This window comes from Vombatus ursinus, unplaced genomic scaffold (genome assembly GCF_900497805.2).
Source record: "Vombatus ursinus unplaced genomic scaffold, bare-nosed wombat genome assembly UNPS02015175.1, whole genome shotgun sequence".
Lineage (NCBI taxonomy): Eukaryota > Metazoa > Chordata > Mammalia > Diprotodontia > Vombatidae > Vombatus > Vombatus ursinus.
Window position 1 is genome coordinate 7,416,368 of NW_020954953.1, and position 144,179 is coordinate 7,560,546.

The 144,179-nt window shown below is 37.9% G+C and overlaps 2 protein-coding genes across 3 annotated transcripts; both read right to left on the reverse strand.

The window, feature by feature from the left end:
• Nucleotides 1-9,730: 9,730 nt before the first annotated feature.
• On the reverse strand, nt 9,731-90,500 carry LOC114031490 (radial spoke head protein 3 homolog B-like). Of its 2 annotated transcripts, XM_027846583.1 has the most exons (9): nt 90,306-90,500; nt 81,032-81,119; nt 64,178-64,319; nt 56,342-56,487; nt 54,361-54,564; nt 52,851-53,013; nt 48,309-48,395; nt 44,657-45,024; nt 9,731-9,829 (listed from the first exon to the last, which is right to left on the reverse strand). In XM_027846583.1, the coding sequence occupies exons 1-8, from the start codon at nt 90,419-90,421 to the stop codon at nt 44,690-44,692; spliced, it is 1,281 nt and encodes a 426-aa protein (XP_027702384.1). In that variant the 5' UTR covers nt 90,422-90,500; the 3' UTR covers nt 9,731-9,829; nt 44,657-44,689. The 2 variants fall into 2 exon arrangements, with proteins under 2 accessions (XP_027702384.1, XP_027702385.1); XM_027846584.1 differs by lacking the exons at nt 81,032-81,119; nt 90,306-90,500 and adding an exon at nt 71,659-71,868.
• A 31,021-nt stretch (nt 90,501-121,521) lies between these two features.
• LOC114031402 (T-cell activation Rho GTPase-activating protein-like) lies at nt 121,522-132,331 on the reverse strand. Its single transcript, XM_027846462.1, has 9 exons — nt 132,191-132,331; nt 131,616-131,673; nt 130,691-130,757; nt 128,965-129,128; nt 127,940-128,101; nt 127,230-127,336; nt 125,389-125,584; nt 124,637-124,754; nt 121,522-123,561 (listed from the first exon to the last, which is right to left on the reverse strand). The coding sequence occupies exons 2-9, from the start codon at nt 131,640-131,642 to the stop codon at nt 122,324-122,326; spliced, it is 2,079 nt and encodes a 692-aa protein (XP_027702263.1). The 5' UTR covers nt 131,643-131,673; nt 132,191-132,331; the 3' UTR covers nt 121,522-122,323.
• Between the last annotated feature and the right edge of the window lie 11,848 nt (nt 132,332-144,179).

Consider the following 144,179-nt stretch of genomic DNA (forward strand, 5'->3'; position numbering starts at 1 on the left):
AATTAATTTACTTGTACTTCAAGGTCCACCTCAAATACCACCTTTTTTAATGAAGCACAGCTTCTCTTAATATGTTTAATTGATTCAAAGTCTTAATCTGATTAATCAGATCATAATCAAATCAAATCTCTTTATTTCCTATTGGACTTTGATTATACCTCTCTTACAACATTTATCACATGTTGTTTTGCATTGCAGTAATTTTGTCATCTTCCTTCACTAAATTATACATACCTTGAAGGCAGAGAACACATCTTGATCATATTCATGATTCTCGAATTCTTGGAATCTATGTATTCCACAAAAGACTTTGTCTTATACATTGAGAGTATTCAAAAGTGGCTGAGTAAATGTATTATAAATAACAGTAAGCTTAATTCTTTGAGCAGAAGTCAGAGGTCATATTTGATTGAATTTATGTAGGGAAACTGTCTATGTCACGGTGGTGGTGGTCAGAGTGTTCCCTCCTGTGGTGGTAGAATGGAGTAGCACACAAGGGGAAATGGGTAGAATTTCATTCTCTAGTGTACCTTTCTCCAAGAACAATCTTTTGAGCTATTTTTTAAAAAATCAAATTAATCATTTATTTTTTTAAATAAAACTAGCTCTTAGTTTTATTTATTAATTCAATTTTTTCTTTCAATTTTATTAATCTCTCTTTTGATTTTCAGTATTTCTATTTTAGTATTTAAGTGGGAAATTAAAATTTGTTCTAATTTTTTTAGTTGCACACTCAATTCATTGATCTGCTCTTTTACTGATATGTATTTAGAGACACAAATTTTCCTCTAAGTACTGCTTTGGTTGCATCCCAAAAATTTTTGTATGTTGTCTGACTGTTGACATTTTTAATGAAATTATTGTTTCTATGACTTGTTCTTTGACCCACTCATTATTTAGGATTAGGTTATTTAATTTCCAATTATTTTTAATCTATGCTTCCAAAGCTTTTTATTTTATTCTCTAAAAAGAGTGTATTTGATATTTCTGCTTTTCTGTATTTGTGAGGTTTTTGTGTCCTAATACATGGTCAATTCTTAATAGGAACGAGTGTTGTATTTTGTCAAAAGCTTTTTCTACATTTCTCCCTATAATAATATAATTTTTGTTACTTTTGTTATTGATATAATCAACTATGTTAATAGTTTTCCTTATGTTAAACCATCCTTACATTTCTAGTATAAATTCCATTTGGTCACCATGTATAATCTATCTGATATATTATTGTAGTTTCCTGGCTAGTATTTTATTTAGAATTCTTACATCCATATTCATTAATGAAATTGGTCTATAATTTTCTTTTTGTTTTTGCTCTTCCTGGTTTAAGTATCAGCACTATATTTGTTATATAAAAGGAGTTTGGCAGGACTCCTTTTTTGCCTATTATTCTAAATAACTTATTTAATATTAGAATTAGCTGGTCTTTAAATGTTTGGAAGAATCCACTTGTAAATTCATCTGGTTCTGATGCTTTTTTTCTTAGGAAGCTCATTTATGGCTTGTTCATTTCCCCCCCTAAAATAGGTTTATTTAGATATTTTATTTCATCTCCTGTTAATCTAGGCAATTCGTATTTTTGTAAATATTCTTCAATTTCACTTAAATTGCTAAGTTTATTAGCATATAATTGGGCAAAATAACTCCTAATAATTGCTTTGATTTCATCTTCACTAGTGATATATTCATAATTTTAATTTTTAATACTAGTAATTTGGTTTTCTTTTTTTATCATATTAACCAATAGTTTATTGGTTTTTTAATAAAATGAACTTCTAGTTTCATTTATTAATTCAATGATTTTCTTACATTCAGTTTTATTAATCTCATATTTAAGTTTTAGGATTTCTAATTTGGTGTTTAATTGGGGATTTTTAATTTGTATTTTTTCTAGTTTTTTAAATTGCATACATAATTCATTGGTCTGCTCTTTACTTTATTGATGCAAGCATTTAGAGATATAAATTTTCCTCTGATTACTGCTTTTGTTGCATCCCATAGGTTTTGATAGGTTGTTTCATTATTATCATTCTCTTTAATTATTTATTATTTCTATGGCCTGTTCTTTAACCCATTTATTCTTTAAGATTAGGTTATTTAGTCTTCAATTAATTTTTAATCTGAGTTTTAATGATCCCTTATGACATATAATTGTTATTGCATTATGATTTGAGGATATACTTAATATTTCTGCTTTTCTGCATTTAACTATAGTTTTTATACCCTAATAAATGGTCACTTTATGTAAAGGTATTATATGTTGCTGGGGAAAAAGGTCTATTCCTTTCTATTTCCATTCAATTATCTCCAGATATTTACCATATCTAGCTTATCTAAGATTCTATTCTTCTCTTTGACTTCTTATTTATTTTTTGGTTAGATTTATTTTCTTCTGAGAGGGGAAGATTGAAGTGTCCCATTATTACAGTTTTGCTATCTATCTCCATCTATACTTCATTTAGCTTTTCCTTTAAAATTCTGGATTTTATAGTATTGGTACATAAAGATTTAGTATTGATATTACTTCATTATCTATGGTACCTTTTCTCATAATGTAGTTTCCCTGTTTATCTCTTTTAATTAAATGCACTTTAGCTTTAACTTTGTCTGAGATCATGATTGCTACCCCTTCTTTTTTTTTATTTTTGCATCAGCTGAAGCATAATAAATTCTACTCCAACCCTTTATTTTTACTCCATGTGTATCTCTCATTTTTAAACATGTTCCTTGTAAACAATGTATTGTTAGATTCTGATTTTTAATCCATTTTGCTGTTTCCATTCTATGGGTGAGTTCATCCCATTCACATTCAGTTATAGTTACTATTTGTGCATTTCCCTCCAAACTATTTTTCGTTACTGTTTATCCTTCTTTCCCTCTTTTTAGCCTATCCCCCTTCAAACATCCAATTGCCTTCTAACCTCTCTAACCTGCACCCTTTCTAAGAGTCCCTCCCTTATTCTTTTCCCCTTTTAAGGATCCTTCCCTTATCCTCTCCCCTTACCCTCTTATCCCTTAGTTTACCTGCCCTTGTTCTTTCCCTTTACCCTCCTTTTTCTTGATCTGCACACCCTGAGTTCCTCCTTTATCCTATTCCCTCACCCTATTTCTTTGTAATTTAAACCTTTTATACCCTTCTAGATGTATATTATTCCCTCTTTAACCTAGTTCTGATGAGAATAAAGTTCTAGCGCTATCACCCTTCACCCCACCACCTCCACAATTCTTCTATTCATACCTAATTTGTATGAGACAATTGCTCCCTTTTACCTCTCTCTACCCATCATATTCAACTCAATCCCAAGCCTTCTATGTGTGCTCTTTCAATGATAACATTTTTAAGAGTTACAGATAACATTTTCCCATATAAGAAGTAAAGATTTTGACCTTATTAAGTCCTTTATATTGGTCTTTAATGTTTATTTTCTTGTTTCTATTGAAACAAGTATGTCAAATTTCCATTTAGTTTTGGTCTTTTCTTCACCAATACTGGAAAATCCTTTAGTTCATTAAATATCCATCCCCCGCTCCCCCACCTCCCTATTCAGGATAACATACAGCTTCACTTGGTAAGTTATTCTTGGTTGAAAGCCCAGTTCCTATGCACTTTGAATATATTGTTCCATGACTTTTGGTCTTTGTGTGTGTGTGTGTGTGTGTGTGTGTGTGTGTGTGTGTGTGTGTGTGTAAGGTAATTGGGGTTAAATGACTTGCCCAGAGTCACACAGCTAGTGAGTGTTTTGTGCCACCTAGCTGTCCCAATCTTTGGTCTTTTAATGTAGAAGCTGCTAAGTCTTGTGTTATCCTGACTGTAGCTCCACAGTACCTTTTTTTCCCTAGTTGCTTGTAAGTATTCTCTTCTTGACTTGGGAGCTTTGAAACTTAGCTATGATATTCCTGTGAGTTTTCATTATGGGATCCCTTTCAGGGGGTGATTGGCGTATTTTTTTTTAATTTCTATTTTACTCTCTTGTTCTAAAACTTTAGGACAATTTTCCTTAATAATCTCTTGAAGTACAATATCTAGATTTTTAAAAATCATAACTTTCAGGTAGTCTAAAAATTCTTATACTGTCTCTCCTTCACCTGTTTTCCAAGTCAGTTGTTTTTCTAATGAGATGTTTCACGTTGTCTTCTATTTTTTCATTCTTTTGATTTTGCTATTATTTCTTAATATCTTATGAAGTCATTAGCTTCCCCTTGCCCAATTTTAATTTTTAAGGAGTTATTTTCTTCTGTAAGTTTTTGGATCTCTTTCCAATTGGTTGACTTTCTTTTAACAATTCTCTTGATTTTCTTGCATTACTCTTACTTTTTTCCCCTGATTTTTCCTTAACCTCTCTTATTTGATTTTTAAAGTTCTTTTTGAGCTCTTCCAAAAACTCTTTTGGGACTTGTGACATTTTGCTTTTTCCTTTGAGAAAGAAGTAGCTGTTTAACTTCACTATCTTCTTCTGAGTTTGAACCAAGATCTTCTCTATCACCATAGTAGCGATCTATGATTGGGTTCCTTCTCTTTTGCTTATTATTATTATTATTAATAGCAGCTTATTTCTTCTCTGTTAACTTTGTGTTAAAGACAGGCTCTAGTCTTGAGGTATGGGGGATATCTCAGGCGTCAGGTTTTTTTCTGAGCTCTATACAGGGACCTGACTTCAGGTATTCCTCTCCACCCCTGAGCCATGACCAGGACCTCTGCAATGCTATCACTGCAAATTCTCTTGTTTCTGGAAGGCTCTTCCACAGTTGCAAGCTCCAGCTCACCCCTCTGCCCTGGAACCAAAACCAGGGACTCTGTGAGTGCCCGTAGCCAGCAGGATCCCTGACTTCTGTGACTGCACTCAGTGGCATGTGCTCACTTCTCCTTATTCACAGCCACAGCCCAGGACCACATCAGGTGGTCCAGCACTGGCGGAAGGCCCTGAAATCTTCCCCTGACCAGCTGTTTAACCCCCACATCGTCTGTGGGGAGAAAGTTCCCGAAGCTGAGGCTGCAGCCCAACACAGCTACTTGTCGTTTGTTGATTTGGCAGTATCTGTCTAGTATTTGTACTTTAATTAGGTCAAACCACCCACTCTGGGGGGTTAAGTCTTTCCTAACATCCTCCCAAGTTCTTAGTCTGGACAACTGCTTTACCCTGACTTTTATTTCTGCTGCTCAAAGTTTGCTTTGAGGCATTATTTTATATTGTTTGTGGGAGAATTTAGGAGAGCCAAGCAATTTCCTGCCTTATTCCACCATTTTTCTAGAATCCTTTTTCAGGAATTCTTGTTGGGTTTGTTTAGATCTGCACTGTTCTTTGAGATTTTGCTTGTAGCTATTTTCCACATCATTTTCTTCTTAGTTTGTGTCTTGATCATCCCTGTCGACATGGTGACAGGTAGTATGGCAAGGTTCTTTTTTTGTTAATGGTTCATTTTCCCAACCTATTTTTTAACTTCTAACTTTACGTTAAAGTTGGGCTCGGCTCACCTAGTAGGGAGGGGACACTGCTATTGCAAGTTTCAGGCTTTTTCACACTGTTGTTTTCACAGCTAGTTTTGGGGGTTTGTAGGCTTTTGGTGCGAGCTGAGGAGAGGTGTGGTCACTGATCTCATGGTCTACACTCTCCTCCACAGCCAAGAAAGGCCCCTTCTCTCTTGCAGTCACAGTGCTAGCACTCCATTCTACCCTGAGACGGCCCTTGCTCCCTTGTGACGACAAGTTCTCCTCTCCACTCTAAACACAACTGGGTATTTTGCCTGGAGTTGACAAACAGTGCCTGGTCCTACGCCCAGTGCTAGCTCAGGGCTCCCCCGTAATCTCCTCCTGACCAGTCGTCTGGTCCCTTTAATGTCTCTTTGGTAAGCGCTCCTGGAGCCATTGATACTGTTGCTGCTGCTAGGACAGCACTTCCAAGACCCACAGCTGTTGTTGCTGCTGCATGTATGGTGGCTGGCCCCCACCCCAGCATCACAGATCTGTCCTCCCGATCTCCTAGGTTGTTCTGGGCTGGAAAAATGTCTTACCCTCACCTATGGTTGGCTATGTCACGTCAAAGTTGTTTGGAAGGGAATTTTGGGAGAGTTTGGCCGGAATGCTCCCTCTACTTCACCATCTTGGCTCTGCCTCCCCAGAGGCAGGTCTTGAGCCCATGAATGTCCTACTCTGAGGCCAGCTCTTTACCTACAGTTACGATACTGGTTCCATCATATGAAGTAATTAATTTAAATAAGTTACTAGGCAAATACAGTTAGTATTGTTATTTAGTTGCTAATAAAATGTTAAAGAAAAAATTCTTGCACTATAAATGATCGGTTTACATGACTTCAAGGGAAGCACTAAACAGAAAGGAAAGAAGTATGGGTTTTTAAGGATATGGAATTTCATCATTTCAAAAATCTGCTGAAATTTGTCAAATAGTGATCTGTGAGCATTTTATGCATTTCCTGGATGCTTGGTCCCAGATGTTTATGCTAACTTAGTTATTTGCGTTGCCTAGATTTCACTGCTTTGATATCTTTAGGATAACCTTCTAAAACAGTAAGGGCCTACATGGTCTGTGTGGTAAGGAAAATAAATTTACTTAGGCATTACCTTGTCACTCTCTGGATGCACTGGATCCCCCAAATCGCAAGAGACTTTGCTCCTCATTTTAACGTCACTGGTCTGTGCTTTCAAATGGGCACTGCTTCTCTGACCTAAATGGCGTTTGATAGTCTTAATGAATTAATGTACATCCTCAAGAGCTTAACTTCTAAGCGACAAAGCAACTTAGAAGTCGGTACAGTGTCCTTTAACATTGAGCCTTCAAACAATGAACTATCCTGGAACCCACAAAAAGCCATAGGGGAAGAATAACTACTTCAGCTAGGCATTGGGGAAAATCAGGTTTGTGGGTAAGACACATCCAACCTTCTCAGTCTGCTAGGGACCATGACAAAACATATATGGCTCACCTAAACGGTCTTGATACACTGTTCAAAGCTCTAACGGCTTAAGAGTACGCTAAGACTTTTGGGGCACCCTGTATAGAAAGATGCCCCAGTGAACTAAAATAGTTAAAATTCTTTCCCTAGGAGCATGCGAGTTCTTTACAATACCAGTTGAAAGGACTCTAGGCAGACAATCTAGTCCAACTCCTGAATTTTACAGATGAGGCAAACAGGTCCAGGAAGGTAAAATTACTTACCGAAACGCATACAGATAGAGAGTCAAAATATAGAGTTTCATTGTTTGGTATTTGTATAATAAATGATATTTTCCCCCTCCTCTAAATAGACATTTTAAGACAGCTACAAATCAAAACTCTTTTGTTACTGTTAATCTAGTTTTTCAAGCAACATAAATTGCCCAAATCTGCCTTGACGTGATTAACCATGTACCTGTTACCACCAGAGGCAGTGTTGATGAAAAGAAAGTTAAACTTCACACAAGAGAAAGAGAAGAACCTTGATATGTAGGGAGCCAAAGCCTTTTCTTATGCCATCATCTTTTCATCTTCTCTTTCCTTACCTTGGCTGACTTTGGGTGGGCCCGTCTTTTACTTTGTCATTGCAAGCACCTTGAGGATAGGGGCCAATATGTTCATTAATGTTACATCATTCATCCAGTGTATCTTATGCTTTAAGGACCTATGGTTTCATAGGTATGTGTAATCCCTCCAACAACTGTGGTTGCATCTGCTAGAACTTAGCAGGTCTGTCTTCTATAAGTTGTGTCCAAAATATTTATCACCTTGAGGCCAATCTGGTCATAAGCCTCTCTAATTTTAGCTAGACTGTTCCTTGAATTATGCAATCTGGTACTGGGCCTTTAAATGTACACTATTAAAAAATAATAAACTTTTAACTGAGAACTTTAACTTTAGGAATAGTCAAAACAGCTACTGAGAAGTACTTTTCCAGCAGATTGATTCCTTTTGATTTTTGATGCAATAAGGGTATTATTTAGGTCTTATTAATAAATGTTAAATTGAATTGAAAGCAACTTAGAAGTTGGTAAACTGTCTTTTATTAACATTGTTCTTCAGTCATTCAATATTAATCAGAGCTGACAAAAGAGTGTTGATACAATATAATACTTTTGTTAGAACACTGACCCCTTAGGATACTTTCATTTTACTCTATAATTCTGAATGTTCCAGTGATTTTTACAAAATAATATTGTTTTAGCATATAAGTATTTGCTTTTACTGAGTTTACCTGGAAATACAGATATTACTATAACTTTTCACTGTAGAAATGTTCTAACCACACCATGCATGACCTTTCGAAGATAAATTGCTACAGACCATTGCTTCCTTGTGATTTCCACTTTCATCCATCATCTGAGCAAACATCAGAAATTTTGGCTTAAATCATGATGGTTGCAAATAACTCAATTGGGGAAGGTGGGGTAGATTTGGCCTCAGGTTAATGTGCATTAGAGGCATCTTATCTATCCTTCTATCTTATAGAATATCTTATTAGTTAGGCACATGAAAAACAGGTGGAGGGCTGGGGCACAGATGTAAGGATCCCAATGAATTGAGCATCATGGAATTCGTTTAATCCTGGTCTATACTGTTCCTTGCTTCTAAAGCTTCCAAGATCTAGAAAACAGGCAATGATTAGCAGCGGTTGAGTGATGACATTTACTGCGAGGCCATGCTTTCAACTTTCTTGAGACCTATAGGAAAGCTATAGTGCCATTGCTTCTGCTTTTACTTCTCAGGCCTATTTCCCCCTTTGGGATAGGCTAGGGTTTGGGCCTCCTTCCTCTCTTCCTCCTTTTGTCCCATGTTGGATAAGGAGAACTTTGTCAGTCCTCAGAAAAGGATATTGGAAAGCAACAGCCACAAAACTAAATCCTTAAGGGAGATAAATATGCCTGGCTTAGAATTAATGTCCTAGGAAACACGGAGTATAGTTGGATGGGTAGGGTCCCAGGTGACCCTGTGTCCTTTCTTCCACAGATTACCTTCTTTTGGTTTTCTTATGACTGCTACCTACAAGACCATTTTATCTTGCTTTTTCACTATAATGTTAAAAAGGAATTAAAAAATAAGGCCCATTTAGGTAGTTACTGGTAATCAATTAAAAATCTTTTCTATTCAGAAGCACCTTCTACTGAATCTAAAAGTTGCCAGGATCTGCTGAATAGTTTTATTTATTGTGCATTCTAAGTAGGTTAAAAATGCTTTGAATAAGGGAGGAAAAGTGCTAAAATTTCCACATTGTGCACATATATCTAAGGTCCTTTTTTGAAGCATTCTGGGTCTTCTCAGGACCTACTTCATTAGTAAATTTTTTTTTAGTAGCTAAAGAGAACAAAACACATTTTTCAAAATACCAGCATGACATGGTATATGATGGGCCTTGGAGTGAGGAAAACTTGCATTCAAGGTCTGAATCTTAATTTCTTAGCACCTGAGGAAGCTACCTGAGATTATATATAAAGTTGAAGACCGTACAAGTCTGTGTTGGTGGTGAAATTTTCCCTTCACTCACAGAAATAGAGAAGTGGACCAAACAAGCAACAAAAAAAAGAAAGAATAAAAAGAAATGTCAATGCCATGGCCAGGAGTATAATTTTTTAGGTTGAGCTTTCTTTAATTTTGGAATGAGTAAAAGGTGTATTGTGGTTTTTCTCATTTAGATATGAAAATCATAATGTTAAAATGGACATTAAATGAAGAGAGTATGGTAACTGATTGATTCACCAACCACAAAATATAAATCTTTACTTTTTTCTTACCCTTCCCCCCCCACCCAAGACAATTTTCACAGTGAGTAGCTGAGTCCAGAAAACTGCTGTTAAACCTTTTCTTTTCCCGAAGCACGATAAATGATCTTCCTGAATGAAGGTCTCCTGTGTAATGATAGAGACATAAAATCCATAAAAATTTCACTTAAGGGAGGGCACAGTGATATTACTGAAATAAACTACTACATCACCCAAACTGAGGTTCATTCGCACTGGAGTGTCATGATGTTTTTCTGTCATCTTCCATATAAACCACTTTTCTGAAACAGACTGAGTGATAAAAGCTAAAGGAGGGAGTTCAATGGGAATATATCAATAAGTAAGTAAAATGGGAGAGAAAAACGTGAGTGAAGTTATCTTTACATAAGCGCATGAAAAATAGCATCCAATATAACTTATATTTCTCTAATCACAAATAAAAATGTTTACACTGTTATGTCGATCTGCTATACTGGAGAAAAAACACATACAAACAATACATATATTTGTATAGCATACAGATATTATGCAAATAAGTATGAATCTTAGCTAATACTACCAAAGAAAAATAACAATGAGCATTTAATAAGCTCTTACTATATGCCAGACACCATACTGGGGATGCAAAGAAAAGCAAAAAAATAGTCCTCAAGGAGCTTATAATCTAATGGAAGTTAAAAAAAAAAACCAACCCAACACCACAACTTTATGTTATTAGTCTTAAAGATAATTTGGTATGCTAGCATGTCTCCTGTAGAAACGGATAATTGTGTTTCTTCTTTACCCAAGTTTGTTCCCTCAGTTTCTTTTTCTTGTCTTATCGCTATGGCAAACAGTTGTGAAGCTCATTCTCCCAAACACACGAAGCACTAGTTGGGGGAACGGCAACAACGATAAATCTGAAAATCATTTACTGGCATATCTTCCTTTACTCAGTGTGTGACCTGGAAAATTCAATTCAATAAATATTAAATTGGCACCTATTATGGGCCAGGCACTGTGTTAAGTGCTGAGGACAGCATCTAAAGACAAAAATGAAAGTTTTCTGTCCTCAGGGAGTTTATGTTTTGCTAGATCAGGTGTTCTTAACCTGGGGTCTGTGAACTTTTTTTTTCATTTTGATAACTATATTTCAATATTCTTGGCTTCCTTTGTAATCCTACATATTTTATGTATTTAAAAAAGTTATTCTGATTTTGGATCCACAGGCTTCATCAGGCTGTCAAGAGTTCTATGACACAACAAAGGTTAACAACCCCTCTGCCAGGAGGATACAATACATACATAAGCAAATACAAAACATGCAAAGCAAACAACAATGGGGAGAATATGAAATTGTAGAAATCGGATTGTTTTCCTCTTGTTTTGCATTATAATTTTATCAGGACTTTATCTTCATTTCTGATTGACCAGTATTTTTTTTTTAGCAGCATACAAGACTCGGGCCTTATAACCTTCTGTATTTCAAATTGTTATTTACCTTGAGTCTTAATAAGTACAAATTATTTATAAATAAATGTTTAAATATACATCCCAATGAAGTCTGCTTCTTTTCCTCCTTGCCACGGATTATGGCCTGGCAGGGGAAGTCAGCTTGTTCCTTGTTCCCCATTGTCACATATGGATGTCCCTTCTACCAAATATCAACAACCTCTCTTTGAAATCTATGCCATGCTACTCTTTCCAACCTTATTACAATCTGTAGTGATATGATTCTGTCCAATTATTAGGGAAGAATGAGAATATATTGATATCATATATAACCATGCATTCTTCTTTATAATAATGTTAAGTACATATGCTTGACTGCTGGATTTTTTGTCCTGAGGGGGAAGGGTCTACCATGGGGCAATAAATAACATCACTCTGAGATATGGAAGTAGTTGGAGCTTGTAGTTAAGAACACAGAAAAGTATCTGGTGTCCATTCATCCTAGGGGTAGAATCAGTCAGCTCTACTTGGTTAATAAATGGGAAGCAAGGACAGGAGCATAAAGAGGCACAACTTCAGAATAAGAGAGACATTAAAGAAAAAGAAACTGAGAAAATATAGTACAGAAGAGAGTCAACTAAAACATTAACTTAAACAACTAATAACTTCAGAGTTGTAGGATATAAAATAAACCCACACAAATCACCAGCATTTCTGTGTAACACCAATAAAACTCAACAGGAAGAAATAGAAAGAGAAATTTCATTTAAAATAACTACAGAATGTATAAAGTACGTGGGAGTCTACCTACCAAGATATACACAAGAACAAAGCATTGTCTATAGAAATAAAGGCAGAGCAAAATAGCTGCAGAAATATTAAATCATTCTTGGGTAGGCTGAACCAAAATACTAAAAATTCTAAGAGTACTTAAATTAATTAATTTATTTAGTGCCATACCAATCAAACTACCAAGGGATTACTTCATAGAACTAGAAAAAAAAATAAGGAAATTCATATAGAAGCACAAAAGGTCAATAATTGTGGGAAAAATCATGAAAAAAAAGTCAGCAGGAAGGGGTTTAACAGTACCAGATCTCAAATGTGCTACAAAGCAGGAATTCTCAAAATAACTAGGTACTCTTTAAAAAACAGAGAGGCCAATCAGTAGAACAGATTAGGTAAACAACAGTCAGAGCAAACAAATGTAGGAGTCTAGCGTTTCATAAACCTGGAGAATCTGGTACTGGGGCAAGAACTCACTATGTGACAAAAACTTCAGGGAAAACTGGGCAGCAGTCTGGCAGAAATTAGCTTTAGACCAATACTCCACACCTTATGCTAAGACAAGCTTTGCTGTTTAGTCAATCAGTTGTTTCTGGCTTTTTGTGATCCCATCTGGGATTTTCTTGGCAGAGATACTGGAGTAATTTGCCATTTCCTTCTCCAGCTCATTTTACAGATGAGGAAACTGAGGCAAAGAAAGTTAAGTGACTTGCCCAGAGTCACAAAACTAGTAAATGTCTGAGGTCATATTTGAATTCAGGTCCTCCCGATTCCAGGGCTGGTGCTCTATCCACTGTGCCACCTAGCTATCCTGGGACAAGATATAAATGGATATGTGACCTATATACAAAAGGTCACATCATAAGCCAATTAGAGGAACGTGGAAGAAATTACCTTCCAGATCTATGGATAGGGTAGAGTTCATGACCAAACAAGAGATACAGAGTATCACATCAGATAAAAATGGATAATTAGGATTATTTAAAAATTTAAAAGATTTTGCAAAAACAAATCCAATATACCTAAGATTAAAAGGGAAACAGTTAACATAGGGGGAAAAATCTTGCATTAAGTCTCTTTGATAAAGGTCTGAAATTCACACTTATTAAGACCCCATTCCATAACTGATAAATAGTCTAAGGGTATGAACAAGAAGTCCTCAAGGGTTTCTCAGGCCACCTAAAGCATATGAAAAAATGCTCCAAATAGCAAATAATTAAGAGAAATGCAAATTAAAGCAATTCTGAGGTTCTACTTCATAGCCTGTCAGACTGGCGAAGATGACAAAGAAATATAAATGACAAATGTTAGAGGGGCTTTGGGAAAACAGGCACACATGTACTGTTTGTAAAGGTATGAATTCGGCAAAAATTCTGAAAACAATTTGGAATTGTGCCCCAAAAGTTACTAAACAGTGCATACCACTGCTAGGTCAATACCCCAAAGAGATCAAAGAAAGAGGAAAAAGTCCTCTATGTACAAAAATATTTATAGCAGTTCTTTTTGTGGTGGTAAAGAACTGAAAATTAAGGGGATGCCTATCAATTGGGGAATAGTTGAACAAATTGTAGTATATAAATGTAATACAATACTATTTGCTCTAAGAAATGAAAAAAAAAGACAGTTTTATAGAGATCTGGAAGACTTGTACGAATTGATTCAGGGTGAAATGAGCTGAATCAGAAGAGCAATTTTAATATAATATCAAATTGTTAAAAAAAAACAATTCTGAAAAACTTAACAACTCTGCTCAATTAAATGATCAATCACGATTACAGAGGACTGATAAAGAAGGATGCTGCCTATCTCTTGACAGAGGTATGACGGACTAGTATGCAAAATAAGAAACACATTTTTGGATATGGGGTTCTGATAATTTTTTTTAAATTTTCAGTGGGTGAGGGGCTGGGATGGATGGGAGGAAGACAAAAAATACTTGATAATAGAAAAAAAATTTTAATAAAAAAATTTTCTGCTTCCAAAAAAACAAAACAAGCCCAATATCGCTGACGGTATCTCAACAGTCACATCTGTCAGTTCTTTTAACACTTCAAGGCATAGTTTATCAAGGGCAGCTTAGGTACTCTTATCATCTTCTTTATACTGAGTATCAACTCTCTTAGAAGACATTTTTTGGTGATGTCCTTTTTAGTCTAAAGTTCAGAGCCGTCTGGCTTCAGTTATCATCACTCCAACTCTCCCAAGTAGCAACACTATCTCTTCCTTTGATCCTCCTTTTACATGGAACAAAGAAAACATTCCATGTTATCCTTAGCTTTCCCCTCCAGCTGAAGGTCACCGGCTCAACCCAAGCTTGAGAATTTAGCATACAATTCTTGGAAGGGTTCCCTGCTCTTGCTCCCATCTTACATACACATCTTTGTAAAATCTAAGTTTGTGGGGGATTTCTCTTTACATTTATAGGTCTCTCCAGATGTTTCTACTCCTCCCTCCTTCCCCGGCTACCCCCACCATATGCTTTCTCACTCCCTATGAGATGATGCTAACTGGGTCCACTAGATATTTATGCTCATACTCTCACTGCTGCATTGCTGTTGCACATTGCCGCACCTCCTTTTCTTCATCTTATAATGACTTCTTTATAAGATTTTATTGATGACTTTTGTTTTTATATCATAGTCAATTCTGAATATGCTGCCTCCCCTACCCAGTGAGCTTTCCTTTTCAACAAAGGGGGAAAAAAACTAAACAGTTAAGCAAAACCAACTTTGATTGATAACATATGCAATATTCTAGAACCATAGTCCCCTACCTCTATAACAACAACAAAAAAAAGTACATTCTGTCAGGTAAAGGTTGGTCATTACAATTACAGAGTTTTGTTTGTTTTCATTTACACTGCTGTAGTCTTTGTTTTATATTATTTTCCTGGATCTATTTACTCTTACATCAGTTCATGCAGGTCTTTCCTATGGATATACCACATTCCCCCGAGATGGTTTTTTTAAACCTTTTCCTTCCTTTTGGAAGTCTCCCTCTTCAACCTTCATCGTCCTCATTAAATGACCTCATCTCCTACTTTACTGAAAAGACTGAGGTTATCCAAAGTGAGCTCCTAATTATCTTATCTACAACTCAAAATACAGTGTCTTTTCCCACCCTCTCCTTCTCTTTGTTCTCAAAATAATCTTCCCACAGTACCCTGGACCTTACTGTTTTCCACTTCTTCTAGGACCTTGGACTACTGATGATCTCCCATCTTTTTCATTTTCAATCTCTGCCTCTCTACTAGATTTTCCCTCCTTATACCTATCAACATTGCCTTATTTTCTCTATCCTAAATACACCTTCCCTTGACTATGAATCTCTGTCCAGCTACCAACCCAACTCTCCTTTTATTTCATCACCAAAATTCTTCAAAGAGCATTCTGTATTTTCTGCTTCCATTTTTTCACCTTCTGTTCACTCCATAATCTACTCTCTTTTCTGGATGCATCTTCAACAACGCTACTGAAATCTTTTCTTGAAAGTCATCTGCTAATGACTACACCCAATGAGTAGTCATCCCCCCTTGATCTCCCTTGCCATTTTTCACACTATTTAGCACTTCTTAAAAAAAAAAAATCCCAATTCCCCCCTTTTCCAAAGCCAAACAAACTTCTTTAGCTTTCCTGACACTGTGTTCTGTTTATTGAAGTTCTATCCTTCAAGACCAAGCTTAAATATATCTGCTCTGTAAACTGGTGAAAATAATCTAATCTCTCTTAAGCAGCATGACAAAGTAAAACAAAAAAATGACTATTAGGAACAGGGTTTAATTCCAGTTCCAGGCTTCAACATTTCCTAGCTCTATGACTGTGATCAAGTTATAATACCTCTGAGTTAGTTTGTTCATTTATAAAATGGGGATAATACTTGTAGTATCTCATAGAGTTGTGAGGAGAGTGCTTTGTAAACCTTAAGGCATTACGTAGATGTGAAGTTATTATTGTTGTTATACTTCTTACATCTCTAGCACTTATTACATTTTGCCTTGTTTCGTACCCCATTAGGAGTTTTTGAACACAGGCACCAAGTCTAATAATAATTTGTATTTCACAGAATCATACATTTAGCGTTGGAAGAGACCTTAGCGGTCATCTAGTCTAAGCCTTTTATTCTACAGTCGTAGAAACCCAGGTCCAAAGAGGTCAAATCACTTGCCCAAAGTCCCAGTGGTAGAAAGAGTCAGGATGTGAATCCAGTGGACCTAATTCTAAATCTAGAGCTCTCTGCAGTACATCTTTCTGCCTTTTAATCACTTTTGTGTTCCTCATAGAGCCTGGCATAGTGCTGTACACACAGTAGGTGGTCAATGAATACTGAATTCTACTGAAGTCAGAAGCCTCGACCACGACTACACTTGGAGGTGTAGTGGGAGTGGCAACCAACACCTGAGGGTGTCCCACTGGGGCTACAGATACACATTGCGTAGGACTGGTTTTTAAACACTCTTCAGCCCTGCCTGTTAAAGTTCTCCTATGCATTTTTTTGAGGGGTAAAATATGCCCACTTTTTCTGATGTGGGTTTCTGAATGACAAAGTATAGCAGTTATTAAAAAAACAAGCAAACACTTTCAACAACGTACCAATTTACAGGATATGTTATCATACCCTATAACCCTCAGAGGGCAGAATAAAAATAATCAGAATAATCCTAGAGCTGAAGGGACCTCAGAGATTATTAAGCCAACTTCATTTTAAATATGAAGAAAACTTCCTGAAGCTTCTCAGACAAAAGTCAATCAACAGGCATTTATTAAATACTTCCTATGTGCCAGCCACTGGGCTAAGCACTGGGGATACGAAGAAAGGCAAAAAAAGTCCCTGCCCTCAAGGAGCTCATTTTCTAATGGGGAAGACAATATGCAACAACTACATACAAACAAGATATGTACATGGTAAATTAGATGTATCTCAAAGGGAAGGCACTGGCATTAAGGGGGTCCAGGAAAATACCTTGTAAAAGCTGGTATTTTAGCTGAGCTTGAAGGAATCCAGGGAACCAGGGGGTGGAGATGAGGAGGGAGAGTATGGAATGGCTACTCAGGAAGGCCAGGAAGCAATTTTAATGATGAAAAAACCCAAAACATATCATTAAAATTTTAAAAAAATCAGATTAAAAACCAGTTTAGAGCCTTGTGTTCTTTTTGTATGCCTGTGCATTCAGGATTGTTTCTTCCATTTAAGATGGATGAGTAGGTATGATTTTGCTCCATGTGGTAACAAATCTTGAGTTCAATTTTCAAAATCTGTTTTAAGATTTCCTTCCATATTATGTGGCAATATCACAGTATTTACAAATATTGGAAATGGAATGATATTCTCTGAGAACCTGGACTCTTTAAGTGTTTTGAGGACTGACTGGGTCAAGGGGACACAGAATTTTGTTTGTCTGCATTTGTTTCACTACTTAATATACAAGAGATCCACATTAACATGTAATCTTCAAAAAGCTTCTGCTTCTTAACATTAAAATGAATTTGGATGAGGTGACAGCTTTTCTTAGCTGAATTTATTGGGAAAATATTGCAGTTCACCTGGATTACCTAAAACTGGAATTTGAAACTCTAAAACAATGGTTGGCAAACTTTTTCTGTAAAGAGCCAGATAGTAAATATTTAAGACTTTGTGGGCCTAGAGGTAAAACAGAGATAGTATTTAGGTACTTATGTAACAAAAGAGAAAACAAATTCTCACAAATGGAATAGGAAATCAAATTACATTGTGTTGACGAAAAGTAAACTGAAAACAAATAGCTCTTTGTTTCTATTCGGGTTTCCCTACAGAAAACATCATATAACCCTGTTTCAAAAACATAGAAATCTCTTTACCCACACTAATTAGACATTAGTTGAATTTTACTGGTTTAAAGACCACATTCTTTCTTTGTGTGTTACTGGTTATGATAAAACTGTCTAATCAGTTATTGGTTATTCTGACTGATTCACTGCAATAATTCCAAAGGAGAATCTTCACTTAGAATATGAAAGCATACTTTGCCCACTCTGACTCATTTCAAACACAGACTTTATACTTTGTTGAAAATGTTGCAGAGCAGTGATCGCTTCTATTATAACTGTTAAGATTAAATTTGAAACTCTGGAGGATGTCAGTATTAGAAAGATCCAATTGATGTTAAAGCTTGGAATAACAGATATTGACAACACTGTTATCACTAGCAATACCTTTAAAACTTAGGAATTGTTAGCACTTCCAAGTATATGGTGCCATGTATGAATCTACAATTTACTTTTTGTGAAATTTAACATAAATGAATGTTTATTACTCAGCTGTTTGTTTTTCTAAAGCAGCTTAATAAAATAAATAGTTCCAAATATACTATTATGAATCAAGACTGCCTCAATCTCTTTTAGAAGTAAATCATTTAACAACACTCATTTCACCAAGTATGTATAATTGTTATAAAATATGTTAAATAAGGGGAACTTAGAAATTCCTATCCTGTGTCATTTCTGTTGTTATTTCCCCTTTACATAATGCCTCTTCAATAATTTCTCAATTTATGAATGTAATACAATTATAGCACAAATGTCAATCTTTTTAAATCATTAAGTTTCTAAACTATTCTCAGTCATCATCTTTTTGCACTATTTTTCTTTACCATTAAAGCTATATTGTATATACTAACTATGTGACCCTGGGTAAGTCACTTAACCCTGATTGCCTCCAAAACCAAACCAAACCAAGCCAAACCAAAACACACATACACACACACACACACACACACACACACACACACACACACAGAGCTATATTGATCCTATGCAACATAATAAGCCCAGGAAGTTCTGCCGATAGCTCTACTTCATCAAAGAAAATCTAATAAACTTCTTTTCTTTTCTCACCGATTCACGGGGTTGTTAGAGCTGATGGTGCCTTTGGAGATGGTACCTCATTTTACAGAGGAGGAAATGGAAGCTCAAGAAGGTTGTGACTCATCCTATTTCACTTAGCTCATTTATGGTTAAGTTTGAATCCCAACCTAGCTCTTCTCAGCAATACAATGATGTAAGACAATTCCAAAAGACTCATTGTGGAAAATGCTAACCACATCCAGAGAAAGAATTGTGGAGTCTGAAGGCAGATCAAAGCATACTATTTTCACTTTTTTTGTTTTTTTCTTTCTTACGGTTTTTCTCTTTTGTTCTAATTCTTCCTTATGATTCTTCCTTGTGATTGACACAAATTTAGCAAAGGAAAAATATTCTTTTGACAGTTCAATGAATCCATGATCTCATCAATGTGCCTTTCAACCAAACCAATCATAATACTTGTTCATGTACTTAACTTTTCTAAATGTCATTTTTTTCCATATAAAATCAAGTTACAACACAGTAATGTGATACACAATATGATATGTATATTCTTTGTGGGAGCTTGTCTTTTCAATCGCCAGGAAGGCAATGATTATTGGATGAAATTGAAACATAATCTAGTCCAAGGTTATGTCTCAGAGACTTTTAGAGAGGAAATTCTAGCTTTATGGAAGGCTTATCTATGTGATCCATTTGGGATTTTCCAGTTATTTGAGTTTTTTATTAACTGCCTCAGTACAAAGAGCCATTTCTTAAGAATATATACCTATTTAACATGGAAACTGCAGTTACCTATACTGTGTTATTCAAAAACTCATTTCAGGTAACTAAGGGGAATACCTAGATAGTAACTCTTAGCTTGTAATCTTATTGGCCATGGATTTTATATGCAACTAGAACCCTGGTAAATGATTAGACTGTATGAAATTTTCTCACAGAGCTGGCAGTTAGGAAGGAGAATTTGTATTATTAGGTAGAAATTTTCTTCTGTCTCTAATTGCACAGTAAATGGGGCAGCTAGGTGGTGTAGTGGACACAACACCAGGCCTGGAGTAAGGAAGACCTGAGTTCAAATCTGGCCTCACACTCTTATCAGCAACGTGACCCTGGGCAAGTCCCTTAACCCTGTTTGCGTCAGTTTCCTCATCTGTAAAATGAGCTGGAGAAGCAAAGGGCAAACCACTTCAGTATCTTTGCCAAAAAACAAAAACAAAAACAAAAAACAAACCCAAGTGGGATCAGGAAGAGTTGGGCATGGCTGAAACGAATGAACAAACAACAAATCAAGGTACATCCCAAACATTTTAAGCTTTATAAAGATGTCCCAAAAGTCTCAGTGAAATTTTAAGCTTTATAAGCTTAAACTTATAACTTACGGGCACTTAAGTTTAAGCTCAAAACTGTACTAAGACTTTTGGGACACCCTCTATTTAGTAAGTAGAGTGCCAAATGAGTCACATCATGATCCCAAATCACAGCTATGGCCTACCACCTCAAAGTGGATCATATGCATCAGCATGATGTTATGATGTAACTCTCACTGCCATTAGCTCACTCTGTGCCTTGAGCAAGCGTCACTTTAATGTTTCTAGGCTTCAGTTTCTTCATCTATAAAATGACATTCTATGTACAGTTTTGTTTTTTGTTTTTTTTTTCTTTTAGTGAGGCAATCGTGGTTAAGTGACTTGCCCAGGGTCACACAGCTAGTAAGTGTCGAGTGTCTGAGGTCAGATTTGAACTCAGGTCCTCCTGACTCCAAGGCTGGAGCTCTATCCACTGCATCACCTAGCTACCCTAATGATATTCTATGAAAGGCATCTCTGGTGAAGAGTATCAAGGTTCCATACTTAATTTTTTCCTTTCAACATTTCTTTTTTAATTACTTGGGTGAAGATGGAGATGGCATACTTATTAAATTTACACATGATATGAAGCTGAGAGAGATAACTATTATGTTAGACGAGAGAATTGAAATCCATAAATATCTTGACAGGTTAGAACAATGGGCAGATGAAATAAGACGAAATTCACTGAGTCCTACAGTTGAGTTAAAAAAAAAAACAGTACATGGAATGGGGGATGCAACAATTCCTGTGAAAAAGGTGGATTTCAGTGTACTTGATAGGAGTTAACAGTGTGAAATAGTCATTAAAAAAATCTAATACTGTTAGGGCAGCTAGGTGGTGCAGTGGAAAGAGTACCAGGCCTCGAGTCAGGAAGACCTGAATTCAAATGTGACCTCAGACACTTCCTAGCTGTGTGACCCTGGGCAAGTCACTTAACCCTGTTTACCTCAGCTTCCTCATTTGTAAAATGAGCTGGAGAGGCGAATGGCTAATCACTCTAGTATATTTCCCAAGAAAATTCCAAATGTCGTCACAAAGAGTTGGTCACGATTAACCAACTAAACAACAACAAATCTTAGATTAATTTGATCTTGAGCTGCCTAGGTAAGAAGACAGAACTGAAAATATAACTCTAGAAGTTTCTACATATAGTTTGGTTAAAACTATGAAAATGTATAACAACAACAACGAGAACATTTATTTAGTGCTTACAATATGCCAGGAACTGTGCTAAGTGCTTTGTAATTATTATCCTATTTGATCCTCACAACAGCCCTGAGAGGTAGGGGCTATTATTATCCCTACTTTACAGTTGAGGAAACTGAGGCAAACAGAGGTTAAGTTATTTGCCCAAGGTCACACATCTAGGAAGTGCCTGAGGCTTTGTTTCAATTCAGGTGTTCCCGACTGCAGGCCAGATACTGTATTCACTGTGCCACCAGGAGGGCTCTGTGAGGCTAAGAATGCAGACAGAGAAGAGTAAGGAGCCATGTTGAGGAGCAGGAAGAAGAGAGAGAGAGAGAGAGAGAGAGAGAGAGATAGCACACAGAGACAGAGACAGAGAGGGAGGGGGAGAGAGAGAGAGAGACAGACAAAGACAGAGAGACAGAGACGGGGGGGAGGGTCAGAGACAGAGAGAGAGAGACAGAGAGAAAGAGAAACAGAGACAGAGAGACAGAGACAGAGACAGAGGGGGAGAGAGAGAGAATTTCTTAAGCACTTACTATGTTCCTGGCACTTCGTTAAGTGCTGCAGATACAGCGAAAGGCAAAGATATTCCCTGCTCTCCAGGTCTAACAGGGAGACAAAATGCAAACAACTATGTACAGAGAAAAACAGAAACAATCTTTGGCTTCAAAGAGCTCATCTTTCTCACGGGGGAGACAAGGTGCAATCGACTATATACAAATGACATACAGTCACAGTGAGGAGGCACCAGAATTGAGGGGGACTGGGTGTAGAAGGCAGGATGTTTAGCTGATAGGAAAGATGCAAATACAAGCGAGGGAGGAAGCCGACATCCGACTGGGGGAAGGCAGCACCTAACAGGGAGTCGGTGGGGTGTGAGAGAGCTCAGCAGCGGCAGGAAGGCCTGGTTCTAGTTTTAGGAAGATAAAGCAAAGTCTTACCTATCAGACCCTGGTGTCCCCAAGGTGTTCCAGGTTCCAGGCAAAGGAAATTGGGAGCTGGCTAGAAGAAAAGAGGCAGCAAAGGAAATAAAGGAGGTATTTGAGGCTTGAGAACCAGAAAAGTGTAGCATCATGGAAATCAAGAGAAGAGCTGGTTTCCAAAGGGGGAGAAGTAAACAGTATTACAAATGACAGACTACTTATTCACTTAACCACTTGACTACACAAACCCTTTAAAGAACAACTTGCCATGGTGCAAGTGTCGATTATTTGGGTTCTTTAAACTCAATCTACACGCAAAATATTAAATACAAGACATATATTACATAAAGTCTATCTGGAGGTTTTTGTTTTTTAAATTTTTTACCTTTGTAGAACAGGTAACAGTGGTAATACATACAGTAACAACAGCTGATGTTTCTATTGCACTTTAACATTTACAAAGGGCTTTCCATATACTATCTAATTTGATTCTCACAATAAGCCCATGAGGTAGCAACTATAGATATTACAACAGCAGCTTTTATCATTCCCATTCTGGGAGAAGGCAGGGTCTAGACCTGTGATTTCATCAGTGTGGGAAACTGCTGGTGAAGTTTCCTCTAGCAAAGTAAATCAGTAACTGTTCTGCAACTACTTTTGAGTTGCCCAGGGCACTAAACGTGCCAGTAGGTGTCAAAGCTCGCCTGATTCTGAGGCTAACCATTTGTCCACACTGCTTCTTATCCCCATTTTACAGATGAGGAAACCTAGGCTAAGAGTGGTAGTGACTTATGCACTGTCACTAATTGAGCTAATATCAAGTCCGGGGCTCTTTCTGCTTTGCCATGAAGCTTCCTTAGTGCAGGCCTCTACCTTTACTCATAACACAAATCCAAAATGAGTATTGGAAAACCTGACTTCCAAATTGTCTAGAAGTTTAAGTAGTTCTCTTTACATGTTACCTACAGTAATACCCTTCTGCTTACAGCTTGATCCATTATTTGGGGCCAGTTTGTCTAATTTGGGAATTATCCAATTTTCTTCCTCCCTTTATATGTTTTCTTTTGTCTAATTCACAACTTATTTGCACCTCTGCCATAGAATAGGCAAAGGAAAACTTATTGTTTATAAATTTTAATTATAATTCTATCTTTCTTTCTCATTAACATGAGCAATAAAAAAATTAGCATCATATGCCTGCAGTTAACGTTCAGTTGGGTAGTTGTCTCAAGAACTTTTTAAGTGTTCTAGAAATGGGGAGATTAGGAGAAAGACCCACGGAAACAATTATATTATAATAGTATTTCTCATTTGGTAAAACAAACATTTTATTGATTGATAATTGTTTAAGTGGTTCTACTCAGATTAAGGATATAACACAAATAAAGGGCTTTCACTATGATGACTGCAGTCCTACTACATTTCAAACTGCACAGATTAGTTATTTCTAGCCCAAATGTCTCCAGTTCATCTTTCATGGCATAACACTTAAAACAAAATTAATTTTAATTCACCTTAATTTAAAAATAAGGTTGGAAATTACTAATATTGACAGCCTCTACTTAGTCATCAACTTAATCTTCCTAAAACATAAGTCTTACCATGTCACCCTCCTGTTCAATCAACTCCAGTGACTTCCTATCACCTACAGGATTCAAATATAAAATTCTCTGTCATGTTAGTTTTTAAAGTACTGATGCTATAATAAAATTTTTTCTTCTGATTCTGCTTATTTAACTGCATCAGTTCATACAAGTATTTCTATGTCTCCTTGAAATAATCTTTTTCCTTATTTTTTTAATAGCACAGCTGTATTCCATCATATTTCAGCCATTCCCCAAATGATGGGCTAGAAACTAGGGGGATGCCTTAGCTATCACTGTGCAATATGTTTCTGTTTCCCCTCTGCTCATGCCCTTATTCAACCAAGCCCCTTCTGCCACTCTCCCCCAACATCATGCTCCAGATCCACCTACTCTTTCCCCTGTGTTCTCTGGAACGTCACAATTAAGAAATGTGCTTTCATCTAAATCCTTTCCTTTCACACTCTTTCTATTTTCTTGCATTCAAGGAGAACTGGCTCCCTCCTGATAATACTGCATCCCTGGTCATCCTTTTCAGCACTAGTTACAGTTTCACTCATAGCTCTCTTCCTCTCTGGTACTGGTGGGGAAGGTAGAATACTCCTTGCTACTCACTGCCACTCCAGACTATCCATCTGTCAACATCTACCTTTCCTCCTTTGAGGTTCACTCAATCTACATTTAAGAGCCAGTCAAGATTCTGCTGGTTGTTGTCTATGGACCTCTAGGACACTCTCCTTTCCTCCCTCAATGAGTTTAGTGCCTGGTCATATTTTCTCCTTCCCAATACCTTCTTTCATACTAGGGGACTTCAACATACACACTGAAACTCCCTCAAAAATCTTAACTTCCCAGTTCCTCAATTTACTCATTTTTGTGACCTTCACTCTACCTCAGCTACACACAGAGATGGTTATACCCTTAATCTTACAATTACCCACAAATGTTCTACTTCTATGCTTACGAACTCTGAAATAGTGATATTTCATCACTATCTTTCTTTCTACCCTACAACTCCTAACCCTGTTCTTCATCCTTCCTGTGACCTCCAATCCTTCCACCCCTTGGTTCTTTCCCAGGCCATCAACCCTGCACTGGCTACATTCTCTTCCTTTCCACATCTTGATCCCTTGGTGAACCCATTCAACTCTACACTATACTTTATCTGGAGTCCTTTGACCCTTTATGCTATTGCCAATCATGCCCTGCTAAGATCCAAATTTAGATTACTGCCACCATCTGGCTGTATTCATTCCTATTCATGTGTGGATGAACAACATTGGACAAAATTAAAAAAAAAAACAAAACTCTACTAGCTGAGTCCATTACAAATTTATGTTACATAATCTAAACTGGGCCCTCACTGTAGTAAGGTGATCTTTTTACACCTCCCTAATTGATTCACTATTCCACTCACCACACTGGTTTTTCCAAATCTTTTCATCCCTCCTCAAACTTCCTAAAGCTCTCCTCATCCTACTCTCTCAGCTGAGAGTCTTGTCTCATATTTCACTGAAAAAAAAATGAGGCTTGATGAGAGTTCCTCATCTCACCTCACTCACATCTTGCACCGCTATCTCCTACCTTCACCGTCTCACATGAAGAGGTGTTTCTTCTCCTTGCCAAGGCTAACTCCTCTACATGCACAAGTGATCGCACTTCATTCCATCTTTTCTGGCAGACTGCCCTCTAAATCATCCCTACTCTCACTAATCTTCAATCTCTGCTGTCTAGTGGCTGCTTCCCTATTGTCCACAAACACATTCATGTTTTCCCATGACCAATCATCACTTGATCTATCCATCTCTGCTAGCTTTCAATCTACATTTCTCTTCCCCTTTGTGGCTAAATTCCTTGGAAAGGCCATCTACAATCAACACCTCCTCTACCTTTCTCTTCAGTCTGTTCAAGTTACCAGTGATCTTGTAATTGCCAAATATAATGGCCTTTTCTCAATCTCTTCCTTCTTGACCTCTCTACATCTTCTGACACTGTTAGAACACATTCTATTCATTGATATTATCTTCTCTCTAGGTTTTCATGACCTTTATCTACTTCTCAGTTTTCTATGCTGGATCTTCATAAAGGTAATGCTTTCTAACAATGGGTGAACACCATGTCTCAGTACTGGGCCTTCTCTTTTTCCTCTATATCATTTCATTTGGTGATCTCATCAGCTTCCTTAGTCTATGAAGATGACTCTCAAATCTACTTATCCAGCCCTAACACCTCTCCTGAACTCTAGTATCACATCTCCAGCTGCTTATTGGACATCTGAAATTGGACATCTGGAAGACATTTTAAACTCAACATGTCTCAAATTGATGTTATCATCTTTACCCTGAAACCCTTCTCCCTTCCAAACTTCCCTATTACTGTCAAGGGAACAACCATCTTCCTATATTCCCCCATCCTCCTAGGCTCCTAGCCTAGGGTCATCCTGGGTACCTTAGTCTCTCTACAAAATCCAATCTGTTGCCGAGGATTCTCTGTTACCTGTGTAACCTCTCTCATATTTGCCTCCTTTTTTCCTCTGACACTGTCACCACCCTGCCGTAGGCCCTCACCACCTTACACATGGACTATTATAACAATCTGCTGCCACAAGTCTCTCCCCACTTCAGTCTACCCTTCATTCAGCTGTCAAATGGATCTTCTTCAAATGCAAGTCGGACCATGTCACCTCACTATTTAATCAACTCCAATGGCTCCCTATTGCTTCCAAGATCAAATGTAAAGTCTTCTGTTTGGCTTTTAAAGTTATCCAAAACCCAGCCCCTTTCTTTCTTCCCCCTCTTACATCTCCCATCTCCCATGTACTCTGTAATCCAATAACACTGGCCTCCTTGCTGTTCCTTTAACACAACACTGAATCTCTTGATTCTGGTATTTTCATTGTCTGTCTTGAATGCCTGGAATCCTCTTCCTCCTATCTCCATGTCCTAGCTCCTAGTGCCTTCTAAGATTATCTCAAATATTCCACATATATATATATACACACAGCATTTATACCACATATATACAATATATATATTCTACATATATATACCATATATATATACACCTCAAATATTCCATATATATATATATACATACCTATACATCTATATCAATATCTATATATATCTTCTTTATATGTAGCTATTTGAATACTATTAGATTTTTCGCTCCTTGAGAGCAAGGTTTTGTTTTTTTTTTTGACGTCTTCTTTTGCATCGCCAGTGCTTATCACAGAGCCTGGCAAATAGTAGGCATTTAATAAATGTTCGTTGACCAGCTGACAGTATCCTTCCCCTTTACTGACAACCACCTCATATAACAAATAATTTTTTAAAGGAAAAAAAGAGGAAGAAAAAAATCAGCAAAAATATCAATAAAGTGTAAAAGTATATTCAGTGTACCACATCCATGAAAACCTCCCACATCTACAAAAGGCTGCAGGCAGTAGTATGATGATAAATGTTTAATAAGCAGCTCTTAAGTTTAATCTGCATTATTAATATTTCTTCATCATTTTCTTAAGTCAATAAACAAAACAGTAATCTAAGCCCTGATATATACCATTTGCCATTTCCAAGATGTAAATGTCATGAAAATTTTAGCAGGCTCCAGGATACCCCTGGTTGAGGTGTTCTTGTATCCCTTACTTGGGGCCATATTTGTTCTTTGTAATTTTGAAACATTCCTGTTTGATTGTTTCATGGTTATTATGTTCTTTCACATTTTTGTAGTCATTGTGCATGGTGTTAATCGATTCTGCTTGCTTCATTCCATCAGATTGTACAAATCTTTCCATGCTTCTCTGTATTATGTGATCATGTCAGTTTACATGTATTCTTGCTCTGCAATTTAAATAATGCAATACCTATTTAAATGATTTGGTAAATTACATTTTTTTGAAGCCAGTAAAAATGTTAAAGGGCCTTCTTACTTTTTTTTTTTTAATTTAGGAACAGAGAATAGCATTGGTAAAGGGCCACTATTCTGTTAAGAGAGCAGCTGATAGCTAACTGCTTCACAGATCTGCAATACAGCTATCCTTTATGTACCATGTTTCCCTGGAACTCATATAGACTAGGAAGAGAAGGGGGGATCAGGAGCTGGACTAGCTGTGTACCTATGTCATTACTTGTACTAAAATTGACCCCAACGTGAAGCATCTTGGATGCAAAATAAAAATGGCAAAACTCAGACTACTTTATGTTTCAGGTATTTATAATTGCTATTGGATTACATCTTCAGTGACTTAAAATAATTCTAAGAAAAAAATGAGGAGTGACAGGTGTTTTATTTAAGAGGTAAATGAATATAAAACCCAAAAGCTGAATTATTTTTGTTGTGAATTTTTACTAAAAGTATCAATTTAAATTAGGGGCACAAACTTCACATGTTCACGAGCAAACAGATTTTATTTTTTAGCACTGTTCATTTAGGCCCTCATTAAGCTACTTTATAATGATCTATGTTTTCATTCATTTTAATGACATTTAAAAAGTCTGAAATGCAGTTTTCATCAAAATTTTGTTTTCATTTGTTGTTTAGCCTATTATTTGACTAAATGTTATACAAAAACATTAAAAAATAACCAAATTATTGGCATACTGTTCACCAAACATACTCTAGAGGAGATCATAAAAGAGAAAACTTATAATTTTGATTACAAAAAAATTGAAGAGCTTTTACAAGAACAGAACCAATGCAGATAGGATTAGAATAACAGCTGAAAAGAGGAAAAAAATCTTTGCATTAGATTTCTTTGATAAGGGTCTGATATCACTTATATAGAGAGAATTAAGAGAATAATTATGATATCAAGAGCCATTCCTCAAATAATAAGCAGTTAAAGGACATAAACTTTTTTTAAATGAAGAATTACACACTATTAGCAACCATACCACTAATAAGAAAAAAGAAACCAAAACAATGCTGAGGTTTCACCTCACATCTAGCAAATAAGCAAAGATGACAAAAACTGGAAATAGGCAATGTTGGAGGGCTTTTGGCTAGCCAGGCATACTAATTACACTATTGGTGGAACTTCCAACTGTTCTGGAAAGCTATTTGGAATATGCTTTTTAAAAAAAAGGTGACCAAAATGTTCATACCCTTCAGTCTAGAAAACCTATGCTAGACATGCCTCAAGGTAGTCAATGCCATAAAGATAGGTCCCATATATGCCAAAATATTCATAGCAACACTTTTTGTGGCAGGATATTTTGGAAAAATGTTGCACATTTGGGGTTCTTAACCTTTTTTGTGTCCTTTTGCAATCTGCCTCTTAATCATATTGTGGCAAAAAAGAAATAAAAGAATTATATTTTAAGAGTGATATATAGCGAAATGTAGTGGTGGTATAGGATCAGAAAAGGAGCTGAACTGGTCCACGTTGAGAACAAAGGACGGACAGCTGGAGTGTATCACTGGTACCCTCAAAAATGTAGCAACCTAAAGAAAGGCCTCTTGCATTATTGGGTGAATCTGCTGAGGATATACATGTAATATAGAAAGGAGGCTCAAAATTAAGGAACTTGCCAAAGAAAACATAGTTACTAAGTGTCTGAGATAGGATTTGAACTCAGGTGTTCTGGACACTAAATCCAACATTCTCTCCATTGGGCCATTTTGCTACATAGTACATGATTCATAAGTACATCTGGTGCTGTGTCTAGTTATGTTTACAACACTTGAAGAGAAAAACACTGCAATACAAACTAGAGTGCATCCAGTGGAAGGTGACAAGGGTGATGGGGGACTCAAAGCTATCGTAAGAGTCAAAGTTGAAGGAAATGAAGAGGCTTAGCTTGAAGAAAAGGATAGGGGGCTTTATGAAGGGAGGAAGGAAACAAGCACTTATTAAGCACTTACTATGTGTTAGGAACTATGCCAAATGCTTTAGGTGCTATTATTATTCCTATTTTATAGTTGATGAACAGAGTTTAAGTGACTTGCCCAAGGTCCTTCAGCTAGTAAGAGTCTGTGGCTGGACTCAAGTCTTTACAACTCCAGGTCCAGTGGTCTATCCATTGTGCCACCTTACTGCATCATGACAGCTGTGAGGGAGATTATATGTGTGTCTGTATGTGTATGTGTGTGTGTGTGTGTGTGTGTGTGTGTTAGTGTGGGTGTGTGTATATCTATAGCTATCTAACTGCTTTTCACTTAGAATATGGAATGGATTTATCCTGCTTAATTTCAGATGGCAGAATTAAGATGAATAGGTGGCAATTACATGAAATTACATTTTATTTCAATTTAAAGAAGAACTTTATAACAATTAGATTTACCCAATAATGCTACTAGCTATCTCATATATCAGTGGGCTTCCAGTCACCGTGGGTGTTGAGACAGAGGCTGAAAGAACACCTTTCAAGGAGTCAAGATGGCAGAGTAAGAGGAAGCAGTTAAGCCTAGCTCCCACCAGCCTTTCTCCACAATGATTTAGAAAACATATCAGACCAAATCGTGATCAGGAAAGCCACGAGAAAGTAACAGGGAGTTATTTTCCCAGCCTGAGCAGCCTAGGGAGACAGAGAGAGAGGTCTTTGAATAATGGGGACAGGGTCTGGTCAGAAGTATGAATGACATAAAATATTACAGAGTCCCAGATCAAATGAAGGCAAAGACAGGACACAAGAACAAGAGGCACCAGGGCCAAAAGAGAACTCAGGGGATCCCTGAACTAGCGCTGGATGCAAGAACAGGTACTGTGGGGCAGCTCTGTTGCCCAATATCCAGTTCTTGCTCACAGACCCAAGATGGGGAGTGGTCACAGGTGTGAGCCCTAACTGTGCACCAAGAAAGGGAAAAATTCCAGAAATGGAGCTTTGTGGGGCTGATCCAGGAATAGAGTCATGATTCAATGCTAACCTTTAGCCCAGAGTGCAACTCTGCAGTGGGACAACCAAAGCAGGAGCCCTAGCGCCAATGGGAGCTTATGACACTACAGAACCTCTCCATGGGTTAACAATGACTGAGTTCTACAGCAGTCTAATGAAAGTACCAACCAAGGAGAAACTAACAGATTCATACCTAGGTTGGGAACTTCCAGAGCGCATATCAGGAGGGCAGTGAACAGAACCTTCACCAGATCACACCACATTGGAGGTATAGAGGGCTTGCAGACCCATTGACCTATGAAAGCAGTGAAGGACAGTCCTAGGCCAGACTCTCCACACTATACGTGTGCAGAGCCCAGTACTAACGTAAAATCCAAGAGTGAAGAACGGGAGAATGGGAAAGGGAGAGGAAGAATGGGGAGAACTATCTCACATAAGTGAGGGAAAGAAGTAGAAATCTATATAACAAGGAGAAGGGAGTGAAAGAATGGGCAACACTTGCATTTTATTCTTATATGAAGTCAAAGAAGGAATGTCAAAAGAATGAAGAATACATATAAAAAAACCATACGAAGTTGGGTAAAGAAATACATTTCACCTAAATGGGAAACACGTGGGAAAGGGGGAAAGGGGAAAAAAAAGGTGGGGATAAAAAGGAGGCTAGATTAAAGGAAGGATCAGTCAGAAGCAAAACAATTTCTTAAAGAGGTGAGGAAAAAAAAAGACAGTATAAAGAGGAGAGGACAGAGGGCAGTCATAACTGAATATAAATGGTATGAACTTACCCACAAAATAGAAGAAGACAGAAGGGATAAGATACCAGAACACAACAAGAAACACACTTGAGACTGAAAGATACACACAGAGTTAAAATAAGGGGCTGGAGCACAATCAATGAAAAAAAAAAGAGAAGGAAGGGGCTCTATCTGATTCCAAACTATATTATAAAACTGTAATTATCAAAATAATTTAGCACTGGGTAAAAAACAAAGGGATTTATCAGTAGAACAGATTAGGTACACAACATATGGAAGCAAACAACTATAGTAGTCCAGTTTTGTTTTGTTTTGTTTCTTTATTAAGGAAATCAAGGTTAATTGACTTGCCCAAGATCACATACCTAGTAAGTATCTGAGGTTGGATTTGAACTCTGGTCCTCCTGACCTCAGGGCTGGTGCTCTATCCACTGCACCACCTAGTTTTCCCTTCCATCCTCTGCAACCTCCCCCCCAGTTTTTGATAAAATAAAAGATCCCAGCTACTGGTGCATGAACTCATTATTCATAAAAATTGTTGGGAAAACTAGAAAACAGTCTAGTAGAGTCTTGCTACAGGCCAACATCTCAAACCATTTACCAAAGAAAAGCACCGAATGGGTACATGATTGAGACATAAAGGATAACATCATAGGCAATTCAGAGGAACATGGAAGAATTTACCTATCCGATCTATAGATAGGGGAGGAATTCATGACTAATCAAGAGATAGGTTCATAGGAGGTAAAGTGGTAAATTTTGATCACATAAACCGAAAAAGCTGTACAAACAAAACCAATGAGGTTAAAATGAGAAGAGAAGCAGGAAATCAGGGAAAATTTTCGCAGCAAATTTCTCTCATAAAGGTCTCATTTCTAAGATATTTAGGTAATTGAGCTAAATTTATAAGAGTAAAAAATCCAAGCTATTGATAGTCATACAAAACAATGCTCCAAATCACTAATTAGGAAAATGCAAATAAAAAAAACAACTCTGAAGCACCATTTCATATCAGATTGACTAAGCTAACAAAAAAGGAAAATGAGAAATGCCGGAGGGGCTGTGGGAAAACAGCTACTTGTTGGAGGAGATATGAACTGGTCTAACCATTCCAGAAAGTAATTTGGAACTATACTCAAAAAGCTATTAAATTGTGCCTACCCTTTGACCCTGGGATACCACCACTAGGTCTATTCCCTCAAGAGATCAAAGAAAGAGGAAAATGTACAAGAATACTGACAGTAATCTATAGTCATATGAAAAAATGCTCTAAATCACTATTGATTAGAGAAATGCAAATCAAAACAACTCTGAGGTACCACATCACACCTATCAGATTGTCTAACATGACAAAACAGAAAAATGATAAATACTGGAGAAGATTCAGGAAAATTGGAACACTAATGCATTGTTGGTGGAGTTGTGAACTGATCCAACGATTATGGAGAGCAATTTGGAACCATGCCCAAAGGGCTATAAAAATGTGCATTACCCTTTGACCCAGCCATCACACTTCTAGGGCTATATCCCAAAGAGATTCTACAAATGGGGAAAGGACCCACATGTACAAAAATATTTATAGCAGCTATTTCTGTGGCAGTAAAGAATTGGAAATTGAGGGGATGCCCATCAATTGGGGAATGGCTGAACAAGCTGTGGTATATGAATGCAATGTAATACTATTGTGCTATAAGAAATGATGAGCAGGCTGACTTCAGAAAAACCTGGAAAGACTTTTTTAAACTGATGCTGAGTGACGTAAGCAGAACCAGGAGCATATTGCACACACTAACAGTCACATTGTGCGATGACTAACTTTGACAGACGTATCTCTTCTTAGCAATGCAAGGATCTAAGACAACTCCAAAAGACTCATGATGGAAAATGCTGTCTACATCCAGAAAAAGAAGTATGGAGTCTTAATGCAGATAGAAGCACACTATTTGCTCTCTCTCTCTTTTTGTTTTGTTTTGTTTTTGTTTTGTTTCTTCTTTCTCGTGGTTTCTCCCATTGGTTCTAATTCTTCTTTACAACATGACTAATGTAAAATAGGTTTAATACGAATGTATATGTTGAGCCTATATCAATTTACATGCTGTCTTGGGGTGGGGGGAGGGAAGAGATGGGGAGAAAATTTGGAACTCAAAATCTTATGGAAGTGAATATTGAAAACTAAAAATAAATAAATTTATTAGTCTTTAAAAAAGAGTATTGATTGCAGCTCTTTTTGTGGTAGAAGAGAACTAGAAACTGAGGGGATCCCCATCCATCGGGGAATGGTTGAATGTAATAGAATACTACTGTGCTATAAAAAATTATGAAGGAAATGGTTTCAGAAAAACCTGTGAAGACTTGTATGAACTGATGCAAAGTGAATCAATTTCAACAGACTTAGGAACTCTGATTAACACAATGACCTATCACAATTCCAAATGACTCATAATGAACTATGATATCCACTTCCAGAGAGAGAGCTGATGGACTAAGAGTAAAGAATGAAGTATATTTTTCCTTTCTTTCTTTTTCGGATATGGTTAAAGCAGGAATTTGTTTTCTATGATTACATATTTGTAATGGATTTTGTTTTTCTTGCTTTCTATCCAGGAGGGAAGAAAATTCAGAATTAAAAAAAAAAGAAGGAAGATCTTTCAGAGATCTTGGGTAAGAGGGTGAACTAGATAATTTCTAAAGTTTCTTTCAACTCCAAGAGTATGATTCTGCTTAGCAGTTTAGGAAATGGGTAGGTCAGGGCTCTATTATTTGGTATTGCGCAGTGACAAACAGAAGTTGACAAACAACCCTGTGGCAAAATACAAACTTTAATGGGGTTTGGTTCCCGTGGGAGATGAATTTTGGATACTTCCTCCTCTCAGTGTCTCTGCTTTAGACTATATTATGACATCTATGACAGGTAGTTTATTTTACTTTTCTGAGTTTTACTGACATCTAGTGGTAAATACTGATAAAGTGATTTTAAAATTTAGTAGAAAATATGACTGTATAATCTCAAATTAAAATCTACTTATATTTCAACAGAGCTGTGGTTTAAATAGTAGTAAAGGGACTTCTTCCAAACATGTAGACTGCAATCCCTCCCTCACCTTAGTAGGTGACTTCATGAGGTGCTACATTTTAAAAAAACAATCACTGAGTGACCAACCTTCTGGAGATCAGCTTCTTGGGGTTAGGCTGATCCTCCCAAACAGCTAATCACTGGGACCATACTTGCAGCTTTACCACCTTGCCAAAACTTGTGTGTCAAAGACAAAGCTTTCAAGAACCCAGGCTACCTCCATATCATTTGAAGACATTTGAAATAGGACGTGGGTAAAAAAAAAATTATATTGATAATTTTATTAAAAATATTAATAGTGATCACAGAAAAAAAATCTTTGTTTAAAAGAACATTTATTTTTACTGAAAGGAGACTATGCCCCTTAAAAATATCAGAATTCTTCAACTTAACCTATCAAAGAACTTACAAGCAACTAAGTAACTTCTAGTACTCCATTATGTTACTTTTATCCTTTAGGGAAAACAGCGGAAAAAAGAATTAAATTAAAACATCAATTATCTCAATTTTCATTATTCTAGTTGTCTGTCTTTGAAATATATAATAAAAAATGTACTGTCCTTCCAAAACCAATATGATGGTACCATCTTATTAATCAACATGTGTTTTCCAAGTTTTCTCCTCAAGTACTAGTGATGAACTATATATGTTCTTATTTACCTTTGTGTGATCAAGGACATTCAGTTTTGAGAAGACTGCCTGTAGTCCTGCCTACAGTTTGTGGCCATCAGACAAAACAAAGCTCACTGGTCCATCCATGACCTCATCTTCAAGTCAAATAAACTAAATGAGGTAACAAGTCACAGCCAACTGTGCTATATGCTAGATAACCTTAACTCATATTTTACCCTCTAAACAAACAAAAAAGGATCAAACTCACCAATATCAAATAGGTGAAGTATAAATAAATTTTATACTTATACTCTTACTTCAAGGATTCATGATTTACTTACATATTTTAAAAGGTACAGACAGTTAAAAAGAAAAAGTGAGGGAAAATATACATAAAACATTATGACTTTAAACAGTTGAAAGGAAAAGCATATTTAATCTGTTGCACTATCATTAGGTATGGTCAAATATATGACAGATAAAAATGAAAATGTGAACTAATACTTGGGTTTCATGGCAACATCCCATCTTATAGACCAACATATTATTTAAACCAAAGAAAACTCCACAAAAAACTTCACTAGGTTTCTATGACAAATACAAGGCTGATGTTGATTGTCTATAGAAATCAACTTATAGGTAGCTAATTAAAGTTAATTATAAGGAAAGTCAATGTTTGTAGTACATAAATAAGAAAGTAGGTAAAAAATCTTAATAAGCATGAATATAAATTAAAATATGTAAGGGAATAAAATAACAGGAGAATCATAAGACATTAAGACATCAATAAGCAATAAGGGAAATGTTGATTTTGGCTTGTACGTGGTGAATAAGATTGTATAACATGTCCCTTATGCTTTAGTCATTATTTTCACTAGAATGAAATAAATAATTCATTCTGCTTTGACCTGGCATGACATTATATTTTATTTGGAAATAATTTCAAATAAACTAAATGAATCTGTAGGACTATAAGAATCTGACCCACCTGATTTAGCAAGGGTAGATGCCTTTAGCTGCCAGATGCATAATTCAATTCATTTCAACAAATATTTATTAAATGCCTATTATGTAAAAGGTACTATGCTGAGCATGGGGATCACAAAGACAAACAACGAAACAGTTCTTGCCGTAAAGTGGCTTCTATTCAGGTGGGAAGATACTACAGTAAGCTAAATCGAGGCAGAACAGAGCACTAACAACTGAGGTAAATCAGAAGAGGCGCCTGAACAAAGGCTTGAAGAAAGTCAAAGACTCTGAGAGGCAAAGGACTGAGTCCCTTCTGGGGATGAAGGATTATTAGTGAGCGTATGAAAGGATGGGATGGATTCAGGGAATAAGCTAATAGTCTGGTTTGGCTGTGAGAGTTTGTAAAGGAGAAGAGTATAAAATAACTTGTAAAGAAGTTGGAAACTAAATTGTGGAGAGACTAAAAATAAAGCCAGGGAGTTTGTGTTTCATCTGATAGGCAAAGAAGATAAGTCGCTGATGGATTAAGGGTAGGGTGAAGTGGGACAAAAATTAACTGCATAAAACAAGTCCTTAAAAATACAATTGGCCAAATGGAAAAAAATTACACTGAAGAAAACATCTTAAAAAGCAGAATTGGTCAAATGGAAAAGGAGGCACAAAAACTCACTGAGGAGAAGAATTCCTTAAAAAGTAAAATGGGCCAAGTGGAAAAGGAGGTACAAAATCTAATAGAAGAAAACAATTTATTAAAAATTGGAATTGGGCAAGCAAAAGCTAATGACTATGAGAGAGCAAGAATCAGTCAAACAAAAAAAAAGAATGAAAAAATAGATGAAAACATAAAATACCTCATTGGTAAAACAACTAACCTGGTAAAGAGATCCAGGAGAGACAATTTAAAAATTATTGGTCCACCTGAAAACTATGATGAAAAAAGGAGCCTAGATAGCACCTTCCAGGAAATCATCAAGGAAAACTGCCCTGAGGTCCTAGATCCAGAGGGTAAAATAAAGAATCTACCGATCACCTTCTAAAAGAGATCCCAAATTGAAAACGCCAAGGAATATGGTAGCCAAATTCCAAAATTACCAAGTCAAGGAGAAAAATACTGTAAGCAGCCAGAAAGAAACAATTTAAATATCATGGAATCACAGTCAGGATTAGGCAGGACCTTGCAGCTTCTACATTAAAAGATCATAGAGCATGGAATACGATATTCCATATGACAAAGGAGCTTGGGTTACAACCAAGGATCAACTACCCAGCAAAACTGAGCATAATCCTTCAGTGGAGGAGATAGACATTCAATGAAATAGGGGACTTCCAGACCTTCTTGATGAAAAGACCAGAGCTCAACCAAAAATTTGATCTTCAAATACAAGACTCAAGAGAGGCACAAAAAGGTAAACGGGTCAGAAAAAAACAACAACATGTTATTAATAAAGGCAAACTGTTTACATCCCTACAAGGGAAGATGACACTTGTAACTCCTGAGAACTGTATTGTTACCACACCATTTAAAAGGGGTATACATAGACAGAGGGGGTAGGTTTAAGTTAACTTTGATATAATGATAAAAAATCTAATTAAGTCGGGTTAAGCGGATCTAATTAAGGGATTGTACTGGGAGAAAAGAAAAGGAAGAGGCAGACAAGGGTAAGTTACATTACATGAAAAGGCACAAAAACCTATTAGAAGGGAAGGAGGTGAGCAATGTTTCAACCTTACTCTCACTAGACTTGGTTCAAAGAGGGTGTTATGTATAGAAATCTAACTTACCCTATAGGAGGTAGGAGGAGAAAGGGAAAAGAAAAGGGAGGGGATTAATAGAAGGGAAGGATGAAGTAGTAAGGGTAAAGGGGAAGAAAAGGGAGAGGGCTAATAGCAGGGAGGGAGGACTGAGGGAGGTCAAAGCAAAACACTAGTGAGGAGGGAAAGGGAGAAAGGAAAAAGAAAAGCATATGGGGGGAGAGGAATAGGATAGAGAGAAAGACACAGATAATAATCATAACTGTGAATGTGAATGGGATGAACTCTCCTGTAAAACAGAAGAGGACAGTCAAATAGATTAAAAACCATAATCTTACAATGTGTTGTTTACAGGAAATACATTTGAAACAGAGGGACACACACAGGGTAAAGGTAAAAAGCTAGAGTAGAATATATTATACTTCAGCTGAAGTCAAAAAAGCAGGGGTAGCAATCCTGATCTCAGACAAAGCAAAAGCAAAGATATATCTTATTAAAAGAGATGAGGAAGGAAACTACATCTTGCTAAAAGGCACCATAGACAATGAAGTAATATCATTATTAAACATATATGCACCAAGTGGTATAGCATCCAAATTCTTAGAGGAGAAGTTCAGGGAGGTACAGGAAGAAACAGCAAAACTATACTAGTAGGGGACCTCAACCTCCCCTCTCTGAACTAGATAAATCTAACCACAAAATAAATAAGAAAGAAGTTAAGGAGGTGAATCATTTTAGAAAAGTTAGATATTTTAGACCTCTGGAGAAAACTGAATGGGGACAGGAAGGAATATACTTTTTTCTCAGCAGTACATGGGACTTACACAAAAACTGACCATGTACAAGGGCATAAAAACCTCACAATCCAACGCAGAAAGGCAGAAATATTAAATGCCTCTTTTCCAGATCATGATGCAATAAGAATTATATGTAATAAAGGGCCATGGAAAGAGAGACTAAAAATTAATTGGAAACTAAATAATCTAATCCTAAAGAATGAATGAGTCAAACAACAAATCATAGAAACAATAACTTCATCCAAGAGAATGACAATAATGAGACAACATACCAAAACTTATGGGATGCTGCTAAAGTGCTTCTTAGGGGAAGTTTTATATCTCTCAATGTTTACATGAATAAAATAGAGAAAGAAGAGATCAATGAATTAGGCATGCAACTAAAAAAGACTAGAAGAAGAACAAATTAAAAATCCCCAATTAAATACCAAATTAGAAATATTGAAACCAAAGGAGAGATTAATAAAACTGAAATTAAATAAACTAAAAGCTGGTTTTATGAAGAAAAAAAAAACCCAAAAAACCACAATAACATAAACCTTTGGTTAATTTAATTAAAAAAAAAGAAAGAAGAAAACCAAATTACCGGTACCAAAACTGAAGAGGGTGAACTCATCACCAATGAAGAGGAAATTAAAACAATAATTAGGAACTTTTTGCCAAAGAATATGCCAATAACTTTGACAATCTTAGTGAAATGGATGAATATTTACAAAAATATAAATTGCCTAGATTAACAGAAGAGGAAGTAAAATACTTAAGTAACCCTGTCTCAGAAAAAGAAATTGAACAAGCCATCAATGAACTCCCTAGGAAAAAATCTCCAGGGCCAGATGGATTTACAAGCAAATTCTATCAAACATTTAAACAACAATTAATTCCAATACTACTTAGACTATTTGGGAAAATACGTGAAGAAGGAGTCTTACCAAATTCTTTCTATGATAAAAATATGGTGCTGATACCTAAATGGGGAAAAGTGAGAAAATTATAGACCAATTTCCCTAAAAAATGCAAAAATTTTAAATAAAATATTATCAAATAGATTACAGCAACTTATCAAGAGAACTACAACCAGGTAGGATTTATACCTGGAATGCAGGGCTGGTTCAGTATTAGGAAAACTATCAGCATAATTGATCATATCAACAACAAAACTAACAGAAACCACACGACTATCTCAACAGATAGAGAAAAAGCTTTTGACAAAATACAACACCCATTCCTATTAAAAACACCAGAGAACACAGGAATAAATGGAGTCTTCCTTAAAATGATAAGTAGCATCTGTCTAAAATCTTCAGCAAGCATTATATGTAATGAGGAATAATCTATTTCCAATAAGATCAGGGGTGAAACAAGGATGTCCATTATCTGAACTGTCCATTATATGAACTGTTGTTCAATATGGTACTAGAAACATTAGCTTTAGCAATAAAAGAAGAAAAAGAAATTGAAGGTATTAGAATAGGTAAAGAAGAAACAAAGCTATCACTCTTTGCAGATGATATGATGATATACTTAGAGAATCCTAGAGAATTAATTAAAAAACTGCTTGAAATAATAAACAACTTCAGCAAAGTTGCAGGTTATAAAATAAACCTACATAAATCATTGGCATTTCTATATATTACCAATAAAGCCCAACAGCAAGAGATAGAAAGAGAAATTCCATTTAAAGTTACTGTAGACATTATAAAATATTTAGGAGTCTACCTGTTGAAACAAACCCAGGAACTATATGAACACAATTACAAAACGCTTTTCACACAATTAAAGTGAGATCTAAATAACTGGAAAAACATCAGTTGCTCATGGGTAGGCTGAGCTAATATAATAAAAATGACAATTCTACCTAAGTTAATTCACTTATTCAGTGCCATACCAATCAAACTAACAAAAATTACTTTATAGAGGTAGAAAAAATAATAAGATTCATTTGGAAGAACAAAAGGTCCAGAATATCAAGGGAACTAATGAAAAGAAATGCTAGGGAAGGTGGTCTAGCTGTTCCAGATCTTAAATTGTATTATAAAGCAGCAATCATCAAAACTACTTGGTACTAGCTAAGATATAGAGTAATAGATGAGTGGAATAGGTTAGGTATGCAAGACACAGTAGTCAATAACTACAGTAATCTATTGTTTGAAACCCAAAGATCCCAGCTTCCAGGATAAGAACTCACTATTTGACAAAAACTGCTGGGAAAACTGGAAAAGATTATGGCAAAAACTAGGCACAGACCAAAATCTTACACCATATGCCAAAATAAAATCAAAATGGAGACACGATTTAGATATAAAGGCTGATACCATAAGCAAACTGGGAGAGCAAGGAATAGTTTACCTGTCAGATTTATGGAGAACAGAAGAATTTATGACCAAGCAAGAGACAGAGAATATTATGAAATCCAAAATGGATAATTTTGATTACATTAAATTGAAAAGTTTTTGCAAAACAAAGCCAATGCAACCAAGATTAGAAGGAAGGAGAAAACTGGGAATGAATTTTACAACCACTGTCTCTGAAAAGGGCCTCATTTCTAAAATACATAGAGAACTGAGTCAAATTTATAAGAATAAATGTCATTCCCCAATTGATAAATGGTCAAAAGATATGAACAGGCAGTTTTCAGATGAAGAAATTAAAGCCATCTATAGTCATATGAAAAAATGCTCTAAATCACTATTGATTAGAGAAATGCAAATCAAAACAACTCTGAGGTACCACATCACACCTATCAGATTGGCTAACATGACAAAACAGGAAAACGATAAATGTTGGAGAAGATGCAGGAAAATTGGAACACTAATGCATTGCTGATGGAGTTGTGAACTGATCCAACCATTCTGGAAAGCAATTTGGAACCATGCCCAAAGGGCTATAAAAATGTGCATACTCTTTGACCCAGTAATAGCACTTCTAGGGCTATATACCAAAGAGATCCTACAAATGGGGAAAGGACCCACCTGTACAAAAATATTTATAGCAGCTCTTTCTGTGGTGGCAAAGAACTAGAAATTGATGGCATGCCTATCATTTGGGGAATGGCTGAACAAGTTGTGGTATATGAATGTAATGGAATACTATTGTGCTATAAGAAATGATGAGCAGACTGACTTCAGAAAAATCTGGAAAGACCTGTATGGACTGCTGCTGAGTGAAGAGAGCAGAACCAGGAGAATGATGTACATAGTAACAGCAATGTTGTGCGATGACTAACTTTGATAGACTTATCTCTTCTTAGCAATGCAAGGATCTAAGACCTCTCCAAAGGTCTCTTGATGGAAAATACTATCCACATCCAAAGAAAGAACTATGTAGTTTGAATGCAGATTGAAGCATGCTATTTGCTATTTTTTTCTTCTGTTTTGTTTTGTTTCCTCTTTCTGGTGGTTCCTCCTATTGGTTCTAATTCTTCCTTACAACATGACTAATGTGAAAATATGTTTCATAGGAATGTATATGTATGGTCTATATCAGATTGCACACTGTCTTGGGGAAGGAGGTGGGGAGAGAGGGGGAGAAAAATTTAAAGCTCAAAAGCTTATGGAAGCGATTGTTGAAAACTATAAACAAATTAATTTAAAAGGCAGTAATATGAGCGATTATTTTAACAAGAGAGCTTTAATTTCCCTTCAATTACAAACTTTTCCAACTCTTACCTAAGTGAATCATATGTGCAGAGTGCTGATAATTCTGGAATAAACAAAGAGTTTGCTTTCAGCAATTAGAACCATTCCAGTAACAATCCCTGGGTTTTAATTCTCAGTTCTGTTTTGAACTCCACAACAACTGTTTATAAATTCTTTATAAATCTCAGTTTTCCCATTTCTAGTAATAAGAAACAAAGGGTGTGTGTGTATGATTAATAATTCTTGTTCCTACTGAGTTCCAGTCTCATACCATCAACTACCTGTTGGACATCTCAAATGCAACTTGTCTAATATAATTCATCCTTCCTCACAAAAAACTTCCCTATTATTATTATTGGCAAAGGTACTACCATTCTTCTAGTTATCCAGGTGAAAAAACTTGATGCTACACTTGGGGGTCCTTTTCCTCATCCACCCCACATATCTAATCAGCTGCCTAATTATAATTTCTTTCTCTATCACATTATATCTTCCTCTCTCTACTCACACTGCCACTCTCGTAGTTATAGCCCTCATCATTTCTTGCCTTAACTATTATAATAGCCTTCTTATTGGTCCTTCTGCCTCAAGTCTCTTCCCAATCTAATCCATCTTCCATTCAAGGAGCCAAAGTGATTTTCCTAAAGCATAGGTCTAGCCATGTCATACCCCACTGCATAAACTCCAATGGCTCCTTATTACCTCTTTTATTTATTGCCTTTTGTTTGGCATTTAAATCTCTTCACAACTTGGCCCTCTCCCACCTTTTCGATCTTCCTACATTCTACTGCCCTCCATGTACTCTAAGATCTATACTATCCTACTCACTTGTTCCTTGCACATGACATTCCATCTTTTGTCTCCATGGCTTTGCTTTGGTTGATGCCCATGCCTGGAATACTCACCCTCCCAAACTTTCATACTTTCTGACTTCTTTATGCACCACTTCATCCAGGAAGCCTCTCCAGGCTCCTCTAGTTGCTAGTGTCATCTTCTTTAAGGTCACCTTCCATCTACTTCATATTTATCCTGTATATTCCAATTTACATATGTTGCCTTCCTCATATGAACATAAGCTCCTTGAAGGTAAAGGCTATTTTTTACATTGTATTTTGAGTTCTTTGAACAGTGCCTAGCTCATAGTAAGTGCTTAATAAATGCTTGTAGATTAATCAATTACAAAGGAATTAGGAAGACAAATGGGTTGATATTTTTATACTGCTTTGAAATCACCAGATAAATGAGGCTTATTAAAGGGCTATCTACAAACATATATAAAGCAAATTAGTATTTCCCAGAAAAGATTGTTTAAGCACACTCCGGTCACTTCCACATTATAGCAACTCTTTGGGAGATTTGGAAATTATCAGAAGATTTCAGCTATCTCTTAAAATTAATTTGGTCTAAAGATAAAATATTTTAATAGGAGGTAGTCTCTAGAGGTAAAGTCTCCAGAGAAGTTAAGACTAGAGAAGAAAAGTCAAAGGTGAATTCCCTGAACCCACATGTTACTGCTTCCTTTAAACCTCACAAACATCATTTGGCCAATAGCTTTCAGGATTCCCATCTGATTCCTATATCACATCCATGTATTCTCATGTAGCAGTAAACCATGCTATGTAGCAAGGATGAACCTGACAAGTTTAATTTCACTCACTGATTTTCCATGCCTTATTCCACAGTGTGGGAAATGTTGATATATTTGACTCCACACCATGTATCTAGGTCAAGATAACAAAGTATCTATTAAATGTCCAGTAAAGGACATTTGTAATGATTTTTTTTTGCATTTATCAGTTAGAAGGACCCATTTTAGGGAAAATTATAGTTCATATAATTCTGTATCTGGAGTATTTAATTTAAAAAAGAGATTGCTTAAAAATGTAGCATTGCAGATGGGGCTCGTAGGACCCCCCAAATCATATGTGCATATTGAAAATGACATAATCTGCTCAATTTTAATGGAAATTAGGTACAGTGCTTAGACCCTTAGACTAGGGAAACCATTGTGACTTTCACTCAAGCAGAGTTCTATGACAAAAACTTCTGAATTAAGTACTCCTTTTAAAAAAGAGAAACTAAATGGCTAGCAACATTGATTTGCTGATATAAATTATAGCTAATAAAACAGTATTAAACTGTAAATTAAAAGGATAGAGAAAAGGCAAAGCATGTTATTTGCAGATGGTGGTAGTAGAGAAGTCTCTAGATTAAGAAATTATTCACTAATAGACTTCTCCTAGATATTCTTGCAATATCCTCCTACCTTTATAAATATCTGTTCACAATTTAGTATTTAGATTTGTTCTATTCTTTTGTTCTATTTTATTTGTCCAGTTCATAACAGATAAGTAGATAAGAAGATACTGACCTAATGGAACACAACTTCTACGAATTTAGGGGAACAGAAACACTGGATTATCGTTACCTGATTATTTGATGGTTTGGCTGTCCCTTGGTTTCATGGCTCAATCTCCTCAGATGGTACTTTCTCTACTGATTTCTTCTTCTCCAAAGATGCACTTTTCTCCAAGGAATCCTTTTCTGTAGACTGCTTCCTTTCTGCAGATGGCTTCCTCTCCATAGACAGCTTCCCTTCTGCAGATGGCTTCTTCTCCAGGGAACCATTTGTCTGCTGTGAATCCTGTTGGTTGACATCCTCTATGACTTGTTCAGCTCCTGTTCCCAATGATTCTTTCCTTTCTTTGTCATTCTCATCAGGGATACTCTTTGACTCTTTAACTCCAAGCTGTTCAAACATTTTCAACCTATTTTCAACCACGTCACGAATCATCACTACAAAGAAAAAATATGGATGAAAGATGCTATAAGTAGACATGATAGAGGTTTTGCATTTTCAATATTAATAAACAAAAAGTTTACCAGCACCTCTCTCCCCCAACTACAATGTACTCCACTTTATTATGAAAAACAGTCTATCATAAGGATATTAAATAAAAGTAATATTTTTTACTATTGGTCCTTACTAGTCCAAATCATAAGATCACAGAATTTGAACTAGGAGAGACCTTAGAGACCACATGCAATTATATATAAAGGTATTTAGACCTAAATATAATACTGAATTTTATTAAGATGAATCTAAAATTTTTTTCTGAAGGAAATGCTGAGTTTGTTTTGCTTAGTACTAATACTTCCCTTAATCCATCTTTCCCTTTACTATTTCCCTTTCTCCCCTTTCCTTCCTATTTCCTCGTTGAGAGGAATCTGTGTGTGTGTGTGTGTGTGCTTCTCTTCTTCTTTGGACAGTTCAAATGAGAGTAAGGTTTGTATCAGCTGCTCCCCTTTCCTCCTTGCCTCTACTTGTGTACACTAATTCTGTAAGATAATTTCCCCTAACCTTCTTCTTCTTCTTTTTTAATCTTTTGTTTTGTTTTGGTTTGATTTTTTGGTAAGGCAGTTGGGGTTAGGTGACTTGCCCAGGGTCACATGGCTAGTAAGTGTCAAGTGATCTTGACAATATGATCTGAGGCCGTATTTGAACTCAGGTCCTCCTGACTCCAGGCCTGGTGATCTATCCATTGTGCCACCTAGCTGCCCCCTAATCTTCTTTGAGCTTACACCCTTCTCCCCCTTCCCCACCCAGTATTATTCCTCTCCCCCTCCTTGTCCATTCTTAAGGTCATTAACTCATAATAGAACCACTCCCAGGCCTTCTGTCTAATTAGACTCCCTCTACAATGAACCCTGAGGATGATCAGAGTTGGATACAGGTATCGCCTTCCCATATTAAAAAGTAAGCAGTTTATCCTTGGTCAGTCTTTTATCATTATTTGTTTGTGTAACCTTTTAATGTTTCTCTTAACTCCTGTATTTGAACTTCAAGGTTTTTACTTAGCTCTGGTCTTTCGTTAGGAACACTTGGAAATCCTATATTTCATATAAGGTCCATTTCTCATCCCCACCTCCATAACTATATTCAGTTTTTCTAAGTAAGTTAATCTTGCCTAGAAGTCTACACATACTCTTCCTTCTGGAATATCATATTCCAAGCTTTTTGTGAGGGAATTATGGGAATTGAGTAAACTACAGTGACTCCATCTTGTGACTCAATTCTGGATCTAGCTCAGTTCCTTTTCTATTCAATCATGGGTCTAGTTCAATTTCTGTCTTGTGAGAAAACTTTGCTCAATTATGGGAACTGACAGAAAACTTGATTGTATTGTTTAAACCTACCCCTGCGTGGCTGGGACTCTGGACCATCTCAGCCTATTGCTTGGAGACCTTTAAGGACTTAGGTTATGATGACCAGAAACCCAGTCAGATCCAAAGATGGATCCAAGGAGTTTTCTCACAATTATACATCTCAATCAACCCATATGTCTTATCTGAAAACTGGCCCCATATCGACCAATCAGTTATTGTTCCATTCTCTTCTGACCGAATACAGGCACTTGCAAAGAGGGGGACAGCTCTTTTTCTGATTTTAGGGAACTGCATCTACTCGCTCTCCCCCCTCCCAATACTCACTCATTCCCTCTCCCAACTCAGAAAGCCCGTAATCTTTCCTCCAGTTAGAACTCAGATTACCTAATCTTGTATCCTGGTTTATATCCTACTAATTGTTTATTTTTAATGCATAAATATCTGTCTTCTCCTGTATTTGGGGTCCACTGCCAAGCTGAGGAGGCTTTAATAAAATTCAATATTCCCATACTGACTTATAGCCAATTCCAATGGTTACGCAATTCGCTTGCAATGCTTAATAAATGGGTATACTAGGAAGCTCGAAACTTTGTTTCCTTAGTCATTTCAGATTTCACCCATCACGTCTGCTCCTTTATAGTAGAGGTTGTTAAATCATGTGTGATTCTGACTGTGGCTCCTTAGTACTTGGATTTTTTTCTTTTTGGATACTTATAGGATTTTTTTCTTTGACCTAGAAGTTCTGGATTTTAGCTTTATTGTTTCTTTGAGTTTTCATTCTGGGCTTTCTTTCTGGAGGTGCCCATTGGATTTTTTCTATTTCCACTTTGCTCTCTGGTTCTAAGAGATCTGGGAAGTTTTCTCTTAGGATTTCTTGAAATATGTCTAGGATCTTTTTTTGGTCATTGTTTTCAGGTAGTCCAATGAGTCTTAAATTTTTTCTCCTCAATTTATTTTCCAGGTCATTTGTTTTTGCTATAAGATGCCTTAAATTTTTTTTTCATCTTTTGACTTTGTTTTAATATTTCTTTTTATGACATGGAATCATTGACTTCTATTTGGTCCATTCTAATTGTCAGAGTTTTTTGCTTGACCAAGGTTTTATATCTCTCATCTTAAACTGTCCATTACCTTTCCAATTCTTTTTTCCATAGCTCTCACTTCTTTTCAAATGTTTCCTCTAGCTCTCTTTATTAAGGAAAACACTTTAAACTTTTTAAAGAAAATTTTTGCTCCACTTCTTTCAAGAATTCTAGCTGAATGTACATACAAGCTGTGTTTTTCTTTGAAGCTTTTCTTGTAGATGTTTTGGGATCATTTTCTTCTTTTGGGTTTATGTCTGGAGTAACCTGTCACCATAATAGCTTTTTGATACTGGGATTCTTTATTTCTTTGCTCATTCTTCCAGCTTACTTCCTAACTTCAGGCTGTGTTTGGGCCAGGCCTGAGCAATTCTGGAGGTGAGTTCTGGGACGGTCTGTGGTTGCTTTCTTGGGGTAATGAGTGTAGTATTATTTCAGTTTCTTAAAGACAGTTCAGGTTGGGGACCTGAAAACTTTCAGTATTCTCAAAGTGTTCTGATCTGAGGCAAAGTCCAAAACAAAGGAATCACTACTCCCTCAGTCTGAGCTTTGCAAGTGTCTGACCTGGGTTTGGTTCTGAGCAACAGCAGACTGCTGCTTGAGTCAGCTACTACCATCCAGCTGTGACGCTCTAGAGGTTCAGAGGGATAGAACTGCAAGCTTCCCTTCACTCTTGGATTCCTGCCCTGGTTATTCTTCTGCAGGATTCTGACTGGGCTAGAAGTTGGAACTAAGACTCTGGTCTGCTTCTGAAGGAATGAGCTACACAGCTGCTGCTTCTGAACATGTACCCCTCAGCACACTGCTTAGGGCCAAACAAAAATAACTTACTGTCAAGTACTACTCTTCCCACCGTTTGGTATTCCATTGTCTTATCTACTTCATGCATCAACCAGGGTAGAAATCCAATCTCAATATCTGTAAGACAAGAAAAATAAATTCTAAAAATGCAATTTGAAAAATCAATCATTCCTAGAAGACAGGAGAATCTGTGTTTTTTCTAATATAGGAGTATATAGTCACCTACAATAATGAAAGTTTCCTTAAGACAGTAAGGTTAAGCAACTGAAGAGAGAATAAATACCTTTTGCCTTTTAGGTGAAGAATACTCTGGTCAGTTTTTTTTCTGTTACACAAATCAAACTTACTCAAATATGAAATTAGACTTAAGGAATATAGAATTTTAGAGCTGTCAGGGATCTTTAACAAACATCTAAACCCTGGGGTTCTTAATCTTTTTTTTGTGTCATGGATTTCTTTGGCAGTCTGGTAAAACCTACAGTCCTCTTCTCAGAGTAACATTTAAAAATGCATAAATAAGATTACAAAGGAAATAAAATTTGTTAAAAAAAAACCCCAGCTACTAAAATATTTTCCCATCCACATTCATGGAACCCTTGAAGTCTGGGTGTCTATGCAACCCCGCTTAAGAAGCCCTGATCCAGCTCAATGCTCTTACTTTATTGTTGTTGTTGAGAAGTTTTTCAGTTGTGTCTGAACTCTTCATGACCCCATTTTGGATTTCCTTGGCAGAGATACTGGAGTGGTTTGCCATTTCCTTCTCTAGCTCATTTTACAGATGAGGAAACTGAGGCAAAGATGATTAAGTGACTCGCCCAGGGTCACACACAGCTAGGAAGTGTCTGAGGTCAGATTTAAACTTAGGTCTTCCTGACTCCTGCTCTCTGTCCATTAAGCTGTCCCATTCTTACTCTATAGATGAGTAAATAGACTCAAAATAAGACTAGGCAGGTTTTATTTTCTTTATCTTACCTGCCTCTCACATTGTTGTGCATAGTTCTTTGTATAGCAAAACTCACTTAGGAAAAATGTATGCTTTAGGGTATTTTTTCTTTTTTTAAAGTGTTTTGTTGATTCTTTAAAAGAAAACAAAATCTGTTATTTCCCAGCAATTCCCTGCCTGTCAGTTACATCACTCAAAAGAACACTGCTTTAGAACAAAGCATGGTTAAACAAAAACAAAACCAACAAAAACAGAATGGTAAGGCTATTTTTCCAAGGATGGTAACAGACACGAACTAGGGGTTACACAAGGCCCATTCCAACTTAAGACTATGATTCTTGTGTATGTATTTTTACTAAGAAATCACTATGGTGTCATCCTCTTAATCCTATCAGCCAAATAGGCAGGACTGCTAATCAAAATTCGGCACATTAAACACAACTGAATTGGGGAAGGAAGGCAATGAAAGAATATAATTTATTTAAACTTATTTCTCATTGTCCAGACTAGACTGAAAGGGTGGAGTTTTTCTGATCTTGAGGTACATGTGGTATCTGTCCAACCAGCCTTTTGGACTGGATTAGAAAGCGGGACTTTAAAAAAAAAAAAAAAAGACAAGTCTGGAAAATAGCAACATCAAAAAATGGTCAGTTCACTTTTGTTTTAAAACAAGGTCACAGAATCATAGGACAGTAGAGTCAGAAGGGATCCTATAGACCATCCAGGCCAGCACCCTCCCATTTTATAGATGAGGAAACTGTGGCTCAAAGACATTAAGTGACTTGTCTATGATCGCCCAGATAACTGTTCCTGGAGTCAAGACCTGACTTAGTAATGACAAACAGGAAGTACAGTGATTCCTTATGCTCTATGCCACTGGTGTAATTTCCTATACTTTTCTGGAGGAATACCGGAGTGTTTAGCAAGGGAGAGTTTATATAGATAAGAATTCTGTTTGAGTTAAAAGCTATTTGATCACATTAAAACCTAAACTATCAGGAAAAACAGTCTTCTGGCACTCTCAGGTGTTTAAAACAGCTCTGAAATCCTAAAACAGGTCGTGGGCAGTGGAAGCTGGCATGGGATGGGGATGGGGCAGGAAATTTTGGTAGCAAAGTAGGTCCTGGACAGCAAACAACAAAGAAATCATCATCAAAGAATTGAAGACCCAAAGATTATATCTTACATCTTATAAACAGTAAAAATGAGAAAGAAAGCTTTTGTTAGTCTTTTCACTGAAAGTTGAGAAATGCAGGAGAATTAACATAAGACAAAAAAGGAAAAGTAAAGAGAAGAGGAAAGAGAACACTGAAGATTAGAAACACTGGTAGCCATGGCTGAAATAAGAAGTAGAAGCAGTAAGAAACAGACACTATGGTAAGAAAAAAAGAGTTGACTCTGAAGAGAAGATGGAATATCTCTAAAATGAAGCTTGACTTTTCTCACCTGTAAAATTAGAGGGGAGAATACATTTAAGGTCTCTTCCACCATAACAAGAAAGCAAAACAAAAAGAAAAACAAACAAAATCTAGAGGACTTAAGTAACTAGTCAAAAGGTAGCTAAATAGGAAGTCCTGAATTGTACTTATCTTTGGCTTTCAAGGTTCTGTCCTTTTCTTGTTCGGTTCAATGTCTAATCAACTAAAGAGGAATTGAAAAACCCAAAGCTGGGAGAAATAGCTAATAACAGATGATAGAATCGGGATCCAAAAAGATCTGCTCAACTTCGTGAGAAAGCTATTCACCTCTTCCCTATCCACTGCCTCTTCAGTCCCTTGCAACTGGGCTTTGACACTCCAATGTTGCATTGAAACTATTCTCATATATTAGCAATAACTGCATAATCAACAAGTCTACTGGCCATTTTCAGTAGTAATCCTCTCTGAGCAACTTTTTGCCCTTCCATCACCTCCTACTCTTGGGTATTCTCTCCTCCCTTAGCTTCAGAGACGTCACTTTTTTTTTTGGTTTTCCTCTTTCTTTAAGCACTCTGTCTTTCACTCATCTACTGATCGATTAATGTGGAAGTTTCTCAAGGGAATGTTCTTAGCTTCTTCTCTCTCCATCTGAGAGAGGTCACGTTAGACCTTTCCCTCTTCTCATCCCCCAATCACCTCACCAAAAAAAAAAAAAAATCATCTTTCTAAAGTCCAGGTCCAATTACTTCACTCTCCTACTGAAAACACCTAGAGTTTCAGTGCTCTCCAGGATGAAATATAAATTCTGTAGTCTACCACTGAAGGGCCTTCACATGCTCTCTCCCATATATCTTACTAGCCTTATTTCACATTATTTCCCTTGACACATTATATGTTTAAATTAAACTGAACCAGTAGCTACTTTTTGCCATCAACACACTACCCTTCACATTTCTATGTATTTGCAGATAAGACAAAATTGGGAGGAATAATTAATTCAGTGGGTGACAGAAGGAGGATTAACAAATATCTTGACAGGCTAGAAAAGTGAACCAAATTTAATAATGAAATTCAATATGGATAAATGAAAACTGTTACATTTAACAACTTCCCAAGTACAGAGAAGCATGACTATTCATCAGTCTATAAAAGATCTGGGGTTATAACTACCTTACAAACTCAATATAATTTGTGTGAGATGGTAGTTAAAAATTTGCATTGAAAGAGGCATAGGGTACAGGACTAGGGAAATTATAGTTTCCCTGTACTCTTTCCTAATCACATCCCACTTGGAGTATTGAGTATTAGGCAACACATTTTTGAAAGGACACTGATAAGCTGGGGACAGTTAAGAGGAGAACAACAAGTATGGTGAAAGATATGGATTGCCATATCATTAAAGAAACAAAGGATAGTTAGCCTGGCCACCAGAATGCTTAGTGAGGACAAAGGAGCTACCTTCAAGTATCTGAAGGCCTATCTTACAGCAAAGAGAACAGACTTGTTCTGTCTGGTCCCAAAGGGCAGAAGTAGGAACGTGTGGAAGTTGCAGAGGCTCAACCTTAAACTTGAGGGCACAACAAAAGTTCTCTAAAGTGAACTCTGGAGGCCATGAGTTCTCTGGACCAGATGATTTCAATCCAAAGCTGCGTGGACCAATCACACTGCAGGAGAATGTTGTAGAAGAGATTCTTGCGCAGGACCCGATGGCTTCAGAAGTCCCTTCTACCAATTTTGAAAGAGGAGGTGACCTGAACGAGTCAGTAGATCAAAGACAGAGAGCTAATGCAGAGGGAGATATTGAAGGGTGAAAGGAGGTAGAGAAGGAGAAATGAAACATAGTCCTAAAGTCAGTCATGAGGAAATGGGATCAAAGGCATAGCTGTTAGACAGTTAACCTTGCAAAGAACAATGCTATCTTTTCCTCTGAGAAATAACACAAATGAATGAAAAAGCATTTATTCAATGCATACCTTATGCTAGTCACTGTGCTAAAAAGACTAAGGATACAAATAAGACAACACTTGCAAAAATCAACACTGATTCATCAAGGTCAGCTAAAAACCCATTTTTTTTTTCCAAAATGAAAAGGGTATAAAGATGAAATTAATTTATTGTGCCAAGAGTACTATACACAAATTATTACATAATATTACTGAAAATTAGTGCTATTTGGGAGCTAACATATCAAAACACAGAACTGCAACAAACCTCTTTCTATAGGATCATAGAAATAACCATTATCTCTGAGATTGCCAAAGACAGATGGAAGGAGGTCAGCCAAGTAAATCTTAGCATATGCTCGAGCTGCAATTTTCTGTGAAGTCTCATTCTGTTTGTGTAATACTGCTAGTTGTTGCTGTCTGCGACGTTCCTGCCAAAAAAATAAAAATACTAATGAAAACTTGTGTTTACATAGTGTTTCAAGGTATACCAACAAGACTATTGTCATGAAATTTATTCTCTTAACTTTTATTGCTGCTCCAAATATAGAACCTGGTGAAGAAAATGTACTGAAGTTGTTGAGGCCCTACTTTTATCAAATAGAAAGTAGGGTATCTGTTTGTTGAATGTTCATATTTCTTATTAATGCTATCATATACAGCATATGTAATCGTTATTTCAACCTGGCCTACCTACTTTACACGAGCATGCAATATAAAATTTTAAAATGAGACTCATTACTCATGCAGCATCCAAGTATATTGGGTACTATTCTCCTCTTCACATAGGGGAGAACACTGGCAGTAAGCTTTATTCAGTAGAAGGGGTAAAAGGTCTCATTCTATTTCCATTTTCTAGTTATAACAAAGACTAAAGAAACAGTACTGTTAGTTACTTGAAGTGGTGCTTCATGTATCTTCATCTTTAGGACATGTCCTATTTATATTCAATGATGACTATTTTAATAGTCATTACCACATGCTTTCTGTGTGTATAGAAAAAAAGTCCTACAAAGATAAAAGGAGGATGGGAAACATGGCCCAAATAATCACAGGTGGAAATAATGCTCTGTTCACTATCCCTGCCTCATTTTAAGGCTTGTGACCAGGGTTTTCCTTGAATGTTGAGCTAGTTGACAACATACACAATGGTCCAACAAAATAGTACTAGAGTACTGTTCAATAAGTTATCGATTCAGTGCACTTAGGAAGTTATAGTTTCTGGTGGTCTGAAAAAGGTAATGAAGCTTCCAAGTGTATATCACCAGAATAGCCTAAGCAGTAGGAGAATATGATTTATTTATAAGGATCTAACAAATAACATTAAAATACTTCAAGTTATACCAAACAGAATATACAAGAAATAGATTATTTAACAAATAATATTACAAACAAAGCTTACAGAATAGGGGTCAATATATCTGATAAAGACATAGTTGCTAGTGCTTCACAGTCTCTACCGAAGCACTGACTAGGAGACATTATGGTCACACATTCAATGTCTTGGATTTTCTTTTTTGTGGAATCCAAGGCTAAATTAGAACTATATAGAAACTCAATTCAGGAATCCTATAAAAGGAATCTTCATTTTATAATGAAGTTCACAAAGGGCACTGTGGTCTAAGTGTAGGGGAGTGAGCTGGCCAGTAAGTATCCCAGGCTCTTTCTTTCTTCAACCAGTCTTCAAATATTTCCAGTTAATACAAGAATCCCCAAGTAATCTGACGCACAACAGCAGAAGGTAGGAACAACAAAGGGAGAGCCAAAGGCCACCACACCTTCTCCTTCTGGTGGCGCCTCTCCTGTTCTTCGAGCCGCTGGACTTCTGCAAGTTCCAGATTCCGTAATTCTTCGAACCGCTGTTGATGCATCCGTAGTTCAGCCAATTCTTCTTCTTCCAGGACTTCCAGCAAAGCTTGTTCAATGGTCTTTCCCACCAAGACTTCCAACATCGGCTTGACTTCGATGTCAAAGTTAAACAGCTTAGGAAACCGAAAGAAATTCGCTGTTAGCTTCACAAGTTCCAACCTTCATATAGCAGAACTATTCTATTCGCAGATACTTGAGATATGAACCTATCACAGGTAAGTTAAATCCACACAGAGATGCATGATAACATTTAAAACCTTTAAGATGTAATTATGTAATTCAAGGAAAAACATCTTCATTTTAATATTGCTCTCTCTGAGAGATCCTCACATCTTATTAGTAGCAGGGATGAAAAAAAACCTCAGCAATGTCTAGTAGTGAATGCCCAAGTGGTTGGCTTGCTAATCTCCTCTGTATGCCTATACTCTGAAATCTTTAACTTTACCTCTCCTATTTTCTTAATAGTAGTTGTTTGGGGTTTCTTTCCCCAAGGGTGCATTCAACCCCCTCAAAGTCATCATATTTACGCATTGCAAAAGAATGTGAACACTGCAATGACTTTAAGATCCTTCTTAAACTATACGGGATTATTCTAATTGCAAATCTAGCTTCACTTGCATCTTTAGTGCAGAATGTTCTTCCTTATTTATTACTAGACTAAATTTAGTACCTCACTAAAATTTTAGAAAATTATGCTAAGACCATTTTTGAAAATAGAGGTTTTTGAATGTCATCGAAATCAAATCAAAACCACATAGTGGAAGCCATTTCTAGGCATGCCTGGATCAGACAGCTCTAGATAATCTGAGGAATGAAATCCAGCATATTGTATGTTTCGGTATAAGAACTATTACTTGTAAAGTGTCTACACTTGCCTCCAAACTTCCCCCTTCCTGTCAGGGGCCCACCATCTTGCCAGTCAGTGACGTCTGCAGCCTCACTGTCATCCTTGTCTCCTTACACTCACCTCACATATCCACTCCTCTTAGCTGCTAAAATGATTCTCCTCAACGTAGGTCTCCCTCCCCCTTCTCCTTTGTTGAGTACTCTGGTGATCACCTATTACATGCACTGAGCACGTTGTCTGGCATGTAGTAATCAAATACAAGTCCTTTGGTTGGCATTTACAACCTTGGCCCTTTGCTAATTTTCCAATCTTATTCTACTTATTCTGTTCCTTGGATTTTATGATCCAGCTACAATGGCCTACTTATAATTCCTCACAGACATTCCATCTCCCAGCTAGACTTACATTTTTGGATGTGGCCAACGAGGCATGTAGGAAGCACAGTAGATAGAGTGCTGGACTTGGGGTCAAGAAGACCTGAGTTCAAATCCTGCCTCAAATATTTACTACTTGGGTGACTTTGGGCAAGTCACTTATCCTCTTTCTGTCTCAGTTTTCTCATCTGTAAAATGGGGATAATAACATCACTACTCTTAAGAGTTACTGTGAAGATAAAATGAGATATAAAAAGCACTTTGGAACTCCTAAACTTCCAAATAAATGTTAGTTATTATTTATCATCTCTGTACCTCTGTACTAGCTATCTTCTATGCCTGGCATGCTCTCCCTCCCCATCTCCACTTCTTACAATCTCTGGCTTCTTTAAATACTTTACTCAAATGTCACTTCCTGCAGGATGTTTTTCCCTCTGACATTATATATCTTGTATGTGCTTATTTATTTGTAAGCTCCCTCAATAAAATGTAAACTTCTTGAGGGCAGGAATTTTTTTGGCCTTCTTTGTGTCCCAAGCACTTAGTATGTTGCCTGGCATGTAGCAAGCACTACATAAATGCTTGTTGACTGACAAACTCTTACTCAATCTAAATATACTTTATGAATAGAAACACATAACTGATAGAATACTGAAAAGTTTACCATACCTCGCCTTCTAGTATTTGGGTGGCTACATCTCTGCCAGTTTTGGCTGGGATAAAGAGTGGTGTTGGTGGTCTGTCCAGAAATGCATCAGTTTGACATTCCATATCAACTTCTATTATGCGGTCAGCAAGCTCTTCTAGGTATAACTCTAAGAAAAAAATACCACAAACATTTATTAAGTTTTTGGCATACTCTAACATTAGGAGCATTATTTGAAATTTTAATGAATAAGAATATTATCCTTCAAATCAAAATGATCAAATGTGAGATCCAATTTAAAGACCCAATTAAGTTTTCATATATATATTCTAGGGGATGACATACTTAGTTTATGGTATTTATTAAGTTGTATGTGCTGAGCACTATAAAGGGGTTGTAGTAAGGGAAGATATAGTAGTAGATAGTTAATAATAGTAGTATAAGAGGCAAATATATAACGAAGGATGGGAAGTTAGCCAAATGAACATACAGGAATGCAGAACTAGCAGGTCCAATGTATAGAATTATGACAGATTTTCGACACTTTTAAAAGAATATCACTCATTAAGCTACCTGACGTTACCTTTTCTCCCTGGCCCTTAAATATATAAATTTGATCAAATCTTAGCTCAGAGAGATATAAGGCTCATTCTGGTATATGGTTCTCATAATGTGAATAAATTCCTAAAATTTAGCTTTCACAGGATGAAATGTCAATAAATTATCCTGGTAGAATTATAAGCACAGAGGTGATATGAGTACACTGAGTCTTAGTCTCTGATTTTGGGTTATGTGACACAGACCTGGGCTTTGAAGTGGGGAACTAAGGCACTCTGGTCAGAACAGGGTCTTTCCTCCAGAGGGAAGAGGATGATACATATAATCATTCGGTGACTGACGAATCAGAGATAGTGCTATTGAGCACCAAAGGGATTATATCACTCAGGGTGGTATATTATAAGTACCTGGGTTCTGTTTCCTCGAAAATGATGTGATTGTAAAAAGCGTAAGGTTGTTTAGTTAAGTCTCGAAAAGAAAACAGTGCAGTCCTGGTAGAACTGGTCAGCTCCTGTCACATGTGCTACGGCCACCCAAGATTCAGGACAAAAAATACTGAGTCAGGGTGGGGAACTTGTGGCCTGAAGGCCACAGGTGCCCTCTAGGTCCTCAGGAGCGGCCCTTTGACTGAATCCAAACTTCACAAGAACAAATTCCCTTAATAAAAGGATTTGTTCTGTAAAACTTGGGCTCAGTCAAAAGGCTGCACCCGAGGACCTAGAAGGCCACAGGTTCCAGTGCAGAGGCTGCCTTTATTAAATGTTAATAACATATTCACTGTAATCTTTATTTTAATAGCAGTAAATTATAATTAGTTATGCTCCCTGCAAGTATAATTAAGCTGGGATTCTCTTCTGTTCCTGGAAATACATAACTACACTGCAAGAGTTGGTATAGTACAATGAAATTTAAGGAACAGAATCTATTGTATTACTGGGAAGAGGTAAAGGAGAAGTGGAGAGATTATAGAATTAAAACCTCAATAGTTTTATAATTCTAGAAAGATATTTTTAAAAAATAGTTAATTTTTATTTTTCAACATTCACTTCCATAAGATTTTGAGTTTTAAATTTTCTCCCCCTTCCTCTTTTCTCCCCCCCCAAGATGGTGTGCAATCTGATATAGGCTCTACTTATACACTCATATTAAGCATATTTTCCCATTAATCATGATGAAAAGAACAATTAGAACTAATGGGAGGAAGCAAAAGAGTGAAGGAATAAAACAAAATAACAAAGGAAAAGGAGGGCAAATGGTATATTTCCATCTGCATTCAGATTCCATCGTTCTTTCTCTGGATGTGGATAGCATTTTCCATCGTGAGTCTTTTGGAGTTGTCTTAGATCCTTGCATTGCTGAGAAGAGCCAAGTCGATCAAAGTCAGTCATCTAGAAAGATATTTTTAAATGATCTCGTGTAATTTTCCTGAAAAACATTGCTTCTGTGCCTTTTTTTCAAGTTAATACTGTAATTTAAATTAGCTTTCTAAACTGTATGTTCTAGTTAGCATCTTCGTTTATAAGGGTCTCAAGTTTTTTTTTTATTTTGTTGCATATTCTGTTACTTCTGATTTGCTTTCCAGAATGTAAATTTTATTTCTCATATATTCTCTGCTTGTATCTGAAATTTCCATCACATTCTCCATATTGTTGATATTCATTCTCAATTTATCTTGTTCTCTTTTACTGATAGATTTCTCATTACAGAAAGAACCTCTCATTTCCTGCTTTTGAAAAAAATGTATCCTTTAAAAATTGATGGCATTGTTTTAACAAATTTTGTATTATTTATTGGAAAACTGACCAAGTACTAAGACATTAAAAGCCTCAAACCAAATGCAGAAAAATAGAAATAGCAAATACATCCTTTTCAGATCATAATGCAGTAAAAATTATATTCAATAAAGAGCCATGGAAACATAGATTAAAAATTAATTGGAAAGTAAATAATCTAATTCTAAAGAATGAGTGAGTCAAAGAACAAATCATGCAAACAGTCAATAATTTCATTAAAGAGAATGACAACAATGAGACAACATACTAAAATTAATGGGATGTGGGCAAAGCAGTGCTTAGAGGAAATTTTATATCTCTGAATGCTGACATTAATAAAACAGAGAAAGAGTAGGTCAATGAATTAGGTGTGGAAAAAAAAAACAACTAGAAAAAGGACAAATTAAAAATACCCAATTATATACCAAACTGAAAATCCTGAAAATCAAAAGAGAGATTAATAAAACTGAAAGTAAGAAAACCACTGAACTAGTAAGTAAAAGTAGAACCTGGTTTTATGGAAAAATCAATAAAATAGATAAACTACTGGTTAATTTGTTTTTTTTTTAAAGAAATTAGAAAACCAAATTACTAGCATCAAAAATGAAAAGGGTGAATTCATTACCAATGAAGATGAAATTAAAGCAATCTTTAAGAGCTATTTTGCCCAATTATATGCCAACAAATCAGACAATCTAGAGTGAGATGGATGAATATTTGCAAAAATATAAACTACCCAGATTAACAGAAGAGGAAATAGAATACTTAAATAACCTTATTTTTGAAAAAGAAATTGAACAAGTCATCAATGAACTCTCTAAGAAAAAATCCCCAGTACCAAATGGGTTCACAAGTGAATTCTGCCAAACATTTAACAAAATTAATTCCAATACCATATATAAACTACTTGGAAAAATAGGCAAAAGAAGTACATTTCCTTCCTTTCCCTTGATAAAAATTGTTTGTTTGTATCTTTACTTTCTATTTCTTTTGTTTTTTGCTCCAAATTACATGTAAACATTTTTAACTTTCATTTTTAAAATTTTTTGAGTGCCAAATTCTTTTCTCTCTTCCCTCCCCTTTCTTTGAGAAGGCATGCAATTTTATATTGGTTATACATGTTCAGTCACGCAAAACATTTCCATATTAGTCATGTTGTGAAAGACAATACAAAAAAAACCAGGAAAAACAGAGGAAGTTAAAAAAAAACATGCTTCGATCTGCATTCAGACACCATTAACTCTTTCTCTGGAGGTAGATGGCATTTTTTATCATGAGTCCTTTGAAAATGTCTTAGATCACTATATTGCTGAAAATAGCTGTCAATCACAGTTGATCATCATATGATACTGCTGTTACTGTGTGCAATGTTCTCCTGGTTCTGCTCACTTCATTTTGCATCAGTTTATGTTAAGTCCAGATTTTATTGAAAGCATCCTAATTATCATTTCTTATATCAGAACAGTATTCCATCATAATCATATACCACAACTTGTTCAGCCATTCCCCAATTGATAATCATCCTCTCAATTTCCAACTCTTTGCCACCACAAAAAGAATCACAATGTTTTTGTACATATAAGTCCTTTTCCTTTTTTTTTGGCTCTCTTTGGTATACAGACCTAGTAGTACTACTGCTGGATCATAGGTATGCACAGTTTTATAGCCCTTTGAGCATAGTTCCAAACTGCTCTCCAGAATGGTTGGATTAGTTCACAACTCCACCAACAATGCGTTAGTGTCCAAATTTTTCCACAACCCTTCCAACATTTGTCATATTCCTTTTCTGTCATATTAGCCAATCTGATAATATAAGATGGCACTTCAGAATTGTTTTAATTTCTACTTCTCTAATCAATAATGATTTACAGTACTTTTTTATATGACTATAGATAGCTTTGATGTCATCATCTGAAAACTGCCCCTTCATATCCCTTTGATCATTTATCAATTGGGGAATGACTCATATTCTTATATATTTGACTCAGTTCTTTAAGGTCTTTATCAGAGAAACTTGCTATACTTTTTTCCCTCAGTTATCTGCTTTCCTTCTAATCGTGGCTGCATTGGTTTTGTTTGTGCAAAAACCTTTTCATTTAATATAATCAAAATAATCCATTTTACATCCCATAATGCTTTCTATCTTGTCTGGTCATAAATTCTTCCCTTATCCACAGAACTGACAGGTAAACTATTCCATGTTACCCTAATTTGCTTATAGTATCACTCTTTTATATCTAAATCATGTACCCATTTTGACCTTACCTTGGTATACAGTGTGACATGTTGGTTTATACTTAAGTTTCTGCCAAACTTCTTTCCGGTTTTCCCAGTAGTTTTTGTCAAATAGTGAGTTCTTGTTCCAAAAGCTTGCATCTTTCAAACACTAGATTACTACAGTCATTTCCTGCTGTGTATTGTGCACCTAATCTTTCCACTGATCTGTCACTGTTTCTTAGCCAGCACCATATTATTTTGATGATTACTGTTTTCTAATACAGTTTGAGATCTGGTATGGTTAAGCCACTTTCCTTCACATTTTTTTTTCATTGATTCCCTTGGTATTCTTGACCTTGTATTCTTCCAGATAGTTTTTGTTACTATTTTTTCTAGCTCTATAAAATAATTTTTTGGTAGTTTAATTGGTATGGCACTGAATAAGTAAACTAATTTAGCTAGAATTGTCATTTTTATTATATTGACTCAACTTACCCATGAGCAACTAATATTTTTCCAATTGCTTAGATCTAACTTTATTTGTGTGAAAAGTGTTTTGTAATTGTATTCACATAGTTCTTGGGCTTGTCCTGGCAGGTAGATTTCAAGTATTTTATATTGCTTACAATTGTTTTAAATAGAATTTCTCTTTCTATCTCTTGCTGCTAGACTTTATTCATAATATATAAAAATGCTAATGATTTATGTAGATTTATTTTATATCCTGCAACTCTGCTAAAGTCGTTCATTATTTCCAACTAGTTTTTTAGTTAATTGGGTACTGGGGTTTTTTTCTTAGAGAGTTCATTGATGGCTTGTTCAATTTCTTTTTCAAAGATAGGGTTATTTAAGTATTCTATTTCCTCTTTGGTTAATCTGGCCAATTTATATTTTTGCAAATATTCATCCATTTCACTTAGATTATCTGATTTGTTGGCATATAATTGGGCAAAATAGCCCTAAAGATTGCTTTAATTTCATCTTCATTGGTGGTGAATTCACCCTTTTCATTTTTGATGCTAGTAATTTGGTTTTCTAATTTCTTTTTTTTTTTTCAAAACAAATTAACCAGTGGTTTATCTATTTTATTGATTTTTCCATAAAACCAGATTCTAGTTTTACTTACTAGTTCAATGGTTTTCTTACTTTCAATTTTGTTAATCTTTCTTTTGATTTTCAGGCTTTTCAATTTGGTGTTTAATTGGGGATTTTTAACTCGTCTTTTTTCTAGTTTTTTTTTCCCCACACCCAATTCATTGATCTGTTCTTTCTCTGTTTTACTGATGTCAGCATTCAGAGAGATAAAATTTCCCTTAAGTACTACTTTGGCCACATCCCATTAATTTTGGTATGTTGTCTCATTGTTGTCATTCTCTTTAATGAAATTATTGACTGTTTGTATGATTTGTTCTTTGACTCACTCATTCTTTAGAATTACTTTCCAATTAATTTTTAATCTATGTTTCCATGGCCCTTTATTGAATATAATTTTTGCTGCATTATGTATGATCTGAAAAGGATGCATTTGCTATTTTTGTTTTTCTGCATTTTAATGTCCTAATACATGGCTAGCTTTTGTGTAGTACTTCCATGTACTTCCAGTCCAGAATTTGTTTTGAGTTGTTTTTTTAACGATGTCTGAAGGGTAATTTGGGAAAGCACAAGCAATTCCCTGCCTTTATTCTGTCATCTTGGCTCTGCTCCCACCTTCACTTTTGTTTTCAAAAACTTCCTCAATTGCTTAGCTAACTTTTTCCACAGAATCTTAAGCCATTAGATCTTATTTCCCCTTTCCTTGAACATTATGAAACATGCTCCTCTAAAACCTAACGTTCCACACTGCTCTGCCCAACCCCTCGTGCTACGACTGGATTTCCCTTCCTCTTGTATAGTTCTAAGATGGAACAGGTTCTTCCCCTCCACTATTCCCATTAGTTCTACTTAGGCAACCAATTCCTCCTTGTTCCTTAAACCAGGCTCAGAACAGCATTTCCTCTTTCACTTCCTCTACTTTTCTGAAGAGTGAAATCATAATTAAAAGCAAGTCAAGAACTTATTAGCTGCTTTACGTTGGGTCAGAGTGAGCTCCAACAGATGTCCAGACGGTTGAAGTTCCACATCACTGAAATACCATGCTTTTGTAAATGTTTGTGATGTCTCCCAAATTCATCTGATTCTTCCTTCTGTCACTCCATTACTTTAAACGGTCAAGTGAGCAGTCCTTTGGAATGGCAGTCATCCTACTTCTCTCTGGCTCATGCCCCACTGTCTGCTCTTCTTCTTAAGTTGGGGGCTCTGAGCAAGTCTATTGGACACACAGCATTGACTGGACACAGCCTTTCCCAGAAAGACAAGGGGAAAGAGAAAAGCAAAGAGGCCAAGGCAAAAGGGCAGCCTAAACAAGTTACTGGGGTTTCATCTATTCATAACTAGAACAAAATTAAAGAATTAGAATATCATTCTAGGGGGCGGAGTCAAGATGGTGGAGTAAAAGCAGTGACTTGCTTGAGCTCTCCCCCAAATCCCTCCAAATACCTATAAAAATGGCTCTAAACAAATTCTAAAGCAGTAGAACCCACAAAAAGTCAGAGTGAAACAAATTTCCAGCCCAAAACAGCCTGGATGGTTGATCAGAAAGGTATATCGTGCCAGGCGGGGAAAAGAGTGCAGTTTAGCATTGGCACACAGGCCTCAGCGAACCTGGAGCAGGCCTCAGAGGACTAAATCATGGGCAGCTGTGGCAGATTCCAGACTTTTCAACCCATGAATGCCAAAGACATCTTAGAAGGTCAGAAGGAAAAGTCTCTGTCTACAGTGAGAGAGAAGCACAGGGTCCCAGCCCCATTCCCCAAGCACAGCCCTGGGGCAGCGGCTGTCTCTGGAGCTTCCAGCCTAACCCAAATGGCAAAAGAGGTTCAAAAAGCCAATGAGGAGAAGAATGCCCTAAAAAGCAAAATTGGCCAAATGGAAAAAGAAGTTCAAAAGCTTACTGAAGAAAATACTTCCTTAAAAATTAGAATAGAGCAATTGGCAGCTAGCGACTTTTTATGAGAAATCAAGACTATAAAACAAATCCAAAAGAATGAAAATTTTTCTCCCCTACTCTGACCAGCTAGCCCTACAATACTTAGTACAGTACTCTCTGCACACAGAAGACACTGAAAAAAAATGTTCATGACATGAATTTTAAGTCACCAGAGAAACGGTCTGTATATCAGATGCATGAATAATGTTGTAAACAGGCTAACATAAATTAAGGGGATAGAGTGTAAAAACAAAACAAAAACAGTGATTTTTTTTGAGGTGATATACCTGTCTGTACATCAACATGTTTTCTGCCTTCTACAGGTTCAGGACTTCTTAGTCGAAGATGTTCTCTGGCTCGCTTTCTGGCAAGAGCTTTTCTCTTGATCTCTTGCTGTCTTTGGAGTTCAATGGGATCGGGTTGAGTAGTCTGTAAAATGATGTAAAATTTTTGTTAACTTAGGATTAAAATAAGGTAAATGACAGGTCCTAGATTGTTTCCCCACTTCTCATCTTTCATTGATTAACCTGGAAGCCTAAATGGTAACCACTGGAAAGAATGCTTGCTTGAAAACTTGTCAAAACACAGTCTCCACCTGCAAGTCTGATTAACAGGCAGATTCTTAATAACTTTGGGTGAGCTGATATTCACACCCAAGCAGTAAGAGCCAATGACAGAGCAAATTAGAATGCTATATCAACTCCTCAATATTCCCTGACCTTGCTGAGGCCCAAGACTCCTTCCCACTTCTTAGCCCATGCTGCAGGCTTGCCACATGTGGTGTCCCATTCCCTTTGCAGCTTCCCTTTAGGTACTATTTTTACCCATTAAGCTCTTTGAAAGAAGGGACTGTCTCATTTGCTTGTTTAGTATCCTCAGCATCTGAAACATACTAAGAACTTAATAAATGAATCCCTCTCTTTTTCTTATTTATCTGACACTTACTAGCTGCGTGACCCTGGGAAAGTCAATTAACCTGCTTGCCTCAGTTTCCTCATCTGTAAAACAGGGATAGCACCTTCCCTCTAGGGCTATTGTGAGGATCAGATAAGATAATAATTGTAAAGTGCTTAGCACAGTGCCTGGCATGTAGTAAACACTACATAAATGTTAGCTATTATCTATCTATCTATCTACGGGTAGAAAATATCCCCACCAAGTATTAACTGGGAAAATGTATCAACATTTGTCCTCCACGTATCGAAGCCTAAAGTTTCTGATGGGGATTCTTCTGAAGTTAAAGAACAATGCAAGCAGAGCTATGACTAGACTGGGACAACCAGGCCTTTGGTGCAGTGTGCTGAATTAGGGTTTAGCACCTACTGACTTACCAAGATATTTTTAAAAAAGTAACTTACAGCCGCTGGGTGGAATCCCCCCCACCCCCATATGGTATCCTGGGGTCTCTGTCTCCTACATCTCCTGCCCAAATGAGCCCATATTTAATGTATTTCCTTGGGAATGGTTTCTGTTAGTTGTTCCAGGCAAAAAATAAAATGAATAAAAAATCTTGTTACAGTTCTGAATAAGAGGGCTTAGACTTGGGCAAGCTGATTTGTGTTTACAGGTACAATGTACAGTGACAGGTACAGTGAAAAAAGGGAATAATTTTAGTCAGAAGTCACCAGTGTGTACCACTCAAACTGTGATTTTTTTTTGTTGTTGTTTTTTGCTTTTTGATGAGGCAATTGGGCTTAAGTGACTTGCCCAGGGTCACACAGCTAGTAAGGGTTATGTGTCTGAGGCTGGATTTGAACTCAGGTCCTCGTGACTCCAGGGCCGGTACTCTTATCTACTGAGCCAGCTAGCTGCCCCCTCAAACTGTGATGTTGAAAGAACAGAATATCTTGGTAGATGAAGAAGACTCTTAAGCGCTTCCCCTTAGTGGCAATGGCCAAGCCAACAACAGAGAGGATTTTTTAAAAGCCTTTCTAGAATGTAAGTCCACTTTTTAGATGAATCAGAGCTATACTTGGAGATATCTGCAGGCAACAGTGGAGAACTTTGGAAAGAACAATAGAAATTTCTGGGAATACTCAGGAAACTAAAAGGGGAAGAGAGAGAGAGCTGTTTATTGAAAGACTGTTTTCTTCAATATACTAACAAAATTTTCTTTCCTCTAAGTGCTTATGTCTTAAAGCATATATCACAATTGAGGATGGAGATTAGAACACAGGCTGTCACCTCCCATGTGAGACAAGTCTGGACCTCATCAAGTATTTCTTTACTGATCTATAAAATGACTTATTTAGATTAGATGATGTCCCAGGTTCTTTCTAGCTCTAAACCCTATGATTCTATTTATAGTCAATTAGGTGATGATTTTCTCCAGATTTCCTGGGTAGGGGTTACAAGTCACTGAATAAAATTCCTAAAGTTTACCCAGGCCTTTTATGTCATCATGATCCCTAAAACAAAGGTTATAATTTGGGGGCTCATCTACTATTAAAACACATATCTTCTGCATTTGATGTAGTCATTCTTGGATAACACCCTTGTAAGCAAACTATGATAAAAATGGCAATATTATCCAAACTATTTTATAGATTTTTAATCAACATCAAAGTACCAAAGGGCTCATAACATTAGTGATAATTATGAAGGAAAAAAACAGGGGGACCTGTACTTTCAGATTTTATAATACAAAGTGGTAATTGTCAATAATACTGTCTTCTAAGAGGTTAAAAAAAAGTAGTTATATGTAAAAGAATAAGTAATACAAAATCAGAAGCAAAGACATATAGTAGACTAGCTTTTGATAAATCCAAAATTACTAAATACAGAAAATGGGAATTACTATTCAATAAAAACGGATGGGGAAATGGTATTTAGTTTTCACCTCACAACACATAACACCAAATGAATCAAAAACAGAAATATAAAAGCCCATCATTTAAGATTAGAAGATGGAGTGCAAGTGCTAAAAAGAATTCTTACAGATTATTTCAAAGAATAATTTTTCTCTATTACATTCTTATCTCTATTTAAATCTACATATTTATATGTGCAAAGACAAAGATACATCTTCTTCACCTCCCTGAAGAGCTAGCCCTTATAGCAAAGAAAAGGAGGGGGAAAATGGTCCAGAAAAACCAACCAACAAATCAACCAAGTCTGACAGTATTACATTCATTGTTCCACATCCACAGCATCTGCAAAGAAGGGAGGTGAATTTTCTCATTGCTTCTTTGAAGCTAGGTTTGGTCATGACAATTACAAAGCATTTTGTTTTCTTACCCTTTCCATCTACATTGATGTCATCACTCAGTATGTTGTTTTCCTATTTCTGCTTATTTCACTAACATTAGTTCATGTCTTCCCATACTTTCGTTTTTTTCACATTCATCATGTCTTATACCACATCAATATATCAGTATATTCATGAACCACAAAGTGTGAGTCATTCTCCAAACAATGGCTATCTACTTTATTTCTAGTTCTTCATTATTTCAAAAAATGTTGCTATATTTTGGTATATATAGGAACTTTCTTTTGAACAAGAACCTCCTTGTGGTATATGCCTAGCAAGTAGAGTCTCTGTGTCAGAGTAGGGACATTTTAGCTACTTTATTTGCATAATTCCAAACTGCTTTCCAAAAATGGTTGTACCAATTTACAGCTCCATCAACAATGTATCAGTGCGTCTATCTTTTGGAACTCCTCCAATGTTGACTATTCTTGTCTTTTATCATTTTTGCCAATTTACTGACTGTGAGATGAAACTTCATGGTTGTTTTGATTTGTATTTCTCTTCTTATTAAAGATTTGGAGCATTTTTCAGGAACCTACTTTGGCAAAAATAAAATTTAGATCACTATCTTATGCAATTTGACACAATAATGAATAACTAAAGTGAATACACAGGACTGAACATTAGAGGGCATACGATTCATTAGAAAAAAAACTAGAAGATAACTGGAGAGGGAAAAAAATCCTATCAAATTTCTTGGGAAAAGGTTTGATATATGAAATAACAGACAACTATCAGAAATGTATATATTTATGTATACACACACACACACATAATCAAAAGCCATTTCCCAGTAGGTAAGTGGTCAAATGAAATGAAGAAATAGTTCTCAAAAGAACTGTAGACTACTAACAATCACATGAAAAATGTTGTTGTGATTTCACCTTGCTCATTTGCTATTTTTTTGATTTGAAAGTTAACAATTTTACTTAATCTTTTTGAAGAATCAGCTTTTTTTTTTATCATTTTCTATGTTTGTTTTGGTTTCCAACTTATCTATTTCTCTGCTAAGTGTTAATATCTTCTCTTTTGTGCTTATTTTAGATTCATTTGTTGGCTTTCTCTAATTTGTTAAAATGCATATTCAGTTCATTAATCCTCTTTTTTTCTTTTGTTAATACATGTTTATAAGGATATGATTTTTCCCAAGATTTGCTTTATCTACATCCCAGAAACTTCAGTGTGCTGTTTCATCATTATCATTTTCTTTCATATAATTATTGTTTCTTTGACCCATTTATTTAGGATTTCATCATTAAGTTTCTATTTGGGTCTGTCTTTTGTTTGTGGTCCTTGAAACAATTACTATTGTTATTGTGTTGTGGGTTATAAAAGATGTATTTAATATTTCTGCCTTTTTACATTCCTTTACAGTATCTTTGTGCTCTAATACATGGACATTTTTTTAAGTTCTATGTGGTGCTAAGAAATATGAATATTATTTTGAAGTCCCATTGAGAAGATGCCATAAATCTTTTAGTTCTAATTTCTCTAGCAATTTCATTCCGTATTTTTCCTTCTGTTTATTTTTCCTTTGGACTTATCTAGAACTCAGAAAGGGACACACAATTCCTGACAAAATCGTGTTACTATCTATGTCTTCTTGTAGCTTAGTTAATGTGTTTTTTATGAATTTGGATGCTAAGGTATTTAGAGTGTCTAAGTTTATCACTGATATTGGGCTTTGTTTATGGTTTCTTTCAACATGATACAGTTTCCTTGTTTAACTCTTTTTATTTTTTTTAAAGTTTGTATTTGTTTTGTCAGATAACATGACTGAAACTCTTACTTTTTTGGATTCACTTGATACACAGCAATTTTTTTCCCCCAGTCCCTTTGGTTTTCCTGTGTGTGTCTCTTTTTAAAAGGTGTTTCTTGTAAGCAATAGATTGTAGGATTTTGTTTTCCTAATCTGTCACTCTTTTTCATTTTATTGGATTGTTTAATTCACTCATATTTAAAATTATAAGAGTTAGGTTTATATTTTCCTCCATTTGTCTCTAATATTAGGTTTTTTTCAATTTATGATTTTTCCCCTATTCCATTATAAACACAGAATTATGTCTCTCCAGTTGCTTTAGCTTAATCTTTTTTTTTTTATAAAAGCCCTATTCCCATTGGTTCTCTTCCCCTCACCCTTGATCTCCTCTCCCATTTGTTGACCCCATTTTTGTGTTCCCTTCCAGACAGAATTTCTCTCACTCTCTTTATTATCCATCCTCTCTTTCTGTTCTAGACCCGCCTCTATTTCATTACCCATATACTTAGCTAGTCCCTCTCTATTCTCTGCATTCCCATGGAGTCAAAACTTCCACGGTATACATTCTGGGTTCTTTCCTCTAAGCAGTTTGTGCCATTGCTTTGTAGAAATATCCCATTGTATTATCCTTTACCATTGTCCCACAATCCCAGAAAAATGCCAATATTTGCAGGCAACAGATAAGATGCATGGCAGTCCCTTTTCCCCCATGCCCCTGATTACGCAGCCTACCAATGACCTATATTCTCCCCTGGTCACTTCCTTCCCATTTATTTAAAAATCTCCCTAGATCCATCCCCTCCTACTCCCCTAGGTGCCAGATGCCCTGAGGAATCCAACTCCCTCCTCTCCTGAGTCAGGCTGAACAGTCTTTTTGAACACCAAATCCCCACAGACAACACTTAGCATATGCTCCCCCTTCTCCCTTTACCAAATAGCTCTTTTCACTCATAGGAGGATTCTTCAGTGGAAACCCACCCCCATTATCAAAATAAAACTTCTCTTCCCTCCCTTCCTTTCTAACCTTCCATCTTCTTCGCTCTAGGGTCTTCTCTTCCTGAGAGTCCACAGGGATCACCTTCCCCTTACTGCTAGCCTTTGATGTGACCCAGGCATATCACGTACTCACCTCTATCCTTCTCCTCCTCTCCCCCTTCTATGCACCCTTCCATTTTGTAATGCAGTCCCACAAAAGACACTGATTCACCTGTAGGCAGGGTGTCTCAAGGTTCTGTCCATAATGCCCCAGGCTCACTCTTCACCATTACCTCTGCCTAACTTCTGCTTTCAACTTGTCTCTTTCTGTACATTTAGAAAGAAGTCTCTTACTGGTCTCTGCAGTTGTTCTGTTGTCACTGGCTGCTGTATTCATTCACCCCACCTAGATTTTGGTTGATTGAGGTATTTGAGAAGCAAGTAATCTCTTCAGATCTGGTTTTCTTTCTAAAAGTGCTCCAAATACCGCTTTATTACTGAATGCCCATCTTTTCTTCATATAGTTAAGCTCAGATTTTCAGGGCAAGTCACTCTGGGCAGCATCCATTGCTCTTTGGAACACATTATTCCATTCTTGAGTTTTCTGCTGGATGCAAGAATAGTCTCGTGTTATTCTAATTTCCTTTCCTCTGTATTTGAAGGTCTTTCTGCTGGTTACCTGAAGAATTTTTTGTTTCTAAATTGAATTATTAAATTTGAGCACTATGCATCTTGGAGTTTAGCACCTTGGGTTTTTTTCTGGAGGTGATCTATTCATTCTTTCAAAAGGTACTGCTTTTTTCTGTATTCAGAAGTTCTGGGGAGTTTTCTTGCATTATGGTGTTTGAGTTTTTTGACTTGTCTTACTGTTCTAGGAGACATAGACTCCTTAGTTTTTGGGTTTTTTTTGTCCATCTTGTCTTCCAGATCAATATGCTTTCCTTGAATAGGGAACATGTTTTCTTTAATGTTACTATTTTTGTTTTTCTTCTTCTAGATTTTCCTTCACTTCTGTGTATTTGAATCCCAATAAGTTGGGCTCTCTTTTGTTTCTTCAGTAAGACTTGCCATGGCAGATTCCAGTTTTTCTATTCTTCTCATTATTTTTGTTATGCAAGCCATAAATCCTACTCTCATTCTCATTTCTCTTTTTTTCCCTGAGGCAATGAGGTAAAGTGACTTGCCCAGGGTCACAGAGCTAGTGTCAAGTGTCTGAGGCCAGATTTGAACTCAAGTCTTCCTGAATCCAGGGCCGGTACTCTATCCACTGCGCCATTTAGCTGCCCCCTCATTTCTCTTTTTAAACCACTTAGGAACAGTGTTGTCATTCCACATTCTCAAATTCTACAGGATCTTCTGTGTTTTCAAATGTTCAATAATTTTTTTTCTGTTTTACTGTATTTATTCATAGAGCCTGAACTCATTTACTAAATATGGAGTCCATATTTACTTCTGCTATTAATAATTCCTTTTGTTGATTTATGTCTATGCTAGAGGTCTTCTGAGTTTTCAGCCTCTTAAGAATCTCGGTAATTTCACTGTTTCCTTTCCCTTATTTTCCCTTACTGTTCATTTTCTGACTCTCTCCCCTCTGATGGTGGTTTCCTTGGGGGTTGGATCTCAAAGTGTCTCAGTCTCCTCCCATACTGGGCAACTCAAAGTTCATCAGCCTAGGACTCTGCCCCAAGTTACTTTTAGGGGGACAGAACTGGCTCTTTTCCTTAGGCTTAGTGGAGTACCACCTACTCCTATGCAGCCCCGGGTTCCCTCTGTTTCTCAGTTACCTGCCCAGGCAGTTGAGCACTGCTATGCTGTGGGGTTGATTTCTGTCCTTTGTAGTTTGGATCTTGGAGGTTCTGAGAGGAGCAGGGGATGGGTTCAGGTGTGGGGTTGAGCTCTATTTCAAGCATAGATGTGTACTGTCTGGTCCCTCTGTTCCTCTCACTCTCCTGTAGCGATCTTTTTCAGTACAGAGTGCTATCAGGATGCAGGCTGCTGGGGCCTCGGCAAGTTTCTGCAGTTTGGCACTTGGATCTCCATGGCACTGGAAAGAAGGCAAGAATGGGTTGTGTTTTGTTACAAGTCCATGGATCCAGTTGGCTAATGCAACCTCACTGCATGGTGGGTGGTAGGGGAGGGGATGCTAATTGAACTCAAGGTAGACACTTGTTCATGATTACTTTTTTTAACTTTCTTTTTGATTCTTAGTATCTTAGACCATGGAAGCAGTTGAAATTACTTTATCTTTGTCATATAATTTCTGTTTTGGAAAGGTATGAGAGGTTGTGAGGATCAGAGAAAATGTCTAAATCTCCATCTTGGTCATCATGTAACCTGGAAGTCCTCTTCTTTACCTTCTATTGTCTTACTGCTATAGCAATAGTACTACTGCACTTCCCTGGACACAACAAAATCTGGAGTATTGTGCTCATTTCTTGGTGCCACATTTTAAGAAGGCTATAAATTGGAGAATATTCACAGTAGTTGACCAGGATAATGAAGTGTCTTATCTGAGAATTTAATCTAAAATAGAGGGATATTAGCCTGTAGAAGAGGTAGCTGTCCTCAAGTATTTGAAGGACTGTCTTGCAGAAGATGTATCAGACTTGTTCTGTTCAGCAGAATGGGGAGCAATGTATGAAAGTTAGATGCAGATTTAAGCTTGATGTAAAGAAAAACTTCCTAAAACTTCCAAATAATTGGAGATATCCAAAACTGGAATGGACTGCTTTGAGAGGTAGAGAGCTCCCCCATCTCTGAAGTCTTTTTTTTTTTTTAATGAACTTAATAAACATAACAAATATAAATGTTTCAATATACAAAGAACAGAAACAGACTATATAAACTGTCAACTTCTATTATATACTGTTTTTTCAAATGCATATTAAATTTAAAGCAACAGTAACAAAAGTACCCTGCTTATCTGCATCTCTATATATGTATGTTTATAGATATATGTCTATATCCATATGTAATATAAAATCTCCTTCTAACTACTGCCATCGAAATCATTTTAGAGTTGCCAACAAGTAATTATGTCTTGATAGATTAATGCACAACAATGTAATGATCACAAATGACATTTTTATTTCTATCAATAGCTCCTTTTTTCCTAATGATTTATTTTAAAAAGCAGATTTTTTGTGTATTTCTTATGTTTTTAAAATTGATTACTTAAATTTTTTTTTACTGAATTTCTTGGCCTTCCTAAGTACATAAATCATGGTCCTCTGATAGAGAAATACTTAACTCATGAGTCTTAGATATAGAAATAAAGCATGAAAAAGAAATTAAAGCAATAAACACTAATATTTCTAAAACTCTCAAATTGTAGTGGTGACAGGTGGCAGCGCTGACAATCATCTTTATACCTATTTTTAGTGAGAATGTCTCTCACTGTCTTTACTGTCAACGTTCTTCACTTAAGACACTTTTTGCGCTACAGAAAAAATCTTCCTATTCCTATACTTTTTGTTTATATTTTTAGGATCAGACTGTGTTTTCATTGGTATTAGGGAACAACTGAGGAAACTCCTACCAAAGCAGAAGACGGCCTGCCCCCCAACTTTTAGCAGAGTTGCTTAGGGCACCAAGAGGTTAGGTGACCTGTCTAGGGGGCACAAAGTCATTATCAAAGGTAGATTTTAGGGGCAACTAGGTGGCACAATGGATAGAACACCAGACCTGAAGTCGGGAGGACCTGAGCTCAAATCCGGTCTCAGACCAGACACTTGACACTTACTAGCTGTGTGACCCTGGGCAAGTCACTTAACCCCAAATGCCTCGCCAGGAAAAAAAAAAAAAAAGGTAGATTTTGAACCTAGGCCATCTTGATTCTGAGGCCTGCTCTTTATTTACTATGCATGCTGTCTTTCTTTTCTTCATTTTTTGTTGTATTTTTGGACCTAAATGGATGATGCATGTTATTAAAGGCCTCCTCAAATGAAATAATATCTGTAAAGAGATCAAATGAGGCAACAACTGTAAAGCACTTAGCACAGTGCCTGGCACATACTAGGTACTTAAATATTTATTCCTTCCCTTTCCCCTCCTTGCCAATGATGGAATCCTAATAAAGCTGCCCCTAGCCCCAATATTCTAACTTCCTTATGGCCTCACTGAACAGGAGGCGTTTCCTGATTTAACCACACAATGTGGCTTTAACCACACCATAGGCCGCCAGACTCAACCACAGGCCTCAATGAACAACAGGCCCACTGCCCCTACCTAGCGACTGCCCCCCCAACCCTGTCTCAATATCCTAACTTCCTGATATGTGCTTCGCTAGAACAGCAGGTATGTCCATGAAGTCATGCCGTAATAGGGCAGCAGGTGTGTCCATGTGATGGAATGCCAGCCACTGCCTCTAGCTAGCCACTGCCCCCAGAACCATTTCTCTTATTTCTCACAGAAACAGCAGGTATGTCCATGCACTCAACCACAACCATACCCATCTAGTCTTAGACAGGACCACAATACTCAGCCAATCAGAAAACAGCACCACCAGGATGTTCGAGCAGGATATGGACCCCAAAACAATAGAAGGGACTTTCCCCAAGTAGGCACCTGTGCAGTAACAGTAAAGAATTGACCTAGAGTAAACTTATGATGTAGAGAGCCTTATTATAATATCATTATCATATATTGATCCCCCCTTTTCTGCATGCATTATGGGTAATCACATGCACAGTTCCATCGAGGCTAGGGCCCCTCCTGTTACCTAATCCCTTGACAACACCCTACTGCCTTTTTAATATTCATAATTTCTGTTGTATAATGATGATGAGCATCATTACACTATAAAATGCCCACCTTGTCTCACTAAGTTGCTGGTGTCTCTTGGAACCCAGCCTGCTTCTGAGGGGCGTCATTCTCAATAAATGTTTTTGCTTGGATTGGCGATAGTCTGAGTCTATAAATTCATTCAAGACAACTCTCACAACACACTATGCAACCACAACACCTACATCTACTGGTACAATCTCATGATTTTTATAGATATGAATTATATATACTATTTGTTTAATCTCAAGTAATTCTTTCATTCCTGGTAATTTGTCCTTCCTGGATCATAATAATTTTTTTAAATATAGAAATCCATTCTGTTTGCAATTTTCTATTTAATATTTTTGCTTTGACAGTCATTAATGTTATACTGAATATTTGACTTGCTTTTCATTGTTACATGTCAATTATTTTTGAACATTAAACTATTTGTATAAAAAATATTATATTGACCTGTATTTTTCTTTTAATACCTTCTCTCTTCCAGGTTTCAAGGTCACATTTTCCTCACAGAAGAAAAGATAAAGTAGGCTAGTGCTTATATAGCTGAAGGAAGTCTTTATAAAGGCCTGGAAGAATTCACTTATGAATTAGTTCAGTCTTTTTGAATTTTTACTTTACAATTCCTTTACTGGCTTATCTAATTTCTCATTTTTGAAACTGATCTATTCGTAATTTCCTATTTTGAGACTTTGGCTATTTTATGTTTTTGGAATGATTTATCCATTTCTTTGAAATTCTTAATTTTATCAGCATAAAGCTATTACAGTAATCTGTTTATAGCACTAGTCTGATAGTTTTTCCTCAAGGCAGAATTTGACACCACTGACTATCCTTCTTTTAGTAATTTCAGACAGTGGAAAGAGCAGTGGACTTGGAGTCAGGAAAGACTAGGTTTGAATCCTGGTCCAGAAATTTACTGAGTAACCCACAAGTAATAAACATCCTTCCCTCTTAAACCTATTTCTTTCTGTTCCTTCCATCTCTTGGCACTCATTCGCTATGGGTGGCAGTCTCCAACATCCTTTCCAGTATTGGCTACACTTTCTCTATAAGCTGGAGGGGGTAAAAGTGGGGTTGAGGGGATGGGGAAGGAGTTCGAAAATGTGCTGCTCCTTTTGCAAACTCCAGACTATCCCCCTATGGAGACAATTTTGTGACCTCTCTTTCCTTGAGAATCATCCTTTCTTGCTCCCTCTGTGCTCTGTAGGAATAATTCAGTACCAGATCTGTCACTTTCTTTTGGCAGTACCTAATTTGTAATCCTGACCTTCTCCTGCTAATGCACCATTCTTGCTCCCCCAATACTTCAAAAACAGATGGAAAAATTATTAGCCTCTTGACCACCTCTATTATGGAATCCTGACCAATGTGTTCCTGACTCTCCCTCTTCTGTCTCCACCTGGGAATAGTTTCTTTATATGATCCAGCTACCAACAATACAGATTTAATAATGGAGATTTCCCCCATGAAATATTATTCACTTCTATGTCTTTTGCTTCTTAGATTCTTTAGCCTTTGATACTTTCTTTGCTTTCTTGAAGTCTCTCAGAAAATCAAACAAACAAAAATATACAACTCAGGGCCTTCTTCAAGTCTAGCCACATTTTTTAGTCTGTTATCTGAAAGCACTTAACTTTCTTCTGTCTGATCAATTTATATGTTGAATCTCTGCATACCTGTGTTTTTTTGAAGAGATGATTAGAGTTCTTTCCTTCTGCTGAATGCACAATGATTTTTTTTAATCACTGGATGACATATTTAGAGCTCGAAGGAACCTTGGAAGCCATCTAGCCCAACTCTTTGATTTTCAGGGGCTTTTTACCAAGACATGCTCTCCTCTCTAGATGTCTGTGACACTGATCTTTCTTGGTTCTTCTCCCAATCCAACTGTTTCTCAGTATCCTTTGCTGGCTCTTCATTCATGTCATGACCACTAACTGTGGGTTTCCCTCAAAGGTCTGTCCTGGACCCTTTTTTCTTCTCATACTAACTGGTTTGATGACCTTATCAGCTCCAGTGGGCTCAATTATTGTGTCTATGTAAAATGATTTCCATATCTATATGATCAGCCCTAGTCTCTCTCCCAAGTTTGAATCATCAACTGCCTACCAGACCTTTTGAACTGGATGTCCTATAGACATTTCAAACTCATTATGTAGAAAACAGAAGTCATCATCTTCCTCCTCCACCCAAACTCTCTCCCCTCTACTCAACTTTCTATGACTGCTGAGTATGCCACTGTTGTGAGTATCCCCATTCTTTCAGTCACTCAGCTTCACTTCAGAATCATCTTTGACTCCTCAACTATCACCCCACCTATACAATCCATTGCCAAATTTCCTATACTCTTCTCTAAATCCTCTTCTTTGCATTCAAACAGCCACCACTCTAGTTCAAGTCCTTAGCATCTCCCATCTCCCACACTTGAATTACTGTAACAGTCTTTTTCAGTGGCAGTCTGCTAAATTTTATTTTATATTTTATATATTTATATAATTTATATATCTTTTATTATGAACTTAAATACCAAAAAAAAAAGCATTTCCACAAGTAGCAGAAGACAAAAAGAGGATTCTAAATAAAACCATGAATCTCCATTTCAAACCTCTTGTTTTTCCCAAAAAGTATATAATAAATTCTTCATGTTACTTTCAGTATTGTCGTGTTTATCTGTGGTTCCTTCGGTTCTCTTCTGTGCCTTTAAAAATGTTTTAATGGGCCTCTTTTTTGGGATATCACTAACTCTTTTCTTACCCCCTCCTCTGCATCCCCAATTAACCAAAAGAAAGAAAGGAGGAAAAAAAAACAACCCTTGGAACAATTAAGCATATTCAAACAAAATAATGATAGCTAGCATTTATATGGTGAGTTAAGATTTGAAAAGCACTTGACATGTTATCTTATTTTATCCTCACAATACTGTGAGGTACTATTATCCTCATTTTGCAGATGAGGAAATGGTGGTACAGTTTAGGTGACTAGCCCAGGTCATACAGCTAAAGTGTCTATGGCAAAATTGGCACTCAGGTCTTTATGACTCCAAGTTCAGTGCTCTAGGAACCACTCTACCCAGCTGCCTCGGTCTGTTTCTGCACCTTGTGCCCTTCACACCTCTGCCAACAAGTGAGTAACATGTTTCACCATAGATTCTCTGAAAACATGGCTGATCAGTTCTTAAGTCTTTCAAAGATGTTTTTCTCTATGTTGTTGTCTTTGTATAAACTTATCTTGGTTCTGCTCACTTCACTTTACATCAATTCAAACTACCATGGTCTCTTGCATCATTTCTTATGGTGAGATAATATTCCATTATGTCCATATACCACAGTTTATGTAGCCATTCCCCGATTGTCTAAAAGGTGATCTAAGGCAACCTAACCTCCTGAGATCCTAGTTCTTTGCTGTTTTTTTTTCCCTTTAGGATAATTAAGTTTGTTTTGCTTGTGACTCTTTTCTCCTTGATATTATCCTCCCTCTTAAACACCCCATCTGTTTTCCTGTTGAGTTTATTGCATTCTTTTACCAAACTGTCTGTTGTACATACATGTGTTTTCAATCCTCCTGATGTCCACTCTCCCTCTTCTTTCACGTTTGTATGTTCTTTTCTCACACTCCAAATATGAGACGTTCACATATTTAACGAGAACCCTTTCATTTTCCTTTCTATACTAGCATACACCTCTTTTTACTCTCTCTTTTCTTTCTCCTCTTAAACTCTCAGAACAGAACCAATACCCCATCAGAACCTCTGTTTTTCTTTTTTTATTTCCCTTGATACCCTTTTGAAGATACCAAGGCTCTGAAGGAACACTTGTTTCTTTTCTCCCCCTCCCCATTAGAATGTTAGTACTACATCCTCACACAGCTTCCTTCAGTTGCTCAAATGAATTTGCCTTTCTAGGTTTTTCTGGATTTGTGTCTGTGCTTTAGGCTCCTCCTCAGCTCAGGACTTTTCATCACAAATGCTTGAAAATCTTCTCTTCCATTAAAGGTAACACAACAGCCTTCTACCTGATCTTCCAGGCTCGATTCTCTCACCACTCCAACTCATCAGCCATGCCTGCTGCCAAAATGATTTTCTTAATGTACAGGTCTGAACACATCTGACCCCCTGCGTGATGAACTCCATGGCTACTTATTACCTCCAATGCTCTAATGCCAGGCTTTGGTGGTTCTCTACATCCTGGCCCCTTCTGATCTTTCAAGCTTGTTTACACTTTTAGCCCCTCCCCCCACCCTCTACACACACACACACACACACACACACACACACACACACACACACACACACACACACACGCACCCCCTCTTCCCATTCAGTAACACTGACTTCCTTGTTCCTCACAAAGGCTACCCCATCTTGTTTTGGTACTTCATACCTGGAATGCTTTTCATTTCACCTCCACCTCTTAGTTTCTATGGCTCCTAAGCCTCAGATCAAATCCTGACTTTTTCAGGAGGCCTTTCCCTGGCTCTTCAGCTGCTAATGTTTTCATCTCTGAGATCAACTTTCATCTAGTCTGTATCTTACATGTACTTAATTATTTACCTGCTGCCCCTCCCATTAGAATATGAGGTCCTTGCAGGCAGGGATGGTTTCTGCCTTTCTTGGTCTACCTAGTAGTCAATACATAATAAAGCACTTAATAAATGTCTGGATTGACTGACTCTGTAAGTCATATAAGCTGAGCCTCAGCTTCTTCATCTGTAAAATGGGGAGAATACTACCTGCATAAGATTTATTACGAAAGCATTCTCTAAAACAATGCAACTAAACAAAATGGAGTTATTTTTATTTTACTTCCAACTTAACATTTTACTTTGTTTTGAATCTCTATGTGCTATATATTATTTTAAGGGGCCCATGACAGGCCCTATGTCTTCATTCCACTACTAAACAGACTATAAGCTCCATGAGAGCAGAAACTAAGCCTTATTTCAATTTTGAATCTCCTCTAGGGCTTAAACAGTAATAATTTGGCAAACTTCTCCTTAATCCTTCTCACACATCTTAAAAGAAGGTTTTGCCCTTGGTTATCTTTTCTCTTTCTATACTCTCTCCTTTGGCAATTTCATTACCTCCAATGGCTTCAATTATCACATCTATGCAGATGATTTAAAATGATATGTTGTTTTTTTTTTTTTTGTGGCTAGGCAATGGGGTTAAGTGACTTGCCCAGGGTCACACAGCTAGTAAGTATCAAGTGTCTGAAGCTGGATTTGAACTCTGGTCCTCCTGACTCCAAGGCCAGAGCTCTATTCACTGCACCACCTAGCTGCCCCTAAAATGATATGTTTTACAGAAAAGAAATGGCTCTTACAGTGGAAGAGAAACAGGGGAAGGTGAGAGAGAATGAGTGAATCTTATTCTTATAGGATTTGACTTAAGGAGGGAATAACATACAGACTCAACTGGGTATGAAAATCTGTCTTACCCTACAGGAAAATAGGGGGAGAAGGGGACAAGGGAGCAGGGAAATGATAGACAGGAGGGCCGACTGGGAAAGGGGGTAATCAGAAGCAAACACTTCTGAGGAGGGACAGGGTCAAAAGAAAGAATAAAATAAATGGGGGGCGGGATAGGATTAAGGGAAATAGAGTTAGTTTTTCACAACATGACTATTATGGAAGTGTTTTGCATAACTGCACAAGTATAGCCTATATTGAGTTGCTTGCCTTTTCAATGAGGGTGGGTGGGGAGGGAGGAAGGGAGAAAATTTGGAACCCAAAATTTTAAAAACATGCAACTGAGAAATAAGAAATACAGGAAACGGGGGACAGAAATCTATCCTGCCCTACAGGAAAATAGAAGGGGAAAGCGGGGAGAGAGAGCAGGGAAAGCAGACTAGGGGAAGGGGTATTCAGAATGCATGCCATCTTGGGGTGGGGGGAGGGGTAAGGGGTGAAAATTTGGAACTCAAAATCTTGTGGAAGTAAATGTTGAAAACTAAAAATAAATAAATTATAAGTAAGTAAGTAACTAAATAAATAAATAAATAGGGAAAAAAATGATATGTTACAATCTAAAATGAATAAATTTAGGCATGGATAAATTATCAAAAATATATACAATAAAAATGTAAATTTTTACTAATCTTTGGGGGGGAACCTATGTCTAATAATGCTACATTACACAGGTTCAGTTGAGGAACTATACCTGTTTCAGAAAATCCTATAATATTTTAAATTTATTTTTGGTATAAGAAATATAAAATATCATAAATAAGTGGTTAATTTATATACTTCTATTTCTTGAATGATTGGTAATATTTTATTTGTCATGGCAACAAATAATATATTACTGTTAAATACTTACTTATTTTCAAAGGACAATAATGTTAGATCATCCAAAATTCGAAGTGTACTTACCGGTGGAAATGAATGTAGAGCATAAGTGTTGCCTCGTATAACCCTTCTGTCGTACATAATGTTTCCATAGCGAATAGGTTCTTCTTCTCTAGAAAATGTCAAATTTAAAATGACCACTAATTATTAACTCTGTTTTTTGTAAAGTTGAATTAAGTATTGATAGCATTTATTCCAGGATAAATACTTTAAAAGAATACTTTTCTTACAATATAGTCTGTATGTGAAAACTGATCCACTTAAAAATAGAGCCTGCTAGACATTAGTGATAAATTGCTTCATTCGGGGATTTGAAACAAATTAATAAAAGAACCACTGTTATGTTTAATAAATAAATTAGTAAAATATTCTCACTGTTGTTCGGTATTTTGGGTTTTTTTTTAAATGAATCTGATAATCTACTGTCAACTCAGTCTACTGTGTATATTAAAAATTAATTTTTAAAAAAATGTGCTAAATCACTAAAATTCAATTCTGACATATCATTGAAAAACAGAGGTAAATGCTTTGAGCCTTCTCAAAGACAGAATAAAATATCTAGTAGGTCTTAGTAAGCTGAAAAGGCTTTGTGTATGGGCCCAGTGACAATGCCTGTCTCTCATTTAACTCCACAAATATGTCTTCATCACATGTATGTACAAGAAAGCCTTGTGTACTACATGCTACAGAAATAAAAGAAAAAAAATAAGCAATTTCTACCCCTAAAGAACTTATCTACAAATGGGATATAAGACACATACAAATAAATACATGATTCCAAATTCTAAATGCAAAAAGGCCCATCACCAGACAATTAGCCACCAAATAGTAATTTTTTTTTTTTTGGCTAGCCAATAGGATTAAGTGACTTGCCCAGGGTCACACTGCTAGTAAGTGTTATGTGTCTGAGGCTGGATTTGAACTCAGGTCCTCCTAAATCCAGGGCCCGTGCTGTATCCACTGCGCCACCTAGCTGCCCCTCCAAATAGTAATTTTTCGTAAAGACCATTCTTCAGATAAAAATATAACACACCCCTCAGCCATTTACAGCTCTTCTCTGCTTCTGAAGTGGCAGTGTCAGAATGCTAAGGATCCATAATCTTCAGACTACCCACTAACATTAATTTAACTGTTAAACTAACTTTGGAACCATCTCATCTGGACTCTCCACCCTCCTTCCCCCTTTACCCAAACTCAAGGCTGGCACATTCTATCTCCACAACTCCACTGTTTGCTTCTGTCTTCTTTCTCTCTACTCACAGAGCCATTAATTATTCCTAGGTTCAAGTCATTATCACCTCCTACCTGTAACAGCCTCCTAAATAAATGGTCTTCCTGCTCTTACAATCTCATCCCTTTACAATGCATATCCTTTATACAGCTACCAAAATAATTTTCCTGAGGCATAGATCTGACCAGATGATTCCATACTGGCACTAGGATAAGATATAAATCAGATGCATTTCAAGGTACTGATTATCAAGGGACAAATTTTGCCACTTTCTACTGTATGACCTTGGGCAAGATACTTAATCTAAGTCTCATTTTCACCACGTGTAAAATTAAGGGGTTGGACTAAATGACCTCTAAGGGTCTGGAGTCTAAGGCCTGGAGTCAGGAAGACTCATCTTCCTGAATTCAAATCTGGCCTCAGACACTTACTAGCTCTGTGACCCTGGGCAAGTCACTTAATCCCATTTGCTTCAGTTCTCTCATCTGTAAAGTGAGCTAGAGAAGGAAATGGTAAATCACTCTAGTATCTTTGCCAAGAAAATCCCAAATGGGGCCATGAAAAGTTGGTCACAACTGAAATGACTGAACAAAAACAAGGTCCTTTTCAGCTCTAAATCTATTATCCTGTAAGCACCACCTAAAATCTGGAAGAGAAGACCATTATTACACCTTTGCTTTCCAGGATGATCACACTAAGAGCCCAAGCTGAAAGAAAAGGGGATAAGCTGTATAAGAAGAAGTTTTATGGAATGTCTCATACTAAGCCAACCACCCAAAAATCATCCATCAGTGGTAAAGCACCCAGGAAGCATCCATACCTTCTTGTCGATGTCTTCCTGCAAATCTCCCACATGTCTACTCAATATGCTATGGAACTTTCTCTAGATCTCTTGACATTGTGTGGGTACCACAGAAGCAAACAGGTCATACAATTCTTTGGTAATATCTTTTAACTTCTGCTCAGGTTTTCTTTAGTAATATGTTGTCTATTCATAAGCAGAAGACAACTTGCTATGAAAACTACCCTTCTAGCATATGGTGCATGGAATTGCTCGTGCCTTCAAAATGGATACATCCTTTTAGACATGCTTTGCAGAAAGCTATGTTGACCTGTTTGAGGACACCAATCTGTGTGGAATCCATGCCAAAAAGGGTCACATCAGTCCAAAAGATACACTGCTACCTCACCAAGACGGAGAACATGCTTAAATTCTATTATGATGGGAAACATCATTCTCAAAAGAGAAAAAAATCTTTTGTTACTGGTGGTTCTGAATGTTAGATATGTTTTACCATATGGTTAAAAGTTACCCAGGTATACGCTATGAATGGAAAAACAGAATACAGAATCAGGGATTTACAAGTTTCTTCATTTTCATCTATGTGTGAATTTCTGAACTTTCTTACTTCTGTCAAGGGCACCACCATCTTCCCAGTCACCTAGGCTTACAAGTTATTTTCAACTCTTCATTTACCCCTACAACTTGCTCTCATCACATCAGCTGCCAAGTTTTGTGGATATCTGCATTAGTCAACAAGCATTTTATTAAGTACTTACTTACTCCAGCTATGTGCAGAGATACAAAGAAAAGCAAAAACAGTCTCTGTCCTTAAAGAACTCTTATTTTGAGGGAGAAGGCAAAAGGTAAACTATGTACATACAAAATATATACAGTGTAAACTGATGGTAAACTCAGAAGGAAAGCATGGGGGGGCAGTGGGAGGGAGTAGCTGGGAAAGGCCTCTTGCAGAAGGCTGGATATGATCTGTGAAGAAAGCCGAGGATAGCAGAAAGTGGAGGTGAGAATGAAAAACATTCCAGGAATGAGGGACACTTGGTGAAAAGGTTCAAAGTTGAGAGACAGAGTCACGTAAGAGGAATAAGCAGGCCAGTGTTACTGAAGTACATAACATAACTGATAGCAAATTATAAAAAGATTGAAAATATTGGAAATATTTTAAAGATTTTTGAAAGCCAAAGACAGGATCTTATACCTGATCCTAGAGGCAACAGGAGCTCCTAGAGTTTATTGAGTTGGGGTGGGGGGAGGAGAGGAAGTGGTAGCGTGGTCAGTCCTTTGCTTTAGGAAGATCACTTTGGTAGCTGAGGATGGGCTTGAGGCAAGGAAACCAAGCAGAAGGATATTGTAATAGTCTTGCATCAGGGTTGTGGCTAAGAAGAGAGAAAGGGGTATACATGAGAGATGTTATCAATATAGAAATGACAGGATTTAGCAACAGAATGGATGTATGAGATAAGTGCAAATGAGGACTCCATGATTACACCACAGTGGTGCCATGGACAGTAAGGAAAGCTGGGAAGAGAAAAGATAATCAGTCTGTTTTGGACTTACTGGTATGTCTAGAAGATACTCAGTTTGAACTATCTCATAATAGTGTACTATTGGTGATTAGAAATTAGGAGAGAGATTAGGGCTATTGATCTAGAAATCATGGGCTTAGAGATGACCGTTGAACCTAAGGGAGTTGATGAGATCACCAAGTGTTAGTGTAGAGAACAGTGCCCCAGAACAGACCCTTAAGGGGCACTCACAATTAGCAGGAGCAAACTGGAGGAAGATCCAGCATAGGGGACCGAGAAGGAGTAGCCAGACAAGTAGGAGGAAAACCAGAAGATGGCATCGTCTTGAAAGCCTAGAAAGGAGACAGTACCCAAGAGAAGAGAGTGATCAACAGTGTCAAGAAGATCGAGGTTTGAGAAAAGGACATTAGTTTTGGCAATTAAGAGATCACTGGTAATTTTTGTGAGAGCAGTTTCAGTTGAATGATGAAGTTGGAAGCCAGAATGTAGAGGGTTTAGAAGACAGAGGAGAGGAAGTGGGGAAATAAATTGTAGACCATTTTTTCAAGTAATTTAGCCACATTCTATTATCTCCATTCACAAAGTCATCAGGCCCTTATCACCTATGACGATTGCATTAGTCACCTACTTGGTCTCCCTGATTCAAGCCTCTCTCCTCTCCAATCCTAGCTCCACACCATATATGTCTAACATTACTGGTCTTGTCAAAAAACTCTACTGGATCCTCAGTTACCTCTAGAATCAACTACAAGCTCCTCTGCTTGGAATTTAAAGCTCTTTACAACTTTTATTCAACTAACCTTTCCAGGTTTATCATAAATTACTCCCCTTCACACACTCTACAATCCAATCAAACCAGTGATTTTTCTTCTTTCTGCTGTTGCTCAGACATGACAACCCCATTTTCCATCTCTATGCCCTTGCAGAGGCTGGCTGTCTCCAATGCCTGGGATGTACATCCTCTTCACTTCTGCCTCTTAGAATCTCTAGCTTCTTTCAAAGCATGGCTCAAGCACTACCTTGTAAATGAGACCTTTCCTCATCATGGGCCAGCTTAGTGCCTTCCCCTGCCAAAGAGGCCTTTAATGTACTCACATCACATAGCCTTCAACAAGCACGTTTATTAAGTCACAACTATGTGCTGGGCACTGGGCTAAGTGCTGGGATACAAAGGCAAAACTCAAATAGTCCCATATGCCAAGGAGGTGTTTTTACACTGTCTCCCCTCTAAAACCCAAACTCCTTAAGGGCAGGAACTGTTTCATTTTTGTCTTTATCGATACCCCTTTCACCTACCTTAAATAGAGTGCCTTAAACGGTGTCTTGGAATACAGTATGAATTTAATAAATGCTTGTTGGTTGAATATAGAACTACATTTGGGTACAATTTATGAATGAATATTCATAGATCTATTTTCACTAAAAAACAGGCTTATTTAAAAATTTAGACTACAGATTTCTTAGAGTAGGGATTCTTTTTTTTTTTGTGTGGTTAGGTAATGGGGTTAAGTGACTTGCTCAGGGTCACACAACTAGTAAACATTTTTATGTCTCTGTGGCCAGATCTGAACTCATGTCCTCCTGAGCCCAAGGCTGGTACTCTATCCACTGTGCCATCTAGCTGCCTCCTAAAGTAGGGATTCTTAATGTGGGGTTCATGAATTTGTTTTTGTTTTTTTCTAATCCTAATAATTGTATTTCAATATAATTGGCTTCCTTTGTTATCCCATGTATTTTACTTTAAAAATTTAAAACATTTTTCTAAGAAGGAGTCCAGTCAACAAGTCAACAAGCATTAATCAGGTGCTAATTATGTCTCAGGCACTGAGCTAAGGACTACTAATACAAAGAATGGCAAAAACTGTGCCTGCTCACAAGTCAGTAAGTCAGTCCATAAACATTTATTAAGCACCTGCTATGTTCTAGGGAACTGGGCTAAGCCCTTTTCAAATATTATCTCATTTGATCCTCACAACAACCCCGGGAGGTAGGTGCTGTTCTTATCCCCATTTTACAGATGAGGGAATTGAGGCAAACAGAAGTTAAGTGACTTACCCAGGGTTAAACGGATAGTAAGCATCTGAGGCAGGGTTTGAACTTGTGTCTTCCTGACACCAGACCCAGGGCTCCAACCACTACTCTACCTAGCTGCCTCAATACTTACAGGGGAGTAAAATACAAGAAGACTATAAAAGTAGGAAGGACAAGATTATGTAGGGCTTTAAAAGCCAAAGAGAGGACTTTGCATTTGTTCCTGGAGATAATAGGGAGACACTGGAATTTACTGACCAGGAGGGGTAACGGTTAATCACCCTCTCTGACACTGAAAGAGTTATAGGAAGATCAATCTAACAGAAGAATGGAGGCTGGAGTGAGGAGAAACTCAGGTCAGGGAGATGGAGCAGCAGACTGTTGCAGTAGTCCTGGCATGAAGGAATGAAAGCCTGTACCAGCGCAGTGTGAGAGGAAAGAAGAGGGTGTATATGAGAGATATAACCAAGGTAGAATGGACAGGACTTGGCAATGGATTAGATATTTTGGAGTAGGGGGAACAGAGATGAGAGACAGTGAGGAGTCATACCTAGGTTAAGATCTCTAGTGTTAGGAGTGTTCTTTTCTTAGGGCCAAAATACTGAATTCTGGTACAGTTGGCAGCTCTTGCATCACCAGTGGACTTTGATTTCCTTCCCTATAAAGTGAGGCTAGATGAGATTACCTCTAAAGTTCCCTTCAGCTCAAAATCTAAATTCCAAAGACATCCTGCTGCTTATTTCAAAGAGCAGAAACACCAGACCAGACAAATAAACCTTCCCAAACAAAGATGCCCCACCTTAAGAAAACCTAGAGATAAATATTTGAAAGAACAGATACTATGCCTATCACAAAAAGATTCAGTGTTTCTAAAACACTCATAACTCTCAAAACTAGTTAACTCCGGAAATTCCATCTTGCCTTTTAAACACTTGGTTTTCTGACCAACATCTCAACTGTGTCTAAAGTCAAGCTTTGCCCCCTAATCATACACTCCTTTCTGACTTCGTTATTGTTGCCCCAAGTCTTTCCCCCATTCCAATTCAGGTCTGACCATATCACCTTCTTACTTTATAAATTCCAGTGGTTCCCCATTACGTCTAGGATCCAATGTAAAATCTTGCTGCTGTTCACAGCCAACTCGCCCTCTACCTTTCCAGTCTTCTTCCATCTTACTCCTCTTCACATACTTTGATCCAGTGACACTGACCTCCTTGCTATTCCTCATACAACACACTCTGTCTCTATACCCTTGGCATTTTCACTGGCTGTCCTCCATTCTTGAAATTTTCTCCCTCCTCATCTCTGCTCTTCCCTTCCCTGGTTCTCTGAGCCTCAGCTCAAGTCCCACTTTTTGCAAGAAGCCTTTTCCCACACCCCTTACTGCAAGCACCTTACCCTCTGTTGATTATCTCCATAAATTCTGTTTGTACACAGTTGTTTGCATGGTCTCTCCCATTAGACTTAGCTCCTTAAGAATAATCAATCAATAAACATTAATTAAGGGGCAGCTAGGTGGCCTAGTAGAGTTCTGGACTTGGAGTCAGGAAGACTCATCTTCCTGAGTTCAAATCTGGCCTCAGACACCTACTAGCTGTGTGACCCTGGGCAAGTCACTTCACCCTGTTTGCTTCATCAGTAAAATGAGCTGGAGAAGGAAATGGCAAACCACTCCAATATCTTTGCCAAGAAAATCCCAAATGTGCTCACAAGAAGTCTGACAGACTGTAATGACTCAACAACAAAAATTAATTAAACATCTACTATTTGCCAGGCCCTGTGCTAAGGGCTGGGTACACAAAAAAGAAGGAAAAGACAGTCCCTTCCCTCAAAGAGTTTACAATGTCATGGGGGTGATGACAGGCAAGCAAATACATATAAAGCAAACTATATAAAGGATAAATAGGAAATAAATGAAAGAGGGAAGGCACTGGAATTAAGAGAAGTAGGGGAAGGCTTCCCATAGAAGGTGGAATTTTATTTGGGACTTTAAGGGACTTTAAAGGAGGTCAGTAGTTGCAGTAGAGGAGGGAGAGCATTGCAGATGTGAGGGACAGCCAGAGAAAATGTCTCCTGCCCAGAGATAAAATGTCTTGTGCATGAAAAAGCCAGGAAGCCAGTGTCACTGGATCAAAGATTACGTGGTAGGGACTATGGTGCAAGAAAGCTGGAAAGGTAGGAGGGGGCTGGGGCTTGACACAGCACCTGGCATACAATACGCACTTAAAAAAATGATATTTGACTGACTTTTGCATTTACTTACACGTATATATGTAACCAAGTTTCTCCCATTGATTGTAAACTCCTTGAGGTCAGGGACTGTTTTGTTTTTGTCTTTGTATCTCCAGTTCCCAGAACAGTGCCTGACATCTACCTAGTAGGCTACTCTCTCAATTCAGCAGTATAACCAACTTTACTCTTACTTCCTCTTCACATATTCCAAGTTTTTGACAAACTGAACAATGCTCCAAGTTTCCTCATTACCATTCTGCCTGCTCTTATCTCTTTGGCTCAAACCAGTTACCACATTTGGGACAGGGTCACCACCCCCTCAATTTGTCTGCTGATGTTCCCCTGTTCTTTTATGCTCCAACTCAGACCACTTCTTCCTTCTTCAAGGACCTTACTCCAAATTACCCTGGGGAAAATGAATCTCTTCTTTCTTAAATTTTTGCCATGGTCTCTCCTATTATGATAATTTGTATACATGTTGTTTCTCCCTCATTATATCTTATAGGGCCTGGACCTGTGATTTCATGAATGTAGGAAAATACTCTTGCAGGTCAGTACTTTTTTCTGTAATTTAAAGTCTTAAAGAAGGAGTTCTTAATCTGGGGTCTGTGACCTTGGTTTTTAAAAAATATTTTGATAACCATGTTTCAATACAATTGGTTTCTTTGGTAATCCTATGTCTTTTATGAATTTAAAAAAAAAACATTCTGAGAAGGGGTCCACAGGATTTACCAGACTGCCAAAGGGGTTCATGACACAAAGAAGCTAAGAACCTCTGCCTTAGAGTTGTCTTGAACACAAAGAGACCAAGTGGCTTACCCAGGGTTACATAGTTAACATATATTAGAGACTGGCCTTGAACCCTGTCCTCGGTTCTTTTCTTGGTCCCAAGCCCTGGGTTTTATCCCATGCTGCAATAAATAATACTAGGTGGTTTATATAGGGCTAGTCTGCAATTTTCTGGCATTGGATTCCTTGCTGTTCCTCTGACAAGATATTTCATCATCTCCTCACTTTTTGCATTTCCACGGGCTGCCTTGTCTCCTGCACCTGGAACCCTTTCCCTCCTCATTTCCACCTCTTGGCTGCCTTTGAGTCCCAGGTAAAGTTTCATCTACAAATAAGCCTTTCCCAGGCCTCCTTAATCTTAGCGCCTTCCCTCTGAACTATCCTCAATTTATTCCATATATATCTAGTTTGTTTACAGCTGTCTGTATGTTGTCTCTCCATCGGACGGCAAACTCCTCGGGAGCAGGAAGTCTTTTGCATCCCCGACACTTAGCCCAGTGACAGGCACATACAGTAAACGCTTAATAATTGCTTGTTGACTTGCATCCCCTGCCACTCCCCAGGGCCTGGAGCTTCCTAGGTGTTTCTGGAGGAAGCACGTGGAAGGTAGGCGGGGGGGAGGGGGGAGAGGAGGCTGGCTGGGGGCTGGGAGGCAGGGGGAGGCGAAGAGCCGGGGGCTTGGTTACTCACGACGACCCGAAGCACTCCCGGTAGCGGCGGCGCTGGCAGGGCAGGGCTCGGGGCCGGCTGGAGAAGGTGTAGGTGCCGGCGGGTCTGGGGCTGGATTCGGCCACGGTGGAGGTCATTGTGGCGGGGGTAGGCCGCCGACCGGTCGATGGGCTTGACTGGGAAGCAGTAGAAGGCTGTCGATCTGGGCGGCCCCACGAGCTGCAAGTGGTGCCACGAGCAGAAGCTCAGTGGCCACAGAAAGTGGGCCGGACGGAGCGTAAAGAGGCCGGGGCAGGTGGTCGGGGCTCCGCTCCACTCCAGTGACCCTGCGGATGCCGCACAATGCTCACCTGTAGCGACCCGCATGGTTGCTCGGCAACGCAGAGTTCTGTCTTCCGCCCGGTGTCTCCAAGGTAAGCAATCCCGGGAGTCAGGGGAGAGGGGCGGGGCGCCCTACCGCGCGTCACTTCCGGGTGACTTGGCCAACCTTGTTGGTTTTCACTCCAGTCTCCACTCCACGCCTCCGGGGCTTGCGCAGGCGTAGTAAGCAGAGGCCTCGTTCTCATTCTCTCCGGCCACGTGCTAGTGTTCCTGCTCGCTTGCTGTGCTCTCTGCGCTGTCTGCTTCGTCTCTTACGGGAACTTCGTAGGGTTGCCAACATTTCCATTCCTCCCCTCTTTTCCAGTTTCCCCTCTCCCCCACTCTAGCACAAGGTAAACTTGAGAGCAGGGACTTTAATTTTTGTCTTTTTATTTCCATGCATGTCCTTTGAATTTCCAATTAAACTGACACTTATTAAACATGCCATATTCAAAGTACTTAGAGGAGTTTAATAAGTGTTGGTTGAATTGGAAAATGAACTCATCTGTCTGGAACATAAGAGAGTTTAATAAATGTTTGTTGAATTGAAGGCCCTTTCCATGGTCCTATGAGCTCACTTTTTGAACATTGTTGGATAATGATGGAACTTCTGAGAGTGATATCCTTTGTACCACTGGGTTTAGCAAGAAAGTGAGAAGACGAGACTAGAAATATAGATAATACATTACTTCTTTAATTTTTTTACAAGGAAGTTATTTGCCAAAAATGTGAATTTAGAAAAAAAAAATTATGTGTTTAGAATTTATCAAAATCATTATGAATTATCATTCTACATATTATTTAAATAGCAAAGCACCCAGCACGTGATAAGCTCTTAAAAAATGTTTATCTTCTTTTTTTTAAAATACAGTAAAATTGAAGGCCCTCTCCAACTATATTCCAACCTACCTTTCTAGTCTCATGTGACTCTTCTAAACATAAAGCAATATACTAGCCAAAGTGCTTTACTTTTGTTTCCATATTTTTCTCCTCTTCTTTCACATTACTGTGCCTTTACACTCACTGCTCCTCACAAGAAAATAGCCTCTTCATGACCTATTCCCTCTCTTCTTTTAAGTCCCAACTCAGACACAACTTTTCTCCACAGCCTTCTCTGATGTCCTTCTGTGAAAGCTATCTTTCCCACTTTATATTTGTCATGACATTTTGCTTGGCTTTCCTTTGCTCTTATTTGATTCTTCTTTGCATCATAGTTATTATCGTTCCCCTCCTAAGATTGAAAACTCTGTGAGAGCCAATGTTCCTCTTTGTAATGGCAAAATACTGCCTTGCATATAGTAGGTGCATAAGAAATATTTGCTGGTTTTTCTTAGAGTTGGTTTGGATTGGACTGGATTGAATGTGTTGTTAAGTAGTAGAAGAACATGGGATTTGTAGTCAGAAGACTTGTGGTTGAAATCCTGACTCTGCTACCTAGGTAATCATGGGTTAGTTCCTTTATCTTTCTGCCCCTCAGTTTCTTCATTTGTAAAATGAAAGCATTGGATATTAGATGATCCTATCAGGTTGCTTACAGCTTGAATCCTATGGTCATGAAAGATGCCACAAAGTATAACCAATGACTATGAGGCATGAATTCATGAGCTCTTGCCACAAGGTGTCAGTAATTCATTAGGAGCTTTTGCTAAACATAGCAATGTTCAATAGTTATACCTTGTTTTTAGAAAATCAGGTGTGGGATATATGAAACATTATGTAAATTACATTCATTTATCACATAATAAGCCCGTATTTTGTGAATGTAATTATAGTGTGGTTATCTACTTTTAAAGATGTTCTCTTTAAAGAGTTAGTTTCCAGTACATTTGACATATTTTGATTTTTTTTTAAATTGACATTTCTCTTACTAGGAAAATGCCAACTGGATAACTCAACATTCAGGTTTTATTATTTACTATTACTGCTACTAGAGAGCCATTTTTAGAGTCAAGAAGACTTTGGTTCAAGTTCCATTTCTGACCTATACTGTCTTTGTGGGGAGGCAACATAGTATACTGGAATAGGAGTCAGAAGACTTTTATTCAAGTCCTACCTCTGACACATTCTGACCATTTCACTCTGGGCACATCACTTTACCTCTTAACCTCAGTGTCCTAGGCATCACTTTAAGACTAGAAGCTGCATAAGGTATACAGGCAATAGGGTATAGAAATCTATCCTGCCCTACAGGAAAATAGAAGAGGAAGGGAATAAGAGAAGGGGGCGGTGATAGAAGGGAGGGCAGATTGGGGGAAGGGGTATCAGAATGCACAGAATCTTGGGGTGGGGGGAGGGGAGAGATGAGGAGAAAATTTGGAACTCAAAATCTTGTGGAAGTGAATGTTGAAAACTAAAGATAAATAAATTAATTAAAAAAAAAAAGACTAGAAGCTACAGAGAAAGTGCCAGTATGCATTGGTAGATGGAGTTTCCTCACCAGGGAATTTCAGTAAAATCCCAAATTCTTATCTTTAGACAACCCATGTGAACTGGACTAAGTTAATTATACTCAGCATCCCCAGGCAACTGTTGAAGATTAGAATTTATGTGGTCAAGTGAGTTTGCTTACATCCCTATAAGCAATCCCCACAGCAATGAAAAACAGATACAGGCTAAAAAAGAAAATTATTCCTACTATTATTAAATGAACAGTATAAGGCAGGTAGATCTACAATGATTCTACATATGGAGCTGGAACTATATAGGAAGGATGAGCATTGATGTGTGCTACCCATAGCATGGTAAAAAGCCAGTGATATTGGTCTTGCTTAGTTCAGTGGAAACTTACCTTACCAGAAAACCCAAGCATTCACTCTCTCTAACAGGAGAGGCTTATTGGTTGTAGGGTGAAATAACCAACAGCTGGGCTAAAATTAGATATGTGAGGAGGATTCCTTAATCTTCAGAATCATAAATGTTTACTAAGGGCCAATACCCTCAACAATCTGCCATAGACTAGAAAATGGATGCAAGATAGTCAGTTTGGGAATTTGGTGGATCTGTGATGAAATGCATGCTGGCAGATATGAATGGAATGGAATTAATGGTGTTCAGAGAAGCCTGTGCCTCTGCCCTTGGCACAGAGGTACCTGATTCACTGGGTGAGATGGTCTCGCATGCGCATCTAGGAAGCTGCCAGTGTAGAGTTGGTTAATTTTTCCCTTTGTGTATGGAAAATTGAAAAAAAAAATTGGATTATCTTTTACCACTGCCACAAAAGGAAGAAAGAAGGTGATTAAGACTTTTACTTCAGTGCTTCATTTTTATCCATACTATTTGGTTTTGTTGTGTTTTACCACAAGATAAAGCTAGCGTTGAAAGAGAAAGAGCACACACAGTCTCTGGAGAAGACCTGGGTTCAAATCCCACCTCTGACCCTTAACACCTGCCTGTCCATAGACAAATCATTTAATGTTCCTGGGCCTTACTTTCCTCATATATAAAATGAGAGGGTTGGATTCTTTAAAGAGTTAGTTTCTAGTACATTTGACATATTTTGATTCTTTTTACAGGCAATTTGAACATGTTCAACAATGTTGAACAGGCAACAATGTTTAAAATATGGGTAGCACACATCAATGCTCATCCTTCCTATATAGTTCCAGCTCCATATGTAGAATCATTGTAGATCTACCTGCCTTATACTGTTCATTTAATAATAGTAGGAATAATTTCTTTTTTAGCCTGTATCTGTTATTTCATTGCTGTGGGGATTGCTTATAGGGACGTAAGCAAGGGGCCTTTAAGGTCCCTTCCAACTCTAAATCTATGATCCTGTGATTTCATTTTTTGGACATGATAGGATATTGATGTAATTTCTAATAATAATGTACTTTGGACCACTGGTTTAGCAAGAGGATGAGAAGACAAGACTGGAAGTGTAGGTAATACATTATTTCTTTTAATTTTTGACAGGGAAATTATTTGCAAAAATATATAAATTTATAAAAAATATCAGAATTTATCAAAGTAACTTATTAAAAAAATAACAAAAGCAATGGCATTTAATGGGAGCTGGGGGCATGGTTACAATTACAAAGTCCAACAAGGATGGGGATCCAGGCAGCAAGGTTACAAAATAAACTATGAGTTATTATCATTCTACATATTGTTTAAATAGCACAGCATCTGGCACATGTTAAGCTCTTAATAAATGCTTATTTCCTTCCTTTCTTTAAAAAAAGAATATAAATCCTGTGGAACAGTCCAGAGAGTAGGTTTTTTTAAAAGTTCATGTTTGTTCCTATGTCTTATAAGAACATTCCATTTTGCATTCTTTGGTGCCTCTGTGATTATAGTACAGGCACCTTTGAAAAGTAGAGGTACACATCACTTTGAGAAAACTACATATGAAAGTCAGGAATTAGAAAACAGATAGTACTGGATTATATTTCACTTTGTAGAAAGATTCATTATAGAATTTCTTAGAATAGGGAACTTCCTTAAATTTAAAATACAGTTTGATTTATAACATGTAGATTTCCGTAATTTTCCAGGAAATCTGTTGCTTAATAATGGCTTACTCCTGTAACGGAGAGAAGGGAACAAGCATTTATTAAGCTTTTACTATGTACCAAGTACTTTTAAACACTTTACAAATATTGTCTCATTTGAACCACACAACAGTGCTGGGAGGTAGGTGCTATTATTGTCCCCATTTTAGAGCTGAGGAAACTGAGGCAGGCAGAGGTTTAGTTATACTTGTAGGGTATACAAATTACTTTCCTCAAAATAAACCTAGAATAATTATTCCAACTAATAGATGAACTAGTCTCAGATTAGTTAAGTGATTTGTTCTCGGTTGTGAACTTAAATGGGAGAATCAGGATTTTAAGTCATATCAAGTCAATAAGTGCTTATTAAGTGTTTACTGTTTGCCAGGTACTGTATTAACAATGTTAACAATTAACAACTGTTTCACAGATAAACACACAGGTGGTCTAGCACAGGTTTACTTTTGATCCGTTCAGATAGGAAGACAGCTTCGAAGGGGTTAAATAAGCTTACTTTATTCTAGTCTAGTCTTCTCAAAAGAGTTTGCTGATAATGGGAGTACCAACTCCTACAGCATTCTCTAATCACACTTCTCCCAGGGGCTGGTGAGAATGGGAGTACAACTTCCCCTAAGCCTTGTCGGGGGCTGATCAAAGAAGGCGCATGCATTCCTCTATGCATTACCCAAATCTCCAAAATGGGTTGCCCACTCACTGACCAATGCCCACTTGCTCTATAGGGCAACAAAAAAGGCATCTTACCAACATTAAGCTCACAGGTTAACTTTAGCAATGTTGTCATGACATAGCACAGTGCAGGCATATATTATGTCATCACTGTATCTCACCGCGCAAGCGTGGTGGAAATGTTTTCAACCATAATTTGTGGGAAATATCATCTAAGATCCTGGAACTAAAAAGAAATAACAAAATCCTCCTTACACACACTAAAATTCATCCTACTTTCAACATTGATTAACAAATCATCCGGGATACAAATACAAGCAAAAAGAAAAATAATCTCTGCCCTCAAGGAGCTGATGTTCTAATGGAGAAAGACAACATGTAAAAGGGACCCAAAAGGTGAAGCCTAGGGCTGCCTGTAAATGGAGGCTCTGAGAGAACAACCAAATGGAAAAGGGGCCACCTAGATAGGAGGATGTTTTAAGGGAAGTTAGAATCAGAGCCAGGAGAAAAATGCAGGCTTTCTGATACCAGAAATTACCCCATCTCACCTTTATCTAAAATGAATTGCTCATGTTTCTATGTATACGTACACATGTGTACATGTATGTATACGTGCATGAATATGTACACATTTACAAATTTCATAACTGTCAATTTCTCAAATTTCAAAAATGAATTTTTTTTTTTGGCTAGGCAATGGGGTTAAGTGACTTGCCCAGGGTCACACAGCTAGTAAGTGTTACGTGTCTGAGGCCGGATTTGAATTCAGGTCCTCCTGAATCCAGGGCCAGTGCTCTATCCACTGTGTCATCTAGCTGCCCCCAAAAAATTGAATTGTTAATAAAAATCGCTTTTCTAAAATTCCTTTCCACCTCCACTTCTGCCTCGTTAGACCTTCTCCACCATGCCAAGGCAACCACTTCACACTGAAAATTTAACAATTGGCTCCCATAATTGAGTCCAGCACAGCCCTCATATCAGATTTAAAAAAAAAATCATTCTCAAGATCAGGATCCATTTCTTAAGTTCTCCTTCCCTCTGACCTCTCCTTCACCAACAACAACCAAAAAAAATCCCGAATTAAAATCCATTAGCTGTGAGAAAGTATAACATGATCTACACCTTAGTAGATAAGTTTCATGGATATTTTATCTATAACTACAGGCTGCCTCTCAGTCTAGTTATTACTATCGTCCCTGTATTGCAGATGATTGATTGACCTGAAGTTCTGAGAAATTCTGGGGCTAGTATGCATTGCTAGTAAGTAGTTTGGTACTTGAACCTGGGTCTCCCGACTCCTAGATCATGCTTTTTCCTTTATGCTAGATTTGGTACCATCCCATTTAAACAGGTTTATAGACTTCTATGATCTCATTATAAAGTATAAAAGCTAATAGATCACAGTAGAGACTGCGTGATAATGATTTATTATCTCCAAAAGGCCCTTATTATAAATTGGGGTGTCCTAGGCACTCTTCCTGTCTCTAAGTCTAGCAGTCTATCAAATTCACCACTTCATTATCTTTTATTGTAGATGAGGAAACAAAAGTCCTTTGAGGTTAAGTGACTTGGTCAAGGTCACGTAGTAAATAAAGAACAGAACCAGGACCTTCCAGATTATCTTTTAAATTCCTTGTTCTTTCCACTATTCCAGCTCTAATACAATATAAACTACTTGTGTAAGCAAAAAAAAAAAAAAAAAAAGGAAGCAAAGACTGTGTTATTTTTGTCTTTGTCATCTCCAGTGCCCACCATAGGCCTAGCAGTATGTAGTAAGTGCTTATTAAATGCTGGTTGATTGATTGATATTCCAATTTGCCTCCTATTTCAACTTTAAGTTACAAAAAAATCTCTAGTCCATGCATTATATTTTAAGTCATAGGGCTGACTGGAGAGTTTAGGGAGTTGGGGCTTAGGTATATGTTCTTTAGCTACTACTTTCTGTCTCTAGAGTAAAGGGAGTCCCAGGCATGGGGTAGAATCATGGGATTTTAGAGTTGGAAGAGACTGAGAAATAATCCAGTCCAGTTCTTTCATTTTACAAATGAAGACACTGATAGTCAAAGAGTCCAAGTGACTTGCCTGGCATAATGCAAAGTTTTTTCTGTATAAGCACAGTAGTTTGGCTGTTCCCAGGGAAGCCCTTTTTGCTAGTAAGCAGTTTCCCACATAGCCGGGCAAAAGGAATAGCCCTTTGGTAAACTGCATCTGCCAACATGGTTTGTTACCTAATAGGAAATGTGGTTTTGAAGAGGTGGGGGGGTTATGGGGTGCTCCTAGATGCACAAAGGCACCCCAAGATTGTGGGAGGTTTTGGGGCTCTGGGAAAAAAGCCCCAGATCGCGGCCGAATTTGCCTGAAAGAATTCAACCCAGATCTTCTTCCAGCCAGAGAAAAAGTTTATTGAAAATATGAGCTGGCTTGAGAATCTCAGCCTCTGGGTCTGAGTGGTTCTCAGCGGCTGAATGGGGGCTGAGATGAATAGGCCATGTGATGCTCGTGAGGACGAGCGGGCATGGGAGTCTCAGCTTCTAGGCTTGAGATCAGCTCCGCATCAGAATGGGGGAAAGGTGAATCTTAAGTACAGAAAGACCGAGGGAGGGGTCTAGGAGTGGCCAAGCAGTTTGGAGTGACGGGAGGAGGGGTCTAAGGAGATCTGAATGGGAGTGGCTAGTAAGCTGGGGTGAACAGAACTCCTGGGTCCTGGACCTCGTGGCGCTGAGCTAGGATTAAGGGTGGCCAGAGGAAGTGGAGGGGTTGGTTGGGTTTGTTTGGAAGGTAATAAACAATGAGAATAGATAATGAAGGGAGCTGAAAGGGGGGAAGTTTTCTTTCAAATGGAGATCAAAGGGAAATAAGGCAGTTTCTAAAACTTTAAGGTTTTCCTGGGACTGGTAGACAAACTAAAGCCAGGTTCTTTTTGGGGTCAGGAAGGAAAGCACATTTGAATAAGATTTCAAAGAGAGAATCTAAAAGTTTTAAGGTTTTTCTGGGAATTGTAAACAAAGGAGCCAAATTACTTTTGAAAAGGGGCGAAAGGGAAAAGGGGCAAAGGTAAACCTCTTCAGTTTCCTCATCTATGAAATGAGAAGGTTGGAATATAGATGACTGCTCGGGTTTCTTCTTGCTCCAAAATCTATGAGTTTCTGATCTTATTCTCTGTCTCGCTTGCCTTAATTTGAGCATCTTGAGAGCAATGGTACTACCATTCTCACACAGTAGAAAGAACAGTGGATTTGGAGTAATCTCTGTGATTTACTAAAGGTTTGGGTCCCAACGACTTGAATGTTTCAGATGCCATTTTTTTTCAAGTGGCAACCGAAAACTGGATGGACCGATGATAGATTAAGATTTTTAAAACTAACCTACAATAATTCATATTCATAGAGTGATTCTTTGAGCTTAAATATGCTAATAATAATTTCATAAGCTACAGTGCCAGCATTTTAAAATGTAGCTTTCTGGCGTTTTTTTTTTTTTTTTTTTCTTTTTTCCATTTCCGAGAGAGGGAATTAAAAGCAGAGTTGCTCTTCACTGGATATGTTTTTTAAAAAATGATTAAATATTTTATTAATGATTTGATATTAAACATTTTCACAACCAGCTAAGCTTGCTTAGTGACTATTTACATTTCAATTAATTCCAACAAATGAAGCGTCCTAACAATTTTTCAATCACTCTCCTTTAGTTCCTCATCAGGATTCTTTGTCAATTTCTTCTCATTCATTTTTCCTCTTCGAGGGTCAGAGTCATTGTGTGCTCTGTTATTCTGGTTCTGCTTTTTTTTTCCCTCTTGGCATTATTTTGTAAATGTCTTTCTAGATTTTTTTGTGTTCCTCAAACTTGTTGGTCTCAATTGCATTGTAGTAATATATTCTATTACATTAATGTTCTGCAATATATCTATTTGTTTGCTTGTTCTTCCATCAGTTTGTCTATCTCTAAATGACCAGGTTTTCCTCTCTTCCCCAGGCTGTAAGTGCAGAGGCCACTCATTGACCTGATCTCCCCCTGATTGCATGGGAGCTTTGATTTGCTGGGTTTCTTCTCTGGGCCAGTCGCCACCTTAGGCAACCTGTTGATCTCCCCTTCTCCTGCGGCTCACTATATTCATGCCAAACTTATGGCCACCCAGTAGGCATAGTCCACTTCTGCTCAGAACTCCTGAACTCAAGAGATCTAGCATTCTTTTTACCTTTTGATTAGTTGGGATTATAGGTATGTACCACGAGACCTAGCTACCAGTATTTAACGCATTTCCCTATTATTGGGCATATAGGTTGTTTCCAATTTGGGAAGATTACCCATAATGCTGCTGTAAACATATTTGCACAGATAGCTTTTGCATGTGTGATTTTGCTAGCCCTTTGAAGCTATACTGAATATTTCCTCTTAATAGAAAATGTTATAGTGACTCACTCTAGTGGAAGTCCCAGCTCAGATTCTTTCTAGTCAGAACATAACTAGGAGTCAGAATGCGAGAAACTTACAGAGGTTACAGTGTTCCTCAGAAGTATTCAACATGATTAAATTTTTTAAAAATAAATTAAAATGTAAAAGTCAATTGATGGAAATTTCCTGTAAGGGAAACAAATACCTAATGCTTTTCAAATCTTAAAATGTGAAATGGTCTAGCAAAAGATCTGAAAACAACTGAATGTTTTCAGGAATGAGTGGAATAAAGCTGTTTTGAAACTCCTCCTGTGATGAAGTTACTCAGCTGCCATTTCTTCCTGGATTTATTGCATTCCTCTTTCTGGTACCATAGAAACAATAGGAATGAGTAGTTCTCAGTAATACCTAAATAATATTTTCTCCATACCATATTTATAAGATTTCCAGTTTTGTGTGACTGTATTTGAGTCCACATGTTTGTTTGCTTTTATCTTTGAAACACAAAAAGACTTTAAGGTGCTGAGTATTCAGTTTTGTTTTTTTTGTTTTGTTTTGTTTTGTTTTGTTTTGTTTTTTTATCAGGTCTATAAAACTTACATGATAAACAGGAAGGAGTGCTTCCCCCTAGCAAAAGAACCTCAATCTGTGGGGTCTAATAGCAATCGTTCAGCCTTGGGTGTGCTGAAGCTAGCTCTAACTGGCTTCGAAAAGCAATTGTTAAATTTTCAGTGTGAGCATTTACACATCAGAAATCAGCAATTGCTGTAAACCAGGGTTTAATTTTATTGTTTTGCTGATTATTTGGACTTAAGAAAGTGTTAATAATTGCAGGTTAATTTAAAAGTGTGTGCATGCACATTGTTCCCCACTGGAAGGCTGTTTGTTAAACATTTACTGGCACATTGCTATATTGATATATAAATACTGACTGAGTGAAACAGGAATGCATTTGCAAAATGCTTTGCATCTGTTATTTGAACCTCACAACACCCCTGCATCCAGCCTACATTTACAATCTTGATTATCTATTCTGCTGAGCTCTGCTATAGACACTATGAAAGGGAAGGAGGTAACAGTCATTTTTTAAATATCTATTTTATGCCAGTCATTGTGCTAAGGACTTTACAAGGCCTCCCCTGGCTCTACAGCATGGGGGAAAAAAGACATAAATGTAAACAATTAGGGGCTGGACCCGTTATTTCATCAACTTAGGGATATCCTGGGGGAAGAAGGTTAGCAACTCTGGCAATTTACAGTTTTAGAGAATTGCCTTGGGCAATGAGAAGTTAAGTGACTTGCCCGGATGTACAGAGTCAAGGAGCTGAAAACAAATCTGTTGTGGGAAACAACAAACACATTTCCTTCTCTGAACTGGTGAGCCCAAGTTAGAGAAATACAGTAAATGGGATTTCATGGAACAGATGAGAAGTCAGGTGGTCAGGACTTTGAAGGCCAAGCCGAAGAGTTGGTTTTGAAAAGTTTATCAGTAGGAAAGCCATTCCATATCAGTTGGAAACCACTGAAATTTCTCAAATGACATGATGAACAAAGTATTTTGAGGAAGAATATTCTACCAGTTGAATATAATATAGACTGGAGGGCAGGTACTGGAGACCAGCAGCCACCTGCATTTAATGCCTTCCCACTCACTATATCACTTTGTATTTATTCTGTTTACCTTTTTTTGTGTACATGTTGTTGACCCTGATAGCTTTTATTAAGAGCTTATTAATGTACCAAGCACTGTACTCAGTGCTAAGGATACAAAGAAAGACAGAAACACTGGACCTCGAAGAGCTTTTAGTTTAATTGGGGAGACAACATGAAACTAACTAGGTACATGCAAGATACATGCAAGACAGATGGAAGGCATTAGCAGTTGGGGGACTGCGAAAGGCTTCCTGCAGAAGGTGGCGTTTGAGCTGAATCTTGGGATATTTCAGATGTACAGTCATGACATAAATGGAATGTTGAATTTTATATGGTGGCTCAATTAGCTTGTTTAAATATCACTTTCATGATGGTAACTTTATGAATGCCAGTAACTACATATCAAAATCCTTAAGAAATAACTACCTGTTGTGTTGAGGCCAGCTTGTACTTTGGGAACTATTTTTGAATTTGAAAAATAAAAAAAAGAAAATTGGCCAAATGCCTAATTATGAAATTTTAGTTGATGGTAAACATAATTAAATGAACTATTAATCCTTTGATACTTTGATGCATCTGTGATGTCATGTATTCTCTTCCTCCACCAGGGCAGATTATAACCTATTCATGCTTTCTCATAGTATGGGATTCTATAATGTTCATTAGGCAGAGAAACTCCCTACCTTTCAAGGACCAGTGGAATTTCCTTTATACTTAACAGTAGTAAACTTAATGAGGATGGGAAGAAAAAAAGCCACTAAATAATTATAAAGTGATATTTTCATTTAGTGGAGGGGTTTGGGCTTGCAAATTTTTTGGTAGAGTGTAATTCATTCTAATTAGGTACTATGTGTTTTCCTGGTGAATTGTGGTGTCTTAAGGTTGGCTGCATGGTTCACAGAAGCATGTCAACTCAGGACATTGTTGAGAAAGAATAGTTATTGCATTCAATTAATTATATTTATCCTAGGAAAACATAGCTATAAAACAACACCAATTTACTGCTAACCATAAGATAATGAAAAATTGATACAGAAAACACACTTACAAACCAATGAAACAAACAAAACACCACACACATAAAGATTGCTTTCTTTGTCACTGACCTCAGCTGTTTTCAATCACTCATTTTTACCTGTTGCAGCACTGGATTTATTCTAGTATTCTGGTCGCAAGATTTCCTTTTAGGACTCCCCAGAATGTGCTCTCTGTTTCAGTCAAGCTGTTAATGTTTCATGCCCGTCTTCCACACCATATTCTTTCCTATGCCTGTGCCTAACCCTTTCCTAATTGAATTCTTACCTATTTGAGAAGTAAAGCTTATCTCATGCCTGCTCTGAAGCCTTTCTTGACTATTTATTCCCTTCTTTGAACTCCTACAGTACTCATGGTAGGTTCCACACAATTGCACTCGATTATATACTTTCTTGTCCTGTTTATTTCATGTTTGTGAGTTCTGTTCTCTTAATTTTGCTATATGACCACCCTCCCTCCTCTTCCATTTGTGTATTTCCTTGATGATAGCTCTGAATGTCATTTCTTGCATGCCAGTCATTGTTGGAAATATCCTACAGCCTACTTATGTTCATCCATCATGTCTCTCCATTTTCCATTGGATTATATGTAGTTTTGATTCTTCATAGATTATGTTGTTGCTTCACCGACACCTAAACAAAGTTAAAAGATCTAGGGAGAGATGTCTAGTGAATTTGGTAGATCCTCAATTGCAGAGATTCTTAACCTTTTTTTTATTTCATGGACCCTTTGGCAGTCTGGTGAAGCCTACGGACCCCCTCTCAGAATATTTTTTAAATACATAAAATAAAATATATAGGATTATCAAAGAAACTAACTATATTGAAATATTATTGTAAAATATTTTTAAAAGCTTAACCAACAAGTTCACAGACCCTAGGTTAAGAATCCCTGGTCTGTGGGGATTTATGGGAGAACATAGACAAGAATAACAAGAGATGAGAGGTATGGATGAGTTGTGATTTGTACTGCTGAGAGGAGTATCTACATAAGTGAGATTACAGATCCGTTGACATAACTCAAATATGGAATGTAAGGAACAACCGCCCCCACCCCAACTAAAAAATAAATTGATTAAGATAGACTACTTAAAATGTTTAATATGAAACTACACTATATTTAACTGCTTTAAAAACTCTTAAATTATCTTATATTACATAACATTTAAGACGTTTAAATGAATGTTTGTCAGGGATGTTGTAGAGGAGATTCCTAGTCAAATATGGGTTGGACTGTATGGCCTCAGAGGTCCTTTCTGACCCTCAGATTTTATGATTTATTATGTCCTGTGATCCTGATACTTCAATAGAGTAAAAGGGTGAAAAGTTTCCTCCTTAGCGTCTCCTGTAACTCTCCCTACTTCTGATGAGTATTTCCTATAGGGGAGATCTGGCTCCCAACAGCCACTCTTAGCTCTACCTTCCATCTTGGTATCCTTCTGGCTGCTTCTTTATCTTACAGCTACAGTAAAAACGTAAGGTTGAACTAGAGACTGCAAGGTGCTTGCGTTGGAAGCTTGATTCTCGTTAGAGTGGGTCACATCTGTTCCTTTTCAAGTTGACCTGATTATGCAGAGAGAATGCAGAACGTTGGTGATAATCATGTCTTTAATGCTCACCAGTTAATTTCCATTTTACCCTCACAACAACCCAGTAATGCAGTTAGGGATCCGTATCATCCCCATCTTATAAGGGAAGCAGAAGCAAAAAGGGCACAGATGACTTGCTCCAAAGGGCACGAGGATCATTAGTTGTAGAGCTTTGACTACTGTGCAAACCCTTCTTGAGTGGCCTTGTACTCTTTCCATTAGGTCAGGCTGCAATTCATGAAAGACAGGGATGGAGAGGGGAAGGAGACGGAAGGGAAAAAAGTGACTGAGAAAGACCTTGTGCATTCTAAATTCACAGTTGTCATGTTAACATTTCACACAAAGGCTTCAGGTACATCTTGCCTCTGCCACTTATCACCTATGTGACCCTTGGGCAAATTACTTCATCTCTCAAGGCCTCAGTTCCTTCATTTATAAAATGGAGGGAATGGCCTAGCTGACTTCAAAGGTTCCTTCCAGTTCCTTGTCTGTGATCCTATGTCCAGTTTTGAACATTGAAAAAGCCTTCACCATTTTCTGGAGTTCATTTGCTTTTCGCTTCCCTAAATTAGAAAAAGTATTCATTATTTAGGAATGGTAAAAATCAATATTGAAACCAAAAGGTGAAGTCATTTATACCATGTGTAATGGGGAGATTTTGTTTAGAGCCATTTTTTATAGGCATTTGGAGGGGTTTGGGGGAGAGCTCAAGCAAATCACTGCTTTTACTCTGCCATCTTGGCTCCGCCCTTAATGGGGAGATTTTGATAGAATATTTTGGACTTGTGACTTCCTATCAGTTGTTCCAATCACCAAACAACATTCTTCAGTAGCTAACTTAAATCTTCACAGCCAGATAGATTCAGAGAGGCCTTGGAGATCATATAGTTCAAACTCTCCCTCCTCCATTTTATAGATGAGAAAAATGAGATTGGAGATCAGAGCTGTAAGTATAGGAGGAACAAATACACCTCTCTCTTTTGTATTTATTTTTTATTATCCATCTATGTATATATTGTTCTCCTTCCATCCCTATCTCCCAAAAGAATGTAAGCTCCATGAGGGCAGGGACAATTTTAATTTTTATTTTTGTATCCTCAGTGCCTAACACAGGACCTGACATTGAGTAGACACTTAATCACTTAATGTAGGTTGGTCAAATTGAATTGAATTTTAGACCATCATTATGGTGGAAACAACTAAGCTTAACATATAGTTAGCAAGAACAGTTACTTAAAATAGAAAGATACTGCTTCAGAACCCCAAGTAGGCTCTTCATTGATCCTCCCTCCCCTGAAGCATTTGTGGGTGCCTTTCTTGTTGCTTTAGGTGCATGATTTGTCCCAATAGCACAAAAGTTGTTAGTTACAGCTCTACCAGAGAGGTTTAGTAACTTGCCCAAGATCATACCATGGCCAGTAATGAGCAGAGTAGTGACTTGCACTCAGGTCTTCCAGTTTCAAGATCCCAAATCCTCAATTCCAAGTCAAATTTTATAGTAAATTTCAAAGGGGTTCCAAAAATACATGCAATATATTGAGTTTGTTCCTTTTTAAAAATTATTTACCTTATTTTTATTTATGAAGTAAAACATGCATTTTCATAACAGTAGAATAAAAAAAAGATGACTGCACATGAAACTGCAGATCTATTATGTACAACTTGCTATTTCCTGGAAATTTCTTTTTTTTCTTTTTTTCTCCCCTTCCCAACATGGCTACCATTACACACACACACACACACACACACACACACACACACACACATGTAAAATCATTCTATACATCTGTTTATCTGTTCTTCCTCCGGATGCAGATAGCATTTTCTTTCATAGGTCCTTTGTAGTTAATTTGGGTATTTACGATAGTTAAAATTACTTACTGACTAAAGTTGTTCTTAAAACAATATTGCTATTACTGTATACAATGTTCTCTTAGTTCTGCTCATTTCACTCTTCATTATTGTGTGCAAATATAGCTGTGTTTTTCTAAAATTAATGAGCTCATCATTTCTTATAGCACAGTAGTATTCCATCACAATCATATACCACAACTTGTTCAACCATCCCCCAATAATGGGACATCCTGGCAACTTCCAGTTCTTTGCCACCACAAAGAGAGCTGCTAGAAGTATTTTATAACGTATAGGTTCTTTTCTTTTTCCCCTGATCATCTTTGGAAATAGATCAAGTAGTGGTATTGCTGATGAACAATCTAGAATTATGCCCAAAGAAGCTGTTCCTTTTAGAATTTCTTCAGGAAATTCCTTAAGAAATTTTTCATCTAGATGTTTTCTGTTTCATAAAACTGTTTCTTGAAAATTACTTTTCCCTTCCCTTCATTAGACCACCTTCTTGTCACCTCGTAGTGAAATTATATGTTGTATATTAGATGGATACCTAGTGTGAAGAGTTGAGTACAATAAAAAAGATCATCATTCCAAGGGACTTCTTCAAACTCAAACATCAAATCATTATCTTAGATATTTTTAAATCATGTTAAATAATTCCATCTGACAGTGTTACCAAGACATGAATAAAGCCCTAGATTCCCAAGTAGATTATAATTACTTACATTAAAGGAATTACATGTCAGTTGCATGTTTTTGAAAATTATATATAATGAATTTAAAAAACTGTATTTGACACTGTGCAAAAATGAAGTTGAACTTCTGTATGGATGCTTTTAGACATGGGAAACTTGAGAATAAAAAGTTCTAAAGTTTATCTTCACCTAGGGCAAAATGTTTCTACATTACCATTGTCAGTCCATTGTGAAACCATTGTCAATAAGCATTTATTAATCATCTACTATGTGCCTAGGCACTGTGCTAACCATTATTGTTCACACATAATATTGATGATGAAAATTTTATGGTTTGGAATAAAAATAATTATTAAGTTAGGGGTTTTTTTTGGATTTGAGTTCTTTCAAAGGAAAGGATGGAGTTAATTCCATAATAAATTCCGATCAGGTGGCTATTTCAAAGCTATAGAATTTTGAAAGTAATTCAAATTATATTCCTTATATTGTTACATAATAAGAGCAAAAAAATCTAAAAAGTTGAGGAATTGTAACAAGGATTATGAGATGAATGTGAATATGCATTAATACTTATATGTATTTTTATTGTTTTCATACTTGGTGAGATTTGTCCTTTTATTCCGCAAATATGTTGGCATAAACATGTTGAGATCTGAGAGATACTGAAAGACCCATCCTACTAAAAATATCTTCCATACTTGAGAGAATCCATTACTAATGGAATTTTTAAAGGTCTGTCTTAAGGAGAAACCAGCTAATTAAGACATTCTGTAATCTGGAAGGGGTAACACATTAAGTAGTCATCAGTTAAGTATCGGGAGATAGTTGATTTACTTAGTTCAGCAGCATCAAAACTCAAATAGAAATTTTATTGGTTTTGTTCAGTCGTTTTTCAGTTGTGTCTGCCTTTCTATGACCCCATCCAGGGTTTTCTTAGCAGAGATGCTGGACTAGTTTGACATTTCCTTTTCCAGCTCATTTTACAGATGAGGAAACTGAGGCAAACAGGATTGAGTGACTTGCCCAAGGTCACACAGCTGGTAAGTGTCAAGTGTTTGGTCTGAGGTTGGATTTGAACTCAGGTCCTCCTGACTTCAGGGCTGGTGCTCTATCCACTGTGCCACCTAGCTGCCCTGATCTACCCACTTCTTGAGAGGTGATGGATTCAAAGATTGAGACATCTTTTTCTTGGATATGGCCAATACAGGAATTTGTTTTGCTTGACTTTATATGTTCATAACAGGAGTTTTGTTTTTCTTTTTTCTCAATGACAGGTGGGAAGGGGGGAAGGGGAAATAGAAGAGAGAGACCAGAAATTTTTGTTGATTAAAAAAAACAAAAGTGAATTTTAAAAAAAAGTATGCTAGAGCCAAGATTGTGAAGGATTTCAGAAACCAAAGAGAGGCATTTTTATTGTATTCTAAAGGCAAGAGGAAGCCTTTGGATTTTGTTGAGCAAGAGAGTGACATGGTCAGACTTGTATTATAGGATATCAATTTGGCAGCTATGTAGAGAAAGGATGTCAGACAGGAGTGCCAGGGGACAGGGAGATTAGTTGCTGTTTCAAAAATACAGGTAAGAGGGGATGAAGACCATAGCTAGAGTGGTGGCTGTATGAGTAGAGAAAGTTGTAAAAGATATTCTGACCTGGTGTATTAAAATTGTATCTTGTTCTGGCTCTTTGAATACCCCCCCCCACAAATACTTCTAGTCAGTATAGCAAATTTATAAGTAGTCAGTGTAAAGTGGCAACGACTGTAAGTAAGATTACAAAGGGGAACATAGAAGTCATGTATAGATGGCCAAAAATCAAAGAAGCATAATTTGCAAATCGTATAATGTATTAATGGTAACTCATATCCTGAAAATAGGTTCTAAATCAGGGGAATCCATTGCTGTCAAGGCCTTTTGCTTCTATAATACATATAATCTAGATGAGTTCCAGGCATCCTCAGTAAGACCAGCAGAACAAATGCTGCTGTTAACTTGGAGGTGATGTGGATATGTTAACTTTAATGTTTTACTGACAACTTTGAGACAATTTGAATGTTAATGAACTAAATCCAAAGTAGATCAGATGAGTTAGTATGTCCCCCACAAAAAAACAATAAAAATGAGACTTCAAACTCCTGTCTCCCTGCTCCCCACAGGCCTCTTCCATCTCCATCTGGGTATGAGTTTCTCTCTGTGACTCTGTGATTTGCCTCCCACTATTAACCCATCTCTGTCCCCACACCATCTGCCTCTGCATTCACTCCTCTTTCCCCTTGAACATCTTTGTCTCTGTACTTTCTGTACCTGTTCTCTCCTGCATCCTCTGTGCCTTCCCTTCCTTCCTTCCTTCTTTCCTTCTTTCCTTCGTTCTCTTCTGGAGGCAATAGGGGTTGAATGACGTGCTCAGGGTCACACAACAATAAGTGTCTGAGGCCAGATTTGAATTCAGGTCCTCCTGACTCTAGGGCTGGCATTCTATCCACTGTGCTACCTTGTTTCCCCTTATGTGCCTTATTAAAGTGATGGAATCTTCACTTCCCACTGCCATCATGGTCTTTCCCTGTGAGTATCCAAAGAACCAGGCATGCCTGCCCCATTTCATAATTTCATAAAGTAATTAGCAATTCACCTAGTATGGTGGCTGGCACCCATCATCCCTTTTGTCAGGTAATCTGAGATCTCTTGGCAGATCTCTTGGATCTGGGAGTTTTGAGCTTCAGTGGGCTAAGCTGATCAGGTGTTGTCACCAAGTCCAGCATCAATATGGAGAGCTCCTGGGAATAGGGATGCACCAGGCTGCCTAGAGGGGGAAAAACTGACCCTGACTGGAAGCAGAGCAGGTCAAAACTTCTGTGCTATTCAGGATGGCCTGTGAATAGTCCCTGCATTTCTAGTCTGAATAAGGTAGAGAGACCTAGAAGGAAGGAAAGGGGAGAAGAAGGAAGAAAGAGAAAGGAAGGAAGGGAGGGAGGAAAGAAGGGAGAAAGAAAGGAGAGATGGAGGAAAGGACAAAGGAAGGATGAAAAGCAGGAAAGGTATCCTGGGGGTAGAATCAATAAGACCTGGCAATTGATCGAATATGAAATGTGAGGAATAGGGAAGAGCTGAGGAAGAGTCTGAGGTTATAAATCTGGGCAGCTTAAAGGATAGAGTACCCTCAGCAATAAGGAAGTTAGGAAGAGGGAATGGTTTGGGGATTAAAGATAATGAACTCTTCTTTGAACATGTTGAGTTTGAGGTGCCTAGAGTTGTCTAAAAGGCAGTTGGTGATACAGATTTGGAACTCAGGAGAGTGACTAGGACTGGATATATAGATCTGGGAATCATCTGAATAAAGATGGTGGTTGAAACCATAGGAGTTGATGAGATCATTAGAGCCCAAGATACAGTCCAGGACAGTACCCTCAGTAGGTGGGAAATGGAAGATGATCCAGCAAAGGAAGAAGAGAAGCAGTGGTCAGACAGGTAAGAAGAGAACCAAGATAGCAGTATCACAAAAACCCAGAGAAAAGGAAGTATCTGCAAGGAGCAGGTTTTCAATAGTGTCAAGAGGAAAGAGGATTGAGAAAAGACATTTGGATTTAGTAATTAAAGATCATCGGAGGGAGAAGTTTCATTTGGGTGATGAGGTCAGAAGCTAGATTTGCAATGGATCGAGAAATGAATGGGATGTTAGAAAGTGGAAGCAGTAAGAGTAGGCAGCTTTTTTTTTTCTAGGCATTTGGCTGTGAAAAGGATGATATAGAGCAAAACCTTGAGGGCCTGATGGGGTCAAGTAAGTTTTTAAAGACTAGGGAAGATCTAGGCATGTTTGAAAGCAGAAGAGAATGAATAGAAAGAACGAGATACCCTTTCCCTGCCCCAAGAGACTACAAATGTCTCTTGTATGTAGGCAAGTGAGTTTTTCCTTTTCATGTTTTACTTTTATTTGCTTCAAAGAAGCTGTGATCTCAGTGGATACCCTTCTACCATATAGTTGTTGGTACTGAAGTACATCCTGAATGGAAAGCACACTCTAAGGGTTTGAATGGGAGCCTATTAATGTTTTTTCACATTGGGCAATTCTCATATCCTTGCGTAAATCCATCAAAATGCATTCACTCAGTACCCTGGATTCTTTCCTTCATTTTTTTTTTTTTGTCACTTCAAAGGTATCAGTTCAACACTTGGGTTAACCAGCTATCATTCCTAGCGTTTACCAACCCAACTGCATTTTTGGACATACATGTCTGTGCTGATATCTTTTATGCCACTTCTCACATAGTAGGCATCTCATACACAAGTAATGTGTCTAGTTTCTTTCTAATTCCCATCTTTCTAGTGGTAGCTAGGGTGACACAATGGATGGAGTCCTGGCTCTGGATTCAGGAAGACCTGAGTTCAGATCTTGCCTCAGGCAATTACTAGCTGTATGACCCTGGGCAAATCTCTTAACCTCTTTCTGCCTTAGTTTCCTCATCTGTAAAATGGGGATAATAATATTACTTGCCTCCCAAGGTTGTTGTGAGGTTAAAAAAGACGTAATATTTGTCAAGCACTCTTAAAGCAACTGTGTACATGCTATTGTTATTGCTATTATTATTATTATTACTAACCTTTTGGTCGCTTGCGGTTTGATTTTTCCTAGATTATAATATTCCATAATCAGTAGATTTGTAGAACAATTAAGAGAATATGTCCATGAAAAAGGTGAGTTTTTACTTTACGGATCAGTTTGGTATTATTTATCATTTATTTATTTATTTATTTTTTGGTGAGGCAGTTGGAGTTAAGTGACTTGCCCAGAGTCACACAATTAGTCAGTGATATGTATCTGAGACTGGATTTGAACTCAGGTCTTCCTGACTTCAGTTCTGGTGCTCTATCCACTGTGCCACCTAACTGCCCCTCCCTTTCTTTTATTTTTGGCTAAGCAATGGGGTTAAGTGACTTGCCTAGGGTCACACAGCTAGTAAGCGTCAAGTATCTGAGGCCAGATTTGAACTCAGATCTTCCTGACTCCAGAGCCGGTGCTCTATCCACTGTGCCATTTCAGCTGAGTATCATTTAAAGCAGCCCTGCACAATCTGCAGCCCGCGGGCTGCTTGTGGCATGCCAAAGGATTTTGGGCAGCCTGCAAAAGATGCACAGGTCACAGGCTGTGTAAGCCTGATTTAAAGCGTTGTGAAATTTCCCAAATGAGATCTGAACCAATTTTTTCTTCCTGCTTACAGGTCAGTAATAGGGATGAGTCCTGTTTTGAATGACTTCTGAATGAAACTGCTTGTATTTTGGTCCTTGAGATCCTATGTGCTTTGGAAGGGATTATGTGACTGACTACCCTTGGGGGCGAAGGATGTCAGGTTAAGAAGCTTCTCCCAGATTATTGAGGTAGGAGCAATGAACACAAGGAATAAGAAAGTCACCAAAGTGTATCTGGGCCTTGCATGTTGGGTGGAAGCCTCTGATACAAGGACTCTATAGAGAAGAGAAGATCCCATTATATTTATTATTTATTGTCTTTAAAAAGGCATATATTTGCCTTTACTGAAGAAAGTGCAGTCTTGAAGGCCTACCCCTAGACAATGTATCTCCCATGTACTCGTTAAAATTATGATAGGTTCCATGATATATTTGATTCTAGAGATAATTTTGTTCAAATAGTTACTGAGTATTAAAACAAGATGACACGTATTTTCAGAGTATGCTTGCCAATGTTACAGAAGATATTTTGTTCAAAATCCAAAACCAAATCAGGATTTCTTATTGGTGGTAAGAGTCTCCAAATGCTACTCTTTACAAATGGTGTTTTATAAAGAGTATTAAGTCCAGAAACACTGAAAAATCTAGTCACTATTATTCTTATATTCTTATTTTATTAATGTAATTATATATTATATATAGTTATTCATGATATATCAAGTATATATATCAAGATATATATAATTATTCTTAATATAATATTCTTATATTATTTTCATATTATAGTGCTGTGAAAGAGATCAGTCTAACTCTTCATCCTGGAAAAATAAATAAATTGGAAAAGAGACATTGCCAAGCATTTATTAAGTTCTTACTATATGCAAAGCACTGTACTAAGATCTGAGAATACAAGTAGAAATGTAAGACAGTCCCTGCTCTTAAGGAGCTCACATCCTGATAGGGAGACGACAAATGCAGATCGGATGGAAAGGTCCCGTGGTCCTTTGGGTTCAGTGGCAAAGCAGATTATTTATGCCTCTTCTTTAATGTCATTTCTGCTGATAAAATCCTATCAATTTCTGATGCTGAACAATTTGACTAGGCCAAGGACCTTAGTGGCAAAAACTTTGTTTTCTAAGTTTAGTTGCTGTGGCTAAAGCACCTGCAGGAGCAGTTTCCAGGCTGTATCTCCACAGAGGTTCATGGAGGATTAGAACGTCTGGGGTGGAGTCTTACTGAGCCCCTTTTCAGGGCTGCTCATCCACCTTTGGTGTCCACCTGTCACTCAACTCTCATCTGTGGCTGCAGGAAACTGTAGCGAGTGAGTGGCCACACTCTGGTAAATCAGGTGCTGGGTAACCAACAGACCTCAAATCTATCAGTGAGTTAGGAGAATGTGTCCCTTCAGCATATGAAGACCATCCCTGCCCCCCTTGTGGAATGGTTGGATGACAACAATTTGTTCCAAGGGCTATGAAGGCAGCTGAAGCAGGTGCTATGAGTGCTTAGAGTTTGGCCAGACATTGACGATGCGAAGGTCATCCATTGCATGCTGGGCCGTTGGCAATCATCTTGACTTTTGTCTTGCCACTGGACTTTAATGACTTTGGAAGAGAGAATGAGGCTGATAACTTTGTGCAACCTGCCTCACTTAACTCCAATTCATGTGCAGGTTAAGACATCACCCTGTGATGTCATTGGTCCTCTTCAAAAACAAAAGATGGACAACAATTTCTCAAGATGATGGATAAGGATCCAGAACTGGAAGCGTTGCAATTCCCAAAGTTCTTGGATTCAGAGTTCTGGGCTGTCTCTTCCATGAAGGTTTCAGGAGAGATGGTAGTCAATAGTGGTAGTTGTTTGACTTGCCTGCCCCATACTGCCTCCTGTCTCTCTCTCGGGGTACTTTATTGCTTTGGCTAGGTTGGCTTGCCCACCCTGTGGGTGGCAGTTGATTGGTAATTGGTAGGGATGGCTGACTTTTTCTCTGCAGCAGAAGCTCCTGGAATGACGGCTGTGAGAGCTAGGGTGGAAACAGAACCGATAGTCAGGAGTGGGAGGTAGTGTCCTTCCAGGGCTCTTGTGTCTATTTGCCTAGTGGCAGCTGGTCAGCAGATGTTATTGGTGGTGATGAAGAAGGTGGGCTCTCCATGTCACAATTATTTCTCCCTTCAGTGATGGCTCTTGGAAGTGAAAGCGGGTCTTGGGGCAGGGGGTGGGTCACTGCTCTTCCCAATGCTGGTGGGCTCATAAACATTAGGGTCTCAGAAAAGATGATTGTTATATAGTGGTAGTGGGTTGTACTTGGCATATGTTGCCCCTTATTTCTACCTCAGGGTTCCTTGCTGTTTCACTTAGACTGGCTTCCTGACTCAGATTCTAAATATTCAACTCATTGAGTTGGTCTGTCAATGTGAATGTCATAGCTAGGCACAACCTTTGGACAATAAGATGGGTCCAGTTTTCAGGAGGAGAAACTGATCCGGTTAAAACAATTTGGAAAAATACATTGTGTTTTTAATAATCTCAAGCTACTCATTGCTCCAAAGACCTGTCTCTTCAATACCAGCATTTTCCAGATTATGCTGTAAAACTGAGAATCACTTACCTTTCCAGATCAAAGCCTCTAAAATGATAGAAGGAGGGTAGTGGTCAGACTAGTTGTTGTTTGTCAAGCATAAATCTTGTGATTCTAATCAATATAAAAAACATCAATGAAATAATAAGATGCATGTAGATTCAAACTACTCTGAGATTTCATGTCATACCTTGCAAAATTACAAGCATGATAAAAATGGGAACAATCAGCATAGGAGGGGTTGTGAGAAGATAAGCTGATGCACTGTTGTACTATTCCTCATTAATTGATTCTTCTCCAACTTCCTATAACACCCCTCCCTGAATTTTCTCAGCCTGAAACCCCTTTCACTTTCATCACTGAAAAGTCAAGGCCATTTGCCAAGAGTTCCCTTTCTTACTTTTTCTTCATCTCACATTACTCAGATATGCTCCTCCATTATCTCCCTCTCTCCTGTCTTGGATAGAGAGGCAGCCCTTCTCTCTGCCCAAACAGGTCCTGTTTGTATTCTTGATCCTAATTCCTCCTGGCTTTTTCAACATATTGCCCCTCCTTATATTATGCTCACTCTTTCATCTTCAGTCTCCCTCAATCTACTGCCACCTATAAACACACTCATTTTTCTCCTATATTTACAAAACAAAAGCCAAATCTTCATTTGATTCTACCATTCCCACTAGCTATCATCCTATATGTTTGCTTCCCACTATGGCTAAACTCCTTGGGAAAGCCATCTACAATCAGTACCTCTACTTCTCCTCTCAATCTCTTCTAAATTCTCTGTAGACTGGCTTTTGGTTCCATTATTTAACTGAAACCACCTCCTCCAAAGTTACTGATCATCTCTTGATTTCCAAATCTAGTGGCCTTTTCTCAATTCTGATCCTTCTTTACCACTTTATAGCATTTGGCAAGGCTGATAACCCTGTCCTCCTGGATACTTCCTTCTCATTAGGTTTTTGTGATTTGACTCTCTCCTGGCTCTTCTTCTACCTGTCTAACTGGCCCTTCTCAGTTTTCTTTTGCTGGTTCTTCAACTAGGTCATGCCTACTAACCATGAATGTCCCCCAAGGTGCCAATGGAATCTAAGACAGACCAAAATATGAATCTAATGATGGTATGTAGTATAGATTAGGAGGGGATAGTATGGCGGTAAACTATGATAATGTTTTAGTTGTCCAGGTATGAGGAAAAATTAGGGTTTGAATTAAGATAATTTCAGCGGTAATTGACAGACAGATATTGAAGTAAAATGAATCAGAGAAGAAAAATGAATAGATGCTTCTGGCTGATTATATAACGGAGAGGTCAAAGATAATTTTGATATGCTGAGCCTGGGTGACAAGGAGAATGATAACATTAATAGAAATAAAATGTCAAGAGGAGGAAAAAGTTTGAGGGGGATGGAGAGAGAGGATGATGAATGAGATTTAAGATATGTAAGTTTGAGGTAACATCGTATGACATCCAAGTGGATTTGCCTACAAGGGATTTGAAGAAATGTTTAGGAGAAAGATCAAGACTGGAGATTTCTGATCTGTTTCCTTGTTACTACCAAAAACTATGACATAAAGGAATTAACTGTTTCACCTCTGGGACTCTTGCCCTTCGGCTCTGGTGAGACCTGGTGAGTACCCTCCTCCTTTCCCTCCTTCCAGTTCTGGAATCATAATCAAATCAATACTGTCATTGCTACTGGATGGGATGTATTAATCTACCTTGTTATGGCTCCACTAACCATTCCTGTAACTTTTGAAACCAAAATAACCCTCTCTGGTCTTCACTCCCTTATGTATGCTGTTTCCTGCGTTAGACTCTAAGCTCCATAAGGACAAGAACGGTATTTGTTTTTTCACATGTATTCCCAGCTGTTGGCCAATGCTTTGCATGTAGTAGGCACTTAATAAATGCTCTTTCATTCAGTCAGTCTGCATAGAGATAGATGTGATAGTTGAAGATATGAGAGTTGTCTGAGGGAAAATGGAACAGAGAGAGAGGAGTGGGATTCCATGGACAGAGCCTTCATGGACACATATTTAGGAGATGGGATATAAGATGCAGTGAAGGAGAAAGAGATCAGTCAGAGTTAAGAGGAAAGCTAAGATAAGAGAGGTGTCAGAGAAGTCAGAGGAATTTGAAAAATGAGAATGATTATGACTATGATTATGAGGTGATGAAGAAAAGTAAAGGACAGTGAAGGCTAAGAAAAAAATCACTGATTTGGAAATTAGGAAGTCATTGGTGACCTTCAAAAGTACAGTTCTATTTGAGTGGAAGGGTCAAAAACTGTGTTTTAGAGGGTTTAAGGACTGAGCGTGTGATGAGACTATAGAGACAGAGAAGCTACTCAATTAATAATAATAATAATAATAATGGAATTTGGCAGGGAAAGAGAGGAGAGAAATAGGATAGGGAATTAGACACCACTGGAGAGGGAGAGATATTAGAGATCCTGGGGAGATGGAATAATTGGAGAACCACATCTTGGCAGAAGACAATGAGATAATGATTAAGAAATAAGTGGCAGAATTAGTCTTGGAAAGAAAGGGCATCATTTTTTCCTGTGAGTCTGTAGGGACAAAAAGAGGATGGGGGAAGATAGAAAGACATTTGAGATTAAAAAGGAGGATAGATGAAAGAGGTAAGGCTAAATGTATTTAGCATATTTTTATATACCAAATCTATTTAACATATTTAGTATTTAATTATTAAATTATTTATGTGTATGAAGTAAACTCTAAAGTAAATTCATTCCTCTCTAGGCTGCACTCCTGACTCTCCTGGACCTTCTGTACAATGCCCTAGAAACCTTTTCACCCAGGAAGCTCACTTCACTCCTGGACTTCACCCATTTGATGCAGCAGGAAATAGGGAGCCATTGTATATTCTTAAGATGCAATGTAACATAACGGCAGTCATGTTTTAAAAAATCTAATTCATCTGATTTGCTCTAATAACTCAAAGAATCATAGACTCAAAGAATTAGAAGAGGTCAATTCGTCCAACCTGAATAATAATAACCCTGACAGCATCTCTGTCAATTGGTGATCTGACCTCAGTTTGAAGTCCAGTATATTATGTAAGCTCTTTGAGGGTGGGGAGTGCTTGTTTCGTTGTTGGAGAGCTTCAGTTGTCAGGAAGCTTCTCCTTTCATCATGTTGAGATATGCCTCTCTATAATTTCCACCTCTTGCTTCTAGTTCTGACCTTGGGGGCCTAGTAGCTCTTCAAGTACATGGTGAAAGCTATCACGTATCTCCTAAGTATTCTGTCCTCCGGGCTAAACATTTCTAGCTTCTTCAAGAGTGCTGCATTTGGCCAGTATTGCTGGCTTCACACCATCCTGGATCCCCTCTTATAGATGAGCTAGAGTTTGTCAATTTCCTTTCAAAAATTCTGGCTTCAAAACCAGTCTTGGAGTGGAAAAGTCCATGTCTTCCTCAGTGAAGACAGACAAAAAAAATCAGTCTCTGCTTTCCTTTCCATCTCTGAATACAACTTTGGGATCAGTAGATCAAATGGTCTTGCCAGTTCCTTAGCTGACTTCCTGTTGTACCTTAAAGAACCCATCACTACTGACTTTGAAGTTCTTATATGGTGCTTCCTGTGGGTATTTTAAAAAATCTACTTAATTTCTAGTTTACATCTGACTTGCTATATTTTGTAAAAGTCATCCAAGTCTGATGAAATTTACTGTTCCAGTGGAAGAGAGAAAATAAGTGCCTAGTCACTATTCACGCACCTCCTTCCCAAGTCAGACGTTTCCTTCTTTCTGGGTTCTCAGGCTACCAGTACCAGGAAGCAATTATTTGTCTCTCCTAGAATAGTTTTTGATTATAGTAGCCTTTTGGCAGTTTTCATCCACAGTCTCATATTGTTAATTAGCTTTTTGTGTCTATGTACCTTATCTCCCACTGGATTAGAAGCACCATGAGGTAAAAGATTTTGCCTAATTCAAACCTGATAATTTCTCAATAAATATTTGCTGAATTGAATGGAATCTTTGTATCCTCTCCCTCCTAATCTCCAGTGTCCTATATTGGGTATAATATTGAGTACTCAAGAAATATTCATTGATTTATTTATTTTATCCAAAAACCTTACCTCCACATCTTGTTCCAGTGAATGAAGTATTTATTCCAGCAATCTATGTATGTGTGGGTAAGTTAGGTTCTTCCATCATTGTTACCTGACCTAATTTTGCTGATTCATTTTATACTTTTAACATTTTCAACCCAAGCTCCTTGTACAGGTCAGGTGGCTCACAGAGTATAGAATCATAGAATGTTGGAATGGGAGGGACCTTAGAGATTGCAGAATCACAGAACCACAGAATCTTATAGTTGGAAGGAACCTTAGAGGTCATCTAGTCCAACTATTACCTGACCAAGAATCTTCTCTGTAATGTCCTTGAAAAGAGATCGTTTGGACTTTGCTTAATGTTCTGTGAGAGGAAAATAAATTACTATCTCCTGAGATAGTCTGTCCTACTTTTTGGATGGCTCTGATTGTTAGGAAATTTGATTCCTCTTCTACTCGATATCCTGAACTTCAAATATTTGGAGACAGTTCTTATGAGCTGTGATGCTCCTTCTTTCTCTCTGTCTCTCTAGTCCTCCTCGATCTTTTTCCAGCTTAAATATCCTCAATTTCTTCAATGGATCCTCTCTGGGAATGATCTTGAAACCATCCCGGTTGTTTTTCTTTAGATGTTCCTTAGCTTATTCAATTCAATTCAATAAACATTTATTTAGTAACCACTGTATGTAAGGCATTGTATTAGGGACTGTGAGGATACAAAAAACTAAAAACAGACCCTGCTCTCAAGCAGCTTCCATTCTACTGGGAAAATATGACACCTAAACAAATAAACTTAGTACAAGAAAAATGCAGAGCGTTACAAGTGAGGGGTTAAAGGAAAGCATCATTGAGTTGGTAGCTACTGAACTGAACCTTGAAGGAAAACAAACATTTGGAGGGGTGGAGATGAGGAAAGCTTTTTTTTTTTTTTAAACAGAACACAGCACTCCAGATGTAATCTGGGCTTTTTTGTGGACTACAAGTTCAATGTAAGTCAATAGTGTCGTAAGATAGCCAAACAAGCTAAGACAATTTTAGCAGAACCGTAACTAGTCATTTTGGCACCCTCAGGAAACATGGCAGGGCAAACAGTATGAAATGCCCCTGAAATACACAGCTCAAAATGGGTCCTCAAATCAACGTCATAATTCATAACATAAAAATGATACAATAAGTAGACAAATTAAATTTAATAGAAGAGGAAACTAGCTACTGTACTGCTTTCTTAGCTCTGAAGGATTCCATGCATTAAATTTTTGCATCGTTTAGATTTTAGTACCCTAAGACAAAGTCTCAGTTGCCCTGACTTAGTTATGATTCTGGAAATAAAACTGCACTAAGAGAAGCATGATGTCCAGAACAAAAGTAATAGATCCACTAAACTCTGTCCTGGATAGATTGTTTCTGGAGTACTGTGTTCAGTTCCAGGCACCAGAAAGCATCTCAAGCCCAACATGTCTAAAAGGGATTTGTTTTTCTCCTGCCACCTTAGTTCTACCTCTCCTCCAAACTTTCCTGTTTCTGTGTAGGAAACCGCTATCTCTCTAATCACTCCATGTTTTCTGTACTTCTTGGTTGGTTCTCTATCCACTATGCTGTGCTGCCTCTCAAAACATTACATCCTGTTCTCCCCTTCATATACCCTTCCCTCTGTTCCAAGTCAAATTGGACTACCAGCTGCTTTCCCTACATGCCATTCTAGCTCCTGCCTTTGCACAAATGCTCCTTCCCCCCACACCCTGCACTATACCTGAAATGTTCTCTCTCCTCACTTCTGCTTTTTAGAATCATTGGCTTCAGGTACCATTTGTATGCAAAATTTTTCCTGATGACTCCATTGATCAGCACTTTCTCCTTGAAATTATTTAATCCTTGTATTTACTTCCTTGTGACATTTTGTGTTCTCTTCCCTGGCCCCTAGAACATAAGCACCTATGCTTTGTCTTTGTCTTCATAACCTCATTTGGGGTTCTCTTGCAAAAATACTAGAATGGTTTGCCACTTTCTTCTCCAGCTCATTTTACAGATGAGGAAACTGAGGCAAACAGGGTTAAATGACTTGCCCAAAGTCTTACAGCTAGTAAGTGTTTGAGGCCAGGTTTGAACTCAGGAAGATGAGTCTTCCAACCCTGCCCCTCAAGCCCTGCATTCATGATGAGGCAGTATGGCTTAATGGATTGAGTGCTGGACTTAGAGTCAGGAACACTTGGATTCAAATCTCCCCTCAGATACTTAGTAGGCTTGGTGATCCTGGGCTTACCACCTAAGATTTCCAGTTTTTCATCTGTAGTGCTTATGTGAGGATCAAATGAGAAAATGTATGTGAGGTACTTTGTAAAACCTAAAATGCTATAAAAATATGAGATATTATTATTCATAATGATTCCAATAGATATGCCAGCATGGAAGCCCCATAAAATAATGAGGCAATTTATGTGTGAAAACTTTTTGAAAAAGTTTAAAATACTAAACAAATACAAATGTCTTTGCCATATTGCATCTTTTCTCATGCTCTGACGTTCTGGTTTCAGAGTGACTCTATCTGGAGATAAGGTTCAGAGGCCAGTATTTCTCCCCATTTGCTTAGAGTGTTTCCATCGGCCACAGGGAAGAACACAACCTTGTTACTAAAGAATGAGTGAGTACTTGGTGCTTTCAAATGAAGAAGGTGATTTATTGTTAGTGTCATTTCGTTGACATTTCAAACAATCTCCAGCAAGTATTTTAAAATTTCAAAATGTTGACGTCCAACAGTAGGAAACAACATGATAATAAAAAGAAACTCAGAAGTGTGATCAGGGAGCCACAGCAATATTAACACCCTTCTATCAGTTTCCCCGAGATTAACGAGATGGTTAAGAGGGCACCATTTAACTGTTTTTCATAGGTTTTAAAAAATGGTTTTTCTTTGGTGTTTTTAATGGCTCACTGAAAGTTCAGATCCTGAATTCCTCTTACTAGAGAATTGCCCTCTCCATCTTCCCAAGTGACTAGTGATTACAAAACTACTCATTTGGGTTGAACTTCTGACAGGGGAATGAATTTTTTTCCCTAGATGAAATGGTCAGGAAAATAGGAAGATTTGCATTTCCTGCAAGGCACGCCCAAAGGAAAGGCCAGGTTCTGTTTTCAAACATTGTAACTAAGAAGAGAGTTCAGTGCCAACTTGGGTATAATATATGTACATGCAACACAAACACTCAACATGTAGCTATTCCTTCAGTGTATTACTTATGTTTATACATTTATTACATATTGCACATACTCAAGTTCATATAGACATGAACAACAGTTTTGGGGGGTAAACATTCTCTTTGAGGACCACCATATGTGGACTTCCAGAGGAGCTTATTTTTTATCTTCGTGAAAGAAGGTTTTTGGAAGCAGTTCTTTTGACAGAGCCCATATATTTACAGTAGTCACTGAGGGCTTTTTGTGGCATACAGCCTGGCTCCCTAAACATAGGATTCCTTGGCATATTGGACCTGGTCAATCTCAAACATTGGCTGACTACACCTTTCCATGAGATAGTCTTGTTTGTTTGTTAGCAAGGATTCAGACAAGACCCTTAACCGGTAAAACTCAGATGTTGGCATTTGTCCTTTCCCTTCCACAGAGATATTGGAATCCCCACTCTGTGCCCGAGTTTCACTCACAGCTGATGCACTGTCTCTATTGAGTAAGTCTCTGCCATGTGTATTCTTGGTGTGCCCACCATAGTTCAAAAGGAAAAGAGAGGGCAGTCTAGAGTCCTGGCTTAGCATGGTGTCTTTTATACTTTGGATTGTCCCGCTCCTATAGGGAAGGGTTTTGGAAATGTGGCAATGTTGGACTGCCTCCTCATAGGATGGTGGATTTCCAGGGATTTTCTGATCCACAAATTGGAATACCTCTTCGGCTGAGAAGAGACGTGACTTTGAACCCCCACATTCTGGAGCCGGCTGGTAGTTAACCATAGCTTCGGCACAGCTTTCCTGGACAATTCTTCTAGTGTGTTGGCTCTCCTTTTTGAGGTCCTTCTTCCCCTGGTCTCTGGGAAAGCGCCAACTTGGCACCTTTTTGTGAGTAGCAAAAGAGAATGACATGGAGTGTTTTTTTCTCTCTCGGGCTGGCTTACTGTTTGCATCAGCAGCCTTTGTTGTAAAGGATTGATGCCTAATGAAAAAGTTCCTTTTTGGACTTGAAGGAGAAACCACTGGTGAGTTGGCAAAGACTGAATTATCGGAGGAACTGTCCAGGGAACCACAGGAGGAGGTTTGGGGGAAATGCCCAACGGTTGATTCTGAGCACGAAGTTCCTTCCTTTATTGGAAGACCCAGTGACTTTTGTTTCCTGGGCTGTGAGTCTTTGGCTTCTTGACTCCTGTAACAGGAGCTTGCCTGGGGGACGGTGAAGTTGTCCTCACTCTTAGTCAGTTTCTGGCTCGTGATTCTGCTTTCAAGGTAGTCTTTCGAGGATGGCGTGCTGGGCTCTGAGTGCCTCCTTTCTTGAGTGCTGAGTGAGCTTTTTAGTAACACAGCATAAGAGATAATAGACCCTGGTTTTGACTCATGCTGAGGCTTCCCGTTGTCCAAGTCACGGACCAGTCCTTCAGTGTCTGGGGGCTGCTTGTTTTGAGAGCCAGTGCTGCTGCTGCCTTCTGCCTCAGCATCTGTACTCTCATAGGCTGAGTCATTTTGCAAAGTTGATATATCTAGGGAGAAATTAGACAACGTTTAGGCTTCCTTTACAGTTTGCAAAGGTCACTTCAGAAAAACACATTGCTGTGGCTGACCCTTTTTATCCCAACCATAGCCCTGTAGAACTGTTGGGCTCCTGGAAGTTTGGGCTAACAAGAAATTTGCTTTTTGCAGAAATGGACTTTTATATCTTTTGGGACCTGCTATTTTGGGAGGGAGATGATAGAGAGAAAGAAAAATACTAGGGGAAATGCATGTGTCAGGAAATGCAACAAAAGGAGAAAACAACATTCCACTGAAAGGTTCATTTCTGTTAGTTATTAGACTGTGAGCTCCTTGAGGGCAAGGATAGTGTTTTGTTTTGTTTTATTTTTGCCTTTCTTTGCATCCACAAAACCTAGCACAGTGCCTGGTCCATAGTAGGTTCTTCTTGCTTACTAACTTGCCTTGGTTAGAATTTCTACATCTAATAGCTTTTTCTTTGTTATGGAAGGATAGGCCTTATAGCTATGATATTGTAGCTGAAGGTTGTTGGATCATAGCTTTGGAGATGGAAGGAATGTTGGAGGCCACTTAGTTTAACCTTTTCATTTTGAAGATGGGAAACTGAGTCCAGAGAGGTTAAGTGCCATTGGACCCAAGGTCACACAGGGTGTGACAGAGCTCGGTTTGGAACACAGGTCCTCTGAGTATGAATCCAGTGTTTTAGCTATAGTATGCTGCTCCTCAGCATTGTTTAGTGAAGTTAACAGCTTTCCCTGATGTATCCAAAAAGGCAAGCAGTTCTTAAAAGATGATTCAGAGATACTCAAAATTAAAAGTTGGATATTCAAGTGGTACCAAGATGGCTCTTTCTAAAAATCACACTGAGAAGCTGGGTATGCAGTGATATGGTGTCTCTGGGTTCTATTACCGGGGATAGAGTGGGGAGGAATCATTGGGAAGTAATAGCGATGTACTTTAAAAAATCAATAAAAATATTTATTAAAAAGGAAATACTATAACTATTGAATGTATTTGGCAACTGTAATCATTTGCCTAGGCATATACTCCATTATAATGACAGTTAATACATAATCCAGACAGTACCTGAACAGTCAGTGTGCTCCAATGAGTCATCAGAAGTGATGCTGGGAGAGTGCCCCTGGATGTCTTCTCCAAATATTTCACAGCAGTTATCAATGAAGAATTCCACCAATGTCTTAATCTGTGAGAAAAACACAAGAGCAAATGTTGACAGATGATATGGAACTTAGCGGCTTCTTTTATTTATTTATTTATTTTTTTTTTTTTTTTGTTAACTGAGTAAAGTACTCATGGATTCATTTGAAGTAACAAACAGGGAAACAAAAGACCTACTGATTAATTTCTAGTCAATACTATTAAAGTTATGGGGGCTGGTTTCATCAAAGACAACTGCATTTTCTTCTTTTTTAAATCATTTTGCAAAAATTGTCCATTTTGCATTTCTTAGACCGTTTTCCTTTTCTATAGTTATGTAATCAGCTACTACAAGGTGTGGTGTCCCAAATGAAAAAGCCACGTGTGTATATTAGGGAGTCAGACTGACGCAATAATTACTGTTTTTTGTCTGCTGGTTGACAGCATGATTGGAATAATGATGTATATTGAGTGGTAGGTTATGAAGCTCTCAGATGGTATGTGGATCTATGATAAATGCCGAGAGAGTGAAGAAATCACAAATTCATGCTGAATCTTCCACTTTTCATGATAATTTTGACCCAAACAGGGCAATTGAGCAATACTAATTTTTTTTTTCTTTTGCAAGGAATAGTAATAGGAAGAAAGGGGGAAGTTCCCAAAATCGGGGAGGAACAAACCTTGTTATTCAGCTCCTTCTGGGCATCAAAAGACAGGCTTTGGTCGGTGTTGAGGTTCAGCATGTTGGGTCCAATACAAATGGCAAGATTGCTTGAATCCATCTTGCTGACATCTGAATTCTTGCTGATGTCATAGAGCATGCAGACCAAATGCTTGAGCAGCAAGAGATTGGCCCTTGGTAGTTTCTTTGTGACCCTAGAATAAGATGTAAAAGAGACATTAAAAAAAAAAACAAATTTGATGATGGTGGCCTGCAGAATATTCAAGTGATCCTCCTTGCCTTGTCCTAACTGGCACTTCCTTTTACAATGAGGAGGATAATTAGAAGAAAAAATGCATGTGTACAGATGAAACTTCCATTCAGAAATGTCCAGGGACAGCTAGCTGAGCACACTCTGAAACTGATTCACCAAGGGCTTTGAAGACCTAATGAGTAAAGCCTTTACAAAGAAAAACACCCACACTATCACATTTGACTATTACAGTGCCACACTTGACCATTAGTGCGGATGTAATTTCAATCATGGCTGGAAGTGAAATTCCTTCCAGGTCTGTGATTTTATGATTTGACAAGGCTCTGCGGTCTTGTTCTACACCTGAAAGTGTATGGACTGCCTGTTAGCTGAGACTGATGTTCCTCGTCTCTTTACACTGCAAAATTTGTTTTCATAGGATATCTTTGGCTTTCATAGGATTTCTTTGACTGCAGCCACCAAAAAAAGACAGCAAACATATCATAGACTAAGGGAAAACAACTTTTCAGTCAGTGCTCATGAAGATCATCAAGGTGATAACTGTATTTAGTAAGAATTATAAATTATGTCTGTTATCTCAGTCTTTCAGTTTGTGAAATGGAAAGATGGCATTTCTTGTTTCCCTTGCTCACAGAAAAGGGTCAATGTTTGAAAAGTACTTTGAGTTCTTCTAATGAGATAATCTTAAGATGGATCTTTTAAAGAAAAAAAAAACCACACACCACAAAACTTCAATGTCTTCTATTCTATCCAAGTTATACTTTAGCCATCCAATAATGTGCAGAAAACATGATATTTATGCAGTCCACAGTTATTGGCACAGTGTGTTCCTAGGGTTTGATGGTTTTAAAATTAGATTTCAAGATTATCTTTTCATTAATAGATCCAACTTTTATTAGTTAATCAAATATACAGTCCCTTGAAAGATGTACTTAAATTAAATATTGAATATATTGAATTCAATTATTAAATTCAATATTGAATACTGAATATACTTGTACTGATATGCTTATTTAATTCTACATAATTTCTAGTTCAGATGATCATAAGAATGCTACTCTGGGGAAGATCACTGTTCCATTCTGTATTCTGTATCTGGGAGGAGCACTGAGGGATATTTTGTAAGATAGCATGTTTACTCTATGTGATCTCAAACTCAGAAGACTAGAGGTTTCCTCTAGAAATCCCTAGTTTTGCTTAATAAACTTTAATGGATTTGTCATCCATTAATTTATTTAAAACCTCATCAAGTCTATTTATATTCATGTTCAAAACTATTTCTTGGTATAATGAGTTCTATCCATTTATTGCCTGCTTTGTAAAAGTTGTATTTCCTTTTATTGGGTTCACAACGACCTCTTTAAAGTTTTATTTAGGGATGCCCCCTAGTTTTCATATTCTGGGGGGTGGTAAACAAGTTACCCAGTTTTTAAAAACTCTATGATCTTATAAAATTAAGTCATAAAATACTCTAGCCTAAGGTTGGACTTGATGGTTTCTGAAGCCCCTTGCTGCTCTAAATCTATGATCCTATGTCTATTGGTATAGAAAACTGATTCCCAAAATCAGTTGCTTTTATTACTTACTGTTTCAGGCTCTCAATTTTGTCCTCATTCGGCTTCTCTAAGGCTGCCATCCATTCTTCAGACAGATCTGATGAAAGTAGCTTGAGTGGGATACTCCTGAGGAAATCCTGTTTGAAGAAAGGTATGTGGCTTAACAACTGTCTGTTGTGAAGTGTGCTGACTGATTCCTTCCAGGGAAATCAGTTATTACCGTAATACATCTAACTTATTCCTGTAACCTCAGTTGGGGAAACTATTCTATTTCACATTGCTCTTCAGTGATTACCTGCTGGCAGGTATAAAATTACATCTCTAGGTGTGAACTGAAAGTAGCAGTGCCTTCTAAATTAGGGAATCTGGTTCCATGAGATTGGCCATGAATCAGTCTTGGTGTTTCCCAAGAATTTGGGACCACAGGGATAAAGAGGGTCTCAAAAAAGAAAAGTTCACTGAAATGTCAATCTTTAAAGGTCAAGTAGTCTGAACCTTAGAGTGATATAGCTGCTCGTTTCATTAAAATAATCAGTCACAAGTTTATTAGAATCTTCAGTCTGTATCTATCATTTCAGCCCTGGTTTGAATCCCAGCCCATGTATTTGCTATCCATGTGACCTTCGGCAATTTATGCCTCAGTTTCCTCATCTGTAAAATGAAGGAGCCGGGATGGATAGTCTGTAGGGGGTCTCTTCCAGTTGTAGATCTGTGATCTATAACCTATAATATAATTTTACCTTAAAAACTGCAGCCAGTAGGTGCACAGATCTGGTCTCTAAACTGACCGTTCCCCCACAATTGAGCTCTTCCTTAAGCTCTTTCCGAGCCTTTTCACTGGCAGCCTTCCTGAATATTCCTTCTGTGGAAGGGCCTTTGCTTCGAAGAATATTGAGAATTTCCTATAGGAAACATATATAGAAATGAAAAATGATTACATTTATTGGATTTGGCTGAAGCAAAACTAAGACCCCTAGTTTGCTGAGGCTCACAGGCCTAAGATCATATTAAGACTGAGCAAAGGTTGTTTTTGTCTTAAATTTAGGATGAATTCTAACATGACAATGCCTTTCACATCAAGTTGCTCCTTTTTCAAAAACATGAATCTGGCAGCTTTTATACATAGCTTTTTCTCTTTCAACATGGCCACTCACTGTTCTCTTCAACGTTGCCCAGCTTTACAAGGAAAGGTGCCATGGGAAATGCTGTAGTTACTTTACATAGTCTCAAATGCACCTCTACCTCCCCTTACTGTGAAGCCATCCCATATATATCGGGGCTTCTTCACCTTTTTTTGTGTGCCATGGTCCCCTTTGGTAGTCTGGTGAAGCCCATGGACCCCTTCCCAGAATAATGTTTTTAAATGCATAAAATATATAGGAGTACAAAGGAAACCAATTATATTGAAATACAGTTATCAAAATTTTTTTTTAAACCAAGGTGATGGACCCCAGGTTAAGATATATTAAATGTTGAATATTCTGCATTAAATTCCTAGTATTCTGTATCTATAATCTTTTGCAGCTTCTGGAAAGCCTGAAATACTGGAGACGTTGGGCCCTCCCCTGGGTAGGGGGGAGGAGAGCATGCATTTTCCTGATGTGCTTATAAATGCAAATTCTGTTTCAAAAAGGAAAGGACCAGTAGGGAATGACTTTACTTCAATAGGCTCAGCATGAGCATCACAAAGGAACAACTTTGAAGGACTCTACTTCTAACATTGAACAGGAAGACAGAACTGAAGTGCGTTTGGAACCCAGTGTACCTGAATGGGCTGGGGAAGGATGTCATCATCACCGCAGATTATTGACAAGGGCTGGTCAAACAGGGAAGGTTTCCCTTCTGGTGTCAGAGATCCAGAAGAGTCCGATGAAGAGGCTGTCCTTCTCATGGGGAAAGGCCAGGTTATCACCTTTCTCTTCTTATTTTCTGTGACAAACAACAGCGAGCAAAAGAGACAACTTAGACCAAATTGTCATGTAGCAAATGGGACATAAGGAAATATACAGTAATGTGTTATCACATAATAACCAACTAAAGTAGGCTGTGTGGGAGAAATAATTTAAAAAAATTAAGAAAACAGAGAGGGTAAGAGACACTTAATCAAGAGAAGCCTGACTGAAAAACAACCCCATTATCACCAAGGCAACTGAGCTCTAAACATCAACACCAAGACACAACTACAAGTCTCCACCTTTCCTGTTTTTATGCTGAGGCAAGTCGTTTCTCTAGAAGGGTAGCAAAGCAACGTGTAGATCACCAACACTCCAGCCTTAAAATGGTGGTTTTAATAACCACACTGGACATTTCTGGCCAGACCCTTATCCATGTGCTTCACCCGTCTGTGAGATGGCTCTGTAGTCTTATTTCCCTATCGTGCAGATGAAGAAAATGAAACTCTTTGGGAGGAAGTTACTTGCTCAATATCACAAGGACAAAGATAGCATGACCAGCTGTAATTCTTTGGAACCATCATAGCATTAGCTAGCCACGAGGGGGCAGTCTCTGTTGGTGTTTTCTTTCTCAGCCAACTTGTGCTGTCTTGCTATTACTACTAAATGAGGGAAATGCTTGTACCCAAACCTTGCACTTGAGAATTTTCAGTGTAACTCTTAGCCACAAAGTTTATTCTTTTGCCCAAAAGCCAGAAATGGAAATTTTGTTTGATAAGTTCTTTTCATTCCAGAAACTTCATGTTCCAGTTGCTAAATAGGGATATCTCAGTGGTATATAGTGCTCCCTGGTAAAGAAATTTCCTTTATCAACGCAGGTCCATACCTTCTCTGTAACTTACTCTCTTAGAGAGTTGCCCAGAGCATGGAGGGGGTTGAGTGATTAAGCCCAGGGTTACATAGTGAGTATGTGTGAGTTTGGACCAAATACCTGAATCTGAAGCCAGCTTTCTATCCATTATTTCTATCCATTATCTGCTTCTTAGCTAATATATAAACATGTTGACTAATTCCCATATTCAATGCCTATTAAAGCTCAAGAGAGCTGTTAGGGCTGCATTTGGGTCAAATATGCTGAAGAAGCTTTAAAAAAATTGAGTTGTTAGTGGTATAACCAACTGAGGTTCTAACTTATAAGCAAAGACTACTGAAAGACCTAAGGTCTAAGACACTAAAAGAGAGAGGGAAAAAGGAGAGAGTTGGAAAATACATCACATTTGTAGTATTTGCATGCACATTATTCCCTTAGCCCTGGAACTGAAATCATCAAAAGTGTATGAGGCAGTAATTAAACTGATTCAGAGCCCTTGGGAGAAGGTGGTTATTCTAGAGAGATCACAGTGCCTCCTCTTTCTGAGCCATCCATCCCTAGGCAGGCAGGCTGAAGACTGCCGGTCACCTAAGTGTTAATGTTCTGTAGTGGTTAACAGAACACTTATCAAACAAAAATTCCTAGTAGTGAAGCCTTTGTGGTTTGGCAAACCAAGAACACTAACTCTCAGCATTTATATAAGATATGAGTTTATTTTTGAAACTCACCAATCAGGTGGCAAATCCCATCTTCACTATCACATTGTGGCAGCAAGTGGTGTTCTTTGACATCGCCCTAGAAAGATATTTATCTCAGTTAGAGATCAGTCATTAAAGCAATCCTCTCCCTAAATCAACTCTGCACATGACACTGTGAATGTTTTGCTTATATTAAAAGAGATTAAGAATACGTTAAATCAGCTCCAAGAGTCTAAAATTAATCTTGTCTAAATTAAAATTTTTTAATTAGCAAACTCTTATTTTCTTTCCTTCTCTCCCTTGGGTGGGAAAAAAACCCAAATCCTCATAACAAATATGCATAGTAAAGCAAAATATTGTTTTTGCAGAGTCCCACATTGACTCTGACCAAAAATATGTCTTGTTCTATATGTTAAGTACATCACCTCTCTGTTTCTCTAGAATTAATCTTAAACTCTAAGGAACAGTCTGTAGAAGAGTCTAGTTTAACTAGAAATTTAAGTTGCTACATTATTATTGGATCATAGCTTTAGAGCTGTACAAGACTTTAGAGATCATCAGGTCTAACCGTCTCATTTTATAGAGAAAGAAACTGAGGCTCAGACAGACTAAATGATGTCCAAGATCATATAACTAGTAAGTGATAGATCTGGGATTTGAACCTGGATCCTCAAACTCCAAAGTCAGGGGGTTCTTTTCATGCCATATTACTTCGCTTTTACATGTCTACATATCTATCCTAACCAAGGCTCAAGTGAACTGAAATTCTGGTCCAAGACCAAATATTTAATGCACTTCTTATCTCTGACTGACACTCAATTAAAGTTTCCATATAATTTGTATTTAGTGTTTTGGATTGTAAGAAAAAGAAAAGAAAAGAACACAAGATCAGTGAACGGTGTTGGGCTCTACCCTGTAAGAAACATGAATTTCTAAAAACAGTAGAGATACTTACAGTATTGCAGCCGCTCAGCACCTTCATGAACTTTACTCTTCTCTTCTCTCGGCTCTGCCTAAAATAAAGAAGCAGGCAAGAGAGTTAAGCCTAGTCAGAGTCAATTGTAGTGCTGCTCTGCTAAAAACAGCCTTTTAAAATTATTTTGAGAGAAGAGGATTTATTTAAAGTCAGTTGTATCTGTTGCCATATGCTCTGAGGAGAGAATCTGTAACTCGTTTATTTCCTAAATTATTTAAGTATGAGAACTTTACCATTCCAAAACGTAATATTATCGTTTACTTTCGAATTCGAGTTTACTTTTGCCGAATGATTTTTCATCCGTCAGTCAATGCAAACTAATGTCAAAACAGCTTTTAAATGATCAAGATTTTGCCTTTCTTAGGAATTCAGCTACTTGTAGAGGCAAAGAGAACAAATCCAGCAGTTGTAACCTTTAGTAGAGATACCACATTTTCAGCCCTCAGAATCTCTGTTGACATGCCACTATTCTCTTCGATGTGTGCTGTCAATTATCCATGATTAGGCCCTTGAGGCTTCAAATTCATTACTTAGTGGGAATCCAAAGTACTTACCTTCAGAGGGTCTTTAGCCAGAGCTCTTTCACCTCTGCTGAACTGTACAAAATGGGAGAAAGAGCATGACACTCTCTGCCTCAACTAATCCACTGCTGGAGAAGGAGGAGACTGAACGTTCTAAGCTCATGTGTTGTGCATTATAAGCAGAGAGTGGGGGCAGGTGGAAATTCACAATGTAACGGAGACAGGAAGAAGCATCATGGGGCTGTCACACACAGACATGGCCAGCCAACCACCCTAGAGCTTGACACTTCCTCTTGCCTTATATGGCACGGGGGTACTTTTTTCTTTTCTTTTCTTTTCTTCAATGAGAAGCAAACAAAATCTGTGAGCTGCTCTGAGTGGAAAAGATGACACAGAAATAGTCGGCAGGTAAAGGTTCCCCATAATGTCAGAGGTGGGATGTGTGAATTAGAAGTGATGCTATGCTGTAGGTAAAGAGAGAGTATTTTCAGTGACATGTTTCTTACCTTCAAATGACCATTCTGTTGTTTGTATTACCCTCCTCCAGACCACCCACCATCCTGTATGACAGTCAGTGGTGTGTGTGTGTGTGTGTGTGTGTGTGTGTGTGTGTGTGTGTTTTCCCTGTGCAAAGCACCATATTTGATACTGTTAACAGACATTCTATATAGCGTAGAAGGAGTTCTAGATTGGGATTTTAAGTCATGACTCTATTACTTACTAGTTATGTGACCCTAAGCAAATGATTTCATCTTTCTGAGGCTCAGTTTCTTCTTCTGCTAAATTAAGCTCTTGGAATAGGTGAGAGGCAGCTAGGTGTAACAGAGGGCTGGCCTCAATCTATTTGCCCAACCCTAACCCTTCAGTCAACCTCCAGTCTCAAATCTCCAATTAACTTCCTATAAGACATCCTATACTGAATGTCCCATAGACATCTTAAATTCAACATGTCCAAAATAGGACTTACTATCTTTTCCCAGTCCTGCACCCTTCTTCCCTTTCACTCCAGACTTCTTTATTACTGTCAAGGGGACCACCATCCTCTTAGTCACACAGGCTTAAAACCATGGCATCATCTTCAACTCCTCCTTCTCACTCACCGCACGTATCCAATCTGTTGTCAAATCTTGTTACTTCTACCTTCCCGACGTCTTCTCTCCACTCATACAGCCACCATTGTTGTAAGGCCTTCATCACTTCTCACCAGAGACTATTGCAATAACCTGCTGGCTGGTCTCCCTGCCTCAAATCTCTCCTCACTCCAAACCATCTTCCACTCAGCTTAAAATATAGGTTTGGTCACATCACTACTCTATTCGATAAACGCTAGTTTATTGGTTCCCTATTATCACCTGGGGGGTGGGGGGAGGGTGTAATTAGGTGGCATAGTGCATAGAGTGCCAGGCCTGGAGTCAAGAAGACTTCTGTTCAAACCTGGCCTTAGACACTTATTAGCTGTGTAACCTTGGGCAAGTCACTGTACCCTGTTTGCCTCAGTTTCCTCATCTGTAAAATGAGCAGGAGAAGGAAATAGCAAACCATTCGAGTATCTTTGCCAAGAAAATCCCAAATGGGATCACAAAGAGTCAGACACAACTGAATAGAATGAACAGCAAGGGATACTAAAAAGCAGAGTTGAGAAGGGAGGGGCATTCCTGGTATGGGAACCAGTTTGTGCAAAAGCATGGAGATGGGATGCCGTGTATGGAGAAGAGCAAATAGGCCATGTTTTTCTGGAGCATCAAATGCAGGCAGGGAAGTCATGAATAATAATAAGTCTGGTAATGTAGGTTGGAGTCAAGTTGTCAAAGGCTTTAAATGACAAACAGAGGAGTTCATTTTTTTTTTTTTTTATAATAGAGGTACTATGAGGTACCTAGAGGTACTATCTTAGAGGTACATTAGAGTCTATTCAACAGAGGAGTGATGTGTTCAGGCCTTTAAGGATATCACTTTGGCAGCTGTGTGAAGTACAGATTGGAGAAGGGAGAGTCGTGAGGCAAGGTTATCAATTATGGGCTATTACAGTAATCCAGGAAATAAGTGATGAGGATCTGATTTAGGATAATGAAAATGCTTATTCTGAGCAAGTTCAACTTTAGGACTCAGTTTCCTTTTTATGTAGAAGGATTAGATGACTTCTACATTTCCTTATAGTTCCAGATCTATGATCTCATTTTCCTATGACCTCAAAGGTCGTGTCTCACTTCAATTCTATGAAATAAATAAAATCTCTTAAGGATCTTCACCTAAAACTCCAATTTTCTGCAGTTATAAAGACTGAGACTTCCAAAACCAAACTCTATTCTCTTTCTAGTTTTTACCCCTCAAAAATAAATGTGTTGTGCTCACTTTAGCAGCACATATATTTAAAAAAAGGGTTATCACTTTCACTTAAAATTTCTGGTATATACTATGCATCAGTTTTGTCAATTCATATTTATATAAATAATTATCAATTTTGTCTAAATCTCTGCTTTGTTAAAATATAACCATAGGTAAATTCAAAAGAAAAAAATGTATGTAAAGAGCTTTGAAAATCTTAAAAGCATTATATAAATGTAAGTTACCATCATTATTATTCCCTAATAATATCAATTTCACTGATATTTGCTGCAATTTCTCCTTTTCCATTTGCACTTTTACTGAGGTATATTTTCTCTCTCTTTTTTTGATTAAAGTTCCTAATGCTTTAAAAAAAAAAACCCCACAGTTCTGCAGGAAGACAGGAAAGGATAACACCTTATTGATTGCTTAGACCAGTATGATGCAGTTAGGGCATGCTTCACGCTCAGGAAGAGAAGGAGCTATATACGTCTGTAATCATCTTTGCTCCCAAGGGTACTGAGTCAGTTCAACAACTGCCTGCATCTGATGAATTCAATGGGTGAATTAAAAGAGAATCCCTGGTCTCATTGAGAGTTAGGAGGCTCATGGGTACCTGTAATCACAGCATCACAGAATCCCAAAATTTCAGAGTCAAAAGAGGCTTCAGTGGTCATTTAGTTCAGCCCATGCATGTGTCAAGATACTAGGAGACACCCTGTTTTCCAGAGCTAAGTCCCAGCAAGCAAGCTGTGTCCCTAGCTTGGCATAACAACAATCCTTTGCACTCTCTCTCTGGATGATCTCACACTCTGGCAAAATCATATAATTATTGTATTACTTTGACCAGAATCAGATGTTCTCTGAGCTTGTACAAGTAACAGACAACATCGGACAAGTACCCATGTTCTGGTCATGAAGCCCTGCTCATTGTCAAGGCTGTAGCTCACTGTGTAGCCATTGATATAAGTATTGAGATCTCCTCACACTGCCTTGGGTCCCCCCCCCCCCACTAGGGGTGAGGCCCTAGCACATGTGTCTAGATCCCCTCCTTGCTTACAAGCTGTTTCCCCCACTTTGAAATGAAACTTCTGTTTAATTCCTGACTCCTGTCTCTAGCCTGCTGTGTTCAGCTCTGGCCATCCTCAGATTAAAGGCCGGTTTGGTCCAGTTGACACATGAAAGGAACCACCATTATAAAATACCCAATAAATGGTCATCCAGTCCCTTCTTGAAGACTTCTGAGGAGGGGGAACCCATTACCTCTCCAGGCATCCCATTCTATTTTGGGACAACTCTAATTGTTAGGAAGTGTTGGTGTTTTTCTCTTCCCTTGGTAGGAAGTTCTCCTAAGCCTAAAGTAACTTCTTTACAGCTTCTCCTCGTTTCTCCTGGTTCTGCCCTCCTGGGCAGCCAAGCTGAACAATTCTAATGCCATGGTGATCCATAGATCTTATTCTTATATATGATATATGACATATGATATAAGGGCTTATATTGATATAGCCCTCTCCTTCCAATTTTACCCTGTGTCTCATAGTGATGAGAAGGTAAACCCTCCCCCCCATAGTAGGGAAAAAGGTTTTGGTTGGATTGTAAGCTCAGCAATGTAACCTAGAAACCAAAAATGCTAATGCAACATTAGGCTTCATTCCGCGGGGTGCTGGTAAATGTTTAACAACTGTCTGTCTGAAAAGCATGATGCGTTTTAAAATTTCATCAGCATTATTAATGTTTTCTCCATCACTTTTTTAAGTCTAGACCATCAATAAAAGAACAAATCAGGCCTTGATTTGTAATGTTTGCCAATTTCTGAGGGGTAAATGATCACACTGAAAATTTGACAACGAGCTCAGTGCCGTAAGAGTTAGCTCCAGCTCACCGCTGTCTTGATTATTAGAGGAATGGGGTCCAGGACCAGGGAACGTGAAAGTCACACTATACTCTGCCTTAGTTAGATGATAACAGGAGTATTTTTTTTTTTTTAGTTCTTGGTGCTTTATTTTAGGAAGGATACTGAAAAGAGTGCTGAAGAATGTGGCAAGGATGATGAGGTGACTGGAGTCTATGGAATAAAAGGGTCAGTTCGAAGAAATTGATGATGTTTAGCCTAGGGAACAGACACTGTAGGGAAACATGATAGTTTCCTTCCACTGTCATGTGGAAGAGGGATTGGTGTCATTTAGTCATTCAGGTGTGTCCAACTCTTCATGATTCCATATAGGATTTTCTTGGCAATGACACTGGAGCCATTTGCCATTTCCTTTTCTAGTGGATTAAGGCAAACAGGGTGAAGTGACTTGCCCTGGGTCACACAGCTAATGTCCGTGACCAGATTTGAACTCATCTTCCTGACTCCAGGCACAGCACTGTATCTGCTAAGTCTCCTAGCTCGTGGAAGAGGGATTAGACATATCCTATTTGACCCCAGAGAGCAGAGGTAGAGGACCTGGTTGGAAACTACAGAAAGGCAGATTCAACTCCACGTGAGAAGAAACTTATTAAGATTATGAGTTGCCGAGTAGTTACTGATCTGCATTGGCAGAAGGTGTTTCTACATCAGGAGTTCCTTATGTTGATGAAATCTTGGGCCCAGACCACACTTCCTCTCCTTCCTTCCACCCTCACCCCAATTTTCCTTTTTTCTCACAAGAAGACACAAGCATAAAACAGCCTTCTAAGCCTAACCCTTAGACCTAAATGAAGAAGGGATCACAAATCACCAGAGCTTGGCATTCCCTTTGGCTACTACTGCTGGTTAAGTGGGGCCATATTTCTTATGGTTCACCACATCTCATAAATTCCTCTTCCCTAAAGAGACCACTCACGGAGTGTTATCAGGGACTGTTCTTTGGAAGGAAACCTAATTCCCATGTCCCTTCCCTGAGTCTTGTTTTTCAAGTGGCTGCCTGGGGCAGTGACTCAAACTTTTCCATGGTGCCTGTCTCTCCAAGCACATTTTTGTTACTAAGAGGGAATGAGATTTGGCACATCACACCCACTGTAAATAACACATCTCCCCCATGCTGTCTGTGGGCCATCAGAAGCAATAAAGGAACCTCTGGGCATGTCTTTTTTTACCCTGGCTCCAAAGATAGCCCTGTCAGTTATTGTTTTTACACTTTTAAACTGATTTTTAAAAAGTTTTGTGAGACCCTGTGGTTGATCTTGTGTTCCTCCCTGTCCCCCTCTAACTGCCCCCCCCATACTAAGTTTTACAAGTTTCTTCTTGGGGGACTTTTTACCCATCTGCCTTCTCAAGGGGAGGGCTGGGCTGAGCTATGAAATGTTACTTTGGTGGGCCTGTGAGAAGCTGTGCAAATGACATGCTTGGCCCAGAACGTGGTTATTCCCATTTTATACAAACTCAGTAGACAGAAGGGCAACAAAGCAGGGACTTGGACCTGACAAGATGCCATGTTTTTGTTCATATGAAGGAAAAATAAAGAAATGTCCAGTTATAACCCTTCTGGGACACAAGGTCCCAGCTGTGTGACCCTGGGCAATTCACTTTACCTCTGTTTGACTCAACTTCCTCATCTATAAAATGGGGATAATAATAGAACCTACCTCCCAGGGTTACTGCAAGAATAAAAAAAAATAAATTTGTAAAGTGCTTATTAGTTATTATTATTATTAGGTATTTCCCTAATCAATCCTTTTTTCTCTTTGTTGCTGTTCTTTTCAAGTTTGGAATAAAAGTGTACTATGAAGTGTGTAAAATAATGTGTGAATTACAAAATAATGAATGATTCCATAAATTCCATGTGAAATCAATTTTAAGAGAAGTAGTAACACGGGGTAGTGGGAAAAACACAGGGGTTTGGAATTAGAGGAGCTGGGTTCTGATCCTAGTTCAGCCTCTTACTACATGTGCAACATTGGACAAGTTATTTTGAGTCTCTGGGCCTCAATTTCTTCATTCTAAAATGATGGGATTAGACTAGGAACCACTACCATCCCTTCCACCTTGGGTTATCTATGAGCCTCTGACCCTACAATCTTTCAGTGATAGAAGAAGGCCCAGATTTTCATCTCTTTCCACAGATGCAGGTGGCAATCCCTGTAAATGGTTCTAGGCCCTGGCACCTCCTGGCTATGGAACAACGAATACATAAGTCACTTAATTTCTCTTGGCTTCAGTTTCTTCATCTGTCAAATGGAAACAGTCCCTGCACTACCTCCCTCAAAGGGTGATTGGGAAGAAAGCACTCTGCGAGCCTGACTACATATAAATCACATTCTCTTCAAGCACATTTTGGTCTCTAAGAGGGAATAAGATTTGGCATATCACACCCACAGTAAATAACACATCTCCCCCATGCTGCCTTTTAGATTTAGAGCTGAAGGGGACATGAAAGGGTATTCCCAACCCCACATTTTGTTATCGTTTTTCAGTTGTGTCCAACTTTTCTTGACCCAACTTGGGGTTTTCTTGACAGAGATACTGGAGTGGTTTGATATTTCCTTCTCCAGATGAGGAAACTGAGACAAATAGGGTTAGATTTGCCCACGTTCAAATAGCCTATAAGTGTCTGAGGCTGGATTTGAATTTAGGTCTTCTGGACTCCAGGGTTGGTTCTCTATCCATTTCCACACCTAGCTACCCTTAAATCCCTCATTTTACTAAGAACGAAAATCAAGTCAATAATCATTTATTAAAGCACTTACTATATGCTGGGTAAATGTTAGTAAACATTTATTAAGCACCTACTATGGGCCAATGTACTAATCAGTCAGTCAATAAGCATTTATTAAGTGCCTACTATGCACCAGACGCTGGACTAAGCAGTGAGGATACAAAAAGAGGCAAAAAACGGTACCTGCCTTCAAGAAGCTCTCAGTCTAACAAGAGAGACAACAAACAAACACATAGGTACAAACATGTGCTAAGCACTGTGGATACAAAGAAAGGCAAAACAGAGGCAGTTAGGTGGCGCAGTGGATAGAGCACTGGCCCTGGAGTCCGGAGGACCTGAGTTCAAATCTAGCCTCAGACATTTGACTAGCTGTGTGACCCTGGGCAAGTCACTTAACCCCATTGCCTAGCAAAAAACAAAACAAAACAAAAAGACAAACAAAAACCAGCCCCTCGTAGTCTAATGAGGGGAAATGGCCAAGTACAAACAAGAGACATTGGAGATGGTCTCAGAGGCAAAGCATTTAGATTCAGCAGGGCAGGGAAAGGCTTCTTGCAGGAGGTGGGGACTTTTAGCTGAGACTTGAAGGAAGCCAGGGAAGTCAGAAGGAAGAGATGAAGAGGGAGAGAGTACCAGGCATGGGTGGACAACCAGCAAAAATGTCCAGTGTCCAGAGACAGAGTGTCTTGGAAGGCAATTGAACATGTATAACCTACTTCAAATGGCTTACTGCCTCAGGGAGCCGGGAAGCTGAGGGAGGGAGAAAGAAAATTTGGAACTCAAAAATTTTTTTAAATGAATGTTAAAAATTGTCTTTACATGTAACTGGGGAGAAAATAAAATGATATTTAAAAAACGAAGAGTACCTGGAGAGAAGTAAAGTGTAAGAAACCTGGAAATATAGGAAGGGGCCAGGTTATAACAGGCTTTAGAAGTGAAAACAGATTTGCTTTTGATCCTGTAGGTCAGGGGTAGGGAACCTGCGGTGTTGAGGCTGAATGTGGCCCTCTAGGTCCTCAAGTGGGGCCCTTTGACTATGGTTCCCTACCCCTGCATAGGTAATAGGCAGCTGGTGGACTGTATCAGATAGGAGGAGGGTGACATGGTTAAATCTGAGCTTTAGGCAGATCCAAACTGAGTCTCCGAGAGGTTAAGTGACTGATGCTTGTAAGTGTCTGATGCAGAATGTGAATTCAGATCTCGCTGACTCAAAGGCCAGCACTCTGCACTTTGTTATCTATCTGCCTCTCCACTATTTCCTTGTGAGTGACTGTTCATCGCTTGCTGGTCAGGCTTCTGACAATGAGTGGACCAGGCTAGGCCTCAGAGGACAGATACTCAGGCCGTTTTCAGAGCCCCTCTAGCTTGGCAGAATCTGCCAGAGCTCTGCGTCCCAAGCTGAGCCTTCGAGAAGCTAGAGTCACCCTCACCCCGTGATGAGGCATTAAGGGAGGACCCAAAAAATAGGGACACAAAATAGGCATGGAAAAAAGCGTTGGGTCGGGTTGAATAGGCAGACAAAGTTAAGTAAAATGGGAAGAAATCAGGTTACTGGCGTGGGTGAAAGACCGGGTACTGGGGCCTTTCCCCATGAGAGGTCTTCATATGATACTCAGTGAAAGCACATGGCTTATTAGAAGTGTCTGCCTTCTTACTTCACCCTGCAGTCCATTGTGAAACTCGGTAGAGTTGACTCAACGCCGTGCGGCCTGTGCTGCTGTCAGAGTATCTTCTGGCACCTAGGAAAGTTTTCACACACTCCTGGAATGAACTAGAATAATCAGGGGTGGAGAATCTGCGATCTTGAGGCCACATGTGGCCCTCTAGGTCCTCAGGCGCGGCCTTTTGACTGAGTCCAAGTTTTACAGAACGAATCCTTTTATTAAGGGGATTTATTCTTTGAAGTTTGGATTCAGTCAAAGGGCCACACTTGAGGACCTACAGGGCCACATATGGCCTTGAGGCTGCAGAATCCCCACTCCTGGACTAGATCACTCTTCCCAGAAGTCTGCATCCCTTATTTCATTTCCAGATGTAGTTCAGATAGTCCTGTGACGAGTAACTAGGCGGGGTAGTAGATAGAATGCTCTATTTGGAGCCAAGAAGAACTGAGTTCAAATCCTGCCCCAGACACTTTTTAGCTCAGTGACCCTAGGCAAGTTATTTAACCTCTCTCAGGCTGTTTCCTCATCTGTAAAATAGGGATAATAGCACCTGCCTCACAGGGTTGCTGTGAGGAACAAGGCAGATTTTTATAGCTTATATGCACAATCAGGTACTTTAAAATGCTTTTTTTCCTGGGGCAGCTAGGTGGTGTAGTGGATAGAGGAGTGGCCCTGGATTCAGGAGGACCTGAGTTCAAATCTGGCCTCAGACACATAACACTTACTAGCTGTGTGATCCTGGGCAAGTCACTTAACCCCATTGCCTAACCAAAAAAAAAAAATGTTTTTTCCTATTCTCAATTTAAAAATAGCTTATTTTTCAGACTTTTTGTAGCTTATATGCACAATCAGGTACTTTAAAGTGTTTTTTCCTACTCTCAATTTAAAAATAACTTATTATTTTTCACACTTTTTGTAGCTTCTATGCATGATCAGGTACTTTAAAATTTTTTTTTCCTACTCTCAATTTGAAAATAGCTTATTATTTTTATTTGTTAAGTAATAAATATTTTTAAAATTAGTCTTTCTCACTACTCCCTCCCCCCAGCAAATATTTAAGAAAGAAAAAACCCTTAATACATCACTACAAAGGCAAATCCCCACATTATCCATGTCCTTAAATGCATATCTTTTTCTGCATTTTAAGTTATATCCTCTATCAGGAGGTAAATAAGGCACTTGTCATTTGTGTGGACCTGCTTAGAGGACTTTAGTCCTATCTGAATACAATATACATTATACCTGGAAAAGGTACAATGAGATAACAGAAGATTACTGAGAAGGATGGTTATTGTGGAAACCAATTCAAGCAGGTCAGAATCAAAAAGATTTTTAAATCATCCGGAAATAAACCTGAGAGGCAGTAATATAACAGAAAGTGGTTGATAGGGGAAGTAAGTGGAGAATGAATAAAAATTTCAAGAAAAAAAGCAGAACAAAAAAAGCAAGCAAGTGGGGTAGGGAAGAAACCTAATTTAAAAAAAAAAAAAAAGAAGACCCTCCCAGGAAGGCAAAATGCCATTTGTGGGCAGTATAGAAATGCCTCACATTTTTGTGCAGGGCAGCTTTTGTTGTGTGGGGGTGTAGCAGCGTTATGCAGCCTACTCTGTGTGACTTCTGTTTGTCTTTCACAACAAACACATAAACAATTCTCAGAGAAGAAAATGACATGAAATAAAAGTGCTTTTTCATAGTTCCAACTCATTACAAATAGGATATTCACAGGAGTATTGACATGCTATCTCTCTTCTGAAGGTTTTGGAGTTTTGCAGAGAAGGAAGAGGTCCTTGGCTGTTGCTGAGAGAGATTCATCCCTGATCTCAGTGGGGAAGGGACATGATGTCTTGGTTCTGGCTCTGTGTACTAAATCACTTAGCACACGCTTAATCTAGCAACATTAAATCTGTTACTAACCACCCTTAAAGAGCAGCAGCAGCTAAAATAATCAACCCAAACTTGACTAACTTGAAAGCATCCATCACTTAACCCCTCAGAGACTCAGTTTTGACCTGCCTAAAACTTTTAGTTTTAACTAAATTTCTGATGAAATGGAAAAATGTGGGCAGATAGCACATTTTTTAGTCTACATGATGCCAAAACATCTGGTTATCCTGCAACAGGTTTCATTTATTTATTTTTGTAAGACAATTGGGGTTAAGTGACTTGCCCAGGGTCACACAAGTTAGTGAGTGTTATATGTCTGAGGCCAGATTTGAACTCACATCCTCCTGACTCCAGGGCTGGTGCTTTATCCACTGCATCACCTAGCTGCCCCTGGTTTCATTTATTTTTCATCCAGGTGTTTGACATCTTGTCTATGGAAATGAAAAACAACAAAACAATACTAAAATATATTTTGGAAGCTTAATATCTCACTTCCAGTATTGTATACTACCGACTTCCTTTCCTTCCTAAGGAGACCTTCCTAACCTTCTATCCCATCAGCTGTGCTAATTTATTCCTAATCCTCAAAGTCTCTTGCTTCTTAGCTTCCTCCTTTCCATCCAATTTGATCTTCAAAGTAAAAAAAAAGTTGAACATACATTTAGTATACATCTGTTATGCATAAGACACTGCTCTGGGTGCTGGATATACCAAAACAAAAATAAAACAGTCTGCCTTCTTGGACCTCTGGACCTATTCTCCCTTCCCTGTATGCAGGGAGTAGTACCTGGCATTTAAACTTGGGTGTATTTATGCAATGTACTTTTCCTCACAACAACCCTGTGAGTTGTCAGCAAGCATTTAAGCACTTTCTAAGTGTTACCCTCCTCATTCTACAGATAAAGAAACTAAGGCTCTGACAAGTTAAATGACTTGCTATTTTAGTCACACAGCTAGGAACTGTTAGTGCCAATCAATCAATCAATAAATAAATGTCAATAAACATGTATGAAGCACCTACTATGTGTCAGATATCATGCTAAGCATCAGGGATACAAAAAGAGACAAAAGACTTGAACTCGGGTTTTCTAACTCTGAATCTCATACTCTTCCTACCTCATCCATGTGATGGCTCCCACAGTGCTTGGCACAGTGAGTGCTTAATAAATGCTCATTGATGAACTGACTTCTATCATTTCTTCTTTATATATGTATTTCTTTTGGGTCCACCCAATCATCCCTTCTTTGATGTCTCCTGTTTTCCTATCACTAAATGACTGTGTTGCATCTTTGCCAGGCTTTTAGCTTTGGTCCAGAAAGCTGCCCCTTAAACCTTAAACACTGAAGAAGCCCTGAATGTGCTTTGAGTAGATGTTGGGTTGACTCTGATTTAACCCTTTTAAAAACATATTGTCAAAATATGTTGTTAGTTGCCAGAGAACATGCAGTTGCAAACACCCTTGCCATAAAGGCAACAACTATAATATTAATATAATATTAATCACTGCA

Coding starts and splice junctions, on each gene's coding strand:
- LOC114031402 (XM_027846462.1), bottom strand. CDS start 131,642: ATGAAGGTGCTGAGCGGCTGCAATACT. Junction 128,102..128,964: donor TCCTTCCCCAGCCCATTCAG/GTACACTGGGTT, acceptor TGTTTCCTATAG/GAAATTCTCAATATTCTTCG. Junction 123,562..124,636: donor GGAGCACACTGACTGTTCAG/GTACTGTCTGGA, acceptor ATTTCTCCCTAG/ATATATCAACTTTGCAAAAT.
- LOC114031490 (XM_027846583.1), bottom strand. CDS start 90,421: ATGACCTCCACCGTGGCCGAATCCAGCCCCAGACCCGCCGGCACCTAC. Junction 56,488..64,177: donor ACATGTTGATGTACAGACAG/GTATATCACCTC, acceptor TTTTTTTCTTAG/AGTTATACCTAGAAGAGCTT. Junction 54,565..56,341: donor CCCAAATACTAGAAGGCGAG/GTATGGTAAACT, acceptor CGGTTTCCTAAG/CTGTTTAACTTTGACATCGA.